Source organism: Rattus norvegicus, chromosome 18 (assembly GCF_036323735.1).
Source record: "Rattus norvegicus strain BN/NHsdMcwi chromosome 18, GRCr8, whole genome shotgun sequence".
Classification (NCBI taxonomy): Eukaryota; Metazoa; Chordata; class Mammalia; order Rodentia; family Muridae; genus Rattus; species Rattus norvegicus.
This window is the reverse complement of record NC_086036.1, coordinates 36,507,772-36,651,950: the sequence shown is the minus strand read 5'-3', so window position 1 is coordinate 36,651,950 and position 144,179 is coordinate 36,507,772. Positions and strand designations below refer to the sequence as shown.

The 144,179-nt window shown below is 38.1% G+C and overlaps 2 protein-coding genes and 1 non-coding gene across 6 annotated transcripts in view; all 3 read right to left on the bottom strand.

Moving 5' to 3' along the window:
• Positions 1–3,226, bottom strand: part of Spink6 (serine peptidase inhibitor, Kazal type 6) — a 12,178-nt gene extending 8,952 nt beyond the window's left edge. For 2 of the 3 annotated variants that reach the window (NM_001395746.1, NM_001395747.1), the window contains exons 1-2: positions 3,092–3,226; positions 437–459 (exon numbers count right to left, since the gene is read on the bottom strand). In NM_001395746.1, the coding sequence (NP_001382675.1) occupies positions 437–459; positions 3,092–3,149 (81 nt within the window). In that variant the 5' untranslated portion in view covers positions 3,150–3,226. Of the gene's footprint in view, positions 1–436; positions 460–3,083 lie in introns of all 3 variants that reach the window. The other variant, XM_063277500.1, reaches the window with a different exon arrangement.
• Positions 3,227–58,641: 55,415 nt separating this feature from the next.
• Positions 58,642–62,793, bottom strand: Spink14 (serine peptidase inhibitor, Kazal type 14). Of its 2 annotated transcripts, XR_010059592.1 has the most exons (5): positions 62,677–62,793; positions 61,765–61,876; positions 61,074–61,117; positions 59,800–59,936; positions 58,642–58,811 (listed from the first exon to the last, which is right to left on the bottom strand). It is a non-coding gene; the product is annotated as a serine peptidase inhibitor, Kazal type 14 (transcript). The 2 variants fall into 2 exon arrangements; NR_172952.1 differs by lacking the exons at positions 58,642–58,811; positions 62,677–62,793 and having other exon boundaries at positions 59,796–59,936; positions 61,765–61,834.
• Positions 62,794–67,912: 5,119 nt separating this feature from the next.
• On the bottom strand, positions 67,913–136,604 carry Spink5 (serine peptidase inhibitor, Kazal type 5). The gene is made up of 32 exons (NM_001170606.1): positions 136,485–136,604; positions 135,440–135,465; positions 131,239–131,366; positions 129,506–129,584; positions 122,163–122,290; positions 119,221–119,284; positions 118,073–118,200; positions 116,751–116,817; positions 113,904–114,031; positions 112,461–112,548; positions 110,892–111,019; positions 109,809–109,887; positions 108,218–108,345; positions 107,590–107,638; positions 95,094–95,221; positions 91,522–91,609; positions 90,450–90,577; positions 89,785–89,845; positions 86,870–86,997; positions 84,650–84,743; positions 83,361–83,488; positions 81,934–82,000; positions 81,135–81,262; positions 80,895–80,973; positions 77,777–77,904; positions 76,405–76,477; positions 75,575–75,664; positions 75,348–75,475; positions 74,684–74,780; positions 73,249–73,379; positions 70,883–70,973; positions 67,913–69,170 (listed from the first exon to the last, which is right to left on the bottom strand). The coding sequence occupies exons 1-32, from the start codon at positions 136,537–136,539 to the stop codon at positions 69,153–69,155; spliced, it is 3,060 nt and encodes a 1,019-aa protein (NP_001164077.1). The 5' UTR covers positions 136,540–136,604; the 3' UTR covers positions 67,913–69,152.
• Positions 136,605–144,179: the final 7,575 nt, after the last annotated feature.

Sequence of the window (144,179 nt, the reverse complement as noted above, 5' to 3'; positions counted from 1 at the left end):
ATATAGTGTTTATAGTTTTCCAAATGATTTTGCCATGTTGTGAAGCTTTATAATAACTGTAATTCTGCAGAGTGATTATTAGTGTCTAGTTTAATAGCTGTGGCATTTCCAGCTTGGAGAACTGAGAACTTTTTAGCTCAATAGCCTGATTAAGTTAGGGCTTGGACATGAACTTTATTTCATGCCCATCCTGTTTGTGCAATAATACAGCACCTTGTCAATGTATAAAAATGTACATTTGAGCTTCTTTAAACTTAAAATTGTGTAAGATGAGAAACTGTCGTTTAAAAGCTCACTGTTACATGTGATTTCTAAATTAGGCATTTCTCTCCACCCTCCCTAACTTCTTTCACAGCATAGATATATCTCGCTTTAGCCAGAGAAAAGCAGCCATACATTACCTAGGTTAGAAAAATAGAGACAAATAGGTACTAACCTGTCCTCCTTGACTGAAGGCACCTGGGAAAAAAGCACAATTCCAAACACTGTAATTTCTGAATGTGCAAAAGTGAGGTCTGCAAATTTGGCAGTAATATGCATTCATTTTGGCAGCTTTTGGCCATTTCCTAAATACCCGTAGGTCTTATTTTCAAGTCTGCTCACTTATTTTGTTGTGGGTTAGGGTTAAGTGAAAGATAGATGTTTAAGATCTGGAGATTCATGACCCAGACTTGGCGTCTTACTTTTCATCCATGATGGGAAAGACTTTATCATCCTTGACCTCACTTCACAGAAGTGGTCTTGGAAAGAATGCTCTGGCCAGCATCCCAAAGAGCAGCGCCCTTTTCTTCTATCAAAACGTGTGCCATGGGGAGTAGAAAAGTTTGCTATTTGCTGCACTCAGGACTACTCCTCTGTGCTTTCTACTGAAACTCAATTTTAAAATTATGACCCATCTATACATTCTTAAAGACTGACCCCACCTTTTTCTGATCTCACATTTTCTGTGCCTTCTTTATTTCTCTGAATTCCTGAAGATGGGTTATTATGTAGTCTTCTTCTCATCCTCTTTTTCCCTCTTAATATTAATATTTGTGGTTTTAGATGTGTGGTGCTTTCTTAGCAGGTATGAATACATCAAAAGTGTTCATGCATGTAAAACCAAGAAGTACAGATTAATGCTGCCTCCAACATGGGGCAACACTCACGATTGGTTGAGCAGACATATGTTCAAGTGCAATGTATTAATAGATGTAGAAAAATCCACAGCTCTTAAATTTTATGGGGCCTCATCATCTCTTCCTGAGGCTTTCCCAACAGTCATGAGTCATAACTGGGAGAATGGGTGATTGTTAGGGACACAGAGTTTTCCACCACCTTCCTTGGAAGTCATGCATTATGCAACTAGATAGTGCTGGGGAGTCTGAAGTTTTGTAAATTCTGTTAGTGATTTTTATGTTCAGAAATTTAATTATTATAATTTCCAATCAATGTTTCACTTTGAAAAAACCTATACTTCTAAAAGGATTTGCCCATGTTTCATATTTAGGAAACAGCAAGGCAGAAACTAAATTCATACATATTGCATCTTAGTTATAGCATTAACATAATATATACATTGGATATTTCTTTGCCCCTTCTACTATATCAAGCTCTTTATGTGCATTTTCTGATGTAACTCCCCATATAGGAGTGCTTATTATATATTTTCAAATTACACAAAAACAAAACTCAGAAAGGTTTTGAAGCTGAATGACTGAAAAACTAGGACTTAAATTCATTTCACAATTTCAACATTTAGCTTCCTTGAGCATGCTACCACCATGAAAGATGTTTGGTATATTTGTGAAGTATTCATGCTCTGAAGAATTCAGACAATTAGATCTTGTTAGAGTAAATTCATCTTTATAAAGGTAAGCCTACCAAGGATGACAACTGGTTTAAGGGACTAAATTTTAACATAGGTCTAACTTTCTGCTACCTCAGGAAAACATTTTTGGAATAGTTTGATTATAACAGACAAAAATTTCAGTAGACTTTCATCTAATTTTAATATATATTGTACAAGTATTTGGTTCACAAATATGTATCGACTTTATCTACTTAAATTTTTTTCAAATTCTTCAGTAACTTCAAACCTTGAAGCCATGATGTTTATTATCTCCTGTCCCAGAAAATGATACATCCCCCATGGAAGCACCCCCTCCTCCAAGTTTAGTCTCATCTCTCAGCATGGACACAGGGAAAAGTATTTAAGAAGACTGAGAAATTTCTTTAGTTGACACAGGATTTTAGTGGGAAAGATGGTCTATTTACCTCAATGGACACTCTGACCACTAGCCAACAGACTAAAAGAAGAGGCAGTAAATAGAAAAGACTGTGTTTATCAAGGGTTTCCTTTGACCTACATATGCAGCTCTTTCTGTCTTTTCAAGATGAATATCTTTATACTGTGTTTCTGAGCCATGTCAGTTGACAAAATGCATGCCTATTGGTCATTTAAGTTCTCTAAGATATTGCTCTTTTGAAGAATAATTTACTCGTCTTGCTATATATACTTCTTCATTCTAAGGCTCAATAATTTCTTTTCAAAGCTTCATATTGAGTTTCTGTCTCCCTTCCTGTTTTATTGTCAATTACTTGAGTCTCTCTGATAATAATAATAATAATAATAATAATAATAATAACAAACGGCAAAGTTTTTTTCTGAAAAGCCAAGATTAGTTTTAATGCCAATTATCTGTCTTCTAGACTTGTTCTTACAAATAAATATCATCTGTGATGTCTTTAAAACCTCAATACAAATAATAAATTCCACATTGTTATAAGTAGGTTAGCAACTTCCTTCTCTGTGTCTCAGTTTCCTACATAAAGAACAGGGATACAAACTTCTTACAAAATAATCAGAGATGATCTACAGCAGCCTTTAGTACAAGCTTACAACACCTACGCTTGGTGAATGACACTTCTTATCATCCTTACCAGTGTCCCTGTCATCACTATTGTTACTGTCTTCATCATTATATTATTTCTTAACTGCTCTTTCACATAAAAATCATTAGGATTTTGAAATGTGAGGAAGAACTCCTCTTCTCCTTTTTGCTTTGATGAAACTATGTGATGTTAATTGTAAAAAAAAAAAAAAACTCACCTGAGAAAAAGCAGAGAAGAGCCAGAGAGAGGAGCAGAAAGACACCTGCTACTTTCATGGTGCCAGTTAGCTCACTCAGATCAAGGCTGCTTTGCTCAGCTTAGGTTCTCTGTCAAGATACTTCCCAGAAACCCTAGATTACAAACTCAGACATATATATAGAGAAAGAGTGAGAGTAGCATGAAGGGAGTTGGGATCTCCACCTTCTTTATAAAAGTCTCCCTCTAAAACCATGTGCAGTCCTATACACTTTAGGCATTTATGAGGATCTGTCACCAGCTTAAAGAAATGCCTCATGAGCCTCATCAGCCTTAAGAAGGAAAACAATTATGTGAGTCGCACCTTAGATCTTATTAATGGAGGATGTTATTTTCTTCTAGTAACCTACATTTTCCTAGCAACCAACACATCCCCCTGCCTTTTCTCTCTAACGCTCCACTAAATTAAAGGGATGAGTCACAGGCTGAGTTCCACTTCTTCAAATGTCTCTAATTGGCTGTGGTCCAGATGAGTAAGCACAGGTGAAGGGAATTCCTGGGTGTAACTTGAATTTTCCAAGTTGTCAAGATGTACCTAAAGGACAGAGGTATTCGTTGTCACCAGAGCTTCATCGGAATGAATATTTCAGAACAGGGATAAGCTTATTAGTTTAAGAATCACCACCACAGCCAAATGACAATGATTTCTAATTTTTACATAAAAACTAGGTTAATGTGTTATTGTTATTTTGTTAAAAAGTGAAAAGTTACTGAATTGAGAATTTGAACTATGACATATTGAATATTTCCTTATGCTACAAGCTAAAAATGGAAGCTATAGTAGATAGCCTAAGTTCTAAACATTTGGGAATATATAAATGAAGCTAGTAAGTATCACAAGCAGTTTAAATGTAAGGCACACCATAAGATAAGACACAATATCACTTTACAGAGAAGAGAAATTAGGAAAATGAGAAAGTCATACTAGGAAATTGTGCCTCAAAACATAATATGTTATTTAAAATACACCAAAGTAAATATAGCTAGTTAAAGCGTAGAAAAATTGTGGAAAATGTGCCTGATTGAAATACAAGGGATTAGTGCAAACTCTTCATAAGTAAACTATATGTTATTTGCCAAATAATTTTTTCCTCATCATTTAATAATGCATATGCCACATGTTTCATTTATCTCAAGACACTTGAATTCCTTTTGGAAATTACGTGAAACTTTTATTTAATTTACTTCAGGAGTTAGGATGGATTAATGACTTTCAAAATAGTCGATAGACTATATCAAATTTGATAATCAAATGTCATCATTTTAATTAAAATGAATCATAAATATGGCAAGGGTATATATTTTCATACCTTTTCTGTCAATTAGAAGAGAAGAAAATCGGAATGGAAAAATTAATTTTGTCACATAAATGTCAACTTATATAAAATTTGATTTAAGTTAATGTATTTATATTTCATAAAATGAAATAAAGCTGCTTGAATTATTTCTATAATAATTCTATCTAGTGTTGTCTGGCCTGGAACTCACTTTGTAGCACAGGATCACCTTGAACTCACAGAAATTCAGCTGCCTCTGCTTTATTAGTAGTAAGACTAAAGACATCTACTCCTGTGTCTGGCAAGATTATCAGACACTTTATTTTCTCAGTTTCCCACTCAACACAACTACACAGTGTTTTTATGCTTAATGACTTTTTGGTATAGAGAGGAGGCAAAAGCTTTGGTTCTAGATTAACCTGTGACATGCATTGCTTTTTTAGCACCTACTATACATCTTGAGGAAAATTCATTAAATAGTCTTCATCTTTCTTTGAAGAAAAATCTTGGTGTATAGCACAGATAGGGCTCAAATTCATGATCTACTTGCCTCATTCTCCTGAGTTCTAAGCCCCCAGTGTACATTATAACACCTAGTCATAGTATTAATCAGTGAATTTCTGAGTCACATTCAGGTATCTTATGCTGCCTTTTGACATACATCATAAGTGCCTGTAGGTGTTTTGTTCTCTACTTTTCACTTTGTCTCTCAGTTTGTTTAGACTTGATCACATGAAATGATCTTTCCTGCCTATGTATGAATTATCTATAAACACAACATCTTGATTATCATAAATGTCACTTAAAAATGGGATACAGAAGACCCGGTGAGAGAGAGACCCAACCGCCTGGTCAGGTGGGCACTCCTGAGGCTGCAGAGCGGAAGAGACCACCAACACTGCTCACCCCTGCCCACATCCCTAGCCCAAGAGGAAACTGTATAAGGCCTCTGGGCTCCCGTGGGGGAGGGCCCAGGAGCGGCAGGACCCCTGCCACAGACACCGCCGGACCCTGAAGGAAACAGACCGGATAAACAGTTCTCTGCACCCAAATCCCGTGGGAGGGAGAGCTAAACCTTCAGAGAGGCAGACAGGCCTGGGAAACCAGAAGAGACTGCTCCCTGCACACACATCTCGGACGCCAGAGGAAAAAGCCAAAGACCATCTGGAACCCTGGTGCACTGAAGCTCCCGGAAGGGGCGGCACAGGTCTTCCTGGTTGCTGCCGCTGCAGAGAGCCCCTGGACAGCACCCCAGAGCAAACCTGAGCCTCGGGACCACAGGTAAGACCAAATTTTCTGCTGCAAGAAAGCTGCCTGGTGAACTCAAGACACAGGCCCACAGGAACAGCTGAAGACCTGTAGAGAGGAAAAACTACACGCCCGAAAGCAGAACACTCTGTCCCCATAACTGACTGAAAGAGAGGAAAACAGGTATACAGCACTCCTGACACAGGCTTATAGGACAGTCTAGCCACTGTCAGAAATAGCAGAACAAAGTAACACTAGAGATAATCTGATGGCGAGAGGCAAGCGCAGGAACCCAAGCAACAGAAACCAAGACTACATGCCATCATCGGAGCCCAAATCTCCCACCAAAACAAACATGGAATATCCAAACACACCAGAAAAGCAAGATCTAGTTTCAAAATCATATTTGATCATGATGCTGGAGGACTTCAGGAAAGACCTGAACACACTTAGGGAAGCACAGGAAAACATTAATAAACAAGTAAAAGCCTACAGAGAGGAATCGCAAAAATCCCTGAAAGAATTCCAGGAAAACACAATCAAACAGTTGAAGGAATTAAAAATGGAAATAGAAGCAATCAAGAAAGAACACATGGAAACAACCCTGGATATAGAAAACCAAAAGAAGAGACAAGGAGCTGTAGATACAAGCTTCACCAACAGAATACAAGAGATGGAAGAGAGAATCTCAGGAGCAGAAGATTCCATAGAAATCATTGACTCAACTGTCAAAGATAATGTAAAGCGGAAAAAGCTACTGGTCCAAAACATACAGGAAATCCAGGACTCAATGAGAAGATCAAACCTAAGGATAATAGGTATAGAAGAGAGTGAAGACTCCCAGCTCAAAGGACCAGTAAATATCTTCAACAAAATCATAGAAGAAAACTTCCCTAACCTAAAAAAAGAGATACCCATAGACATACAGGAAGCCTACAGAACTCCAAATAGATTGGACCAGAAAAGAAACACCTACCGTCACATAATTGTCAAAACACCAAACGCACAAAATAAAGAAAGAATATTAAAAGCAGTAAGGGAAAAAGGTCAAGTAACATATAAAGGGAGACCTATCAGAATCACACCAGACTTCTCGCCAGAAACTATGAAGGCCAGAAGATCCTGGACTGATGTTATACAGACCCTAAGAGAACACAAATGCCAGCCCAGATTACTGTATCCAGCAAAACTCTCAATTAACATTGATGGAGAAACCAAGATATTCCATGACAAAACCAAATTTACACAATATCTTTCTACAAATCCAGCACTACAAAGGATAATAAATGGTAAAGCCCAACATAAGGAGGCAAGCTATACCCTAGAAGAAGCAAGAAACTAATCGTCTTGGCAACAAAACAAAGAGAATGAAAGCACACAAACATAACCTCACATCAAATATGAATATAACGGGAAGCAATAATCACTATTCCTTAATATCTCTCAATATCAATGGCCTCAACTCCCCAATAAAAAGACATAGATTAACAAACTGGATACGCAACGAGGACCCTGCATTCTGCTGCCTACAGGAAACACACCTCAGAGACAAAGACAGACACTACCTCAGAGTGAAAGGCTGGAAAACAACTTTCCAAGCAAATGGTCAGAAGAAGCAAGCTGGAGTAGCCATTCTAATATCAAATAAAATCAATTTCCAACTAAAAGTCATCAAAAAAGATAAGGAAGGACACTTCATATTCATCAAAGGAAAAATCAACCAAGATGAACTCTCAATCCTAAATATCTATGCCCCAAATACAAGGGCACCTACATATGTAAAAGAAACCTTACTAAAGCTCAAAACACACATTGCACCTCACACAATAATAGTGGGAGATTTCAACACCCCACTCTCATCAATGGACAGATCATGGAAACAGAAATTAAACAGTGATGTAGACAGACTAAGAGAAGTCATGAGCCAAATGGACTTAACGGATATTTATAGAACATTCTATCCTAAAGCAAAAGGATATACCTTCTTCTCAGCTCCTCATGGTACTTTCTCCAAAATTGACCATATAGTTGGTCAAAAAACGGGCCTCAACAGGTACAGAAAGATAGAAATAATCCCATGTGTGCTATCGGACCACCACGGCCTAAAACTGGTCTTCAATAACAATAAGGGAAGAATGCCCACATATACGTGGAAATTGAACAATGCTCTACTCAATGATAACCTGGTCAAGGAAGAAATAAAGAAAGAAATTAAAAACTTTTTAGAATTTAATGAAAATGAAGATACAACATACTCAAACTTATGGGACACAATGAAAGCTGTGCTAAGAGGAAAACTCATAGCGCTGAGTGCCTGCAGAAAGAAACAGGAAAGAGCATATGTCAGCAGCTTGACAGCACACCTAAAAGCTCTAGAACAAAAAGAAGCAAATACACCCAGGAGGAGTAGAAGGCAGGAAATAATCAAACTCAGAGCTGAAATCAACCAAGTAGAAACAAAAAGGACCATAGAAAGAATCAACAGAACCAAAAGTTGGTTCTTTGAGAAAATCAACAAGATAGATAAACCCTTAGCCAGACTAACGAGAGGACACAGAGAGTGTGTCCAAATTAACAAAATCAGAAATGAAAAGGGAGACATAACTACAGATTCGGAGGAAATTCAAAAAATCATCAGATCTTACTATAAAAACCTATATTCAACAAAATTTGAAAATCTTCAGGAAATGGACAATTTCCTAGACAGATACCAGGTATCGAAGTTAAATCAGGAACAGATAAACCAGTTAAACAACCCCATAACTCCTAAGGAAATAGAAGCAGTCATTAAAGGTCTCCCAACCAAAAAGAGCCCAGGTCCAGACGGGTTTAGTGCAGAATTCTATCAAACCTTCATAGAAGACCTCATACCAATATTATCCAAACTATTCCACAAAATTGAAACAGATGGAGCCCTACCGAATTCCTTCTACGAAGCCACAATTACTCTTATACCTAAACCACACAAAGACACAACAAAGAAAGAGAACTTCAGACCAATTTCCCTTATGAATATCGACGCAAAAATACTCAATAAAATTCTGGCAAACCGAATTCAAGAGCACATCAAAACAATCATCCACCATGATCAAGTAGGCTTCATCCCAGGCATGCAGGGATGGTTTAATATACGGAAAACCATCAACGTGATCCATTATATAAACGAACTGAAAGAACAGAACCACATGATCATTTCATTAGATGCTGAGAAAGCATTTGACAAAATTCAACACCCCTTCATGATAAAAGTCCTGGAAAGAATAGGAATTCAAGGCCCATACCTAAACATAGTAAAAGCCATATACAGCAAACCAGTTGCTAACATTAAACTAAATGGAGAGAAACTTGAAGCAATCCCACTAAAATCAGGGACTAGACAAGGCTGCCCACTCTCTCCCTACTTATTCAATATAGTTCTTGAAGTTCTAGCCAGAGCAATCAGACAACAAAAGGAGATCAAAGGGATACAGATCGGAAAAGAAGAGGTCAAAATATCACTATTTGCAGATGACATGATAGTATATTTAAGTGATCCCAAAAGTTCCACCAGAGAACTACTAAAGCTGATAAACAACTTCAGCAAAGTGGCTGGGTATAAAATTAACTCAAATAAATCAGTTGCCTTCCTCTATACAAAAGAGAAACAAGCCGAGAAAGAAATTAGGGAAACGACACCCTTCATAATAGACCCAAATAATATAAAGTACCTCGGTGTGACTTTAACCAAGCAAGTAAAAGATCTGTACAATAAGAACTTCAAGACACTGAGGAAAGAAATTGAAGAAGACCTCAGAAGATGGAAAGATCTCCCATGCTCATGGATTGGCAGGATTAATATGGTAAAAATGGCCATTTTACCAAAAGCAATCTACAGATTCAATGCAATCCCCATCAAAATACCAACCCAATTCTTCAAAGAGTTAGACAGAACAATTTGCAAATTCATCTGGAATAACAAAAAACCCAGGATAGCTAAAGCTATCCTCAACAATAAAAGGACTTCAGGGGGAATCACTATCCCTGAACTCAAGCAGTATTACAGAGCAATAGTGATAAAAACTGCATGGTATTGGTACAGAGACAGACAGATAGACCAATGGAATAGAATTGAAGACCCAGAAATGAACCCACACACCTATGGTCACTTGATTTTTGACAAAGGAGCCAAAACCATCCAATGGAAAAAAGATAGTATTTTCAGCAAATGGTGCTGGTTCAACTGGAGGGCAACATGTAGAAGAATGCAGATCGATCCATCCTTATCACCCTGTACAAAGCTTAAGTCCAAGTGGATCAAGGACCTCCACATCAAACCAGACACACTCAAACTAATAGAAGCAAAACTAGGGAAGCATCTGGAACACATGGGCACTGGAAAAAATTTCCTGAACAAAACACCAATGGCTTATGCTCTAAGATCAAGAATCGACAAATGGGATCTCATAAAACTGCAAAGCTTCTGTAAGGCAAAGGACACTGTGGTTAGGACAAAACGGCAACCAACAGATTGGGAAAAGATCTTTACCAATCCTACAACAGATAGAGGCCTTATTTCCAAAATATACAAAGAACTCAAGAAGTTAGACCGCAGGGAAACAAATAACCCTATTAAAAAATGGGGTTCAGAGCTAAACAAAGAATTCACAGCTGAGGAATGCCGAATGGCTGAGAAACACCTAAAGAAATGTTCAACATCTTTAGTCATAAGGGAAATGCAAATCAAAACAACCCTGAGATTTCACCTCACACCAGTGCGATTGGCTAAGATCAAAAACTCAGATGACAGCAGATGCTGGCGAGGATGTGGAGAAAGAGGAACACTCCTCCATTGTTGGTGGGATTGCAGACTGGTAAAACCATTCTGGAAATCAGTCTGGAGGTTCCTCAGAAAATTGGACATTGAACTGCCTGATGATCCAGCTATACCTCTCTTGGGCATATACCCAAAAGATGCCTTAACATATAAAAGAGACACGTGCTCCACTATGTTCATCGCAGCCTTATTTATAATAGCCAGAAGCTGGAAAGAACCCAGATGCCCTTCAACAGAGGAATGGATACAGAAAATGTGGTACATCTACACAATGGAATATTACTCAGCTATCAAAAACAACGAGTTTATGAAATTCGTAGGCAAATGGTTGGAACTGGAAAATATCATCCTGAGTGAGCTAACCCAATCACAGAAAGACATACATGGTATGCACTCATTGATAAGTGGCTATTAGCCCAAATGCTTGAATTACCCTAGATCCCTAGAACAAACGAAACTCAAGACGGATGATCAAAATGTGAATGCTTCACTCCTTCTTTAAATGAGGAAAAAGAATACCCTTGGCAGGGAAGGGAGAGGCAAAGATTAAAACAGAGACTGAAGGAACACCCATTCAGAGCCTGCCCCACATGTGGCCCATACATATACAGCCACCCAATTAGACAAGATGGATGAAGCAAAGAAGTGCAGACCGACAGGAGCCGGATGTAGATCGCTCCTGAGAGACACAGCCAGAATACAGCAAATATAGAGGCGAATGCCAGCAGCAAACCACTGAACTGAGAATAGGTCCCCTATTGAAGGAATCAGAGAAAGAACTGGAAGAGCTTGAAGGGGCTCGAGACCCCAAAAGTACAACAATGCCAAGCAACCAGAGCTTCCAGGGACTAAGCCACTACCTAAAGACTATACATGGACTGACCCTGGACTCTGACCCCATAGGTAGCAATGAATATCCTAGTAAGAGCACCAGTGGAAGGGGAAGCCCTGGGTCCTGCTAAGACTGAACCCACAGTGAACTAGTCTATGGGGGGAGGGCGGCAATGGGGGGAGGGTTGGGAGGGGAACACCCATAAGGAAGGGGAGGGGGAGGGGGATGTTTGCCCGGAAACCGGGAAAGGGAATAACACTCGAAATGTATATAAGAAATACTCAAGTTAATAAAAAAAAAAAAAAAAGAAAAAAAATGGGATACAGAGCTAAACAATAAATTCTCAACTGAGGAACATTGAATGGCCAAGAAGCACCTGAAGAAATATTCAACATCTTTAGTCATCAGGGAAATGCAAATCAAAACAATCCTGAGATTCCACCTTATGTCAGTCAGAATGGCTAAGATCAAACACTCAGGTGACAACCGATGCTGGTGAAAATGTGGAGAAAGAAATTGTGGTATATTAATACAATGGAATACTACTCAGCTTAAAAAATATGACTTCATGAAATTTTTAGAGAAATTGATGGAACTACAAAATATCACTCTGAGTGAGGTAACCCAATCACAAAAGAACACACATAGTATGCACTCCCTGATAAATTGATATTAGCCCAAAATTTTGGAATACCTAAGATTTAATTCACAGACCATCTGAAGCTCAAGAAGAAGGAAGTCCAAAATGTGGATGCTTCAGTCCTTCTTAGAAAGGGGAGCAAAATATTCATAGGAGATAGAGAATGGGAGGGACTTGTGGGGAGAAAAGAGCAGACAGGATCAGGTATGGGAAGAGACAGAAATAATATACGCAGGGTCAGGAACTTGAAAAGAGATGTGTAGCAATCAGGAATGGGGAACTGGGAGTAGCCATCAGCAAGTCCCAGATGCCAGGAAATCAAGAGGCTCCCAGGACCGAAGAGGGATGAGATTAGGTGAAATGCGCAATAAAGGGGAGAACCTGTAGAGATCATATCCAGAGGTTAGGCAAGCCCACGCCCCCCAGGTTTGGGGATGGGCCCTCCACTCATCTCCAAATTTTTAACCCAGAATTGCTCCTGTCTAAAGGAAATACAGAAACAAATTGTGGAGCAGAGAGTGAAGGAAAGGCCATCCAGAGACTGCCCTACCTGGGGATCCATCTCATATATAGACACCAAACCCAGACACTATTGCAGATGCCTAGAAGTTGTTGCAGACAGGAGCCTGATATATCTGTCTCCTGAGAGGCTCTACCAGAGCCTGACAAATAAGATGTGGATGCTCGTAGCTTACCATTGGATTGAGAATGGGGTCCCTAATGGAGGAGTTAGAGAAAGGACTGAAGGAGCTGAAGAGGTTTGCAACCCCATAGGAAGAACAATAATATCAAACAACCAGACCCTGCCCACCAGGGATCCCAGGGACTAAATCAAGAACCAAAGAGTACACCTGGAGGGATCCATGGCTCCAGCTGCATATGTAGCTGAGAATGGTCCTGTCTGGCATCAATTGGAGGAGAGGCCCTTGGTTCTGGGAATGCTCAATGCCCCAACATAGGGAAAAGGCAGGGCAGGAAGGCAGCAATGGGTGGGTCGGTGGTGGGAGCACCCAAATAGAAGCAAGGGGAGGGGTTTCCTGAGGGGAAACCTGGAAAGAGTATAACATTTGAAATGTAAAATACACAATAAAAAATTGAAAAATGAATGTTACATTCTTATTATTAATATTAATTTTTCTGAAATATCAATAAAATCCTCACCTTTGATTAGTAGAATGAAGCACGTTTGGCATGAATATGTTTTACTGAATAGTACGTGGATTACATAAGTCACCGTGATCATCTTTCCCCAGTACATTTTGTATGACTTGCTCCTAGTAGACTACAGTTCTCTCCCAAGATAACTGGCTTATAGCTTCCCTTTTATTTATGCTACATTTCTATTCAACCTTAACTTTTAGTGCTCTCTCTTCTGAGATTCTTCTTCTTATTGGTTCAAGACAGTTTAAGTGATTTTATTAAAATATTTGAGGAGTAAAATGACTTGTCACTGCCTAAGTGGTCAGATACTATTGTTTTCACGTCAGATCAGATCAGAGAGTTTATATCATTCTTTGAGAATTGTCTGGTCTTCCACAGGCGGAGCTTGACTTGTGACTATACCTTATAAAAAACTCTCTTCTCCTAGCAGTTATCAATTACCAATACCTCCTTGCCAACTTTGCCCTCATGTTAAAATTATGTCTAATTTGAACTTACACAAGTGTTGTGTGTGTTGCTAAAAACTGTGTGCATCCATATGTGTAATTTCCTGGTTGTGGCCAGAAATTATTGTTTGGTTGTGGTAATCCAGTGCCTCTGGCTCTCATTGTCTTTATGCCAGTTCCTTGACTATATTTCTGAAGGCTTTAGAGAAGTATTGTGAAGCAAATGTCCCATGCAGGAATAAAGGTTCCATGGTCCACCTTGAGCAGTTGTGGAAATCTGTGTTAATCTATATTTACTGTAAAAAGAAGCTTCTGTAATGAGTTTTGAGAGATGCCCTAATTTAGAAGTATAGTGATGAGCTAAGATAAAAAGTGACACAAATGCTGATGTGGATTTGGTAAAAAAAGAGAACACTTATTCATAACAAGTAGGATTATAAACTCATGCAGCAACTGGAGAAATTGGTTTGATGATTTCTTAAAAAGTAGAAATGGATCTCTCACAGGATGCAGCTACATCACTAGTCAGCATATACCTGAAAGGCTCTGCGTCCTGCTGCAGATGTGCTTGCTCATCAGTATTCAAGTTTACTCTATTTCAAACAACTTAGACGCCCATGAATAAATGAGTAGATAATAAAAAATTTGGTGCATTTACAAAACAGAATATTATTCAGTCATTAAACAAAACAAAATCATTAATTTTACAGCTAAATACATGGAGCTAGACTCATTATGAGTTAGGTAACTTCAATTCAGAAGTACAGATATATGTTTTCTCTCATATATGGATGTTAGATTTGAATATGTAGACATATGTGTTTCATCTGGAAAATCCCCAGAGGTTAGGAAATTAGTAAAAAGCCATAATGGAAAGATTCAAGGGAAGAAAGATAGAACACTTTATAGTGATATAAAGTGGTAATGGTGGATAATGGAACAGGAAATGGAATTGGAGATGGGAGGGCAGAGTGCAGGAGAGAAAATGGAGAGGAATAAATATCACTGAGAGCTTTCTGAAATGGTCATATAAAAAACTTCCATGCAGAAATGTCCTAAACTATAAACCCTATACATAGACAAAATGAGTCAATCTGGAATTACTCCAAAATAGGGCCACAATGTTACAACTAGACACCACAAGCTCACTGAAAGTAAGCCCAATGCTAGCAATTGGTAACCTCTCCTGGAGTTGTTGGCCAGTGAGGTCCTATAGATCCCCAAATACTGTTGGCTATTGCAATTGCTCATGATGACTGTCCAGAACTGATTGTAAGATCCTATTGTTGAAAATATCACAAACCTGCGTCATAGATAATGCTTTCATTGCTGCTGGCTAGTTTTCACAGTGCGGGATTGTGCCATTCACACTTTCAGAGGAGAAAAGGAATCATCATTCAGATTCATCTGTAAATACTGTGAGCATCAATAGTGACTGCCCTGGCAAGATACATCTACTGGTGCAATTGTGATATGGATGTTAAGAGAATTGAACATCTTTTGACTGGATGTGAGACCCTCTCCTCAAGATGAAATCCATATCTTGCACAGAGGCCAAGATCCTGTTGTTAGATTGGTTATGTGCCTAGGATTAAATCAACTGCCTATGACATTTTTTGCTTTAATCAGAATGTGCCTAAATTCTGCACACTAAACAAACTGATGTTCATATTACAAAACTTTCCTTAAAACATTTATTTTCAAAGATGAATATTCTAAGAGGGTATCATGAAACATTGGCTTAATAAAGTGGTTTTAAATGTTTCAAAATGGCCAATGCCTTGGGCCTGATATAGTACATGCTTGTAATCCCAGCATTGGGAGGGAGAAGCAGGAAGATCTTTGGGAGCCTGATCCAGATTGGTTTACATAGCCTGTTCCATAACAGCCAAAGCTAGAGTAAGACTTTGTTTAACACTTTAGGCCATGACTTAAAAATACATAAAAATACCCAAACAAATTAGAAACAAAACAAGCATTCCTAAAGGTAATGGAGTCTTTAACTGCTACAGCAAAACTCAGCTGGTTGTCAGGGGGAATCTAGTGTGTCTAAATCTACTTATGTTCTTCTTTCTTGCCTTATTTGTTACAAGTTGCAAAATGAGGTTAAATTTGACATTTTCTGCCTAACTTTCACTGATTCACATACATGGATATGTAGGCAACCAAAGTCAAAGTTCAGCTTTTGGCAATTTCCATTCTGTCCTATCACAATTCTCTCTGAGCCTAACTCATGTAATTTGGCAGCATTCACTCCGAGCCTAACTCATGTAACTTGCAGCATTCATTTCTATTCCTCTCACTCATCTGCCATTCTGTCCTATTTCATAGGATCAAGGTGGTATATGTTTCATTATGTTACTTTAGCCTCAGTAGAAATCATATTACATCATTTAGTTTTCTTTGTTGAACTGCTAAAAAATCCCTAATGCCTTGAATCTCAGTATACCACAAGAAAAAATTCTATTGCATTTTTGTCTCAATCTGTTTCATGTTTTAATTTTGTTTTCGTGTTTATTCTTGAATTTTTGTGTTTACATAATTGATAGAGTTTTATTTTAGACTCATACCACCTAACTAAACTTTGTTTTATTTTATCTGTTATTTTTCTGTTTGTGGTGTTAGGAATAAAACCTAGTATCTTGTGTACATCAGCTAAGCACTCTCAACACTAAAATACATTTTCTGCCTATTTAGAGTTTATGATTTGTTTCATTGATATTATTATCATTTTGGTGAACTGTGGGTTGAATCTAAGGCTTGACTAGGTTAAACATAGATTTTATCACCATGCCAAATCTCACAAGACTTATTTATTTACCTACTTACTTACTTCTTTTCTTTCTTTCTTTCTTTCTTTCTTTCTTTCTTTCTTTCTTTCTTTCTTTCTTTCTTTCGACCTGTTAGCTATTAAAGCCAGGACTTTTACATACTATGCAGACACCCTACCTCTGAATTGCTAATTTACGTTTTGAACTTTTATAATTTTACATATGTTGTTTTAGAGCAAATATTTCTTATATTTCTCATTTCAAAATTCAAGTATTTCAGTTTGGCATTAATTCAGAATATATTTGAAAATATTTTGTAAGTATAGGCTTAGGAACATAATAAAGGAATTCTGCAGTTTTTAGATATATTAAAAAAAAACAGTAATCCTGAGAAGCTCTGCCAGTACCTGACTAATACAGATGCACCCAACCATCAGATTGAGCCTGGGGACCCCAATGGGAGAGTTAGAGGAAGGAATGAAGGGGAGTGCAACCTGGTGGGAAGAAAACAATATCAATTTACTGGACCCTCTGGAACTCCCAGGGATTAAACTACTAAGCAACGAATATGCACTGGAGAGATCCATGGCTCCAACTATATTTGCAGCAGAGGATTGCCTTATCTGGAATCAATGGAAGGGTTGGCCCTTGGTCCTATGGAGCCATAATACTCCAGAGTAGGAGGATGTTAAAGGGGTGAGGCTGGAGTGGGTGTGTGGGTAGAGGATCACCAGCACAGAGGCAAAAGGAAGGGGATATGGGATGGAGGGTTTGAGAAGGGGAAATCAGGAAGGGGACAACATTGGAAATGTAAATAAAATAAAATAAACAGTAATCCAAAGTAAAACTTTCTTTTTTTTAACGAGGTAACTAGACTGGTAGACTTGTATAATAGTAATAGTTACAGAAGGGGCTTGACCATCTGCAAAGAATTGGAAAATGATTCCCATAATATAATTATCAATGAATGAAGATGGATGAGGTGATTACAGTAACTGAAAGGAACATTGGGTGAATTATTCTATTCATTTCTGTAGTAATGAGTGAAACCTGGAGGGACAAACTTCTGAGGCAAACAAATCTTTCATAACGGAACTTAGGAACTTAGTGAAGACAGACAGGCTTTAAAATTTGAGGACATCTCTCTATTCTCATTTTATGGCTTATTTTCTTGACTTACCTGAGTAAACTTACTAAGGTTTTGTTGTTGTTGCTGTTATTGTTGTTGTTGTTTTCATTTTGCACAGACTCAGTACACTCAAGCCTTTTGGACTTGACACAGTTTTAATGGTTGCATAAAATTTATCACTGGATTTATTCTTGAGAGTGAATGCTGTGGCAACCACAAAGCTACAAAAAGAGTCTAGATGAACTTCTGGGAACACACACAAATGACTTGAACATAGGATCTCACATAGATATTTACACAACCATGCTCATGGCAGATTTAGTCATGATAGCTAAAACATAGAAGGAATCCACATATCCTCCAATGGATGGGTGGGTAATGATGTATTGTATGTATGACCCCCTTCACACACACACATAAGCGTAAGACACAGAACAACATGATATGATTCCACTTTTAAGATGTATTTATAATGTTCAAAAAGTCCTTTTGCAGAAAGTATAAGAATAACTGGCTGGCCTTGAGGAAAGAAAGACATGTCTTACTGTTTGATGGGTATAAATTTCAACTGTGGAAGTAGAATTTTTCCAGAGACAGGTTGAAGCAATGACTACCCACACCAAAACTATCTGCAATAACAATGAAATATTAAATTATACACTTAAAATTGTTAAGATGGGGTATTACGTGCATCAAATGTTTTTGTACACATTTTTATATGTCCATATTGGGAGGTAGAGGTAATGTTCAAGAGGATGTCTCACTGTCATGACCATTCACCTGTCAGACTCTAGAACTTTCATCACTGGGATTTATAGAGGCTAGCTATGAATTATTCTGGCACTATTTATTGACTACATCATGTTTGTTAGCTTCATTTAGAAAATAAGGTTATGATGATCTTGACAGTAAATTGTGAATTTATATTATTTTCTTTTTACATTCTACTAATTCACCAAGGTAAGTTCAGTATCATCAATGTTGCTGAAGTGGACATGTAGTCTTCTTATATGTGTTCTTTTGTTAATCTTTTGATTAATGTATCTAAAGCACTGCTTAATTTTATATGCTTTTCTTTGAAGGCTATGTGGCTTTATACATTGGTCTGGAGTCTGTTCTTTAGTGTCCTCAAACAAATTTGCACATATTTTGGATTTTCTACTAATAATATTGAGTTATCCTATACTGAAGAATCTCATAGTAGCAAATCAGGTATGGCAATATACAGGTATATAAAGTGATATATTTCAGCAAATGTATTTTTAAAGATATGATGTAAACATAAAGAACTGTTTTTTTGTCTCTGAAAGCTATGTGAAGAGAGGAGTTACCATCAACAAATCAGTAAAAGACACAGTTGCAGAATTGTAGTATTTGAAAGATATCAGGGTTGTGTGGAAAATGAGACCAAGATAAGTGGCGGCAATGAGTGACACCAAGGAGGAGGGCAAGCATGTAGGAGTAGGACTAAGCTAGAACCATGAGGAGGCATGCAGATGTGTGAAGACTTGTGGTTACAAGGATACCATGTAGTTCAGTTGACTGAATCACAAAATTTGGCAGCAAAGACTGAAAATTAAGTTGAAACCAGCCAAGACTAAATAGATTCAGCATGCCATGTCATTCCTAGAGTGGATACTGGCCTTTTGATAGATACCTTGCTCTCTTACTGCACTGGGAACTCTTGTTGGCTTTTGGACCTACCATTCTGAGTTATAAAACTGAGTCAGCCTTTGGAAAGTGTGATGAGAATAAATGAGTAAATTGTACATAGGTAACAATGGGGAAAAAGGCAACAGCAAATTTAAGTGGCTGGCTTTGCCCAGTTTCTTTGAAGCTTAATTATAACCGTCAGAGGAAGCCTCTTAAATGCTTGGTAAGACACAGCAATGTGAGGAGACTTTTGCCAAAAGTTTTAATAGTCTATGGGAAGCAGTACTTCCCATGTCAGGTGATTTAGTTCAAACAACTCATTGTGAGGTTTGCCTTTTTCTCAGAAATAATAATAATACTGTAGAACTTTTATATGCAAGATTTTTAAAATCCCATTATATTTTCACACAAATATTGTCTGAAGCCTATCAACATTGGTCCAGCCCAGCTACCCCAGGGGACAGTTGATGGGATGCCTCTTTACAGCTTAGCAGAGCACAGTGAAGCTAATGAATTTCAGCTTGAGAAGTTCAGAAGGCTTCTCTGACCCTGCACACTTTGGGCCCAGCCTCAACCGTTGTTTGCCTCCAAACACAGTGACTCAAATAAGGATTTTTCTTATTATCAATTCTTGCCCATTTATATTTTTGTTCATGTGAAGTACATTCTACAATCTTAGTGAGATTCTGACTCAGTTTCCTGAGTATTCTAAAGCAATGAGTATTCCAAAAGGAGCCCTACAATTAAACACTGGGAAGGAAAGGGAATCAACAACCTTTTTTGACTTAAACCAAGTTACATGTCAGAGAGTGGAAGTTCTTAGATGAAGAGCTTCAGGCAATCCATGGCCCTAGAAGAGCGAGAATCAGGTCCCCCACCACCAGGAATGAGCTCCCTAATAGGTTATTCAGCTCCAAGTAGTCAGTCCTAAACACGTGTACGTATGAGCAACATTAAATGGACTCAGTAGATTTTACATATATGAATGGATGTTCAAGGGTGAACTCAGTAGGTTTTAATGTATATCCAAATAATAAATAAAATATAATATAAGTATATGAAAATTATAATTAAAGACAAGACCATGAATCTGTGAGGGAGCAGAAGACATGTGAGGAATTTGAACAGGAAGGAGATGGATTTGAAATGGTGTAATTTCCTACAATATTCCTGTGGGAAATTCTCAGGAAACAAAAATATTAAATAACAATATAATAAAGTAATTTAGAGTTTTTGGCATGTAAGTCAGTATTAGCAAGTAGAACTAAACTGTGGGCAGAGTTAAGAAGATTTTGAGAAAACCTTTAGTAGAATACCTAGCAATTTCAATATGATTATTTGTGAGAAATTAAATAAAAAGGGTGACAATAGCTCAGGAATCTAGGGGGGAAAGCTGCTCTTTTCAAATTAATAGGTGAAACATTTGACAGCACTGATATTCTTCCATAATTTGGAAAATAAGGACATTATATACACTGGAATGGCAGATCTTGGTTATGACATGTCTTTGTAAAATGTTGAAAGTATCACCTGATTGTCTCATAATCAGACTCTAGAGCAGTGATTCTCAACCTTCCTAATGCTGTGATCCTTTACTACAGTTCCTTATGTTGTAATGACCCCCAGCCACACAATTATTTCATTGCTGCTTTATAACTGTAATTTTGTAACTTTGTATTCTGAATCGTAATATAAATGTATGATATGTAGTGTATCTGGTATCTCCCAAAGGGAGTCTTGACCCACAGGTTGAAAATTCCCCATGCTCTAAGGGAAATATGGTGGACCTGTATTTCTGGGATCGAAAGCATAGTCATTTCACAACTTTGGTTTGACCCATACCAATTAGATTGCTTCCAAGAAAGTAAGGAAAATTTCATGTATAGACCTAAAATCTTCATTTAAACTTTAGACAGGTTTAATATGCTCCCTCAAAGACCTGTAGGACTAGACAGAAAATCATCTAAGCATTCTGAAGGAAAGTACCCTGTATACACTTTCTATCTTCAGTACTGGACATTCTATACCATGGTACCTATTGTGTTTTATTTTTTAAAATGATAAAAATATTCATGTAAGCTACTCAAAGCCCAGAAGAAAGAGTGGAATGGAGTCTGTATAAAAGTATAATTCCAGTAACATTACTGTGATAAAATTGATCTGTGACAACATATCTATAATTCAAATATACAATTTGAAAATTCAAAACTTTGTATACCTTTTAAAACAACAGCAACCAATTAATATATCCATTTTCTTAAAAGTTTCTTTTTTAGCTCTGTAAGCTTCACACAACCATTATTTATTTTACATGACTATAAGTTTGAGTTTTTAAGAATATATGTAAGTAGAATTACAAGAATGTAATCTTGTCCAACTTCTTTCACAGAGGAAAATAATTTTGAGAGTCAGTCATGTAAATTTCAGGAACCTGCCATGCATATATAATATCTAGGTGAAACATCTATTCAAAACTGTTGTACATTTATAGTCAGTTAACAGTGTTTTCTTCTTAGCCTTTGAGAGACTATGTATAAGCCAAATCAAAGTTCTGTTTTATATTTGTACTAAAATGTTACAGTTTTAAAATTTAGTTGTTCATTTAAATTAACAACTCATTGTTTAAGTCTCTATGAATATAATTTTTCCAACATTTATAGAAGATTCACTTTACTTCACTGAATTAAAGAGATGTGCATAGGTCTGTTATTAGACTGTCTCTTTGATCCACTTATTTATCTTGATTCTAGATCCACATCCTCTCAATTACCATGAATTTGTAGTTATTAAAATTGACAAATAACTAAAAACTTTCCTCTTTTCTCAGTGTTTAGACTACTGTAGAACCTTTATATGCCCATATGAGTATTTCAACAGATTGTTAACTTCTAAAAACAATAGTCCTGAGGTATCACTTCAGAGAACACTAAATGCATACAGTAAATTGGAGAATTGATATATTAGTACACAAATAAAAAATTCTCATTTAGTGATATTACTAACCTCACCAAAACTTTTCAATTGTCAGACATGTGCAGTGTTTAACAGATATGTCCCCGACAGTTTATATTTTTAATGTTTTTAAGAAATGTAAATGCTTTACATAAACTGTTGATCATTTGCTATTACTGAATAGAAATTTAACTTTGAGAAGACAATAAATGGTATATCCAATAGTCTGGGAAAGGAGGGGATATGTAATTAAAAAAAAAGCTAAACTGCGCCAACCTGAATAGGTGTAGTTAAAATGGAGATATAGTATTCAGTGACAAATCTCAGCATGGTAAACATAATACATAATCAGATAATTTATATTTCAAATTTCCTGGAAAATTAGCTTACAAGTATTTCTCATTTCTTATAAATGAGAAAATACAACATCTATTCCTCAGGCTCAGGAAACATTGCAAAAGAGGGTTGGAAAGATGGTAAGAGCCAAGGAACCAAAGAGTCTGCCAAAAGATATTGTCTTTTATATACGATAGAGAGCTGTGCCTGAACAACATGGCTGCCTAGCTAAGACATGAACAATGACAACAGCAGCTGACAAACCAACCTGTATGATGAAACTCTCATGAGACCTCATGTGTCAACAAAGAGTTGTAGGTTCCATAATGATGCAGAATCAGAATTCTCCAGGGATAAGGCCTTGACTGATAGTCTATGTCAGGTGGTCAAACTTAAACACATAATACCCACACTTAGTAGATTCAGTAGGTTTTATTAGTACATACTTGTGTGTGTGCGTGTGCATGTATGTGTGTATGTGTATGTGTATGTGTATGTGTGTGTGTGCATGTGTGTGTGCATGTGTGTGTGGTATATATGTGTGTATGTGTGTATATGCATGTGTGTTGTGGGTGTCTGTGTGTGTTTCTGTGGGTCTGTGTGTGTATGTGTGTGTCTGTGTGTGTGTGGGGTGTGTGTGTGTGTGTGTGTGTGTGTGTATTAGAAGAGGATGTAAATAATTTTGGAAGTAGAGTGTCATTGGATGTGTTAAAGAGGGAGAAACTGGGATGAGAATGATGTAAACACAGTACTCATGCACAGAATTCTCAAAAATAAAACAACCATTCAAAGCAAACAAATCAACTAAGGAGCAAAACCTTGTCATCGAAAAGGAAAAGAAACTTCACATTTTAAAAATAGCATCAATCTAGTATCTTGGTCACTTCTCCTACTAAATTTCTTTGTCTTCAGTGTAAGCATGTTTTAGGTAAGATTAGTTATGATTTTAAATAGGTGCCTTTTTAGTCCTCATATTGAACACAAAGCTCCTAATGACATAAAAGCTATCAACTGGTTTTTTATTGAATATTTGATTTATTTATATTTCATATGCTATCCCATTTCCCGATTTCCCCTCCACAAACCCTATCCCCTTCCCCTGCTCTATGAGGTGATCCTCCACCCACAAACCCACTCACATCTCACAGCCCTGGCATTGTCAACTGATTTTTTTAAAAAGAAAATACACAACGGAATACTACTTAGCTATTAAGAATGAGAACATCATCAGTTTTGCAGGCAAATGGAAGGAGCTAGAAAATATCATCTTGAGTGAGGTAAAAACTCAGACCCAAATGGATATGCATGGTATGTATTCACTAATAAGTGGATATTAGCCAAGAAGATACAAAATACCCAGGATACAATCCACAGAACTAGAAAAGTTTATCAAACAGAAGGGCCCAAATGAGGATGCATCAATTGCACTGAGGAGGGAGACAAAATCAAAGGAAGCAGAAGGTGAGAGGGACCTGGATGGGAGAGGACACAGTGAGGGAAAAGGAACATGATCAGGTACTGGGGGAGGAAAAAGGACTGAAGCCCTGAGAGCCAGCAGAAAGAATGGTAACAGGCAACCTCAGGAGGTAGGAGGAAGGGAGATCCTCTAGAATGTACCAGAGACCTGGGAGGTGAGAGACTCTCAGGACTCAAAGGGAAGAACCTTAGATGAAATGCCTAACAGTGGGGAGAGGGAACTTGCAGTTTCCACTTTCAGTAGAAAGACAGAGCATCAAGTGGAGGCATGGGGTTGCCATCCCACAGTCAAAAAGTCTGAGCCAGAATTGTTCCTGTCTCAAAGAACTGCAGGGACAAAAATGGAGAAGGGACTGAGGGAAAGGAGGTTTAGCAACCAGCCTAAATTGGGACCCAGATCAAAAGGAGACCCCAAGGCCTGACACTATTACAGATGCTATGGTGTGCTTACAGATAGGAGCTAAAAAGCAGCTCACAGAGATAGAAGCCTGATCATTGGACTGAAGTCAGGAACCCCTGTGGTTGAATTAGAGAAAAGATGGAAGAAGCTGAGAGGAGGGACACCCTATAGAAAGACCAATAGTATCAAGTAACATGGCTCCTGAGATCTCTCAGACAATGAGCCACCAACCAGGCAACATACAAAAGCTTGTCCAAGGCCCTCAACACATATATAGCAGAGGATTACCTACCTGGTTTACCCTCAGTAGATTCTGGAGAGACTTGAGGTCCCAGGGAAGGTTTGGTGGGATGGGGGTTGGGTTGATACATCCTCTTGGAGATGGGGAGGAGGAATGAGATGAGGAACAGTTGGAGGGTGAACTGGCAGGGAGATAACAACTGGATTGTAAAAACATATTTAATGATGGTGATGATGATGATGATAACAGACTATACAAACATATTAAATAATAATAATTAATAATAATGGAAAGTAAATATGTGAGGATACAGATCAACTCATTAATGTAACAATTCTATATCTCTATAAGTAAATATGTATTGCTTTTCAAAAATCCATATCCATTATCTGGTAGCTAAAATTAAAAGTTTAATACAAATATACTTAAGTTGCATTTGTCATTGTATCTCTGAGCTGGCTAACTTCACTTGCCAACTTCTCCTATAAAAATAGATTTCATCATGTTCCAAAGTACTGTCTTCAGACACAATTCTTTATATCCTTTTTCTTATAAGACAATTTTTCTATTCTTTTCTCTTTTTTCTTATCATTACAGACAATGTTTAGCCTGGTAATGATTGAAAAGATGTACAAAATGCTTGATTTACTGCTTAGTCATTCCTATTAGTATTTTACATCTTTGTCTTATTTCTGATTCTTTTCTTAATTTTATTAATACTAAGTAACTTGCTTTTACTTAATTTTGGACCACTTTTTCTACAGATTTATTGGGTTTTATTTTATTGTTTTTTCTTTGATATTTATTTTTTCCTTGTGCTTATTTTAACTCCATTTCCTCTTTCTTTTCCAGTTTCTTAAAATTGAATTTATGGTCAGTGGCTTGAGATTTTTCGTTCTTTACTCTTTACTGTATAGTTTAGGTAGAATTTTTCAGGAAGAGTATTGTGTATTACAGGATGACCTCTAACTTTCTGAGGCTGGCCCTCAACTCCAGATTCTCCTGTCTCTGTCTTTAAGTGCTGAGACAGTTGTGTTCCATAATGCCTAGTTGCACTTTATCTTATTGTTTTCTAGAGTCTCTTGCCTCTATGTAGTTTCAAGTTGGCCTGGGACCATGGAATTATGTAGCCTAGGCTAGGCTGATCTTAAATGTAAGACTGTTATCCCACCTTTGAATCCCAAATGCTTGGGTTGTAGGTTTAAATCTAACAAGCCCAGCAAAGGCATCTTCTTCCAATTAACAGAAAGAAAAAAAAAACGTCTTAGAGAGAAAGAAAGAGGGATTTTTCTCTTAGTAATAGTATATAAGTAGATGTGGTGGAGGGATATACTACTGAACTTTTATGATTTATTCTCATTTCTCATTTAAATAAAAATAATAAATGTGTTTGGAAATAAGGGCTGTAAATTTTCTCTGACTCGAATCCAGAACAGTAAGTAATGCTGAAGCTCTCCTCCTTAGCTCCCTTGTCCATTGGTGTGTATTGTTTTACATTCTGTTTGTCTTTTTATTTAATATTTTTAAAAATTTACAATAAAACTTTTAATTTACCTTTAGTAGTTCTCATTTTCTTGTACCAAGTGAGATTACATCATTGTTTTTTGTAATGATTATTTTTGAAGTAATAGTCCATTTCCTTGGGGATTTTTTTTTTTTGAATAGGAAATTTATTCCTCAGTTTCACAGAATAAATCTTTGGATTTAATATGTCAAAAAGGAGTTTTATCTAAGTTTTTTTGAAGTATTAATTTGTTTAATTAAAAAAGTCTTTCATCAGAATTGAATTTAGATGAAACCATAGTCCTTGGACTCAAGACATTTAAAGTATGCATACATAAATAAGAACACAAAATTCCTTCATATATGCCAAGTTTTCAGTCAGGAGGACATTTCTATATTATAAATCTTGGCATATTGGATTTTACTGCCTTTTTGACAACAGCTCAATGCTTTTTTTTTAATTTTTTTTTTAACTTGAGTATTTATTTACATTTCGAGAGTTATTCCCTTTCCCGGTCTCCGCGCAAACATCCCCCTAATCCCTCCCCCTCCCCTTCGTTATGGGTGTTCCCCTCCCCATCCTCCCCCCATTGCCGCCCTCCCCCCAACAATCTAGTTCACTGGGGGTTCAGTCTTAGCAGGACCAAGGGCTTCCCCTTCCACTGGTGCTCTTACTAGGATATTCATTGCTATCCATGAGGTCAGAGTCCAGGATCAGTCCATGTATAGTCTTTAGGTAGTGGCTTAGTCCCTGGAAGCTCTGGTTGCTTGGCATTGTTGTACATATGGGGTCTCGAGCCCCTTCAAGCTCTTCCAGTTCTTTCTCTGATTCCTTCAACAGGGGTCCTACTCTTAGTTCAATGGTTTGCTGCTGGCATTCTCCTCTGTATTTGCTGTATTCTGGCTGTGTCTCTCAGGAGAGATCTACATCCGGCTCCTGTCTGCCTGCACTTCTTTGCTTCATCCATCTTATCCAAGTTTGGAGGCTGTATATGTATGGGCCACATGTGGGGCAGGCTCTGAATGGGTGTTCCTTCAGTCTCTGTTTTAATCTTTGCCTCTCTATTCCCTGCTAAGGGTATTCTTGTTCCCCTTTTAATGAAGGAGTGAAACATTCACATTTTGATCATCCGTCTTGAGTTTCATTTGTTCTAGGCATCTAGGGTAATTCAAGCATTTGGGCTAATAGCCACTTATCAAAGAGTGCATACCATGTGTGTTTCTCTGTGATTCGGTTAGCTCACTCAGGATGATATTTTCCAGTTCCAACCATTTGCCTACGAATTTCATAAAGTCATTGTTTTTGATAGCTGAGTAGTATTCCATTGTGTAGATGTACCACATTTTCTGTATCCATTCCTCTGTTGAAGGGCATCTGGGTTCTTTCCAGCTTCTGGCTATTATAAATAAGGCTGCGATGAACAGAGTGGAACACGTGTCTTTTTTATCTGTTGGGGCATCTTTTGGGTATATGCCCAAGAGAGGTATAGCTGGATCCTCAGGCAGTTCAATGTCCAATTTTCTGAGGAACCTCCAGACTGATTTCCAGAATGGTTGTACTAGATTTCGATCCCACCAACGATGGAGGAGTCTTCCTCTTTCTCCACATCCTCCCCAGCATCTGCTGTCACCTGAGTTTTTGATCTTAGCCATTCTCACTGGTGTGAGGTGAAATCTCAGGCTTGTTTTGATTTGCATTTCCCTTATGACTAAAGATGTTGAACATTACTTTAGGTGTTTCTCAGTCATTCGGCATTCCTCAGCTGTGAATTCTTTGTTTAGCTCTGAACCCCATTTTTAATAGGGTTATTTGTCTCCCTGCGGTCTAACTTCTTGAGTTCTTTGTATATTTTGGATATAAGGCCTCTATCTCTTGTAAGATTGGTAAAGATCTTTTCCCAATTTGTTGGTTGCCGTTTTGTCCAAACAACAGTGTCCTTTGCCTTACAGAAGCTTTGCAGTTTTATGAGATCCCATTTGTTGATTCTTGATCTTAGAGCATAAGCCATTGGTGTTTTGTTCAGGAAAATTTTTCCAGTGCCCATGTGTTCAAGATGCTGCCCTAGTTTTTCTTCTATTAGTTTGAGTGTATCTGGTTTGATGTGGAGGTCCTTGATCCACTTGGACTCAAGCTTTCTACAGGGTGATGAGCATGGATCAATCTGCATTCTTCTACATGTTGACCTCCAGTTGAACCAGGACCATTTGCTGAAAATGCTATCTTTTTTTCCATTGGATGGTTTTGGCTCCTTTGTCAAAAATCACGTGACCATAGGTGTGTGGGTTCATTTCTGGGTCTTCAATTCTGTTCCATTGGTCTATCTGTCTGTCTCTGTACCAATACCATGCAGTTTTTATCACTATTGCTCTGTAATACTGATTGAGTTCAGGTATAGTGATTCCCACTGAAGTCCTTTTACTGTTGAGGATAGTTTTAGCTATCCTGGGTTTTTGTTATTCCAGATGAATTTGGAAATTGTTCTTTCTAACTCTTTGAAGAAATGGATTGGTATTTGATGGGGATTGCATTGAATCTGTAGATCGCTTTTGGTAAAATGGCCATTTTTACTATATTAATCCTGCCAATCCATGAGCATGGGAGATCTTTCCATCTTCTGAGGTCTTCTTCAATTCCTTTCTTCAGAGTCTTGAAGTACTTATTGTACAGATCGTTTACTTGCTTGGTTAAAGTCAAACCGAGGTACTTTATATTATTTGGGTCTATTATGAAGGGTGTAGTTTCCCTAATTTCTTTCTCGGCTTGTTTCTCTTTTGTGTAGAAGAAGGCTACTGATTCATTTGAGTTAATTTTATACCCAGCCACTTTGCTGAAGTTGTTTATCAGCTTTAGTAGTTCTCTGGTGGAACTTTTGGGATCACTTAAAAATACTATCATATCATCTGCAAATAGTGATATTTTGACTTCTTTTCTGATCTGTATCCCCTTGACCTCCTTTTGTTGTCTGATTGCTCTGGCTAGAAATTCAAGAACTATATTGAATAAATAGGGAGAGAGTGGGCAACCTTGTCTAGTCCCTGGTTTTAGTGGGATTGCTTCAAGTTTCTCTCCATTTAGTTTAATGTTAGCGACTGGTTTGCTCTATATGGCTTTTACTGTGTTTAGGTATGGGCCTTGAATTCCTATTCTTTCCAGGACTTTTATCATGAAGGGGTGTTGAATTTTGTCAAATGCTTTCTCAGCATCTAATGAAATGATCATGTGGTTCTGTTCTTTCAGTTTGTTTATATAATGGATCACGTTGATGGTTTTCCGTATATTAAACCATCCCTGCATGCCTGGGATGAAGCCTACTTGATCATGGTGGATGATTGTTTTGATGTGCTCTTGGATTCGGTTTGCCAGAATTTTATTGAGTATTTTTGCATTGATATTCATAAGGGAAATTGGTCTGAAGTTCTCTTTCTTTGTTGGGTCTTTGTGTGGTTTAGGTATAAGAGTAATTGTGGCTTCATAGAAGGAATTCGGTAGTGCTCCATCTGTTTCAATTTTGTGGAATAGTTTGGATAATATTGTTATGAGGTTTTCTATGAAGGTCTGATAGAATTCTGCACTAAACCCGTCTGGACCTGGGCTCTTTTTGGTTGGGAGACCTTTAATGACTGCTTCTATTTCCTTAGGAGTTATGGGGTTGTTTAAATGGTTTATCTGTTCCTGATTTAACTTCGGTACCTGGTATCTGTCTAGGAAATTGTCCATTTCCTGCAGATTTTCAATTTTGTTGAATATAGGCTTTTATAGTAAGATCTGATGATTTTTTGAATTTCTTCTGAATCTGTAGTTATGTCTCCCTTTTCATTTCTGATTTTGTTAATTTGGACACACTCTCTGTGTACTCTCGTTAGTCTGGCTAAGGGTTTATCTATCTTGTTGATTTTCTCAAAGAACCAACTTTTGGTTCTGTTGATTCTTTCTATGGTCCTTTTTGTTTCTACTTGGTTGATTTCAGCACTGAGTTTGATTATTTCCTGCCTTCTACTCCTCCTGGGTGTATTTGCTTCTTTTTGTTCTAGAGCTTTTAGGTGTGCTGTCAAGCTGGTGACATATGCTCTTTCCTGTTTCTTTCTGCAGGCACTCAGAGCTATGAGTTTTCCTCTTAGCACAGCTTTCATTGTGTCCCATAAGTTTGGGTATGTTGTACCTTCATTTTCATTAAATTCTAAAAAGTCTTTAATTTCTTTCTTTATTTCTTCCTTGACCAGGTTATTGTTGAGTAGAGCATTGTTCAACTTCCACGTATATGTGGGCGTTCTTCCCTTATTGTTATTGAAGACCAGCTTTAGGCCGTGGTGGTCTGATAGCATGCATGGGATTATTTCTATCTTTCTGTACCTGTTGAGGCCCATTTTTTGACCAATTATATGGTCAATTTTGGAGAAAGTACCATGAGGACCTGAGAAGAAGGTATATCCTTTTGCTTTAGGATAGAATGTTCTATAAATATCTGTTAAGTCCATTTGGCTCATGACTTCTCTTAGTCTGTTTACGTCTCTGTTTCCATAATCTGTCCATTGATGAAAGTGGGGTGTTGAAATCTCCTACTATTATTGTGTGAGGTGCAATGTGTGTTTTGAGCTTTAGTAAGGTTTCTTTTATGTATGTAGGTGCCCTTGTATTTGGGGCATGATATTTAGGATTGAGATTTCACCTTGGTGGATTTTTCCTTTGATGAATATGAAGTGTCCTTCCTTATCTTTTTTGATGACTTTTAGTTGAAAATTGACTTTATTTGATATTAAAATGGCTACTCCAGCTTGTTTCTTCTGACCATTTGCTTGGAAAGTTTTTTTCCAGCCTTTCACCCTGCGGTAGTGTCTGTCTTTGTCTCTGAGGTGTGTTTCCTGTAGGCAGCAGAATGCAGGGTCCTCGTTGCGTATCCAGTTTGTTAATCTATGTCTTTTTATTGGGGAGTTGAGTCCATTGATGTTGAGAGATATTAAGGAATAGTGATTATTGCTTCCTGTTATATTCATATTTGGATATGAGGTTATGTTTGTGTGCTTTTCTTCTCTTTGTTTTGTTGCCAAGACAATTAGTTTCTTGCTTCTTCTAGGGTGTAGCTTGCCTCCTTATGTTGGGCTTTACCATTTATTATACTTTTTAGTGCTGGATTTGTAGAAAGATATTGTGTAAATTTGGTTTTGTCATGGAATATCTTGGTTTCTCCATCTATGTTAATTGAGAGTTTTGCAGGCTACAGTAACCTGGGCTGGCAGTTGTGTTCTCTTAGGGTCTGTATGACATCTGTCCAGGATCTTCTGGCTTTCATAGTCTCTGGCGAAAAGTCTGTGTGATTCTGATAGGTCTGCCTTTATATGTTACTTGACCTTTTTCCCTTACTGCTTTTAATATTCTTTCTTTATTTTGTGCATTTGCTGTTTTGACGATTATATGACGGGAGGAGTTTCTTTTCTGGTCCAATCTATTTGGAGTTCTGTAGGCTTCTTGTATGCTTATGGGTATCTCTTTCTTTAGGTTAGGGAAGTTTTCTTCTATGATTTTGTTGAAGATATTTATTGGTCCTTTGAGCTGGGAGTCTTCACTCCCTTCTATACCTATTATCCTTATGTTTGATCTTCTCCTTGAGTCCTGGATTTCCTGTATGTTTTGGACCAGTGGCTTTTTCCGCTTTACATTATCTTTGACAGTTGAGTCGATGATTTCTATGGAATATTCTGCTCCAGCGATTCTCTCTTTTATCTCTTGTATTCTGTTGATGAAGCTTGTATCTACGGCTCCTTGTCTCTTCTCTTGGTTTTCTATATCCAGGGTTGTTTCCATGTGTTCTTTCTTGATTGCTTCTATTTCCATTTTTAATTCCTTCAACTGTTTGATTGTGTTTTCCTGGAATTCTTTCAGGGATTTCTGCGATTCTTTCAGGGATTTTTGTGATTCCTCTCTGTAGGCTTCTATTTGTTTATTTATGTTTTCCTGTGTTTCTCTAAGGGAGTTCTTCACGTCTTTCTTGAAGTCCTCCAGCATCATGATCAAATATGATTTTGAAACTAGATCTTGCTTTTCTGGTGTGTTTGGATATTCAGTGTTTGCTTTGGCGGGAGAACTGGGTCCGATGATGCCATGTAGTCTTGGTTTCTGTTGCTTGGATTCCTGCGTTTGCCTCTCGCCATCAGATTATCTCTAGTGTTACTTTGTTCTTCTATTTCTAACAGTGGCTGGACTGTCCTATAAACCTGTGTGTCAGGGGTGCTGTAGACCTGTTTTCCTGTTTTCTTTCAGCCAGCTATGGGAACAGAGTGTTTTGCTTTCGGGCGTGTAGTTTTTCCTATCTACAGGTCTTCAGCTGTTCCTGTGGGCCTGCCCTGAGTTCACTAGGCAGGTCACTTGGAGTAGCAAGGTTTGTCTTACCTGTGGTCCCGAGGCTCAAGTTTGCTGGTGGGGTGTTGCTTACGAGCTCTCCATGGGGGCAGCAACCAAGAAGATCTGCGCCGCCCTTTCAGGGAGCTTCCGTGCACCAGGGTTCCAGATGGCGTTTGGTGTTTTCCTCTGGAATCAGTAATGTGTGCAGAGTGCAATTTCTTCTGGTTTCCCAGGTGTGTCTGCCTCTCTGAAGGTTTAGCTCTCCCTCCCACGGGATTTGGGTGCAGAGAACTGTTTATCTGGTCGGTCCCTTCAGGTTCTGGCGGTGTCTCAGATGCAGCAGACCTGCTACTCCTGGGCCCTCCTCTAGGGGAACCTCTCCAGTCCATCTTCTTTCACCATTTTGTGGAATATCAGAACTTTCCTGCATATGTGAACATAATATTTTCAAGTATAGATAATTTTACTTCTTCCTCCATGATTCTTTTTTTTTTTCTTCTTTGAAGGATTTATTGCCCATTTTGTAGACTGGGTTTTTGTACATATTAAATAAAATATTGGCTTAGTGATTCTTATATTGATATAGCAGAACAGTAGCAAGAAGGAACATTCCCACCTGTACTCACAGGTAACCTAATCAATATCATATTTTATGTGAGGGCAGAGTCTGGATGTAGCATAAATAATTACACTTGCTAACTTACCCAGTGCTATGTTTCTCTACAACAACAGGTCAAACATTCAATCCTTTTGAAACAGCATACTAGTGATATATAAATAGTCCAAGGAATGAAGCAGAGACAAGAAACTATAAAGTCTCACAGGTTTGAATAAGCCAGGGTTTTCTTTTGGCTTAGCTACCTGTCTATTTGGTGTCAGATTCACTCATGCCATGTTACTTTAGTATACAGAGTGGTAGGGTGGGTTCGGTCTGTCACACTGCCCATCTTATTTTTTTTTAATTAACTTGAGTATTTCTTATATACATTTCGAGTGTTATTCCCTTTCCCGGTTTCCGGGCAAACATCCCCCTCCCCCCTCCCCTTCCTTATGGGTGTTCCCCTCCCAACCCTCCCCCCATTGCCGCCCTCCCCCCATAGACTAGTTCACTGGGGGTTCAGTCTTAGCAGGACCCAGGGCTTCCCCTTCCACTGGTGCTCTTACTAGGATATTCATTGCTACCTATGGGGTCAGAGTCCAGGGTCAGTCCATGTATAGTCTTTAGGTAGTGGCTTAGTCCCTGGAAGCTCTGGTTGCTTGGCATTGCTGTACTTTTGGGGTCTCGAGCCCCTTCAAGCTCTTCCAGTTCTTTCTCTGATTCCTTCAATAGGGGACCTATTCTCAGTTCCGTGGTTTGCTGCTGGCATTCGCCTCTATATTTGCTGTATTCTGGCTGTGTCTCTCAGGAGCGATCTACATCCGGCTCCTGTCGGTCTGCACTTCTTTGCTTCATCCATCTTGTCTAATTGGGTGGCTGTATATGTATGGGCCACATGTGGGGCAGGCTCTGAATGGGTGTTCCTTCAGTCTCTGTTTTAATCTTTGCCTCTCCCTTCCCTGCCAAGGGTATTCTTTTTCCTCATTTAAAGAAGGAGTGAAGCATTCACATTTTGATCATCCGTCTTGAGTTTCGTTTGTTCTAGGGATCTAGGGTAATTCAAGCATTTGGGCTAATATCCACTTATCAATGAGTGCATACCATGTATGTCTTTCTGTGATTGGGTTAGCTCACTCAGGATGATATTTTTCAGTTCCAACCATTTGCCTACGAATTTCATAAACTCGTTGTTTTTGATAGCAGAGTAATATTCCATTGTGTAGATGTACCACAATTTCTGTATCCATTCCTCTGTTGAAGGGCATCTGGGTTCTTTCCATTTTCTGGCTATTATAAATAAGGCTGCGATGAACATAGTGGAGCACGTGTCTCTTTTATATGTTGAGGCATCTTTTGGGTATATGCCCAAGAGAGGTATAGCTGGATCCTCAGGCAGTTCAATGTCCAATTTTCTGAGGAACCTCCAGACTGATTTCCAGAATGGTTTTACCAGTCTGCAATCCCACCAACAATGGAGGAGTGTTCCTCTTTCTCCACATCCTCGCCAGCATCTGCTGTCACCTGAGTTTTTGATCTTAGCCAATCGCACTGGTGTGAGGTGAAATCTCAGGGTTGTTTTGATTTGCATTTCCCTTATGACTAAAGATGTTGAACATTTCTTTAGGTGTTTCTCAGCCATTCGGCATTCCTCAGCTGTGAATTCTTTGTTTAGTTCTGAACCCCATTTTTTAATAGGGTTATTTGTCTCCCTGCGGTCTAACTTCTTGAGTTCTTTGTATATTTTGGATATAAGGCCTCTATCTGTTGTAGGATTGGTAAAGATCTTTTCCCAATCTGTTGGTTGCCGTTTTGTCCTAACCACAGTGTCCTTTGCCTTACAGAAGCTTTGCAGTTTTATGAGATCCCATTTGTCGATTCTTGATCTTAGAGCATAAGCCATTGGTGTTTTGTTCAGGAAATTTTTTCCAGTGCCCATGTGTTCCAGATGCTTCCCTAGTTTTTCTTCTATTAGTTTGAGTGTGTCTGGTTTGATGTGGAGGTCCTTGATCCACTTGGACTTAAGCTTTGTACAGGGTGATAAGCATGGATCGATCTGCATTCTTCTACATGTTGCCCTCCAGTTGAACCAGCACCATTTGCTGAAAATGCTATCTTTTTTCCATTGGATGGTTTTGGCTCCTTTGTCAAAAATCAAGTGATCATAGGTGTGTGGGTTCATTTCTGGGTCTTCAATTCTATTCCATTGGTCTATCTGTCTGTCTCTGTACCAATACCATGCAGTTTTTATCACTATTGCTCTGTAATACTGCTTAAGTTCAGGGATAGTGATTCCCCCTGAAGTCCTTTTATTGTTGAGGATAGCTTTAGCTATCCTGGGTTTTTTTGTTATTCCAGATGAATTTGCAAATTGTTCTGTCTAACTCTTTGAAGAATTGGATTGGTATTTTGATGGGGATTGCATTGAATCTGTAGATTGCTTTTGGTAAAATGGCCATTTTTACTATATTAATCCTGCCAATCCATGAGCATGGGAGATCTTTCCATCTTCTGAGGTCTTCTTCAATTTCTTTCCTCAGTGTCTTGAAGTTCTTATTGTACAGATATTTTACTTACTTGGTTAAAGTCACACCGAGGTACTTTATATTATTTGGGTCTATTATGAAGGGTGTCGTTTCCCTAATTTCTTTCTCGGCTTGTTTCTCTTTTGTATAGAGGAAGGCAACTGATTTATTTGAGTTAATTTTGTACCCAGCCACTTTGCTGAAGTTGTTTATCAGCTTTAGTAGTTCTCTGGTGGAACTTTTGGCATCACTTAAATATACTATCATGTCATCTGCAAATAGTGATATTTTGACATCTTCTTTTCCGATCTGTATCCCTTTGATCTCCTTTTGTTGTCTGATTGCTCTGGCTAGAACTTCAAGAACTATATTGAATAAGTAGGGAGAGAGTGGGCAGCCTTGTCTAGTCCCTGATTTTAGTGGGATTGCTTCAAGTTTCTCTCCATTTAGTTTAATGTTAGCAACTGGTTTGCTGTATATGGCTTTTACTATGTTTATGTATGGGCCTTGAATTCCTATTCTTTCCAGGACTTTTGTCATGAAGGGGTGTTGAATTTTGTCAAATGCTTTCTCAGCATCTAATGAAATTTCATGTGGTTCTGTTCTTTCAGTTTGTTTATATAATGGATCACGTTGATGGTTTTCCGTATATTAAACCATCCCTGCATGCCTGGGATGAAGCCTACTTGATCATGGTGGATGATTGTTTTGATGTGCTCTTGAATTCGGTTTGCCAGAATTTTATTGAGTATTTTTGCGTCGATATTCATAAGGGAAATTGGTCTGAAGTTCTCTTTCTTTGTTGTGTCTTTGTGTGGTTTAGGTATAAGAGTAATTGTGGCTTCGTAGAAGGAATTCGGTAGTGCTCCATCTGTTTCAATTTTGTGGAATAGTTTGGATAATATTGTTATGAGGTTTTCTATGAAGGTCTGATAGAATTCTGCACTAAACCCGTCTGGACCTGGGCTCTTTTTGGTTGGGAGACCTTTAATGACTGCTTCTATTTTCTTAGGAGTTATGGGGTTGTTTAAATGGTTTATCTGTTCCTGATTTAACTTCGGTACCTGGTATCTGTCTAGGAAATTGTCCATTTCCTGCAGATTTTCAATTTTGTTGAATATAGGCTTTTATAGTAAGATCTGATGATTTTTTGAATTTCTTCTGAATCTGTAGTTATGTCTCCCTTTTCATTTCTGATTTTGTTAATTTGGACACACTCTCTGTGTACTCTCGTTAGTCTGGCTAAGGGTTTATCTATCTTGTTGATTTTCTCAAAGAACCAACTTTTGGTTCTGTTGATTCTTTCTATGGTCCTTTTTGTTTCTACTTGGTTGATTTCAGCACTGAGTTTGATTATTTCCTGCCTTCTACTCCTCCTGGGTGTATTTGCTTCTTTTTGTTCTAGAGCTTTTAGGTGTGCTGTCAAGCTGGTGACATATGCTCTTTCCTGTTTCTTTCTGCAGGCACTCAGAGCTATGAGTTTTCCTCTTAGCACAGCTTTCATTGTGTCCCATAAGTTTGGGTATGTTGTACCTTCATTTTCATTAAATTCTAAAAAGTCTTTAATTTCTTTCTTTATTTCTTCCTTGACCAGGTTATTGTTGAGTAGAGCATTGTTCAACTTCCACGTATATGTGGGCGTTCTTCCCTTATTGTTATTGAAGACCAGCTTTAGGCCGTGGTGGTCTGATAGCATGCATGGGATTATTTCTATCTTTCTGTACCTGTTGAGGCCCATTTTTTGACCAATTATATGGTCAATTTTGGAGAAAGTACCATGAGGACCTGAGAAGAAGGTATATCCTTTTGCTTTAGGATAGAATGTTCTATAAATATCTGTTAAGTCCATTTGGCTCATGACTTCTCTTAGTCTGTTTACGTCTCTGTTTCCATAATCTGTCCATTGATGAAAGTGGGGTGTTGAAATCTCCTACTATTATTGTGTGAGGTGCAATGTGTGTTTTGAGCTTTAGTAAGGTTTCTTTTATGTATGTAGGTGCCCTTGTATTTGGGGCATGATATTTAGGATTGAGATTTCACCTTGGTGGATTTTTCCTTTGATGAATATGAAGTGTCCTTCCTTATCTTTTTTGATGACTTTTAGTTGAAAATTGACTTTATTTGATATTAAAATGGCTACTCCAGCTTGTTTCTTCTGACCATTTGCTTGGAAAGTTTTTTTCCAGCCTTTCACCCTGCGGTAGTGTCTGTCTTTGTCTCTGAGGTTTGTTTCCTGTAGGCAGCAGAATGCAGGGTCCTCGTTGCGTATCCAGTTTGTTAATCTATGTCTTTTTATTGGGGAGTTGAGTCCATTGATGTTGAGAGATATTAAGGAATAGTGATTATTGCTTCCTGTTATATTCATATTTGGATATGAGGTTATGTTTGTGTGCTTTTCTTCTCTTTGTTTTGTTGCCAAGACAATTAGTTTCTTGCTTCTTCTAGGGTGTAGCTTGCCTCCTTATGTTGGGCTTTACCATTTATTATACTTTTTAGTGCTGGATTTGTAGAAAGATATTGTGTAAATTTGGTTTTGTCATGGAATATCTTGGTTTCTCCATCTATGTTAATTGAGAGTTTTGCAGGCTACAGTAACCTGGGCTGGCAGTTGTGTTCTCTTAGGGTCTGTATGACATCTGTCCAGGATCTTCTGGCTTTCATAGTCTCTGGCGAAAAGTCTGTGTGATTCTGATAGGTCTGCCTTTATATGTTACTTGACCTTTTTCCCTTACTGCTTTTAATATTCTTTCTTTATTTTGTGCATTTGCTGTTTTGACGATTATATGACGGGAGGAGTTTCTTTTCTGGTCCAATCTATTTGGAGTTCTGTAGGCTTCTTGTATGCTTATGGGTATCTCTTTCTTTAGGTTAGGGAAGTTTTCTTCTATGATTTTGTTGAAGATATTTATTGGTCCTTTGAGCTGGGAGTCTTCACTCCCTTCTATACCTATTATCCTTATGTTTGATCTTCTCCTTGAGTCCTGGATTTCCTGTATGTTTTGGACCAGTGGCTTTTTCCGCTTTACATTATCTTTGACAGTTGAGTCGATGATTTCTATGGAATATTCTGCTCCAGCGATTCTCTCTTTTATCTCTTGTATTCTGTTGATGAAGCTTGTATCTACGGCTCCTTGTCTCTTCTCTTGGTTTTCTATATCCAGGGTTGTTTCCATGTGTTCTTTCTTGATTGCTTCTATTTCCATTTTTAATTCCTTCAACTGTTTGATTGTGTTTTCCTGGAATTCTTTCAGGGATTTCTGCGATTCTTTCAGGGATTTTTGTGATTCCTCTCTGTAGGCTTCTATTTGTTTATTTATGTTTTCCTGTGTTTCTCTAAGGGAGTTCTTCACGTCTTTCTTGAAGTCCTCCAGCATCATGATCAAATATGATTTTGAAACTAGATCTTGCTTTTCTGGTGTGTTTGGATATTCAGTGTTTGCTTTGGCGGGAGAACTGGGTCCGATGATGCCATGTAGTCTTGGTTTCTGTTGCTTGGATTCCTGCGTTTGCCTCTCGCCATCAGATTATCTCTAGTGTTACTTTGTTCTTCTATTTCTAACAGTGGCTGGACTGTCCTATAAACCTGTGTGTCAGGGGTGCTGTAGACCTGTTTTCCTGTTTTCTTTCAGCCAGCTATGGGAACAGAGTGTTTTGCTTTCGGGCGTGTAGTTTTTCCTATCTACAGGTCTTCAGCTGTTCCTGTGGGCCTGCCCTGAGTTCACTAGGCAGGTCACTTGGAGTAGCAAGGTTTGTCTTACCTGTGGTCCCGAGGCTCAAGTTTGCTGGTGGGGTGTTGCTTACGAGCTCTCCATGGGGGCAGCAACCAAGAAGATCTGCGCCGCCCTTTCAGGGAGCTTCCGTGCACCAGGGTTCCAGATGGCGTTTGGTGTTTTCCTCTGGAATCAGTAATGTGTGCAGAGTGCAATTTCTTCTGGTTTCCCAGGTGTGTCTGCCTCTCTGAAGGTTTAGCTCTCCCTCCCACGGGATTTGGGTGCAGAGAACTGTTTATCTGGTCGGTCCCTTCAGGTTCTGGCGGTGTCTCAGATGCAGCAGACCTGCTACTCCTGGGCCCTCCTCTAGGGGAACCTCTCCAGTCCATCTTCTTTCACCATTTTGTGGAATATCAGAACTTTCCTGCATATGTGAACATAATATTTTCAAGTATAGATAATTTTACTTCTTCCTCCATGATTCTTTTTTTTTTTCTTCTTTGAAGGATTTATTGCCCATTTTGTAGACTGGGTTTTTGTACATATTAAATAAAATATTGGCTTAGTGATTCTTATATTGATATAGCAGAACAGTAGCAAGAAGGAACATTCCCACCTGTACTCACAGGTAACCTAATCAATATCATATTTTATGTGAGGGCAGAGTCTGGATGTAGCATAAATAATTACACTTGCTAACTTACCCAGTGCTATGTTTCTCTACAACAACAGGTCAAACATTCAATCCTTTTGAAACAGCATACTAGTGATATATAAATAGTCCAAGGAATGAAGCAGAGACAAGAAACTATAAAGTCTCACAGGTTTGAATAAGCCAGGGTTTTCTTTTGGCTTAGCTACCTGTCTATTTGGTGTCAGATTCACTCATGCCATGTTACTTTAGTATACAGAGTGGTAGGGTGGGTTCGGTCTGTCACACTGCCCATCTTATTTTTTTTTTTAATTAACTTGAGTATTTCTTATATACATTTCGAGTGTTATTCCCTTTCCCGGTTTCCGGGCAAACATCCCCCTCCCCCCTCCCATTCCTTATGGGTGTTCCCCTCCCAACCCTCCCCCCATTGCCGCCCTCCCCCCATAGACTAGTTCACTGGGGGTTCAGTCTTAGCAGGACCCAGGGCTTCCCCTTCCACTGGTGCTCTTACTAGGGTATTCATTGCTACCTATGGGGTCAGAGTCCAGGGTCAGTCCATGTATAGTCTTTAGGTAGTGGCTTAGTCCCTGGAAGCTCTGGTTGCTTGGCATTGTTGTACTTTTGGGGTCTCGAGCCCCTTCAAGCTCTTCCAGTTCTTTCTCTGATTCCTTAAATAGGGGACCTATTCTCAGTTCCGTGGTTTGCTGCTGGCATTCGCCTCTATATTTGCTGTATTCTGGCTGTGTCTCTCAGGAGAGATCTACATCCGGCTCCTGTCGGTCTGCACTTCTTTGCTTCATCCATCTTGTCTAATTGGGTGGCTGTATATGTGTGGGCCACATGTGGGGCAGGCTCTGAATGGGTGTTCCTTCAGTCTCTGTTTTAATCTTTGCCTCTCCCTTCCCTGCCAAGGGTATTCTTTTTCCTCATTTAAAGAAGGAGTGAAGCATTCACATTTTGATCATCCGTCTTGAGTTTCGTTTGTTCTAGGGATCTAGGGTAATTCAAGCATTTGGGCTAATAGCCACTTATCAATGAGTGCATACCATGTATGTCTTTCTGCGATTGGGTTAGCTCACTCAGGATGATATTCTCCAGTTCCAACCATTTGCCTACGAATTTCATAAACTCGTTGTTTTTGATAGCTGAGTAATATTCCATTGTGTAGATGTACCACAATTTCTGTATCCATTCCTCTGTTGAAGGGCATCTGGGTTCTTTCCATTTTCTGGCTATTATAAATAAGGCTGCGATGAACATAGTGGAGCACGTGTCTCTTTTATATGTTGAGGCATCTTTTGGGTATATGCCCAAGAGAGGTATAGCTGGATCCTCAGGCAGTTCAATGTCCAATTTTCTGAGGAACCTCCAGACTGATTTCCAGAATGGTTTTACCAGTCTGCAATCCCACCAACAATGGAGGAGTGTTCCTCTTTCTCCACATCCTCGCCAGCATCTGCTGTCACCTGAGTTTTTGATCTTAGCCAATCGCACTTGTGTGAGGTGAAATCTCAGGGTTGTTTTGATTTGCATTTCCCTTATGACTAAAGATGTTGAACATTTCTTTATGTGTTTCTCAGCCATTCGGCATTCCTCAGCTGTGAATTCTTTTGTTTAGCTCTGAACCCCATTTTTTAATAGGGTTATTTGTCTCCCTGCGGTCTAACTTCTTGAGTTCTTTGTATATTTTGGATATAAGGCCTCTATCTGTTGTAGGATTGGTAAAGATCTTTTCCCAATCTGTTGGTTGCCGTTTTGTCCTAACCACAGTGTCCTTTGCCTTACAGAAGCTTTGCAGTTTTATGAGATCCCATTTGTCGATTCTTGATCTTAGAGCATAAGCCATTGGTGTTTTGTTCAGGAAATTTTTTCCAGTGCCCATGTGTTCCAGATGCTTCCCTAGTTTTTCTTCTATTAGTTTGAGTGTGTCTGGTTTGATGTGGAGGTCCTTGATCCACTTGGACTTAAGCTTTGTACAGGGTGATAAGCATGGATCGATCTGCATTCTTCTACATGTTGCCCTCCAGTTGAACCAGCACCATTTGCTGAAAATGCTATCTTTTTTCCATTGGATGGTTTTGGCTCCTTTGTCAAAAATCAAGTGACCATAGGTGTGTGGGTTCATTTCTGGGTCTTCAATTTTATTCCATTGGTCTATCTGTCTGTCTCTGTACCAATACCATGCAGTTTTTATCACTATTGCTCTGTAATACTGCTTGAGATCAGGGATAGTGATTCCCCCTGAAGTCCTTTTATTGTTGAGGATAGTTTTAGCTATCCTGGGTTTTTTGTTATTCCAGATGAATTTGCAAATTGTTCTGTCTAACTCTTTGAAGAATTGGATTGGTATTTTGATGGGGATTGCATTGAATCTGTAGATTGCTTTTGGTAAAATGGCCATTTTTACTATATTAATCCTGCCAATCCATGAGCATGGGAGATCTTTCCATCTTCTGAGGTCTTCTTCAATTTCTTTCCTCAGTGTCTTGAAGTTCTTATTGTACAGATCTTTTACTTGCTTGGTTAAAGTCACACCGAGGTACTTTATATTATTTGGGTCTATTATGAAGGGTGTCGTTTCCCTAATTTCTTTCTCGGCTTGTTTCTCTTTTGTATAGAGGAAGGCAACTGATTTATTTGAGTTAATTTTATACCCAGCCACGTTGCTGAAGTTGTTTATCAGCTTTAGTAGTTCTCTGGTGGAACTTTTGGGATCACTTAAATATACTATCATGTCATCTGCAAATAGTGATATTTTGACCTCTTCTTTTCCGATCTGTATCCCTTTGATCTCCTTTTGTTGTCTGATTGCTCTGGCTAGAACTTCAAGAACTATATTGAATAAGTAGGGAGAGAGTGGGCAGCCTTGTCTAGTCCCTGATTTTAGTGGGATTGCTTCAAGTTTCTCTCCATTTAGTTTAATGTTAGCAACTGGTTTGCTGTATATGGCTTTTACTATGTTTAGGTATGGGCCTTGAATTCCTATTCTTTCCAGGACTTTTATCATGAAGGGGTGTTGAATTCTGTCAAATGCTTTCTCAGCATCTAATGAAATGATCATGTGGTTCTGTTCTTTCAGTTTGTTTATATAATGGATCACGTTGATGGTTTTCCGTATATTAAACCATCCCTGCATGCCTGGGATGAAGCCTACTTGATCATGGTGGATGATTGTTTTGATGTGCTCTTGGATTCGGTTTGCCAGAATTTTATTGAGTATTTTTGCGTCGATATTCATAAGGGAAATTGGTCTGAAGTTCTCTTTCTTTGTTGTGTCTTTGTGTGGTTTAGGTATAAGAGTAATTGTGGCTTCGTAGAAGGAATTCGGTAGTGCTCCATCTGTTTCAATTTTGTGGAATAGTTTGGATAATATTGGTATGAGGTCTTCTATGAAGGTTTGATAGAATTCTGCACTAAACCCGTCTGGACCTGGGCTCTTTTTGGTTGGGAGACCTTTAATGACTGCTTCTATTTCCTTAGGAGTTATGGGGTTGTTTAACTGGTTTATCTGTTCCTGATTTAACTTCGATACCTGGTATCTGTCTAGAAAATTGTCCATTTCCTGAAGATTTTCAAATTTTGTTGAATATAGGTTTTTATAGTAAGATCTGATGATTTTTTGAATTTCCTCCGAATCTGTAGTTATGTCTCCCTTTTCATTTCTGATTTTGTTAATTTGGACACACTCTTTGTGTCCTCTCGTTAGTCTGGCTAAGGGTTTATCTATCTTGTTGATTTTCTCAAAGAACCAACTTTTGGTTCTGTTGATTCTTTCTATGGTCCTTTTTGTTTCTACTTGGTTGATTTCAGCTCTGAGTTTGATTATTTCCTGCCTTCTACTCCTCCTGGGTGTATTTGCTTCTTTTTGTTCTAGAGCTTTTAGGTGTGCTGTCAAGCTGCTGACATATGCTCTTTCCTGTTTCTTTCTGCAGGCACTCAGCGCTATGAGTTTTCCTCTTAGCACAGCTTTCATTTTGTCCCATAAGTTTGAGTATGTTGTATCTTCATTTTCATTAAATTCTAAAAAGTTTTTAATTTCTTTCTTTATTTCTTCCTTGACCAGGTTATCATTGAGTAGAGCATTGTTCAATTTCCACGTATATGTGGGCATTCTTCCCATATTGTTATTGAAGACCAGTTTTAGGCCGTGGTGGTCCGATAGCACGCATGGGATTATTTCTATCTTTCTGTACCTGTTGAGGCCCGTTTTTTGACCAATTATATGGTCAATTTTGGAGAAAGTACCATGAGGAGCTGAGAAGAAGGTATATCCTTTTGCTTTAGGATAGAATGTTCTATAAATATCCGTTAAGTCCATTTGGCTCATGACTTCTCTTAGTCTGTCGACATCACTGTTTAATTTCTGTTTCCATGATCTGTCCATTGATGAGAGTGGGGTGTTGAAATCTCCCACTATTATTGTGTGAGGTGCAATGTGTGTTTTGAGCTTTAGTAAGGTTTCTTTTACGTATGTAGGTGCCCTTGTATTTGGGGCATAGATATTTAGGATTGAGAGTTCATCTTGGTTGATTTTTCCTTTGATGAATATGAAGTGTCCTTCCTTATCTTTTTTGATGACTTTTAGTTGGAAATTGATTTTATTTGATATTAGAATGGCTACTCCAGCTTGCTTCTTCTGACCATTTGCTTGGAAAGTTGTTTTCCAGCCTTTCACTCTGAGGTAATGTCTGTCTTTGTCTCTGAGGTGTGTTTCCTGTAGGCAGCAGAATGCAGGGTCCTCGTTGCGTATCCAGTTTGTTAATCTATGTCTTTTTATTGGGGAGTTGAGGCCATTGATATTGAGAGATATTAAGGAATAGTGATTATTGCTTCCCGTTATATTCATATTTGGATGTGAGGTTATGTTTGTGTGCTTTCATTCTCTTTGTTTTGTTGCCAAGACGATTAGTTTCTTGCTTCTTCTAGGGTATAGCTTGCCTCCTTATGTTGGGCTTTACCATTTATTATCCTTTGTAGTGCTGGATTTGTAGAAAGATATTGTGTAAATTTGGTTTTGTCATGGAATATCTTGGTTTCTCCATCAATGTTAATTGAGAGTTTTGCTGGATACAGTAACCTGGGCTGGCATTTGTGTTCTCTTAGGGTCTGTATGACATCAGTCCAGGATCTTCTGGCCTTCATAGTTTCTGGCGAGAAGTCTGGTGTGATTCTGATAGGTCTCCCTTTATATGTTACTTGACCTTTTTCCCTTACTGCTTTTAATATTCTTTCTTTATTTTGTGCGTTTGGTGTTTTGACAATTATGTGACGGTAGGTGTTTCTTTTCTGGTCCAATCTATTTGGAGTTCTGTAGGCTTCTTGTATGTCTATGGGTATCTCTTTTTTTAGGTTAGGGAAGTTTTCTTCTATGATTTTGTTGAAGATATTTACTGGTCCTTTGAGCTGGGAGTCTTCACTCTCTTCTATACCTATTATCCTTAGGTTTGATCTTCTCATTGAGTCCTGGATTTCCTGTATGTTTTGGACCAGTAGCTTTTTCCGCTTTACATTATCTTTGATAGTTGAGTCAATGATTTCTATGGAATCTTCTGCTCCTGAGATTCTCTCTTCCATCTCTTGTATTCTGTTGGTGAAGCTTGTATCTACAGCTCCTTGTCTCTTCTTTTGGTTTTCTATATCCAGGGTTGTTTCCATGTGTTCTTTCTTGATTGCTTCTATTTCCATTTTTAATTCCTTCAACTGTTTGATTGTGTTTTCCTGGAATTCTTTCAGGGATTTTTGCGATTCCTCTCTGTAGGCTTTTACTTGTTTATTAATGTTTTCCTGTGCTTCCCTAAGTGTGTTCATGTCTTTCTTGAAGTCCTCCAGCATCATGATCAAATATGATTTTGAAACTAGATCTTGCTTTTCTGGTGTGTTTGGATATTCCATGTTTGTTTTGGTGGGAGAATTGGGCTCCGATGATGGCATGTAGTCTTGGTTTCTGTTGCTTGTGTTCCTGCGCTTGCCTCTCGCCATCAGATTATCTCTAGTGTTACTTTGTTCTGCTATTTCTGACAGTGGCTAGACTGTCCTATAAGCCTGTGTGTCAGGAGTGCTGTAGACCTGTTTTCCTCTCTTTCAGTCAGTTATGGGGACAGAGTGTTCTGCTTTCGGGCGTGTAGTTTTTCCTCTCTACAGGTCTTCAGCTGTTCCTGTGGGCCTGTGTCTTGAGTTCACCAGGCAGCTTTCTTGCAGCAGAAAATTTGGTCTTACCTGTGGTCCCAAGGCTCAGGTTTGCTCGTGGGGTGCTGCCCAGGGGCTCTCTGCAGCGGCAGCAACCAGGAAGACCTGTGCCGCCCCTTCCGGGAGCTTCAGTGCACCAGGGTTCCAGATGGTCTTTGGCTTTTTCCTCTGGCGTCCGAGATGTGTGTGCAGGGAGCAGTCTCTTCTGGTTTCCCAGGCTTGTCTGCCTCTCTGAAGGTTTAGCTCTCCCTCCCATGGGATTTGGGTGCAGAGAACTGTTTATCCGGTCTGTTTCTTTCAGGTTCTGGCGGTGTCTCAGGCAGGTGTCCTGCCGCTCCTGGGCCCTCCCCCACGGGAGCCCAGAGGCCTTATACAGTTTCCTCTTGGGCCAGGGATGTGGGCAGGGGTGAGCAGTGTTGGTGGTCTCTTCCGCTCTGCAGCCTCAGGAGTGCCCACCTGACCAGGCGGTTGGGTCTCTCTCTCACCGGGTCTGGGAGCAGAGACTTCCTCCATGATTCTTAATCCTGTTTTGTTTCTTTTGTCAGATTGCTATTGCTAGTGCTTCTGTGCTATGATACTATGAAAATAAGAGTTTGCATCTTTGCCTTGTTTTGGAGTAAGACTTTTCGTATTTCTTTCTTGATTTAAATGTCAAGTTTCCATTGATGGTCGTTTTGTGATAAAATGTTTTTCTACTAATATTTAACTCTTCTGACATTCTGTCCAGAAAGAAAATTTTTATTTAAAAGTTTTTTTTATTGCACCAATGGACACAGCCATTTTATTTTCAGTTTTAAATTTTTAATATATAAAGTATATTGACATAATGTTAAAGGCTTACATGCTATAGGAAAAGAAACAACAATTTAGTCACAATGTATAATTTGTGATGTTTTGTTGAATTCCCTTATAGTATTTTATTCAATATTTTTACAACAACGTCTCTCAGACTTATTAACCTGCAATTTCTGGATCTTATATTATGTCTCTGCCTGACCTTTTTGTTACTTTACTGTACTAGTCTAGTACAATGTGTTTAGAAATAACTCCTCTGGTTCTATTTGGGGAGCAGAATTTAAGTTGTATTGATATTAACTCTTGTTTGGATATTTTGTAGACTTCAGTTTTAAAACAAACCCCTCTTGAGATTTTCTTTTTGGGTAATCCTAATTCAACTCTTTTTCTGATTGGCTGGATTTTTCTAGTTCTTCATAGGTCAATACTGACAGGTTGTAGTTTTCTATGAGTGTCATTGTATTTTAATTTTTTTGTCAACTGGATAGAGTTTAGGTATTCTTGCCACAGTTTTAACAAATAATTCTGAGTTTGCTCCACCAGGTTTTTATTTGAATTGTGCTTTTTGACTTATGGACTGCTTCAAAGTATATGAAACCACTCACTGTTGAAGATACACACTCATATATTTATTGTAAATTTAAAAAAGTAATCCAAGTTATGGGAACAATCTAAGAGTCTAACAGATAACAATTGGGTAAATAAACTAAGTTAAAAATAAAATGACACTCACCATAACATGGATGAGCTTGGAAGACATGTATCTCAATTGATATAAGCTAGAAATAGAAGGATAATATTGCACAGTCTGACATACAAGTGATCAAAAGAAAAAATACAAAAGGAAGAACTTTCAAACACTAAAGCTAGAAAAACAATATACAAGGTACTATGGGCAGGAGTGAGTGAAGGAAGTAAGGAGATGTAGGTCAGAACAGCAGATATGGTAAGGACTGTTGTTGAACACAGCACACACTAGGGTTAGAGGAGATAGAGAAATCAAGCTGACATTTACCTCCACGTGTCATTTTATCTGGTTAGCATTCATACTATCAGAAGTTATATCCTTTGCTACTGATGGCCAAAAAATCATCGAACATCTTACCCAGCTAAGAACACTACGATTCACAAGAACAAGCATTCTGGCAAGGTATGCCCATGGGTGCAATAGTGGCAAAGTCTTGGATGTGTTTGAAGGGGAAGGATTATAACCGTGATGTACTGTGGACACATATGGAAATCTCAAAAAATGAACTAAAGAAGACAACATGTGGTACACATACACAATATCTTACTCAGATATAAAGGGAAAATATGATCACTTAATATATCAATTGACCTCAAACTCATTACAATAACTGAAATAATTCAGAAATAGAATGAGATACTGCATGATATCATGCATATGTAGAAATGTCACACAAAAAACGTTGATTTCATGGAAGTTCAGAATAGAATAGTGGTTTATCAGAAAGCAGAGAGGCAGATACAGTGTTAGATAAGAAGAAAACATTTTCTGGCCTTATGTAAAAATAACTTAAAGGGTTGCCCATGAGACCTGATCATGGAAGCAGAGAAGAGACAAAGGAGAAAAGCTCTGTGCTATTGACCTGGGCCAAAGTAGTTTTGAATGGGAGCAAAAATCACAGGTAACAAAGCCAAAGGAGAAGAGGAGACCCCAGGCTCCAGAGAGACTGGGATGATAGGGAAATAGAAACATGCTTACTCTGAATGGAGTAGGGCATATGTGCATGTGTGTGAAATATGTATTTTCTATGAATGAATAAGAGTGCTAAATGTTTAAGGAGATAGCAACAGTCTTGTTCCTGTAACATTACTTACAAGGGATGAAGAGGAAATCAACATTAGAGATTGTTCACAGATAGATACAAAAGCCCTAAGCAATGATTTATTTGCTTGTCCTAAAAAGGAAATTCTGTCATTGGCAGTGGTGTGAATAAAGCTCTAAGAGTGAGTGAGATTGACTAGATAAAGACAAACTAAAGCTGTCAGTTCTTACTTCCATGTGGTACAAGCAGGTGAAACATGTAGAAGATAGGAATCCACAGGCTGGATTTTAGAGCGAGCATGAGATAGTCAGGAGACAATAATTTTTAGTTCCATAAGAAAATAAGAAGTTTATGGGAGCAATACAGGGGCAGAATTCCATTTACTGTTCTTTGAAACATATGAGATCAAATTCTAAATATCTTACCACAAAATGCTCAGAACATCATATTGTACCCTATAAGTGTATATGTTTATAAGTTATCGAACACTATAGAAAGAAATGTCAAATTAAAGAAAATTAACCGTTTTGTATGTTTTTCTTGTTGCTTGGATGTTATATTTGCAACAGTGGATGGTTTTATCTCTCTAAAAAAAGCCACATCTTAGTTATTCCTCGATTGCCTTTGGGAAATGCATGAGAAATGCTTGGAATTGACTTTCTAAACTTGTTGCCAACAGAGACTCATGACCAAACATTACATAAAGTTTTGAGAGTCTTAGGGGAGAGTTGGGACCCAAAGAGGACAGGGACTCCACAGGAAGACCAACAGAGTCAACTAACATGGACCCTTTGAAACATCCCGAGACTGAATCACCAACCCAAGAGCTGTCATGGGCTGGACCTAGGCGTCTCCACACATATGTAGCAGATGAGCAGCTTGGTCTTCAGGCTGGTCCCACTTCAACTGGAGCAGGGGCTGTCCCTGAGCCTGCTGCCTGCTTGTGGATCCTGTGCCCCCAAGTAAACCACCTTGTCTGACCTCAGTGGGAGAGGATACACCTAGTTCTACAGCAACTTCATGTGCTTGGAGGGGAGGGGCATGTGAGTGTGTGTGTCTGTGGGTGACACAGATTTGGCTTTCCTTTCTCAAAAGAGAAGGGGCAGGTGAATAGGGGGATATTTGGAGGAGAGGAACTGCTGATATTAGGTTGTAAAGTGAAAAAATAAATTAATTTAAAAGAACATAAACTAAAAGGAACCTCACAGATCCAGAGGAGGAACAATTTTAGAATTACATGCCTGCTATAGACCTTTCCCCATTATCCCATCCTTACTGTTAAATCTTAATGAAACCTAGGCCTGATGTATAAAAGATGTTTTCATCTTCCTGTAAAGAACTGCCCTGTGAAATTATGAGAAGTGTGTGGCTTACAGAGTGTGTACAACCAGACCTGCTCCAAGCCACTTTTATTGCACCAAGTCAAAGCAAATTTCCTCCAAGGTATTGGTCTAAACTACAGTACTTTACTGCCCCCTGATGGCAAGATGAAGGGTGGCCAGGTGAAGGTTGTTAAAAGTCTTTCAAGGGCTCATAACAGTTGATTATGCTTTTGTTGTTGTTATTACTGCATTTATGACTTTTAATTAATTAATTAATCTATTTATTTACTTTACATCCAAATATCAGCTTCCCATCTCCTCCACTCACTTCTCCCATTTCTCCCTCTCCTCCTCTTCTTTTAATTAATTAATTTATTTTCACACTCCAGATTTTATTTTCCTCCTGAGCCATCCCCCCAACAGTTTCACATCACATACCTCCTCCCAGGCCACCTATGACTCCAAAAGGATGTCCCTACCTAACACATCCCACCATACCTCTAAACTTCCTGGGGCCTCCAGTCTCTTGAGACTTAGGTGTATCTCCTCTGACTGAACCCAGACCCGGGAATCCTCTACTATATATATATATATATATATATATATATATATATATATATATATATATATATGTATGTATGTTGGAGGCCTCATCTCATCTGGTGTATGCTGCCTGGTTGGTGATCCAGGGACTGAGAGATCTCAGGGGTCCAGGTTAATTGAGACTGCTGGTCCTCCTACAGGGTTGCCCTCCTCCTCCTCACCTTCCTCCAGCTTTTCCCTAATTCAACCACAGGGGCCATCAGCTTCTGTTCATTAGTTGGGTGCAAATATCTGCATCTGACTCTTTAAGCTTCTTGTTCGGTCTTTTGGAGGGCAGTCATGATAGGTTCCTTTTTGTGAATGCTCCATAACCTCAGTAATGGTGTCAGGTCTTGGGGCCTTTCCTTGAGCTGGATCCCACTTTGGGCCTGTTGCTGGACTTTTTTTCCTCAGGCTCATCTCCATTTCTATCCCTGCATTTTTTTCAGACAGGAACAATTATGGGTCAGAGTTTTACTGTGGGATAGCAACCCCATCCCTCACTTGATGCCCGGTCTTTCTGCTGGAGGTGGATTCAATAAATTCCCTCTCCCCACTGTAGGGAATTTCATCTAGGGTCCCCCCTTTGAGTCCTGTGAGTCTTTCACTTCCTATGTCTCTAGTACATTCTAGAGGGTCCTCACAACCTCCTAGCCCCAAGGTCACCACGTGTTTCCATTCTTTCTGCTGGCCCTCAGGGCTTCAGTACTTTTCCCCCACCCAATACCAGATCATGCTCCCATCTTCCTCCACCCCCATCCCTTTTCCATCCTTTTTCTCTCCCTCCCCACTTATGTTTGCTTTCTTCTCCCTCCCAAGTATGATGGAGGCATCCTCACTGAGGCCATTCAGCTTGTTGGCAAAGAAGAAATAAAGCTATCACTACTTATCACTACAGTACTTATCACTACAGTACTGTATACTGACATAGTATACATCAATGACCCCAAAAATTCTACCAGAGAACTTCTTCAGCTGATCAACAACTTCAGCAAAGTGGCCAGATATAAAATTAACTCAAATAAATCAGTAGCCTTCCTTTATACAAATGATAAACAGGCTGAGAAAGAAATTAAGGAAACAACTTCATCACAATAGCCACAGATAATATAAAATATCTTGGGGTAACTCTAAACAAACAAGCAAAAGATCTTTATGATAAGAACCTCAAGTCTCTCAAGAAAGAAATTGAAGAAGATCTCATAAAATGGAGAGATCTCCTATGCTCATGAATTGGCTGAATTAACATATTAAAAATGGCCATCCTATCAAAGGCAATCTACAGATTCAATGTAATCCCCATCAAAATCCCAATACAATTCTTCAAAGACATGAAAAGAGCAATTATCAAATTATCTGGAATGGCAAAAAAAACCAACCAGAATAGCAGAAACAATTTTTTTTTCAGAAACAATTCTTAACAAGAAAAGAACGACCTGGGGAAATCACCATCCCTGACCTCAAGCTCTACTACAGAACAATAGTGATAAAAACTACATGATATTGGTGCAGAGACAGACAGGTTGATCAATGAAATAGAATTGAAGATCCATAAATAAAACCACACACTTATGCACAATTGACGTTTGACAAAGAAGCTAAAAATATACAATGGAAAAAAAGAAAGCATCTTCAATAAATGGTGCTGGTCTAAGTGGCTCTCTGTATGTAGAAAAATGAAAATAGACTCATATTTGTTACCATGCACAAAGCTCAAGTCCAAGTGGATCAAAGATCTCAACATAAACCCAGACACACTAAATCTAATAGAAGGGAAAGTGGTAAAGAGCCTTGAACTCCTTGGCACAGGGGGAAATTTCCTTAAACAGAACTCCAATGGCTCACAAGAATTGATAAATGGGACTTTATGAAACTGGAAAACTTCTATAAGGCAAAGGACATAGTCAAGACAAATCAGCATCTACAGATTGGGGAAAAAATCCTCATTAATCACACATCTGATAGAGGGCTAATACCCAAAATATATAAAGAGCTCAAGAAACTAGTCACCAAAATACTAAACAATCCAATCAAAAAATGGGGTATAGAACTAAACTGAAAATTCACAACAGAGGAATCTCGAATGGCTGAGAAAAGCCTAAAGAAATGTTCAAAGTCCTTAGTGGTCAGAGAAATGCAAATCAAAATGACCCTGAGATTCCACTTATATCAGTCAGAATGTCTAAGATCAAAACCTTAGGCATCAACACATGTTGGTGAGAATGTAGAGAAAAACGAACACTCCTCCACTGCTGGTGGGATTGCAAACTGGTACCACCACTCTAAAAATCAGTTTGGAGGTTCCTCAGAAAATTGGAAATAGACCTACCTAAAGGCCCAGAAATATCACTCTTGGGAATATACCCAAAAGATGCCCCACCATGCCACAGGAACACATGTTCCACTATCTATGTTCATAGCCTTATTTGTGATAGCTAGAAGCTGCAAACAACCCAGATATTCCATGACAGAAGAATGGATACAGAAAATCTGGTTCATTTACACAATGTAATACTACTCAGCTATTAAGAATGAGGACATCTTGAGTTTTGCAAGCAAATGGGTAGAACAAGAAAAATGTCATCTGGAGTGAGGTAATTCAGACCCAAAAAGACATGCATGGTATATTCTTACTAATAAGTGGATATTAGTCAAAAATGTACAGAATACCCAAGACACAGTTCACAGAACTCCAAAAGTTTAAGAACCTCCCCTCCTTCCTTAAGAAGACAGAGCCCCCCTCTAGGTATTACCCTCTGGCATTACCCCTCTAGGTATTACCCCCCCCCCCCAACTCCAGGACATCAGGTTGCTGCACTATTCACTTTTAGTGAGGCCAGTCAAAGTCTATTTAGGGAAACAGGATCCACGGACAAGCAGGCATCAGATTCAGGGAGAGCACTTGCTCCCATTCTTGGAGCCAAGCTGTTCATCTGCTACATATGAGCAGAGGGCTTAGGTCCAACCTGCGCTTGCTCTTTGGTTGGTGATTCAGTCTTCAGCAGCCCCCAAGAGTCCAGGTTAGTTGATTCTGTTAGTCTTCATGTGGAATCCTTGTTCTCTTCCAGTCTCTCAAACCTCCCAACGATTCTGTAAGACTCCCTGAGTTTAGCTGTGGTTCTCTGCATCTCTTTCCATTGGCTACTTGGTGGAGCATCTCAGAGGACAGTTATGCTAGGTTCCTGTCTGCAAACATAGCAGTGTATCATTAATAGTGTCAGGGATTGGTTCTTGCCCATGGGATAGATCTCAATTTTGAGAGGTCAATCGTTGGCTACTCCCTCCATCTCTGTTCTTTTTCCTTGCACATTTCTAGACAGGGCACATTTTGGACCGAAGGCTTTGTGGATGGGTTGCTATCCTTTATGCCTTCACTGGGAGTACTGCCTGGTTACAGAGAGTGGGAACATCAGGCACCATAACTCCCATTGCTAAGAGTCTCAGCTAGAGTCACTCCACAGATTTCATGGGGCTTCCACCACCACCACCCCCTGCCAAACTCCAGGTCTCTAGCAAGTGAAGAGATGCCCCACCCACCTCTGATCCTCTCTCCTCTTCTATCCCTACACCTGATCCCCCATTCCCTTCTCCATTATCCTCTCTTCCTCCCTGTTTCTTCCACCCATCCAACTCTGAAATCTATAAGCATCTTCCCTTGAATCCTCCTTGTTAATTGGTTTCTTTGTGTTTGTGGATTATAGGGTGATTATCCTATGCTTTATGGCTAACATCAACTTAGAGGTGATTACGTACCATGTGTGTGCTTTTGGGTCTGGGTTTCCTCACTCAGAATGATATTGTATAGTTCCATCTACTTGTCTGCATACTTCAGGATGTCATTGTTTGTAATAACTGAGTAGTATTACATTGAGAAAACAAACCACATTTTGTCTATCCATTCTTCAGTTGACAGACATCTGGGTTATTTCTAATCTCTGGCTATTAAGAATATAGCTTCTATTAATATTGTTGAGCTAGTATTATTTTAGGATGGTGGAGTATATTTTGGGCATATGCCCAGGAATGGTATAGTTGAGGTAGAACTCTTACCAATTTTCTGAGAAACTGTCAAATTGATTTCCAGAGTGATTGTACAAGTTTGCACTCCCATCAGCAATGAAGGAGTGTTCCCCCTTGCTCCAGAGCCTTGCCAGCATGTGCTGTTACTTGAGTTTTTGACCTTAGCCATCCTGACAGGTATAAGGTGGAGGCACATTTCTCTAATGACTAAGGACTTTAAACATTTCTTTAAGTGTGTCATGGCCGTCAGGGATTCCTGTGCTGAGAATTCTGTTTAGTTCTGTACCTCATTTTTAATTAGGTTCTTTTTCTGTTGGTGTCTAACTTCTTGAGTTCTTCATAAGTTTTGCATATGAGCCCCATTTGATTCACAATCTCTATTAGTTTCATCATGTCTCTGTTTAGTTTCTGTCCATTGGTGAGATGATGCTTTTGACAATTGCTATAGCGGAGCAAGCAATGTGTCTTATAGATTAGATTGAATGTTATAATTCACAGTGGGCAGGAATTTTAACAGGTTGTGTTCAACTGCTTAAGTAATGTTAAAAGAATGATAGCTTGAAGAAGAAGATTTAGAAAAGTTGTCATCTTAGCATCAGATGAGAGACAGGAGGGAACATAGAATATGAAGGAGCACAAAGAGGAGGGAAGGAAGGAGAAGAAGAGGAGGACGGGTGGAGAAATAGAAGGAAGGAGTCACTGTGGGAAGGGGAAGAAGGCAGAAGTAGATACTAGAGTTAATTCTGAAGGCAGACATCACATTCTGTGTTGCAGAGTTGAGAGATGAAGAGACATTTACTCTATGAGTTCCAGTAGGAGACAATATTGCATTTAGATGCATGCTGATCCCTCTTCAGAAATACATACACTCAAGTTACAGGAAAAAATATCATCAAAGTCATTACCAGTTATGTGTAGCATATTTTACATAAGTGTAATGTTCACTAGAATTATCTCTATTCTTTTTTTATCTTTATTAACTTGAGTATTTCTTATTTACATTTTGATAGTTATTCCCCTTCCCAGTTTCCGGGCCAACATCCCCCTAACTATCCCCTTCTATATGGGTGTTCCCCTTCCCATCCTCCCCTCATTACCGCCCTCCCCCCAACAATCATGTTCACTGGGGGTTCAGTCTTGTCAATACCAAGGGCTTCCCCTTCCACTGGTGCTCTTACTAGGCTATTCCTTGCTACCTATGAGGTTGGAGCCCAGGGTAGGTCCATGTATAGTCTTTGGGTAGTGGCTTAGTCCCTGGAAGCTCTGGTTGCTTGGCATTGTTGTACATATGGGGTCTCGAGCCCCTTCAAGCTCTTCCAGTCCTTTCTCTGATTCCTTCAACAGGGTCCCATTCTCAATTCAGTGGTTTGCTGCTGGCATTCGCCTATGTATTTGCTGTATTCTGGCTTTGTCTCTCAGGAGAGATCTACATCCGGTTCCTGTTGGCCTGCACTTCTTTGATTCATCCATCTTATCTAATTGGGTGGCTGTATATGTATGGGCCACATGTGGGGCAGGCTCTGAATGGGTGTTCCTTCTGCCTCTGTTCTAAACTTTGCCTCCCTATTCCCTGTCAAGGGTATTCTTGTTCCCCTTTTAAAGAAGGAGTGAAGCTAACCCAATCACAGAAAGACACACATGGTACGCACTCATTGATAAGTGGATATTAGCCCAAATGCTCAAATTACCCAAGATGCACAGAACACATGAAACTCAAGACGGATGATCAAAATGTGAATGCTTCACTCCTTCTTTAAAAGGGGAACAAGAATAACCTTGGCGGGGAATAGAGAGGCAAAGATTAAAACAGAGACTGAAGGAACACCCATTCAGAGCCTGCCCCACATGTGGCCCATACATATACAGCCACCCAATTAGACAAGATGGATGAAGCAAAGAAGTGCAGGCCGACAGGAGCCGGATGTAGATCTCTCCTGAGAGACACAGCCAGACTACAGCAAATACAGAGGCGAATGCCAGCAGCAAACCACTGAACTGAGAATAGGACCCCCGTTGAAGGAATCAGAGAAAGGACTGGAAGAGCTTGAAGGGGCTCGAGACCCCATATGTACAACAATACCAAGCAACCAGAGCTTCCAGGGACTAAGCCACTACCTAAAGACTATACATGGACTGACCCTGGACTCTGACCTCATAGGTAGCAATGAATATCCTAGTAAAAGCACCAGTGGAAGGGGAAGCCCTGGGTCCTGCTAAGACTGAACCCCCAGTGAACTAGACTGTTGGGGGGAGGGCGGCAATGGGGGGAGGGGAACACCCATAAGGAAGGGGAAGGGGGGAATGTTTGCCCGGAAACCGGGAAAGGGAATAACACTCGAAATGTATATAAGAAATACTCACGTTAATAAAAAAAAAAAAAGGAGTGAAGCATTTGCATTTTCGTCATCCCTCTTGAGTTTCATGTGGTGTGTGCATGTAGGGTAATTCAAGCATTTGGACTAATTGCCACTTATCAATGAGTGCATACCATGTGTGTTTTTCTGTGATTGGGTTACCTCACTCAGGATGATATTTTCCAGTTCCATCCATTTGCCTATGAATATCATAAAGTCATTGTTTTTGATAGCTGTATCTCTATTCTTAAAAACAGTTTTGTCATCTGGGATTCTCAAGAAAAAGTGTAACATTGTATTCTAATACAAACTGTATAAGATTCTAGAGGAAAAACAAATACAGTGGCATAATCAAGACAATTTCTCTTCCTTTCTGAGGACGTGTTCCCAGAGAACCTATGATATAGAACCTAAAAATTTACAAAACATTACACTAAATAACACAAGACATTGAAGGATATTGTTTTTCAGTTTCAAGTTATCTGCCTTAGCGTTCACATTATAGGCGATCATAGAAATAGGAAAGACACGGAAAAAAATTCTGAGCTAAGGACACAGAGCTGGAAGTAAGGAGAGATGAAATGTCTGCTTAGTACAACCATGCTATGGGAAAGGTTCAAGAGACTGCAGATTACTGCCCATAGAGGAACACAAATAAAAAAGATAACAGAGTCCAGATCTTACAAGGCTTCCAATAGTGCCTTATTAAGATAAAAAAGAAATTCACCGCGTGACATTAATGTGGGTTTAATAATCTTACAAAAACAGATCAATGAGTGTGATAATAAATCAGTAGCATTTGGAAACAACCCCTTCCCCAGAGTTCTTGATGTTCCTGTACCAAGTACGTGGAGTAATAAGAGTTGGCATGCTATGAAGGCCAAATACCTCCTTTCCCCCAAGGCTCTTTGCTTTTAAATTCTAAAGATGAGAGATCTAAGATGATTTCCTTTTCACTGTAGCTCTTTCTTTACACACTCTATAGTCATCAACCTGACCCAAGCTTACAGTGCACTGATAAGTAATAAAGTCATTTTTCTCCAAGGCCAGATGTAACCAAGTTACTGAAAGAAGACAGCAAACGAATGTGTATCAGTATTCTGAGTATTAGAAAACATGTGAGTGAATATGTGGCATGCACACAAATGAGGTATTATAACTGGGAGAAACATATATTCCTATATGTACCAGAGAATAAAAATGTATCTTTAGAATTTAAGAGAAATGACCCCTGAGACATTCATAGGTACAAATAATTTAATCTTTTTTTATTGAACAAAATTGGGGCCAGTGAAGACACAGAGCTATTTTAGACTCATATAAATGCCTCTGTATCGAGGCTTAGATAAAGATTGAAGATGGACACAGTGGAACACTAGTTATTGCTATTGCTTGGGAGGCTAAGGTAGGAGGATTTCAAGTTTGAGACCAATCTGTACAAAAGCCAAAAGGGGTAATAGTATAAGACTACATATGACAAAGACATAAATAGTAAAAGTGCAAATATTTAAGGAGAAATTTACAGAAACTATACAACAGGGCTTGACAGGAAGACAGCAATGCTCTCTAATTGGATTAATTTTTTAATGACAAAAAACATAGAAGAAATTGTTCTGAGAGGAGCCCTAGATGTTTTACCTAAAGAAGGTCACTGTTGATAATATTGGCTAGCTGACAAAACCTGCTTGGCTTTGGCCTATGATTTAAATGTTCCAATCTGTTCTACTACTAAGATATTAGACAGAGACCCAAGACACAAGATATTCAGGAAAGTTTGGTTTATTTGTACAGATTGGGATTGATCCCAGCATTCTTCAACCTGTGAGATGGTACTTTAAAAATGAGCTATGTCTCCAGGTCAGAATAGTTATTAATGAAAACACAGAACGACCATCCAGCCATCAGTTTCCAACAGGTCTTTGTCACCAGAAATCTGAGAATAAAAAAGGCAAAAGGAGAAATAAGGTATAATATGGAAGTGTCTATGCTGGAGACAAATGGGAAACACCCTCTTACCCATCCAAGTTCACTCGCCTAGCACCTTCCAGTGTGGTAATATCTAATCTGTCCCCCAGACTTCCGAAACAAAGGCATAATAAGCATTTCATTAAAACATCTTCCTTGGGGCAGTTAAGAAACAGACTATAAAGGTATCTAGTTAGGACAAGGGCCACACCTTTGCAACAGAACCTACAACCTCTTTAAAATAATCTCTCTGGGCCTGAGTTTGTGATGTGTGAGGTGGAGGAGCCATCAGTGATTCAGCCAACACTCTCAGCCTTTGGCTAAAACAGAAACTACTGTGAGGGACCAGGGTATATGCTGGTTTTTCTTTGCTCCTTGCACAAAATTACAAAGGATTATAGAGTAAGGGTTCCAATCTGACAGCACAAGGAACGATTTGCTTCTTGTGAAACATACTGCCTAACATAAACAAAAGCTAAAATCATGGTGGTATTGCAATCTGGGTTTTTAATGACTAATTTCCTGTCAGGTAAATCCAGAGATCTGAGTCACAGGCAGTGGACCAGTTGTGCTAGTGTGCTGTTGTACTAGTATAGTTCAAGGGTTTAGACATTGAGGCAACAGAAAATATCTAACAGAAGATAATGGTAAATTTTATTTTAAAATCAAAGTGGTGGGGATTGAAGAAGTTTTAGAATTTCTGTAGGTAATCCATTAATTATGGGAATATTGGGACTATGAGGAAGCACATAAGGGTCCCCATTCAGCCTAATGTGTCTACCTTATATGCCAGTAGAACCTTCTGTTATGATGACTCAACTAAGTACAGATTTCTGTTTCCCCAAATAGAAAAGACTTGCCTCATGGTTGTTGAACTTGGTTGGGGAAACATGGACAGAAATAGTCAATGAGCCTCTTCTCCTTTTTTTTTTCATTTCCCTCCAAAGAATACTCACAAGCTCTCAACACACAAGATGCAGGGATTATCATAGGTTACAAAATTGGTGCCACAGATGGGTTGTTTTAGGCCAGGGCAGGGATCCACTGTTTTATTGAACCAACTCAATTTTACTTTCTTATAAGGACATTTTATCTGAAATTGTGTGGGAACAAACAAGCAAAACAGGAGATAATTAGAACTGTGCTCAAATAACAGGAATCATGGATTGTATTAGGGGAATCCAGTCAAGTCAGAATCACATTCCATTATCACAGAATCTCACAGTATATCTATGTATAAAGCGAAGACACTAGATTCAATCTACACTCTGTCTGTTAAGCATCATTTCCTATGGCCAGGAACTCTTAGAGGCCTGGTAAGCTATAATGAGAGAAAAGAAAACATTTACATTCATGAAGCAAAGATAAAGTCACAAACACTGCAACGTTTTTTTGCTGCAAACATAATTTGAGCTTCTTCTCAGAGATTCCTCATTCCTTTACAGTTTCCTGCTTTCAGAATCCAAGAGATTGCTGCTTTCCATATTTTCAACCCAGAAGAATGTGATATGGTCAACTTGCTTTACAAAAGAAGAACTCCCTGACACTTTGTGAATGCTCAAGTTCATGGCCCTCTAAGAACCAAAAATTCCTCACACCTGGCAAGTGGAAATTGTCATTATGCAGAAAGTTTCCAAACACCATTGGGTACTCTTTTGTGTGTGTGTGTGTGTGTGTGTGTGTGTGTGTGTGTGTGTGTGTTAGTTCCCAGCTTAGATCACTTTATTTTAGATTCTAAACAACAGTAGGCCTGTAATTCTCATGTGTCAATGTACATATTGTCAGCTGCAGATTGAGTTAGTGAGTTCTGACAAGAAAACTGAAAGAAGACAGGAAATTGTTGGGGGAGCACGGGGAGTCTAAGAAGTTAGAGAGTGGAGTAGGCAAAATGAAGACACATTTTTGGCCTGTATGAAATTCTCAAAGAATAGGTAAATAAAACTTTTAAAATTAAAATATTATGTTCAGAGCCTGGAGAGATAAGTCAGTGGTTGAGAGCACTCCTTGCTCTTGCAGAGGCCCAGGATTTCATTCCTAGCAACTTCATGAAAGCTTATAACATTTGGGGACTCTAGTTCCAGAAGGTTCAGTGCCCTTTTCTGTCCCCTGTGATCACCAGACACATATGTAGTACACTTACACAGAAGCAGGCAAAACACTTGTACGATTAAAAATAATCTTTAAAAAATTGGATTCAAATTGAGTCATAGAAAATCTAGTAGGCGATTACCTTAATCAGTCCATGTGTAGGCCACCAAACTCTAGCACCTGGAGCTGTAGAATGCATAAATATATTGCAATAAATATATTTTAATCCCTGAGAAACCATAATCTAACCTGAGAGAACAAAAAAGCTCAAATTCCTTACAAAGTGACCTTGAAGTAATTGAAAGCATTGTTCCATTTATATATTGATTCATCCCTGTGTAAAATTCAGACTGTCATTCCTGCTTCTGTAAGCAATCAGCAGAGGGAATCATCATGGGGGGGAAGGGGGGGGACACTATGACAACATGACAACTGTGAGCCCAGAGTAACAAAGGGAGGCAAACAACACCTTGTTAAGGTGACATTCAGGAGTTCTCAGAAGATGTGTGAAAAACTGAGAACTCTGCTCTGTTTGGGATTCCCAGCATGATCTCTTCCCTAGGGGTCACAGAGATACCTTGGCACCAGGGAGATTACTGCAGGATATTTTCAAATATTTTTGAGAGACTATATAGGAAAATCAAAACTATGTCTCTGGATCTGACTTCACTGTCTCTCTAAGCATGTATATGGGAAAGCATGAAGGTAATTGTCTGTACCTACACTCATAGACTTTTTCACTAAAATCATTTTTAATTCAAACTATTTTCTTTACAGTACAGTGTAAACATCCACGAAGCATTATATTTTTAAAAGAAAAGCAAATTACTCACCAGCCAGGAGCATCGAATGAAGCATGATGGAGAACAAAAGTGACCACAGTACCTGGAAATATTTGACCATTTTTTCCTTCTGGTATAACTGTGGAGTGATGTCCTTGAGATGCTGTCTCAAGATATCACCCAGGGGAACATAATCAGAATGTTAAAACAACTTGTGAAAGTATAGCCCAGTGCAAACTCCACTTTAAAACTTATTCCATCCTGCTTCAAGAATAAATAGCTATGAAAAGTTAGACCTTTACTAATCACCTAAAAGATTAAAATTAATGAACTCAGTGACAAACTGAATGTGAATACTCAGAAGATAGATAGGGATCAGACATTTCTATTCTGTGTGCATCATTATACCATTTTAGTATGGAGGTGTTTTACATCCCCTGAAAAGGATACTTCATACCCTAAATTCCATTCACATTTATGTTTTGAAAAAGTTCAAAACCAAAATGGGTTACCTAGAGGTTTCTAGAAATTACTGGATCAATAGGGAGAAGGAAATCTATATTTTCTTATGACATAGAGATGGAATCTTTAAATCAAGAAAAAGGCAGTGACACTACAGGCAAACTTGGCTGTGCTAAGAATCTTCTGACTGAATATGAAAACTCTTTAGGGTATTCTGCGATCCTGGATAACCAAAGAAACCACCATATCACTGTCTCAGGGAAACTGTCTCTGGAGAATAACACTTTCCATGAAAATTGGATATTTTTGGCAGAATATCCAGGGCTCCTGTCTTTCCTCCTTCTGAGACAACCTTGTGCATCATGGTCTTGCTAAGAATATCACTATCTCATCTTGCCATCTTCCTCTAGATTCTTCAGGGATAGAGAAGCAGCAATAAAAGCCTTAAGTCTGCCCACATCAAATGAACTTTTTTTATCTTCTACGACAGAGTTGACCCACCTTAGAAGAAGGAGATGACGTTAATGGGCTCCTTTTGAGCTGCTCCTTCTTTTTAAAGCACACGTGTTGACTTCCTGAGAGGACAGTAGCTGTGTAGGAGAAGGCATTGGGACAGTGTGTGCCGGGCTGAGCAGGCCCTGGTAGGTCCATCATGATTCTAGTTAGGCCAAGGTCAGAACTCACTCGGCAGGGGATATTGAAAAGGACTTGTGGAGGGCAAGAACTATTCACTGGAAAGCGAAGCCAGGGCAGCATGTGAGCATATGTGCTGCAGTTGGAACACAGTAAGTGTCCCCTAGAATGAAGACTTCTCAGGCAAAATGAAAAAAAAAAACACAAAGAAACACCTAAGTTACTGGAGGCTGGAGCAGTGATTTGCAGTGGTACATGAGATCCACAGATATCATCTGTAGTGGTTATACCTTTGTCCCTTAGGCAACCTGAGCTTTTGCATTGTTAATGGAGGCAGTCTTAGCACGGTGGAGCTCTCTCTGTTGCAAGTTTTCTTTCTTTCTTCCTCTCTCTCTTCCTCTCTCTCCCTCTTTCTTTCTTTCTTTCTTTCTTTCTTTCTTTCTTTCTTTCTTTCCTTTTTTTGTGGTTTTGTATAAAAATTCTTTTATTTACATCTATGAAGAAAATACATAAGATAGACTTAAAAAAACCAAAATGACATGGAGGTAGGTGAGTGAGAAAGAAGTGTTAAAAATGTTTACCTTTTATTTTTTTATTGGATATTTTGTTTATTTGCATTTCGAATATTATCCCCTTTCCTGGTTTCCCCTCCAGAAACCCTCTATTCTATCTCCCATCCCCCTGCTTCTATGACGGTGTTCCCCCACCCAAATAATGACACATAATACACAGATTTTTTCAATATTCAATCATGTTTTGAGGTATACATTGTTTTTCCTTTGTTTTCAAATGAAACTGCCACATTTTCTTAGTTTCAAGTTGTCATTTAAAGCTTATATTTATGTTCTTTAAACCACAGCCCATCATATATGTGAATGGTAATTTATTAGTACTTTTAATTGTTATGGTGATTCTGATTTTAATTGTTACTAAAATTCTCTAATAACAAGTTTGTATCTGCATCTAATGATTTATCCCTTACTCCATTTTAATATTTTAATATGCTTACCTATAAGTGTACTGCAGAGTCTGTTAAGACTCTGGGCAATCTAAAATATGAAAGAGAATTCCATATGCAGAAGCTAGGTTAAAGAAATAAACATAGGAAAGTAGAGGAGAGACTATTGGTGAGAAGGGGGCTAGCAGGAAGACAACATGGGATGGCAATGGAGGGGATGTAAGTGCTCCAAACATACTATATGCCTAAGTGAAACTGTTGTAATGAAACCCATGGTTCTGTATAACCAGTGCATGCCAATGATCTTTTCCTCTTACTTGCATGTCATAGCAACAGTGCAGGCTATTTCGACAATAATATAATAATCTTAGATGAACAATGTATTTCTCAGTTCAGAAAGAAGAGGCATTCTACTGTTTAAGAAGGTTAACAGATATGGAAACAGATCTGGCAACAGTATTTTGTGAACATGAAAAATCATTAATTCCCCCGGCATTAGGGAAATTTCCCAGTGCTTTTATTTTGATGGCTTTTAACTATGGCTATTGATGTCGGTGTTATAGGGTCACAGTTACAAAATAACTCATTGTTGAAAAATAACAGTGAATGTGAAATTACTTTCCACTTGAAAGTAAACAACTCACATTTTCTGCTTTGATTTGCTGCAAAATTCATTAACAGATCATCATTGCTCTGGTGAGTTACAGAGGTCTTATGGAGTCAAGGATTCCGATTAGTCAAAATCAGTAAGGAAGACTGGCAACACAAGATGAAAGGAAATGGCCAACATCTTTCTCTAATATCATCAAAGCCACAGTCAGGCAAAGTCACTGAGAAATACTTATATAAGCTAAAGAATGTAACTGCTAGTACTCAAGTTTCCTGAATCTTGTGGTATTAGAGTATTAATAATGAGTACTTTATTTTCCACGTAAGCACTGGGAAATGAAAAATAAAACCCACAGATATGATGTGTCAATGGTGTAAAATTAAGTATCAACATTTTAAGATAAAGATGGTTTCATATTGCAACCTCACAATGTTAGTAAACAGTAGTCTGTAAACATTATTTAATCCTAAAGATCTTAGTAAAAAAAATAAATCCTATATAGAAAAAATCAAAATAATTTTAGCATTTTTAGACCCTTCCAAATCCCAGGAGAACTAATATTGAGATAAGAGACTAGATACTAATTAATAATCAGACCTTTCTCAGAGCACCCAAATCTTTGGTTCTTGTCACATTGCGTTAATGGACTACCTTTAAAGTAACAATATAAAAATGTCTGGAGGTATCACCATCCTTGATTTCAAGCTGTAGTATAGAGTGATAGTAATAAAAACTGCACAATACTGGCAAAAAAATAGGAAGGTTGATCAATGGACTCTAACTGAAGACCCAAAAGTAAATCCACAGGCCTATGGACCCTTCTTGATTTTTGACAAAGAAGCCAAAACTATAAAATGGAAAAAAGAAAGCATCAACAAATGATGCTGGTCTAACTAGATATCTGCATGCAGAAGAATGCAAATTAATCAATATCTACCATCATGCACAAAACTTAAGTTTAAGTGAATTGAAGACCTCAACATAAAACTGGATACTCAAAGTGATGGAAGAGAAAGTGAGGAATAGCCTTGAATGCATTTAGCACAGGAGACAGTTTCCTCAACAGAACACTAACAGCTCAGGAACTAAGATCAACAATTAATAAATGGGACCTCATGAAACTGAAAATATTCAGTAAGGTAAAAAACCATCAAAAGGACAAAATGGCAGCCTACAGAATGGAAAAATACCTTCATCAGGTCCACATTTGACAGAGGACTGTTGTACAAAATATGTAAAGAACACATGAAACCAAATGATTAAAATATAAGATAATCAACAAACTAAATAACCCAATTAAAAGTGGGTACAGATCTCAACAGAGGAATCTCTCATGACAATGAAGCGCTTCAATGTTCCATATCCTTAGTCATCAGGGAAATGCAAATCTTAAACTTTTCAGAATAGCTAAGATCAAGGACTCAAGTGTCAGCTTCTGCTGGTAAGGATGTAGAACAAGGGGAACATTCCTACATTGATGGCAGGAGTGCAAATTAGTGCAACCATTTTGGAAATAAATATGATGGTTTCTTAGAATATTGGGAATAGATCTACCACCTGGGCATAGACCAAACAGATGCTTTACCACAATGACACTTGCTCAACTATGTTTATAGGGGTTTTATTTGTAATGATCAGAAACTGGAAACAACCTATATGTCCCTCAACTGAAGAATGGATAAAGAATATGTTGTATATTTATACAATGAATTATTACTCAAGCATTAAAAACAGTGCCACCGGGGTTGGGGATTTAGCTCAGTGGTAGAGCGCTTGCCTAGTGAGCGCAAGGCCCTGGGTTCGGTCCCCAGCTCCGAAAAAAAAAAAAAAAAAAAACAAAACAGTGCCACCATAAAATTTGCAGGTAGATGGCTAGAACTAGAACAGATCATCCTGAGTGAAGCAACCCAGACACAGAAAAAAATTGTATGCATTCATTTATAAGTGGTTATTACTCATAAAGTACAAGATAGCTATGCTAGATCCCAAAGACCAAAAGAAGCTAAGCAGCAAAGATGGCCTAGGAGGAGATGTGTAAATATGCTAAGAAGCTGAAATATAGTAAACATTGATGGCCCAGGGGAGATGTGTAAATATGCTAAGAAGCTGAAATACAGTAAACACTGGAGAGGGTACATGGATGGAGGGAACTGGGTGGGGAAGGGGATAGGGTTGGAAAAGGGTAGGTGTATCTCTGGGGCATCTAGAAATGTAGTGTAGTGGAATCTCCAGGGAATCTATGAGGGTGACACTAGCTAAGACTTCTACCAATGGGGAATAGGCAGTCTGAACCAGCCATCTCTTGTTACCAGGCAAGACTTCCAATGGAGGGATGGTGACACTAATCCAAGCAGAAAACATTAGGTTCATGATTTGTCCTGCCTACAAAATGTGCAAGGGTAAGAGATGGAGCAGAATTTGAGAGATGGACCAACCAGTGATTGGCCCAGCTGGAGACACATGCAATGGGAAGGAGTCGAGCCCTGAAACTATATTATTCTATTGTACTTGCAGACAGGAGCCTAGTTTACGTGTCATCAAAAAGGTTTTACCCAGGAACTGATAGAAACAGATGCATAGCCAAACATTAAGCAGAGGTTGGGAAATCTTGTGAAAGATAGGGAGAAAGGATTGAAGGATCCACCTCTGGGTTTTAGTGTGCCTTCCATTCCAAATTCAGCTCACTTTCTAGGGCTGTAAATATAGGTCCTCTTTGTTTCTTTTCTTTTGTTATTGTGTATCATTTTCTTATAAAAGGAGACATCTTGGTAGTAAAGATTTAAATTTAAAAGTTGTTGGTGTGACTACAAGCTTGTGATACTGCTCTGGAAGTCAATCTGGTGTTTTATCAGAAAATTAGAAATAGTGCTACCTGAAGACCCAGTTTTATCTCTCCTGGGCATATATATACCCAAAAGGTGCTCCATCGTATCTCAAGGATATGTGTTTCTCTATGTTCATTTCAGCTTTATTTGTAATAATTAGAAACGTGAACCAACTTAAATGTCAGTCAACTGATGAGTGGATATGGAAAACATGGCTCATTTACACAATGGAATACCATTAAACTATTGAAAACAAAAAACAAAACAAAACAAAAAAAGTTAAACTCATCTGTGCCATCTGTGCCTCATATATTGCTTATAGGCCAATATTCTTAATACATTTGAATATGAGACAAAGCTTCATGATGAATATAATGGGTCAGCTAAATCAAGGAATTTTATGCATATTGTATTTAATATGAAATATTAAATTCCTGATTAGACATCAATAAAATATTCAAAATGACATGACATACAGTTCCCAAAAGCTCACAAAAGAGAGATATCCTACATATGAGCAAGAAAGAGATACATCAGATAATCCCTGTATCCATCCTGTTCATAGCAGAATTACCAGGAAAATACCCCACCATGCTTGACAAATGGATATAGTTCATCCATTCTTCGTTCTTGATGACAGGGAAAAATAGAGCATAAAGAATGACCAATTTTCATTCAGTTACAAAAGACAACAATCATAAAAATCCTATATTTAGTTTAGTGGAGATTTATTTATAAAAACAAAAGAGCAGAGAAAAAATACAAAAATAACTTCCTAGATCCAGATAGGTCAGTCTCACTCTGAACATGTTTTTTCTGTAGCTGAGAGTGGCTGGAGGTATGTAAGATTCTCTGAACTTTCTGGTGTGCATCTGGTACCTAAACCGCCACAGAAAACCAGCAACTAAACTCTGAGAGTAGCAGAGTTTCATCAGAGATCCTGAAGCCACAAGTTTGGTTTAATGTCATCCCTATCCAATACATGTATTCCTTCTCAGATTTCCCATCTCTGTTATTCCATGGTATCATGGTATAGCTACATTATCCACTATAGCCACCTCCATCTCCATGTGGCCAGTGAACACTTGAAATATGACTGGTCCACACTAGAGGTACTAATAGTGGAAAATACACATCAGTATCAAAGGTTTATTAAATAAAATAGTTGTATTAGTTGACTTAGTGAGTGATATATAGGGCTAGATAATATAATTATAATTATTTTTATCTAGTTGTTTTGTTAACAACTAAAAATTTAAATTATATATATATCATACAACATTTATGTTAGAGATTGACAATCTAGAGATTTACATATATTTGTAGATTCATTTCCTTTGTTTTTCCCACATTGTATGTAGAAAGCAATGGGATAATCTCAAAAATTAAAAAAAACAATTATGAATAGGTAAATAATTAGATATGAGATTATGTCAATTATATAATTGAGGTATGATGTTTATGGAAATACAGACACTAGTTAAGGGATATGCTAACAGGTAGCTTCACACATATATTGGCTGCCTGAGAGCCCATATTGCCCCACCTCTTCAATGATGGCAACAACTTGCCTACTACTGTGTTTCGTAAGACAAAGGGCACCATATATTCAGCTACTATTAAAAAATATTCCCATTTTCTAGCAGTGATAAACAAATCCCCAGAAGGATGTTCTGCTGAGTGTCTACTTTTATTAAACAGGCAGCTGGATAGACAATATTGTGATCAGATTTCCAGAGCATAGACTGAGTGGAGATTTCTGCACATCCTCAGATCACTGAGTCTAGAAGGAAAGAGATGGAAAGACTGAAAACCAGTTGAGTCCAGTACCAACAGCTCTGTATTATTGTCTATAGTAAAAAGATGAGTTTGAAGAATTCTTTATATACACAGTTGGTAAAGACAGGCAGTTCAGAATCGAAGCTTAGCTTTTTCTCTGTGATTTCACCAATCATTGCATCATTTTTTCCTAAAAGAGAAGATGGATAGGTTAGGTACTAGAACTCATTGAAACTGTAAGGATATGGTCAAACCATAAAACAGTGCATTAATTTGTGCCATGACCTAACGATATCAAATTCTGCTCACATTCCATGTGCTGTGATTGCTATTACCTGAGCATCTACTATACACCAAATATTGAGGTGAACACAAAACAAACATGGCTTAACTCTGCTGTTGATGTTCCCTCATGATAATAAACACTGTCATTACCAGTGTCCCACAGATAAGGATATGTGCGTCACAATTTAGTGACTTTCTAAATTGTCAAGTTAGATCATGCCTCTGGTGCAATCCTTCATTTAAAGAAATTTAGTTTTGTATAACCTGCAGATAAGTTTCACGTAAAGTAGTTTTTGTCAAGTGATCCACGCAGGATGAGAATTACAGAGAAGCATAGTCCAAGGCTATTCTATTAAATTGAACTTTCAGAAAATTACTGGAATCTCACTGTTCTCAGAAATGTATTTAAGTGGGATTACGAGGAGGAAGAAGAGTATTATTCTTTGGATACAATAGGAATCAAGCCACTAAGAATTAATATGCAATAAAATGCCAAACAATCAAAGATTAAAATTGGTTTAATTACTTTTATTTATGGGTATGTAAAGACTTACCATAGCTAAGTTAGATGCAAGTTCACGTGGAAAGGAGATAGAAGGTCCCAGTTCTCAGCCAATTACATTGTGTCTTCCCACTGTTGAACTGAGACCAGAAATCTCCCCACCTGTACTTTCCCACCTCAGGGAGCTGGCTTGGTTAAGGTTTGCAGATCAAGTGGATATTTACCGATTTTGTTATTTCTCAAGTTTTATGTGAAAGTATGACGGATTATAATAACTAATATTTCTGGTAAATATCAATATTAAATAGTATTTATTATATGTAAATAAATAATTTTCTTGAAATACAATTGGTTAAGCTAATTTATTTATTCATATTAAATAATATCTGTCCACTTTGTTTTTCTTCTAAGTTCATAGTTAAGACTTTTTCTTAAATTCCTTCTTCTTTGGGTTATTTATTCAGATAACAACAAAAACAACAACAACAATAATAATAAATGATAAATTACATTAATTTTAGGCACTGTGACAAATATTTTTAAGTCAATATATATTGAGTATTTTCAATACTTCATTGAGATATTAAGAGTTAAATGTGATTCACTAAAACTATCCTATATGAAAAACATCAAAAATGCAAAATCAAACTCATGTTTATCTAATTATAACACATTATTTTTGTTTAGCTGTTTCTACCTTATCAAGTTTTATGTCATCTGGCTTGGGAAAAGGAGACTTTAGATAGAGTAATCAGAGATAATTCCAAAGTAAATAATGTATTTTCAAATATACTGTTAGGTATTGAAATAAGAGGACATCTTCTAGCACCGAGGAAAATTAAATTCTTTGCAATATGGAGATTTGAGAATTGCAAAGAAAAAGTTTTGATCCAGCTGTTAATATCTGCCTCCCTTTGTCTCTGTCTCATTTTATGTTTATTACCACATGCCCCAATTAATATTTAATCATTCTGTAATAATGTGGCCAATTCTGGAGTCATATAACCTACTAGTGTGACTCCTCTAGTCAGACCAATTCTCATTTCCCAGTAAAATGGAACCAAAAGAGGACGCACAGCAACTACCACCTTAACCCTAAATGCCAGTGAACTCACAGAGGCAAGTGTGCCAGCAGACACTGCTTCCAGGTTACTGTTCTCCTCACATGTTCCTTGTTTATGTATGTGTGTATTAGTCTGACGCATCCTAAAAAAAGAAGAGATGTTTCAATGATAGGAAAATACACAGATATAATAAGAGACAAATGTAGGTAATATGGTAGGTAGTACCCTGCAAACTGAAATTAGGATAAAACCATTTCCCTGTTAGTACATCTACGTGTACTCTCTCTCTTTTCTGTTCCTAACATACCCTTGTACCTCAAAGCTTATTTCATCACATTTCAACCATGATAGAATCAATAGGTTCTTAATAAAAGATCTTTCATAAATGTTAATATCTTTAGACTTTGTGTGTGTCCCTGTGTATATGTGAATGTGTGTGTGTGTGTGTGTGTGTGTGTGTGTGTGTGTGTGTGTGTGTGTGTGTGTTTTGAGCACTGGCATTCATGTAGCCTGGCATAGATGTAAATATTAGAGGACAACTTTGGGGAACCAATTTGCGACTTTCACTGTAGGTTTTGGTGATTGAATTCAGGTAGGCAGGTGGAAACGACCAGCTGAACCATCTCACTTAGTCCATGTGACTGTATTCTTAGAAGAGAAGATTAGATCCTAGAGAGAAATTTGATTATATCATGTATTTATAATATCATTTTAGGGATAGACAATAGAACAAAATGATTATACAAGGTTATTTTTAGAACCTGGAATAATATTTGAGAGAATTTTACGATCCTTCAAAAGCCCTCACTTAAGAAATATTGTAAAGGAAGATTCCACATCTCATCTGTGACAATGGGGGCAGATCCATTGTCTATCGCAGAAGCAGAATTTGGTTTTGGACATTGCCTAATGTGAAGTTGCTCCACTATAGTTTCATCTAAACCCTTAGAAAAAAATTGGTCTCTCTTCTATGAGAAACATGTCTTCAAAACAAGCATCTCTTAGGTTCCTTAGCCACAGCATACACCTGAGGTGCACTAATTAACCTTATATTACATAAGTTTCTGTCCATGAAGCTTTCTTGATTAGAAGGTCACCCTGGGTTGGCATAGTTAATAAAAAGTTTGACTAAATAATATCAATGATAAAGGTCCTTAGGCTCATAATAAAAAGTCAATCAAGGATTTAGGGGTAGAATTCAGTATATATACTGAATTTCTGGAAAGGTCAATTCATTCCTTAAACAAATATTTAATTTCTATTGATGTATTCAGGAAACCCATGAACTGATAGATGTTGAATCCATACATTATGTCCCATTTTGATATTATCAAAGGAGGTTCCAGTCTCACAAATGGGAGTGGAATTACTACATTTGAGATGCCAATAATACACTAGGAAAATCACAATTATTTAGACTCAGAAAAGCAAGGGTATAATGAGTTTTGTGACATTTGATAAATCAGTTGAGCTCTCTATATCAGGCTCACCCATGTGCTAAGACAAACATGAATCCACATCAGGTTATAAAAACTTGATACAAGACATATCCCCATGGTGTATGTACAGGTACAATGGCATGTAAGCATAGAGTTCATATTCACACTTGATTATGAAGCATTGCCACCATACTTCCAAGGAAGACTGGTCACAGGAAAGCTGAGAGAATGTGAGTGATGTGTATAGGGACAATGAGAAGTTAATGTGTAGTCAGCATTTGAGAATAAAATTGACAAAGCTACAACAATTGGTGAAAGAATGAAACACTTTTTGGACTTAAACTATGCTTTCATATGCAAGTTCTGCTCAGTAGCCAGTGAACTAAGCAGCTTAAGGAATTGATCAAATTTCTTCAACAAATAAATTGATTCTCCAAGGGATGGGATAATCACCCAAGATCTACAGACAGTAATAAAGTTTAGAACAGACATGCTTTCTATTTCATGGTACTAGGTCCATTATGAGAAAGGTTTAGAGGCAATGGGAAAGCAATGACTGTCTTACAGTCATTGGTTTGTACAGTCATTGGTTTGCACAGTTATTGTAGATGCTGTAGGTGGTACAGAAACCATATGTGTGATGGCTCCCAAATGCTTTCTTCTTCACTGTGTTACACTCTCATGAATCTGCCTGAGTTTGAATGGGCTTATAGAGATGCTCTCCAACCATTATGATCTCATCACCATTCTGATCTCCTACTTTATAAAGGAATATATATAAAACAATAGTTCTAAAAGAAATACTATTATATACTTTGTTTTAAACATGAGAAGGATAAGTCACAAATTTTGAAATCTGGGCTGGTGGTTAATAGATACCTTTAAATAGATGTAGTTAATATCAGTGCATTATGTTGGCAGCATTATAGATAGAAATCCCTACTCAGGAAGTAGAGATAGTGCAATATGGGTACTTACAAGTTTTCATGACAGAGCATACAAGGGTTGGCATATGTTTGGCCATCATCACCACAGACAGGGTTTAGATTCTTTGGGCAAAGATATCCCACCCTGGGTAATATTCGGTAGTTTTTGCACATGTGAGAGTCCTGCACAGGTAAAACAGAGTATCTTTTTTATTGAATATTTTTTATTTACATTTCAAATGTCATCCCCTTTCCCAGTTTTCCATCCATAAACTCCCTATTCCATCCCTCTCCCCCTGCTTCTATGAGGGTGTTCCCCCTCCTCCCACCTCCACCCACTCCTTCACACCACCCTTCCCTGACATTCCCCTACACTGGGACATTGAGCCTTGGCAGGACCAAGGGCTTCTCTTCCCCGTGATACCCAACAAGGTCATCCTCTGCTACATAGGCAGCTGGAGCTATGCGTCTGTCGATGTGTACTCTTTGGATGGTGGTTTAGTCCCTGGGAGCTCTGGTTGGTTGGTATTGCTCTTATGGGGTTGCAAACCCCTTCAGCTCCTTCAATCCTTTCTCTAAATCCTCCACTGGGGACCCCATTCAAAGTACAATGATTGTCTGAAAGCATCTGCCTCTGTATTTGTCAGGCTCTGGCAGAGCCCCTCAAGAAGACAGCTATATCAGGCTCCTGTCAGCATGCACTTCTTGGCACCAGCAATATTGTCTGGGTTTGGTGGGTGTATGTGTAGGGGCTGGATCCCCAGATGGGGCAGTCTCTGGATGGCCTTTCCTTCAGTCTCTGAGAGCAGTTTCTTAAGAACTTTCAAGGGGTTGTTGGGATTAGAGAAGATTTGGTTTTCCTAATTGCCTCTGAGTCAATGATTAAGAAGACAGCTGTGATATATATTATTCGAATGCACATATTATTTGACATAATATTGGATGGACATAACTTACAAGCTTTGGTTTCTTTTAGCAAGAGAATATTAGAAGAATGCAAGAAGAAACCAAGAATGAATCAGTAAAAAGGACACTTTAACAATATGAGCTGGGGTATGGTTCTGGGAAGGATTCTAGAACATTAATCATGCTAGAATAATATTCACGTTTAAAAAATTAGTTACCTTCACAATGAACGTTTGTATTCTGTCTGCCACTTCAAGATACTGATTTCTCTAAGGGATCAGATTCAATACTCAAGGAATTAGGCCCTACTAACTCTGGCCTCTCTACCTCCCCAGGATCTACTCTGGTCTTTATCTTCTGTGATGACAAAAGAGATGTTTTTTTTTTTTAAGTGCTTCTTTCTCTCAGCCACACTACCTTCTATGCATATGGCAAAGACTTGTAAACAAAGGCTCTTTTTATGCTGCTCCAGTCAAATAACTATAATGCTTTCCCTCCAGCTGCTGTTGAGATACTGCCAGGCTTAAGGACCCCAGAGACAAAGGCAGCTGATGTGAGAAATCTAGGGAGAAGCTTCTTACCAGAGAGGAGCTGGAAAATTCTGGACCATCTTCTTTAGTAGATCTAATTTGTGATGACTTTTCTTGAAATCCTGACCTTTCTAAAGCTTTTTTTTCACTGGAGGAAGAAAGAAAAATATATTTAAAAAGAACATACAACTATTAGCTCTATATTCTCATGGAAAGATAGACAGTCTTGAGAAAAGATGAGGGAACATTCCTTCAGGATTTAACCAGAAATAGGTATTTTTAAAAAAAATGAAGGTGACTAATACTGAGCAACATTGATAATCCATCCTTACCTCCAAAGCCATTCTCTGTTGAATCCTAAGGAGTATTGATATTGTTCTCACAAGTGCTTCTAACCACCACAGTATCCACTTATCTTGAAATGTGTTTGTCCATCAATCAAATAATGTATCCCATGAGATCCTTATTATTAATATATTCTAAGGTATACAATTTAGTATTTTTAAATGGGTTTTCTTTTGGATCAAGGATTTGGAATGAGTGCCCTGGCAAGTACACACAACTTCATTTCCCATCTCCAGACTCTTTCTGCTGCATCAAGTATTCTCAACTTGTGGCTTTTGGTCCTGTTTTTGATTTCCTTGGACTCATGAATACACACAGTAAAAGTGTGTGTTCCCTGCTGTCTGGTTCAGAGGATAATGATACTACTTACAGGACATCTCTGCACATGTTGCACTTGTTCTGATAAAAGCTTCCATCAGCACCATGCAATGGATCATCCATTTCTGGACAGATAAGCTTTCCATTACTTATGAGATTTTGAAAATTGCTGCACTCATCCTAGTAAATGAGAAAGGGAATGGTGAGTATGAACTTTTCATTTGTTAATGGTGGTTTTCTCACTTTGGGAAATATCTGTGGGTCTGGGTTGCTACTCACTTCACTGATCCCACGTATGGAGGGCAAAGAACTCCTGGCCTGCCTGGGTTTGACATCCTGTGCTGTGTTATGAACTTCTCCACAGTTGTCCTGAAAGTCAAGGAAATATAAGACAAGACTTGATAGACACCCCTCATCTCTGACTGATTTTGCCCACCCATCATCCCTCCTCTGATAGTTCCACACTATTAAGCCAAAGAAACTCTCACAGCAGTTTATATTAAAAATGTGATGGTCACTGTGAATGATTGAACAAAGATGTCTATCTTCTTTTGAATATTGAGATGCAAAGAGAGAAAGCATTATAATACACATATACTGTTGATTCATAGATGCCTGGAAAGTCTTCTGGAGAAAACAGAGGAAGACATAAAAGAGAAGATGAACAGCAGGCTTAAGATGTCTGCTTGTTACATGAGTCATTAGAGTCAATATCAACAAGCTGTCTAGAGCCTCCTTACACATTTAAAGTGTCAAAGACAAGCATGCAGTTGTTGTGAAATAAATCTGGGTCCTTTGGTTTTCCAATCCACAATTCTGCTAAAACAGGAAGAAAATAATTCACATACACTATAGGAGAATTCTGTAAGAATTTTTACAAGGATAATTCATATGTATATGTACATACATATATATGCATGTATATATGTATACATACGTATATGTGTGTGTATGATCTTATATTAAGACAGAAAGTAAGAAATTCAAAACAAAAGTTTCAAGTAAAAAGTTAATATCTTTATTATTTAAAGACTATATGGAAAGGTAAAATTCTGAGGGTGAGTGATAAGGCCAACATTTTAGTATTGAAGGTTTAGTTAAAATACAACCTCTGCCTCATTTGTGGACTGGGAGCGTGAGTTTTCTTCATGTCTCATTTTTCTTTCACTGGCTTCATGCTCACTGCAGAATTAAAAAAGAAAACGAAGTAGTATTTCCAGGATTATATTGAATTATCTTTAAGCAAACATTTTTCTAATACTAAACATTAACCACTCTGTTATTGTCTCAGCCTTCAGAACATCTAGACATACATTATATATGTTGTTTCTTTTTTTTTATTAACTTGAGTATTTCTTATATACATTTCGAGTGTTATTCCCTTTCCCGGTATCCGGGCAAACATCCCCCTCCCCCCTCCCCTTCCTTATGGGTGTTCCCCTCCCGACCCTCCCCCCATTGCCGCCCTCCCCCCACCAGTCTAGTTCACTGGGGGTTCAGTCTTAGCAGGACCCAGGGCTTCTCCTTCCACTGGTGCTCTTACTAGGATATTCATTGCTACCTATGAGGTCAGAGTCCAGGGTCAGTCCATGTATAGTCTTTAGGTAGTGGCTTAGTCCCTGGAAGCTCTGGTTGCTTAGCATTGTTGTACATATGGGGTATATATATATATATATATATATATATATATATATATATATATATATATATATGTTGTTTCTGATGGCTGGAACATTCATATTCTTTTGTGGCAACAGGCTCAACATTTACTGATTCCATTGCTTTACTATCGTCCCAAATCAAAGGGTTCTAAAGGACTTTGGCTTATTAAGAGAATATTGTGAGAGATAGAGATGGCTCAGCGGTTAAGACTGACTGCTCTTCCAGAGGTCCTGAGTTCAATTTCCAGTAACCACATGGTGGCCCATAGCCATCTGTAATGGGATCTGATGCCATCTTCTGGTGTGTGTGAAGACACCAACAGCATATTCATATTAAACAAAATAAATAAATCTTTAAAAGAGAATATTGTTTATTTTACCCTTTCATGTAGATACTTTTACAGTTGTATTCCACTCAAACCCCTAGTTTGGTTTGTTCTTCACATAGTTACAATGTTTCAAAATTTAAGAATGTTTTAGAGAATATTGTCTTTTTACATCTTCACCCATTGTAGTTCTTTCAACATTCAAGGTGAACTACAGTTCTATGAAATACATGGCTCTCATCAGTTGCTAAACTTTTTCTTTAAAGATCCTGATTTGGAAATGTATCACCATAGAAGCCTCAGGTATGATTATGTTTCTTGTTTAAAAGAATAGTTTCTCATTGAGTACATTGAAAACCTACTGAACTTTTCCTGAATGAGGATGTATTTATCTGTAATGTATGAAACCAAATGTCACAGGTTTTTAAATGAAACAGGTTGTTTCCTGGAAACAAGCTGTTTTATTAAACTCATTGGTAAGCTTCTCCACTTACAACATCATCTGACACATGGCACACTTGTTTACATGTGTCTTGCCATCTGGACCTCGAATGGGATCATTTTCTCGGGTGCAGATCAGCCTTCCATTTAGCTGCATGCTCCGGAATTCATGACACTGATCCTGACAAGAGGACAGGGAAACATATTACCAGTGTAGCCTAACATTTATCAACCAAAAGCATCAGGATAGTTAGAGAGGAAGAAGCCTATCACTGACTCACTCTAAACATTAACCATCTAAAGAACCATGATGTTGGGGCATGGACTCATAATAACTGGAAGAAAATTCAGAAAATGACATTTCATGGATTGACTTTGATTTACAGGTACTTTGTTCAATTTGTCTACTTCATTGGAATTCCCTTGCTGACTAATACAGCTCACCTCATTTGTACAAATTGTTTGTGAAGCTGTGTCCTGAATCTGCCTGTCTACAATTGTACTCACTGTTCCACATGTATAAAAGTCAAGTTCAAAGTACAGAGTTAAGCCAAGTGGTGGTAGTATATACTTGGAGGCAGCGGCAGGTGGATTGCTGTAACTGCCATGCCAGTCTGCTCTACAGAGCAAGTTCTAAGACATCCAGGGCTACACAGAGAAACACTGTCTCCAAAAACAAGCAAGCAAGCAAGCAAGCAAGCAATCAAGCAAGCAAGCAAGCAAGCAAGCAAGCAAAAATATAGAATAATCTAAAAATATTCACCTGGCTGGTTCTCTCATTTCACTATATGAATTCTGGGGATCCAAATCAGAGTTTCAATCATGGTGGCAAATACCATTACTTTATAATCTAGCTTGCCTACACAATCACATCTTAACATATTTTCTATCATGTGCATTGCATGTTGATTCATGCGATGTGCATCCATTATTCTTGTTTTACATTTTATAAAAGGCCCAAAGATTAAACCACTAGAAAGACATGGACTGACCCAGGGCTCCAACTGCATAGGTAGCAATGAATAAATAGCCTAGTAAGGGCACCAGTGGAAGGGGAAGCCCTTGGTCCTGCCAAGGTTGGACCCCCAGTGCAGGGGAATATGGGGGGCAGTAAGGGGGACAGATAGGGGGAATACCCATATAGGGGAGGGGGAGAGGGAGGGGATAGGGCTTATGGACAGGAAACCAGGAAAGAGATTAACATTTGAAATGTAAGTAAAGAAATATATCTAATAAAAAAGTAAAAGGCCCAGAAATATTAAATAATCAAAATAAATAGTGGATTTGTGACCAGGAGCCCACTGCCAGAGAGTTTCCTAATTTTTACTTCTTTCCTTTTACATGACAGAGAACAAAGTCATTAGTTTATAAGAATATAAAGCTGTTTTCTTCTGTAAATAAAAAATAACCTTAAGACATTGTCAAGGAAACTGATCCCATGAGATTTTACCTTGAACTTCCCTTAACTGCAAAGAGACTTTGGAGACACCATCTTTAAAATACTGACAGTGACTTAGAGTTACTTTTGTCTACCCACAGACAATCACATGCATTTTTAATACACTGAATTTTTAAAATTATCTCTGGAGTTGAACATCTATTCACTGTTTTTCGTGTCTCACAAACATTAGCTAGAATTATTTTCTTTTCTAGATGCTCACAGGACTGCATACATGAATATGAATATTAGCACCCACTTTTATTTTACTGCCAGCTTTCGGGAATTGATCTGATCTTGTTTGTGTCTAGTTTCTGTCTCTTGAGCTTTTCTTAGTTGTAATATTAAACAATGGGCAAGATATGGTTGTGTGTGTGTGTGTGTGTGTGTGTGTGTGTGTGTGTGTGTATCGGTTAGACATAGTCTTATTTTGATTGGCATACATGAAGAAATCCATTATTCTCCTTTAGCAAAATTAAAAGCTATATTTATATTTATGGAGAATTACAATTTCATCTTTCTGATGGGATTTCAGATTGGTGAGATAACGCTGTATAGTAATGAATATTCTGTGCTGTCCGTGTGAACAGGTGAGCACTAGTTACAAAACCCCAAACAGCACTACGTGGCAGTAAAGGGCCATACGGAGATGTTACCATGCACGCTCCAAATTTACTTGTTTTCTTGACTGAAATTTTTGGTGCTTTGTTTTTCCTCCCAGAATCCCAAGCCCAGCTCCTTCCCCTGGCCCAATTGAGTTTTAAAGCTTCAAATGATAGTCACTGTGTGGCTAGTCACAACACTTTGATAACTGTTGCTGGTCCAGTGGATTTAACGCAGTGTTGCTGTGTTAGTGTTGTTTTTAGGACTTCAAGTGACATGCTATATTCTTTTTTTTTTCGGAGCTGGGGGCCGAACCCAGGCCCTTACGCTTGTTAGGCAAGCACTCTGCCACTGAGCTAAATCCCCAACCCCGACATGCTATATTCTTGACAGAGCTAGTCATATCTTTTGTTTGTTTGTTTGTTTACTATCTAATACTGAAAAAGAATGGGGATTTCAAATAGCAGTTAAATGAATTCCCTTTACAACAAACCTTTGGGTGGTCCTGTGGTTTAAGATGGTCATTACCCTAAGTCATAGAGTCTAGGAGATCAGAGATTAGGCCATACCTCCCTCACTGGCTCTGGTATTTACCTCACATGAGGTTACTCTGGCCTTTTAACTTTTGTACAGGCAAATTAAATGTGTAAAATATGTGCTTCTTTGTTTCTGCATCTTGTCTCCTATGCATATGGCAAAAACTTTCCCATAAATGTGTGCCATTCCAACCAGACAACTCTGATACCTCTCCTGATATTGGCTTTGATAAGTGGCCAGGATTCCCAAACCTTAGAGCTGTCTCTACCTCTCTGGCTCCTATGGTCTCTTTCAGGTTCCTATCCTTAGTCAGCTAGCTCTCTCACGCTGTCTGATGTAGCAGGCTTCTTTGTAAGCTAATGGGTTGGTTTTAGAATGTCTGTAACTTTTTTCTACTTCACGGTCTGACATGAGGCATCCTCCCTCATAAGATTCACCTAGTTCATTGTGGCCTGACCGTGGCTCCCATAGGTGCATCTCTACTAATACAGATCATTTTCTGACAGATAATATCATGCCAGCTTCAAAGGCATCACCCATCTCTCCAAAGCACGAGCCACCCCAAATTCACATTAATATGTCTGAAATATTACCTTCTTATTGCTCTTGTTTGCTCCTGTGTTTCTCTTGTCTTCATCCTCTTTCTTTTTCTTTTCAGCAGCTTCTCTTTCCCTGAGAGAAAGGATTGGAAGAAACATTTCTACTAAAGTGAATAAATATCTCATTAGTTACAGGACTCACTTCTACAACAGTTGCTATTCTGCTCAACCTGCAGCAATGTGATTATTATTCTATCTGGATGCCCGGCACCCCTCTGTTGTAGAAAAACTTACAATCTCTCCTTGCACATGGCACACTTATTGCCATGGGTCTTGCCATCTGGACCCCGGGTAGGGTCGCTTTCCCGAGTGCACAGGAGTTTCCCATTTTTCATTTGGTTTCTAAACTGGTCGCATACATCCTGAAAATATATAAGGGACGATAATCAGACATACTGTGTTTATATAGTATTTTTACAAAGATTTCCATTCAAAGGTCTCACAGTCACTTAACCTTGCAGAGGTAGCCAGGACTATGTCAGGAGATCATTCATCTCCTGTAAATATGTTTGCTTTATCAGTTTGTAAATAGGTTGCTTTATCAGTTATGACTAACTGCAGAATTAAGAGTAAAAATCAGTAGTATTTGAAGTGGGGACACTTGTTAGGATTAACAGGGAGGACATATTGTAATCACAAAAGTTTGCGTTCAAGCAGAGGGATTGGTATCAGAAGGAAAATCAGATTGAGTAAGGATAGTGGCTGAAAGTCAGCCACAAATCAATGAAGGCAGATAGTTCCTGGAAGTCAGAGAGGGAGAAGAAACATCCTACCTGGGAGCTTCCACAAAGGAGCACCACTTAAACCTTGATTTTAGTGGGGTCATTTTAAACCTCTCATCTCCAGGAAGGAAGAGCAGTAGCTTGCGTTATTGTGAACCGTTATCTGTAGTAACTTTATAGCATCAACATAAAATCCTATGTTAGTCTGATATCCTAAATCGAAGATGTCCACTGACCATGTGGATAACTTCTTCCCATATTTTTGATGGCATAAACCACAAAGTCCCATCCAAACCTCAGCAATGACTGACCTTTCTTGTTTCAGTCCCATTTGACCTTGAGGCAGAATTTTTATTTTTTTCCTCCATTTCTCTCCGCCTATGAGAGAAAGGGTGGATAGTCATCTTGTTGGCACAAATGCAAGGATAAAGGGCCTGGGGCACTTTCTATAGCTATTCTTTGAGAGCTATAGCCTGTCCTATTACTAAGATTCTAGGGTAAGACTCCCTTCAACAAAAATTCAGTATCATATTCGGCTACAGTCTTTACAGTTAGTATCTAAACTCATCTCCAGCCTTAGTTCACATTCTTAGAGCAGTGTTCCATGATTTTGAGATAAAAAAATCATCATGTTATTATTTCTTAGAGCATGGCATCAAATAGATTTTACAAAAAAAAAGAAATCAGAAATTCAAACAAATGTAGGCCATAACTTTTAAACAAAATTAATCATTGAAAATAGAGAATACCTACAATGCCACAGCATGGAGCAATCCTAACTATCATTATACCTCTGGTCTGAAACCTTTAGTAATTCCCTAGAGAGTTGGCAAATTGTTGTATCACAGACACAAGACCAGAGTTCAAATCTCCAGCATTCATATCAAAAGGGAGGTGGCATATGTTTATAATCCCAGCAATGGGAAGACAGAGACAGGAGGATCTATGAAGGCCACTAGCCAGACAGCTCCAGGTCTCCCATCAACAATATATGTCACACATGATAATAACACAGAGTATGCTCTAAGCTGGTATACAGAAAAACTGGATTCTATGTTGAGCCCTCAAGTCCATTCTGCATGAGACTTTTAAGAAGGTAAATTCCACTTTTCTCATTAGAAGCATGTCAGCATTTGGGTAAGACTTCCTCACATAGTCCTGAGGAAAGTGAAGAATGCGTGAGTTATCCCTTGAGGATGGGAGAAACTACTTATTTATTAATCGCGTGTCAACTAAGTGCCACAACTCAAAATGTTCATGGTTACCTAGGATTATTTCAGTTTATACATTGGGCTAACCCTAAGAAGATGAATGAAAGTGGCTGAACTATGTCATAAAATAAAACCATTCACCAAGGGAAAATAGATAGCAGTAACCAACCCCTGTTTCTGTATTTAAGTATGTTTCATACACCTGACAAGAAACCAGCTCTCTTAAACACTGGTCAGCTATTCCAAACGATGATCATTAAATTTAACTAGGTTAAGGAAATAGACAACTTTCTATATTGATGGCATTTAGAGGTCACAGAATTATAATGGCAAACAGAGGACAATCAACAACTTAATTAACTGATCCCCTTAGGCTTATGCTTCTTAGGAAATATAAGAAACAAAAAGACCACCGAGGTTAATGCAAAGAATTTTCCTGTAGGGAACCATGGAAAAGAAGACATGTCTTTAATTCAGAAGAAATGTGTGGCTGTTTTTTAGACACACTTGCTCTGAAAAGCACTTACAGTAGTTCTTTACACATGACACATTTATTGTTGTATGGTTTCCCATCAGCACCACGTACAGGGTCACTCTCCCGAGTACAGCTAAGTTCTCCATTTTTCATGCTTTCCCAATATTGAGCACATTCATCCTGAAAAGGCAGAAGAAAACCGGCCACATAGTTATTCATTCTATTGTATTATTACTGAGTTCATAGAGTGACCAGCATCAGAAACACGCTTTCTCTCACTCTTGTAATTATTTCATCACCTAGTGTTCCTGTCCACAGAGAAAGGGGCAAAGCTGCACTCATTTATATTCTAATTGTAAGGGGCTGGTTTTCCTAGGTTTATTTACACAGGGAAAAGTGCTTAAGGTCTGATAGCACAGATCAAGTTTCAGAAAACTGTATACCAAAGACCAAGTCTGCTTGTTCACATATGTACGTTTCAATGAAACCGTCTTTCCTTTGTTTATTTAGGCATCATTTGTAACTCCTGCCCCAGAATAAGGCAACATGTTCATCAGACACATTCCACTGTCTGGGGAAGATACACAACCAGCCTGGACATGTTTACTTCCTAAGAGTGACAATTCATCGTCCTAAAGCAGAAGAGTTAGAAAGAAACAGAAAGGACAGATTTTATTACAGACAGTATATTTTATTACAGTAGTATACAGAGATGGCCTGGGTTTCTCCAAGGCCATAAAAAAGGCTAAATGGGCAGCAGAAATCTCATGAAATGGTGCTGTACCTCAGACAATTGTGTCATGCTGATGCTGTAAAATATCTCAAATGTGCTCATGGTACCTAAATTATTTTCTTCCATCTCTTTAAAAGAACATTGCGATAAGAGATATGTGGTAACTTCAAGTCTCACAAGTCCATATGGTAAAGGGGCCAATTGTACAAACTCTACAGTCTGCTCTGTTTTATCATACTGTCCTGCCTTGGAGAGTAGAAAAGTTAATTCAAAGACTTAGCTTCATCTACAACAATAAGAAATAGGTGAAAGAAAGTGAAGGTGTTGATGAACATGAATATTGTCACACGGATTAGAGTACTAACACAGGATCAGGAGACTGGGTAGGTTCATTGCCTTTAATTATTTCCAGATCTAAAGAAGCCAAGAGTCACACAGGAGCAGAAAGTGCTAATGTCTTGAGCCGGCAGGCGGAAGTGGAACACTGTTCTTCCAAGGACTTGTTTGGTCTCAGCACACCTGCCTTTCCCTTGACTTTGCGCTCTGGCACAGTCCCACTGTAATGAGTTTAGCCCACTCTGGCAGTGGAAGTCAGGACTAACTCTCACCTTAGCTTTCTGGTTCCCACCACCGGAACTCTGCCCTGCAGCAATTCTCTGGTTTTCCCCTTCTTTCCTCTTCCTTTCTTCATTTTCTTTCTCACTGAAAGTTAAAACGTTGAATGAACGAAAGTTTACTGAAGAAAGAACACATTTCTACCAACCTATCAAACACCTCAGTTGGGTCTAGGTGGGTTATCAGTGTTTATTTAACGTCTGTTAAAGGCTCTCTTCTCTGAAAACACCCCAGATGGATTGTGTGGAGTCCTGTGCTTGGCAGAGTTTTCATTGTACTTAGAAAAACATATTCTCAACTACTAGCTCATTGGTGTTTCCTAAATGTTTGCTCAGAACATTGAGCTTTATTTCTTAAAACCTTTTCTATGTACAAAAGGACTCAAATATAGTCAGGTTTTAGCAAGCAAGATCTTCCTATATTGTTAGCTTTTCAAAAACAAAACACTGAAGTCACCTGCAACTATATTCTTTCTTCCAGCTTGCATCGCTGTTGCCCATTAATATCTCCTTATCATCACCTGCCTTCACCTTGACCACTTGTGCCTTTTAGAAATCACTCTATGAGTTGCTGACTTGTATTTCATAAAATAATATTCAAATAAATTTTATCTTCAGATTAAAATATAATTTCCACCAATTCCAGAAATGACTACAAGTATACTTCTGCAATTTAATATTCAATATGCAAAACTACATTCTCAACATTTATGATTATAAAATCAAAATATTACCAACTTTGAAAGAAGTTTAAAATGTTTTGTGTCCTGCAATATGAACTCCTTATCCAAGATTTAATACTGAATTAACAGTCTAACAATATCGTCCATTTATTTGATTTTCTCTACTAAAAATGGTAACTAATTGTTCTATTTAAAGTTCTTTATGATAATTATAAGTGTTTGATTTACATATTTGTTTTCCATATCCAGAGACAAAATAAAATTTTCTCAGTAAAAAGAGGTTGTGAGTGGCAAAGGTTTAAGAAAACCAATTGTATGATTGCTGAAAAGAATAGATCTCATTCAGTTTTGTTTAATCATATGCACTGATTACTATAGGTGTTCAGTAAATGTCTCAAATGACTTACATATTTTAGATGGACTTCTAAACTTGGAGTGAAGAATCACTTATGTTTTCCTGACATGTGATATTTCTAAGAATATAGAGTGATCAATAAAACCTATGTATGTCTTTCCTCAATGGGATTGTAAGATAAATCATAGAAGAAATCTATTTGACAATAGATAAATGTTTTATCTGTAAAGATTGAATTATCTACTGAGAGAACTAATAAAAATTCAATAATCTAGTAGTATGCTATCTCTTTCTAGAATTATAAATATTGGAGATGAAGAAAAGAGATCCACCTGAATATACTTTATGAAAAGTCATTTCTTTCTCAAGTAATATCATGTACAGTATTACATATGTGTATGTTTACCTCAATTATTCCCTTTCCCACTTTTCTCACTCACAGTAGGAACTGCATTTGTGTGTTTCACATTATTACATATGTGTAAGTCCGAATACTTGTTGCCTTTCCCACTCTCTCAACTCATTGTAAGAACTGAATTAATTACATAACTCACACAATTATGTCTGAATGTTCTTTGTCTCTACTACTCTTCCAGCTCACAGTAGGGGCTGTCTTGTGTGTCTTTTATATACAATATTATAATATTGTATATACATATATACATATATATATGTATATGTAAGTAAGTCTGCAGGCTTGTTGCCTTTCCCACTCTCCTGACTCACAGTAGAAATCGCCTTAAGTATCTCTCATATATAAAATTATATATGTGTATTCTGCATGCCAGTTTCTCTCACTCTCTCAATGCACAATAGAAACAGCATTGTGTGTCTCTCATATACAATATAATATATGTGTAAGTCTGCAGGCATGTTGCCTCTCCCCATCTCTAGACTGCAGGAACTTCAATGTGTGTCTTGTGTGTAGTCTGCATGTTCGTTGCTCTCCCATTCTCCCAGCTCACAGTAGAGCTGCCTTGTGGGCCTATCATATACAATATTCTATGTGTGTAAGTCTATAGGTTTGTTGTCTCTCCCAATCTCCCAAATCACAGTTGGAACTGCACTGTGTATCTCTCACACACAGTATTATATATGCATAAGTCTGCATTTAGGCCAGTTGCCTCTTCGCCTCTCCTAATTCATAGTAGGATCTGCATTGTGTATTGTACTCACAAGACAGCCTTGCACATGGCACACTTGTTGCCATGGGTCTTGCCATCTGGGCCACGCACAGGGTCATTTTCTCGTGTGCAAAAGAGTTCTCCACCTCTTAAAAGAGTCAGAAATTCACTGCAATCAACCTAAAAGTAGACAAGAATTATAAGGGTCTATATATTTTCTTTGATAACATTTTGTTGGTTTCTTATTTGGCACTTCCTGGGAGAGGAAATAAAAATGACCAAAGGATTTTTTCCCTCTGTTGATTTTATTGTTTAATTCCTACCAAGCACACGGAACATATAAAAGGCTTTATTGGTTCATCCACTTTAAAATTGAGCCCTGGATCCACATGCATGTATGATTCTCTTAATAAACTGGATTTTTCTTTATATATTCTTTACATTTACTTCTTTAATGTGTATGCACATGTGTGTACATGGGAGATTTCAGAGGATAACGTAAAGGAGTCAGTTCTCCCCTTCTACCATACAGATTCTGAGAATTGGACTCCTTACAAAGCTAGGTGTCAACCACTTCTATTTGCTGAGTCATCTCATTATCCTTAAGCTACATTTTCTGAGCATTTGGGCATAATCCTTGCTCAGGGATCTATTGGTTATCTATATTCTCTCATAATGCAATTAAAGAGCATACATTATCATAAAGTCAAACACTTCATATTTCTAAAGAAAACCTCAAAGTTCCTCTGTCATTCCTATTTTCATGATTCTTTTGAAATAATATATGATAAAGATATTTTGAGATTTCTAGTATTTTAAGGCCTGCAGCCATTACATTACAATCCAGATGGTTCACCCGCAAAGGACATTTCTACCAGATAGTTGCAACAAGTCAGCTACAGAACTACTTTGAGATGTATTGGAAAAGAACCCTAACAAATCTTATAAGATTCCTATATTTTAGGTTTATTTTCCTAAATTGATAAAATAAGATGAGTAGGTTCCTTGAGACCAGCTTATGAAGATGAAATATTTTATTTCATTCAGAAAAATCAGGAGTATTTTTCTTCTTCCAAATTTGATTTTCTCAATATTTGGGAACAAAAAGCTTTTTCCCATTCAACTGTTTAAGTCCATTTATTAAAATAAATGACTTTGGAAACCTCTATAACTAGCTTAGGACTGAGGATATAATCTGCTTAACCATCTCAGAAGTACTGTGTAAGAGAAAGAGTCGCTCGTAGATTCTCATCTGGAAACAACTCCATATCTTAGACCTTGACACATTCCTAGTGGAGTTGGGGGAGTAGACAGGAATGCAACACCAAAGCATGTGCAACTGTATCTTAGAAAAGCAGGGTCTCCTATGACCCCCAATATTCTTTCTTAAGAGCCATGAATGTTCAGACACTGCAGTTTTTCTGTTTATGGCATGAGTTTGATATGATCTGTGGTGCTGATTGTCTGTCTTTCCTGAGGAGTGTATAAGACTGTCCCAAGTGTATTCTGACAAGTACTACTCTTGGCTACGCCATATTGTTAGAATTCCAGTTTCCAGGCAAGGAAGCTTAAATGATGGTTCTTGCCACAATTTTTTTGGTTGAAATGCCTCATTTATAGAATGGAAATAAGATTACCCTTCATGATTAAAATAATGGTCAGTATGAGGCAATATTTGTTTATAAATGCAGTTATGAGTGACTTTATTTTCCTCCTAAATCCTCATCTCAACTTGAAATGCAACAAGGATAAGAGAATATATTTTCCACCTAGCTTTTTCTTCTTCTGTGTTCACTGAATGTTCATTTAGTTGGTCATAACTAGAAACACAATAAGCAATACATCTTGTCTGCTGAAGTTAATGTGAAGGTGAGACCCACATTATACTGAAGGACTTTCTCTTGAAGACACTAGAAGCTTAAATCACTCACATTTTTTCAGTTTGGATTCACAGTTACTTGCAATTCAACTGTAAGCAAGTAATCCTATAGGTTGAAAGCTCAGTGGCTTTCAAGAGATTTGATTTTAGTTCTCGTGACCTTTGATGTAGGCAGAGAAATTAGCACTGACTGTAGTAAGTTAACTTGAGGTAGACATTCTGAACCAACAAAATATTTCTAAGGGATGCTGCATTTTAACCATTTTTCTACCAATCCTGACAAAAAGGGAAAAAAGTAAAGCAAAACTGTTTTAGGAAGAATGCTAGGTTTAGGATCAGGATCTCTACATTCAAATTCTTTTCCTTCTTTGTAAGAACTTTGAAATACAGGGGCTAATACCAATAAAACACCAATCTTGCAATCAAGATGTTCTTTCTCTCTACACTAAAACTTTTGTTGCAAATCTGAGAATGAAGTAAATATGAGGCTGTGTACTGTGATCAAAGTTTGGCCACCCATCTTCCATGACCCTGATATTTGTGAATAAAGATTCAAGAGAATCTAGACATACTAATGTGTTTGCAAACCTATGACTGTTTTTATAGCTACAACTGAGTAGATGGTAGTAGTGGCAGAGGTTACATGACCATGAAATGAACAGGATTTGGTGGCTAGATAGTTAGATAAAACTAAGGATGCGGGCTGGAGAGATGGCTCAGCGGTTAAGAGCACCCGACTACTCTTCCAGAAGTCCTGAGTTCAATTCCCAGCAACCACATGGTGGCTCACAACCATCTGTAAAGAGATCCGATGCCCTCTTCTTCTGAAGACAGCTACAGTGTACTTATATATAATAAATGAATAAATCTTAAAAAAAACTAAGGATGCATGGCTAACATCTTATGGAAACATACTGCTTCGTAAGCTAGTTTGAATATACAATTAGGTAAAAAGTCTTGTCAAGCTCTGAAATACAGAGCCTACATTTCCTTTAAGCCATAGCCTTCAATAAGTCTGTGTGTGACATTACAGCAAAATGGCAAAACTTGACCTTTCTCATGCATTTTGAGCATCCCAGGATAACTACCTTAACTTCTCTTTTAGCCTTTGCTCCGAAGCCAGCTTCATTTTTCTTCGCTTCTTGGTGGCTACAACAGAAGGGTGAATGAGAATTCATTCTAACATCAATGCATAATATCTTAAACAGAAAAAAATCTCATGTAGAATATCCTATTACTTCTGTGTCTCTACAGGCTTAGTTTGGTAATTGAAAGGTTAGTGAATACTCTATGTTGCTGTTCTTCCTCTTAACATGACTTAAAATTTAAAACATTAATGCCATCACAAATCAGCAAATGCATCTGCCACTATGTTCTGATGAATAAAGATTTATCTTTTTCCCAGAAAGAAATTAGAAAAATGATTAGTATTAACAAATTTCAACTCGTTAACATCTAATGACTCTGCTTTTGTGTTAATCATGGAAGTGACCTATAAACATGATGAAATCAAGACCCAGAAGTTTTCTGTCATAAACTCTAGGGATATCTGGTATTAGCACATGACACAACCATGATGATAATTAAGTATCTTTCAGAATACCGAAGCAGTAGAAGGAAAGTACTGTTAGTGTGTGGCTTCATGATAATATATCCCAAACCCAGCACAAAGAAAAACAGGCTGTGTTTTCAATATCCTGGAGCAAGCCACCTACATTTGACACTGAAGAGTAGTGGCCGCAGTTATACTCACAAGAAGGCCTCACACATGGAGCAGGTACTTGCATAGATCTTCCCATCCAGGCCCTCAATGGGGTCATTCTTTTTGGTGCAGGGGAGCCGCCCATTTTTTAGCAAGGTACGATATTTACTACATAGATTCTGTCAAATGAAGAAGGATTTGAGGAGCAAATCACTAAACACTCCAAAATTTCCCCCACCTCAGTCCTTTTGAAAACTATGATGTGATGCAAGAAAATAGCAAGAAAGTGATGTCAGATATCAGCGTTAGCTGATGTTCTGTGACAGGCTTAAGTACCATGTTATTTGGAACATAAGATTGCTGCTATTACAATGATTCAATTTAAACATGATTTTGACATAGTAACTATAAGAGACAAAGGAATGATAACAGTGTCTTATATGGTATAAGAGCTTGGGGTAGGCAGAATAATAGCACATTTTGACTTCTAGCTCTTGCATATAATGATAAGCATGTCTGTGTGTCTATAACTATAGTATTGGAAGAAGGGGTTAGGCTAATTCCCAGGATTTTCTGCCCAGCAAGCCTCCCTAACTGAAAGGGAAAGCATCAGGACAGCAAAAGGCATTGTCAAAGAGCAATGGGCACAGAGGAAGTGGTAACTGTCCTACTCAGCCTCCACTTCCCTGTACAGGAGATGCACAACCACACATTCATATGAGGGCCAACACACACACACACACACACACACACACACACACACACACACACACACACACACACACATACACAGAGAGAGAGAGAGAGAGAGAGAGCACTATCACCACCACCACCACCACCACCACCACCACCACCACCACCACCACCACAGCTACCACATTCACAAAAGAATGCTTCCAAATAAGGAAATGAGTATAGGAAAACCTGATGTCCAGCTTGCAGAACATCAGAAACTGAAATAAGAACAAATAAGTGCAACAAGAAAGACAGACAATTTGTTAGACCTGAGGATTCAAATATATGTTTTCACTTGGCAAAATCATTAAGGGTGTTGAGACTGGGGATCTAGCCCAGAAGACTGAAGACTGTGCATGTGTGAATCCTGATGACCTGAAGCAGTTACCTGCACTGCTTCTCTCTTCGTCTTTCCAGCCTCAGCCTTCTCCCTTTCCCCTTTGTCATCATTTTTCTTCTCTTCTTCTTCTAGTAGACTGCAATAGAAGACAAACTAAATTCAACTCTCCAATTTCTCTGATATGTATCCAGAAGAAAGAGAATGTCCTGCAAAAAAATTTGAGAAGTCTCCTGGACACTGGATGAGGAAGATGGCTCAGCAGGTAAACTGTTTTTTGTACAATCATGATGGCATGAGTTCAATCCCTAGAACTCATTATGGAAGAAGAGAAATAACTCCTGAATATTGTCCTTTTAGTCTATATGTGCACCATGGCACACATACGCATGCATGCATGCGCGCGCACACACACACACACACACACACACACACATACACGCACACACACAGACTACACACACATGATGATGATGACAATGATTCATGATAAAAATAAATATATAAAAGTTTTCAGAAATTTCCTGAACAAAACACCAATGGCTTATGCTCTAAGATCAAGAATAGGCAAATGGGATCTCATAAAACTGCAAAGCTTCTGTAAGGCAAAGGACAGAATTGCTAGGACAAAACCGCAACCAACAGATTGGGAAAAGATCTTTACCAATCCTACAACTGATAGAGGGCTTATATCCAATATATATATAAAGAACTCAAGAAATTAGACCGCAGGGAGACAAATAACGCTATTAAAACATGGAGTTCAGAGCTAAACAAAGAATTCACAACTGAGGAATGCCGAATGGCTGAGAAACACCTAAAGAAATGTTCAAAATCTTTAGTCATAAGGGAAATGCAAATCAAAACAACCCTGAGATTTCATCTCACACCAGTCAGAATGACTAAGTTAAAAAACTCAGGTGACAGCAAATGCTGGCAAGGATGTGGAGAAAAAGGAACACTCCTCCATTGTTGGTGGGATTGCAGACTGGTACAACCATTCTGGAAATCAGTCTGGAGGTTCCTCAGAAAATTGGACATTAAACTACATGCGGACCCAGCTATACCTCTCTTGGGAATATACCCAAAAGATGCCCCAACATATAACAAAGACACATGCTCCACTATGTTTATAGCAGCCTTATTTATAATAGCCAGAAGCTGGAAAGAACCCAGATGCCTTCAACAGAGGAATGGATAAAGAAAATGTGGTACATCTATACAGTGGAATATTACTCAGCTATCAAAAACAATGACTTTATGAAATTCATAGGCAAAGGGACGGAACTGGAAAATATCATCCTGAGTGAGGTAAACCCAATCACAGAAAAACACACATGGTATGTATTCATTGATACGTGGCTATTAACCCAAATGCTTGAATTACCCTAGATGCACAGAACGCATGAAACTCAAGAAGGATGACCAAAATGCAAATGCTTCACTCCTTCTTTAAAAGGGGAACAAGAATACCCTTGGCAGAGAATAGGGAGGCAAAGTTTATAATAGAGGCAGAAGGAACGCCCATTCAGAGCCTTCTCCACATGTGGCCCATACATCTACAGCCACCCAATTAGATAAGATTGATGAAGGAAAAAAGTGCAGGCTGACAGGAACCAGATGTTTCAGATCTCTCCTGAGAGACACAGTCAGAATACAGCAAATACATAGGCAAATGCCAGCAGCAAATCACTGAACTGAGAATGGGACCCCCATTGAAGGAATCAGACAAAGGAGTGAAAGAGCTTGAAGGGGCTCGAGACCCCATATGAACAACAATGCCAAGCAACCAGAGCTTCCAGGGACTAACCCACTACCCAAAGACTACCCAAAGACTATACATGGACTGACCCTGGGCTCCAACCTCATAGGTAGCAATGAATAGCCTAGTAAGAGCACCAGTGGAAGGGGAAGCCCTTGGTCCTGCCAAGACTGAACCCCCAGTGAATGTGATTGTTGGGGGGAGGGCAGTAATGGGGGGAGGATAGGGAGGGGAACACCCATATAGAAGAGGAAGGGTAGGGGTTAGGGGGATGTTGGCCCGGAAACCGGGAAGGGGAATAACAATCAAAATGTAAATAAGAAATACTCAAGTTAATAAAGATGGAAAAAGAATTTGTCTTAAGAGGTGTGATTATTTTGGACAATATTGCTAAGAAAGCAATCTATATTAAACTTCTCAAAAAGTAAAAATAATGGCAAAAGCACATATTTTCATCACTTTATAACCCTTCTGCTGATGATATTTTTGTAGGTCACTGGCTTCAATCTATAAAAAGCTATGATTATTTCAACACTTTTTCTAAATTATCGGATGTTTGTTTCCCTCCCAGAGAAACTATTATATCATTAATGATAACAAGATGGATATGGAGACATAATAACATAATAAGGCGGATATGGAGACATAATAACAAACAATCCACTATAAAACAATGACTCAAATATTTTAAGAGTTCATTATATTACAATTTAAATTTTAGTTGTAGCCAAGATAGATGCCCAATAAGATTCAACAGTGAACATTATGACATCTGTCACAAGCTGAATATTCTAGGTTTTGCTTTGGTTTGTGTTTGGTTTTGCTGTTGTTTTGAGATAATATTTTGCCATGTAGCCTAGGCTGGCCTCAAACTCATAATTTCCCTTCTATATCTGCCAACATGTTGAGATTCAAAGGAGCACCAGTAATTCCACCCCCTTTCTTGCCCTTTTCTACTGACATATAACATGTCAAAACTCATTGCTAGCCTCTACCATATCTGAGGATCACCAGCAACGAGAACAAATAATACAAAGCTGTTATTTCATGAACCTTAGGCTATTCCTTATTCTATGGATCTAAGTTACTCTTAGTCTCTCTTGTTAAGTAATTATAGGCATATTCTTAAGGACACTCCAATCTGTGAAGACTTAAATAATCAATAACTTTGTGTCTTATATAAATATACTTTGAAGATAAAGGGAGCAGAATGACACAGTGCAAAAATTCTAGGCCCATTACTCAAAGATAATCTTTCACCATTTATTTTGAAGTAATTCATGGGAGGATACTAGTTTTATGATCAATTCAAAAGGTAGCTCCTGAATCTTTGTGGGTTGTAATTATGCCTGTAATATAAAAGTGCAATAGGACACCTTTTATATTATCCCATGTAAGAGAACTCTGACAACAGGCTGATCCACAGCACTCGGCAAAAGAAAGTCCTATAAGGCCTAGAGTAGCTTGACTGACAGAAGTGTTTGTGCATAACTTCAGGAGCTTGTTTGTCTCTTAGGGGCTTTACTCTCCACCAAGTCATTTACCAAAGCATGCCTTTCACTGGTAGAGAGTAAAGATAGTCAAAAAAGGTTATTCAATTTACTGGTCAGGTATTGTAACAATTATGATATGATAGCCTCACAAAGTCTAACCACATGCCATAATTAGAAGGCAGAAGGATAAGTGAATAGAAAATTATGTCATCTTATTATTATTTTATAGCTTAGCATTATGTCCATCTGTTATGTTCATCTGCTTTTAAGATTTTCCTAGCATATAATCCATGGTGTACTTTGGAATCTCAAACCCAGGAAGGAATAATAGTGCATGATTAGGTGGAGATACAAGGGTGTATACTCACAACACACTTGCACACATTGCACACTTGTTTGCATGTGTTTTTCCATCTGGGCCAACAACAGGGTCATTTTCTCTGGTGCAAATGAGCATTCCATTCTTTGCTTGGTCCTGGAACTCACTGCACATTTCCTGGAAGTTAAAGAAAAATTGTAAAGTAGTCAAATGAATAGAACTAAAGAATAGTATCCCAAATAAGGTAACCCTAACCCAAAAGGACATGCATGGTATGTACTCATTGATATGTGGATATTAACCAAAATGTATAGAAAAACCCATGATATAATCCATAGACTGTAAGAAGTTTAAGAAAAAGGAAGGCTCAAGTGATGATGCTTAAATCCCACTTAGAAGGGGGATAAAATAATCACTGGGACACCCGCGGATCCCGGCCCGCAGCAGCTCTCTGCTCCCAGACCCAGTGAGAGAGAGACCCAACCGCCTGGTCAGGTGGGCACTCCTGAGGCTGCAGAGCGGAAGAGACCACTAACACTGCTCACCCCTGCCCACATCCCTGGCCCAAGAGGAAACTGTATAAGGCTTCTGGGCTCCCGTGCGGGAGGGCCCAGGAGCGGCAGGACACCTGCCTGAGACACCTCCGGAACCTGAAAGAAACAGACCGGATAAACAGTTCTCTGCACCCATATCCCGTGGGAGGGAGAGCTAAACCTTCAGAGAGGCAGACAAGCCTGGGAAACCAGAAGAGACTGCTCCCTGCACACACATCTCGGACGCCAGAGGAAAAAGCCAAAGACCATCTGGAACCCTGGTGCACTGAAGCTCCCGGAAGGGGCGGCACAGGTCTTCCTGGTTGCTGCCGCTGCAGAGAGCCCCTGGGCAGCACCCCACGAGCGAACCTGAGCCTCGGGACCACAGGTAAGACCAAATTTTCTGCTGCAAGAAAGCTGCCTGGTGAGCTTGGGACACACGGAGGCAGAATTTCTCTAGGACCGGCACGTTCTGTGTTTACCGGAAGTCCCACACCCGAGGATCCCGGCCCGCAGCAGCTCTCTGCTCCCAGACCCGGTGAGAGAGAGACCCAACCGCCTGGTCAGGTGGGCACTCCTGAGGCTGCAGAGCAGAAGAGACCACCAACACTGCTCACCCCTGCCCACATCCCTGGCCCACGAGGAAACTGTATAAGGCCTCTGGGCTCCCGTGGGGGAGGGCCCAGGAGTGGCAGGACACCTGCCTGAGACACTGCCGGAACCTGAAAGAAACAGACCAGATAAACAGTTCTCTGCACCCAAATCCCATGGGAGGGAGAGCTAAACCTTCAGAGAGGCAGACAAGCCTGGGAAACCAGAAGAGACTGCTCCCTGCACACACATCTCGGACGCCAGAGGAAAAAGCCAAAGACCATCTGGAACCCTGGTGCACTGAAGCTCCCGGAAGGGGCGGCACAGGTCTTCCTGGTTGCTGCCGCTGCAGAGAGCCCCTGGGCAGCACCCCACGAGCGAACCTGAGCCTCGGGACCACAGGTAAGACCAAATTTTCTGCTGCAAGAAAGCTGCCTGGTGAGCTTGGGACACACGGAGGCAGAATTTCTCTAGGACCGGGCACTTTCTGTGTTTACCGGAAGTCCCACACCCGAGGATCCCGGCCCGCAGCAGCTCTCTGCTCCCAGACCCGGTGAGAGAGAGACCCAACCGCCTGGTCAGGTGGGCACTCCTGAGGCTGCAGAGCGGAAGAGACCACTAACACTGCTCACCCCTGCCCACATCCCTGGCCCAAGAGGAAACTGTATAAGGCCTCTGGGCTCCCGTGGGGGAGGGCCCAGGAGTGGCAGGACACCTGCCTGAGACACCGCCGGAACCTGAAAGAAACAGACCTGATAAACAGTTCTCTGCACCCAAATCCCGTGGGAGGGAGAGCTAAACCTTCAGAGAGGCAGACAGGCCTGGGAAACCAGAAGAGACTGCTCCCTGCACACACATCTCGGACGCCAGAGGAAAAAGCCAAAGACCATCTGGAAGCCTGGTGCACTGAAGCTCCCGGAAGGGGCGGCACAGGTCTTCCTGGTTGCTGCCGCTGCAGAGAGCCCCTGGGCAGCACCCCACGAGCGAACTTGAGCCTCAGGACCACAGGTAAGACCAAATTTTCTGCTGCAAGAAAGCTGCCTGGTGAACTCAAGACACAGGCCCACAGGAACAGCTGAAGACCTGTAGAGAGGAAAAACTACACGCCCGAAAGCAGAACACACTGTCCCCATAACTGACTGAAAGAGAGGAAAACAGGTCTACAGCACTCCTGACACACAGGCTTATAGGACAGTCTAGCCACTGTCAGAAATAGCAGAACAAAGTAACACTAGAGATAATCTGATGGCGAGAGGCAAGCACAGGAACCCAAGGAACAGAAACCAAGACTACATGCCATCATCGGAGCCCAATTCTCCCACCAAAACAAACATGGAATATCCAAACACACCAGAAAAGCAAGATCTAGTTTCAAAATCATATTTGATCATGATGCTGGAGGACTTCAAGAAAGACATGAACACACTTAGGGAAACACAGGAAAACATTAATAAAAAAGTAGAAGCCTACAGAGAGGAATCGCAAAAATCCCTGAAAGAATTCCAGGAAAACACAATCAAACAGTTGAAGGAATTAAAAATGGAAATAGAAGCAATCAAGAAAGAACACATGGAAACAACCCTGGATATAGAAAACCAAAAGAAGAACAAGGAGCTGTAGATACAAGCTTCACCAACAGAATACAAGAGATGGAAGAGAGAATCTCAGGAGCAGAAGATTCCATAGAAATCATTGACTCAACTGTCAAAGATAATGTAAAGCGGAAAAAGCTACTGGTCCAAAACATACAGGAAATCCAGGACTCAATGAGAAGATCAAACCTAAGGATAATAGGTATAGAAGAGAGTGAAGACTCCCAGCTCAAAGGACCAGTAAATATCTTCAACAAAATCATAGAAGAAAACTTCCCTAACCTAAAAAAGAGATACCCATAGACATACAAGAAGCCTACAGAACTCCAAATAGATTGGACCAGAAAAGAAACACCTCCCGTCACATAATTGTCAAAACACCAAACGCACAAAATAAAGAAAGAATATTAAAAGCAGTAAGGGAAAAAGGTCAAGTAACATATAAAGGGAGACCTATCAGAATCACACCAGACTTCTCGCCAGAAACTATGAATGCCAGAAGATCCTGGACTGATATCATACAGACCCTAAGAGAACACAAATGCCAGCCCAGGTTACTGTATCCTGCAAAACTCTCAATTAACATTGATGGAGAAACCAAGATATTCCATGACAAAACCAAATTTACACAATATCTTTCTACAAATCCAGCACTACAAAGGATAATAAATTGTAAAGCCCAACATAAGGAGGCAAGCTATACCCTAGAAGAAGGAAGAAACTAATGGTCTTGGCAACAAAACAAAGAGAATGAAAGCACACAAACATAACCTCACATCCAAATATGAATATAAAGGGAAACAATAATCACTATTCCTTAATATCTCTCAATATCAATGGCCTCAACTCCCCAATAAAAAGACATAGATTAACAAACTGGATACGCAACGAGGACCCTGCATTCTGCTGCCTACAGGAAACACACCTCAGAGACAAAGACAGACACTACCTCAGAGTGAAAGGCTGGAAAACAACTTTCCAAGCAAATGGTCAGAAGAAGCAAGCTGGAGTAGCCATTCTAATATCAAATAAAATCAATTTCCAACTAAAAGTCATCAAAAAACATAAGGAAGGACACTTCATATTCATCAAAGGAAAAATCCACCAAGATGAACTCTCAATCCTAAATATCTATGCCTCAAATACAAGGGAACCTACATACGTAAAAGAAACCTTACTAAAGCTCAAAACACACATTGCACCTCACACAATAATAGTGGGAGATTTCAACACCCCACTCTCATCAATGGACAGATCATGGAAACAGAAATTAAACAGTGATGTCGACAGACTAAGAGAAGTCATGAGCCAAATGGACTTAACGGATATTTATAGAACATTCTATCCTAAAGCAAAAGGATATACCTTCTTCTCAGCTCCTCATGGTACTTTCTCCAAAATTGACCATATAATTGGTCAAAAAACGTGCCTCAACAGGTACAGAAAGATAGAAATAATCCCATGCGTGCTATCGGACCACCACGGCCTAAAACTGGTCTTCAATAACAATAAGGGAAGAATGCCCACATATACGTGGAAATTGAACAATGCTCTACTCAATGATAACCTGGTCAAGGAAGAAATAAAGAAAGAAATTAAAAACTTTTTAGAATTTAATGAAAATGAAGATACAACATACTCAAACTTATGGGACACAATGAAAGCTGTGCTAAGAGGAAAACTCATAGCGCTGAGTGCCTGCAGAAAGAAACAGGAAAGAGCATATGTCAGCAGCTTGACAGCACACCTAAAAGCTCTAGAACAAAAAGAAGCAAATACACCCAGGAGGAGTAGAAGGCAGGAAATAATCTAACTCAGAGCTGAAATCAACCAAGTAGAAACAAAAAGGACCATAGAAAGAATCAACAGAACCAAAAGTTGGTTCTTTGAGAAAATCAACAAGATAGATAAACCCTTAGCCAGACTAACGAGAGGACACAGAGAGTGCGTCCAAATTAACAAAATCAGAAATGAAAAGGGAGACATAACTACAGATTTAGAGGAAATTCAAAAAATCATCAGATCTTACTATAAAAATCTATATTCAACAAAATTTGAAAATCTTCAGGAAATGGACAATTTCCTAGACAGATACCAGGTATCGAAGTTAAATCAGGAACAGATAAACCAGTTAAACAACCCCATAACTCCTAAGGAAATAGAAGCAGTCATTAAAGGTCTCCCAACCAAAAAGAGCCCAGGTCCAGACGGGTTTAGTGCAGAATTCTATCAAACCTTCATAGAAGACCTCATACCAATATTATAAACTATTCCACAAAATTGAAACAGATGGAGCCCTACCGAATTCCTTCTACGAAGCCACAATTACGCTTATACCTAAACCACACAAAGACACAACAAAGAAAGAGAACTTCAGACCAATTTCCCTTATGAATATCGACGCAAAAATACTCAATAAAATTCTGGCAAACCGAATTCAAGAGCACATCAAAACAATCATCCACCATGATCAAGTAGGCTTCATCCCAGGCATGCAGGGATGGTTTAATATACAGAAAACCATCAACGTGATCCATTATATAAACAAACTGAAAGAACAGAACCACATGATCATTTCATTAGATGCTGAGAAAGCATTTGACAAAATTCAACACCCCTTCATGATAAAAGTCCTGGAAAGAATAGGAATTCAAGGCCCATACCTAAACATAATAAAAGCCATATACAGCAAACCAGTTGCTAACATTAAACTAAATGGAGAGAAACTTGAAGCAATCCCACTAAAATCCGGGACTAGACAAGGCTGCCCACTCTCTCCCTACTTATTCAATATAGTTCTTGAAGTTCTAGCCAGAGCAATCAGACAACAAAAGGAGATCAAAGGGATACAGATCGGAAAAGAACAGGTCAAAATATCACTATTTGCAGATGACATGATAGTATATTTAAGTGATGCCAAAAGTTCCACCAGAGAACTACTAAAGCTGATAAACAAATTCAGCAAAGTGGCTGGGTATAAAATTAACTCAAATAAATCAGTTGCCTTCCTCTATACAAAAGAGAAACAAGCCAAGAAAGAAATTAGGGAAATGACACCCTTCATAATAGACCCAAATAATATAAAGTACCTCGGTGTGACTTTAACCAAGTAAGTAAAAGATCTGTACAATAAGAACTTCAAGACTCTGAGGAAAGAAATTGAAGAAGACCTCAGAAGATGGAAAGATCTCCCATGCTCATGGATTGGCAGGATTAATATAGTAAAAATGGCCATGTTACCAAAAGCAATCTACAGATTCAATGCAATCCCCATCAAAATACCAATCCAATTCTTCCAAGAGTTAGACAGAACAATTTGCAAATTCATCTGGAATAACAAAAAACCCAGGATAGCTAAAGCTATCCTCAACAATAAAAGGACTTCAGGGGGAATCACTATCCCTGAACTCAAGCAGTATTACAGAGCAATAGTGATAAAAACTGCATGGTATTGGTACAGAGACAGACAGATAGACCAATGGAATAGAATTGAAGACCCAGAAATGAACCCACAGACCTATGGTCACTTGATTTTTTGACAAAGGAGCCAAAACCATCCAATGGAAAAAAGATAGCATTTTCAGCAAATGATGCTGGTTCAACTGGAGGGCAACATGTAGAAGAATGCAGATCGATCCATGCTTATCACCCTGTACAAAGCTTAAGTCCAAGTGGATCAAGGACCTCCACATCAAACCAGACACACTCAAACTAATAGAAGAAAAACTAGGGAAGCATCTGGAACACATGGGCACTGGAAAAAATTTCCTGAACAAAACACCAATGGCTTATGCTCTAAGATCAAGAATCGACAAATGGGATCTCATAAAACTGCAAAGCTTCTGTAAGGCAAAGGACACTGTGGTTAGGACAAAACGGCAACCAACAGATTGGGAAAAGATCTTTACCAATACTACAACAGACAGAGGCCTTATATCCAAAATATACAAAGAACTCAAGAAGTTAGACCGCAGGGAAACAAATAACCCTATTAAAAATGGGGTTCAGAGCTAAACAAAGAATTCACAGCTGAGGAATGCCGAATGGCTGAGAAACACCTAAAGAAATGTTCAACATCTTTAGTCATAAGGGAAATGCAAATCAAAACAACCCTGAGATTTCATCTCACGCCAGTGAGAATAGCTAAGATCAAAAACTCGGGTGACAGCAAATGCTGGCGAGGATGCGGAGAAAGAGGAACACTCCTCCATTGTTGGTGGGGTTGCAGACTGGTACAACCATTCTGGAAATCAGTCTGGAGGTTCCTCAGAAAATTGGACATTGAACTGCCTGAGGATCCAGCTATACCTCTCTTGGGCATATACCCAAAAGATGCCTCAACATATAAAAGAGACACGTGCTCCACCATGTTCATCGCAGCCTTATTTATAATAGCCAGAAAATGGAAAGAACCCAGATGCCCTTCAACAGAGGAATGGATACAGAAAATGTGGTACATCTACACAATGGAATATTACTCAGCTATCAAATACAACGAGTTTATGAAATTCGTAGGCAAATGGTTGGAACTGGAAAATATCATCCTGAGTGAGCTAACCCAATCACAGAAAGACATACATGGTATGCACTCATTGATAAGTGGCTATTAGCCCAAATGCTTGAATTACCCTAGATCCCTAGAAGAAACGAAACTCAAGACAGATGATCAAAATGTGAATGCTTCACTCCTTCTTTAAATGAGGAAAAAGAATACCCTTGGCAGGGAAGGGAGAGGCAAAGATTAAAACAGAGACTGAAGGAATACCCATTCAGAGCCTGCCCCACATTTGTCCCATACATATACAGCCACCCTATTAGACAAGATGGATGAAGCAAAGAAGTGCAGACCGACAGGAGCCGGATGTAGATCGCTCCTGAGAGACACAGCCAGAATACAGCAAATACAGAGGCGAATGCCAGCAGCAAACCACTGAACTGAGAATAGGTCCCCCGTTGAAGGAATCAGAGAAAGAACTGGAAGAGCTTGAAGGGGCTCGAGACCCCAAAAGTCCAACAATGCCAAGCAACCAGAGCTTCCAGGGACTAAGCCACTACCTAAAGACTATACATGGACTGACCCTGGACTCTGACCCCATAGGTAGCAATGAATATCCTAGTAAGAGCACCAGTGGAAGGGGAAGCCCTGGGTCCTGCTAAGACTGAACCCCCAGTGAACTAGTCTATGGGGGGAGGGTGGCAATGGGGGGAGGGTTGGGAGGGGAACACCCATAAGGAAGGGGAGGGGGGAGGGGGATGTTTGCCCGGAAACCGGGAAAGGGAATAACACTCGAAATGTATATAAGAAATACTCAAGTTAATAAAAAAAAAAAAAAAGAAAAAAAAATCACTGGAGGCAGAGTGAGGGAGTGACCTTGGTGGAAGAAAAGAGGGGGAGGGAGGGAACAGGTATAGGGGGCAGGAGAGAAGCCTAGAGGCCCAGGAGAATGAATGGAAATATGCAACTATTGGGGGGGGTATGAGAGACCTTCTAGAAGGTCCCAGAGATCTGAGATGGGAGAGGCTCTCAGGATTCCATGGAGATAACTGTAGCGGAAATGCCCAACAGTGAGGAGATGGAACCTGAAAAGACTATTTTCAGTAGTTAGAGAGGGTCCCCAGTGGAGAGATGGTATCATCAACACACGTTCAAAAATTTTGTCCCAGAATTGTTCCTGTCTATAAGAAATTCAGAGACAACAATGGAGCAGAGAGTGAAGGAAAGGCCATCCATTGACCAACCCAACTTGGTATCTATCTCATGGGCAGTCACCAAACTCTGACACTATTACTGTTGCTATGTTGCAGACAGAAACCTAGCATGGCTGTCCTCTAAGAGGCTATACCAGCAGCTGACTGAGACAGATGCAGATACTTACAGCCAACCATTGGACTGAGGTTGGGGAGCCCTATGGAAGAGTTAGGGGAAGGAATGAAGAAGCTGAAGGGGACTGCAATGCCATAGGATGGTCAACAGTGTCAACTGATTTGGACCCCTGGGACCTCCCAGAGACTGAGCCACAAACCAAAGAGCATACATGGTTTGTGGCCACTATCACCTATGTAGCAGAGGACTGTTTTGTCTGGCCTCAGTGGGAAAGGATGAGCCTAATCTTGCAGAGACTTGATACCCCAGGAAAGGGGGATGCCTGGGGTGGGATGGGATGGTGTAGGTGGATTGTAGAGCACCCTCTCAGAAACAAAAAAGAGGAGAATTGGGTAAAGAATTCTGATAGGGTGGCAACATTTTGAATGTAAATAAATAAAATAATTAATCAAAAAGCAGTTACTTCTTTTCTGGTATCCTTTATTACTATGAGTAATAAATAATGTTCAATGATTCAGAAAATCTTAGAGAGAAATAATATTGCAATAAATCATTAAGAACAAAGTGCTTTCAAGAGCACATACTCATGGTTTACACTACTGTAAAGAAAGCTGAAACCAGCTGGGTAAATGATGGAAGAAGAAAAATTATGTTGAATGAGGTAACTTGGGGCCTGAAAGACAAGTGCTGTATATTCTCTTTCATATGTGGATTATAGCATCAAGTCCATGATTCATACACAGACACAGACACAGACACAGACATAGACACACACACACATATGCACACGCACATGTGCACATGCATGCACACATATATGTTATATATATGTGTTATATATAACTTAATCATGTATCAAAAAAGAAACAAGGTAAACAGAAAGGGGCCTTTGGCAGGATTACACATTCAGGGAGGGAGGCAATATATTGTAGCAAAAGTAGAGTGGGTAAATACTGAGTGTTAAAGTGCTTTACCAGAAGGTCACAGGTGTATATGGGAAACTAGGGAATTGGGGAGTGCTAAATCCAAGGGAAGCTATGTGAAAAGTATATATAAGCCCACTACCTCACAACCCAATTAAACATACAATTTGAGCAATAATAGAATATATACAACAAGACAGAGAGGATGGATTACTTAGTGTTAATTAAGCATGCACAGGGGACTGAGGCTGAAGTTGGTGAGAAGGTGGAGTAGATAGGTTAAGCACAGAAAAATGTAAGACAGCATCACGGAAACCCAATTGTGAGTAAGCTAATTCAAAATACAACATTTTATAAAAGTAACTGGAATAGCATTACCTTGTATAACTAGACAATGTTGTTTCCATTATTATGTAAAAAATTTCAATTCAAAGCATGGGATACCTCTCTTTGAGTTATTGATTGGGGAGGCCTCACCTCAGACATCTCCAAATCAATACAGGCTATTGCCATTGTTCTTAGCTAAGTTTAACAACTTCATGGAAAGACTATTGCTAAAGATACCACTAAAAGAAACAGAAAATTAGTTTCAAGCTGACTTGGAAACTTCCTTCCTGTTGCTTGCTTTCATAGTACCAGAGGATGCTAAATGGTCTTTTGAAGAAAAATTTCAATAGTCTTACCCAGTGTTCAACTCACATGCTAGAATACACACCTGCCAGGCAAAATGGACCCATTGGTGCAAACAACAATGGCAAAACTATTATAGAATAACTAACTCCTTTCTGATTGGATTTGAAGCTTGCTCAACAGGAGGGAACTTTATGTTATTATCCTGGTCAAAAGCCAGTGGCTAAGGAAGTAACAGGATCTAGGTTAGAACTTGATTTGATACTTCATTAAGTGTCCATGCTGTTAAACTGGCCTCTAAACTGTTATGTTTATACTATAGTTCAAGCTAACTTCCATATTGGTAATAGAAGCTTCCTTTTGCAGCACACATACATAAATGTTCGAAGTGCCTACAGTAAAAGACTGAATGTTTGGCCCTAAATGAAACATCATCATTTAACTTCCTCCCTGCCACTGCTTGGGACACTCTACCAAAGAAGAAGTGGAAAAAAGTGTAAGAGCTCTCGAATGGGAAGGTCTACTGTGAAATGCTGTCTGCTGAATATACCAATGGTCCTCACATCCATGAATTCATAGCAGCTGTGGTTGCCTGCACAAGATCCAGTCAGTCAAAATTTCAGTATAGCTGTGCAAGGTTTTCTTTAGGCTCCACACTGAGTAAGGAGCAGTTACTGGCAATGGATAGTTCCTGAGGGAGAGATAATCATTCTTTGATGATCCAGCTACTGGTATATCTGTTCCTATGCACAGTCCCATACTCATGAATATATGGGCAGCCCCAACTGGATTTAGTGGATTATCAGAAAATGGAAAGGCATGAAGTTGCTAGAAGAATGTGCTATACAGCATACAAGGGGTGGTAGAGAGAGGAATAGAGGATGGGCAATATCATATTTCACTTTAAACTATATGAAATTCTCAAGAATAAAGGTAAATTATATTTTTAAAGAAGAAAGAGTTTGGGGTGGTCTTGGCCTTTGTAACAGTGTACCATCAGTGAGGATGCTTATAATTGGGCTTTAGAATAAAGGAGAACATTTAGATAGATACCAATAGCTACTCCTGTACTTTTGTTGTACTGTGTGTTACAACATATTAACCTGTAAGATCACAGGGGAAGAAATTCAGTGAGCTTCAGGATCAAGCTTTCGTACAGGAACTGAGGTCATTTGCTGAGCTAGCTTTTGTGTTCAGAATTATGAGAAAAAAATAACAAGTCTGACAACTGGAGATTCTGACACACCTTCAGGAGGAGCTCTTTATGTGGGCACGGAGCAAGTGGATGTGAACCAGAGCAACACATTCAGAGAAGAGAGGAGTGTATTCAGAGTAACAAGCATTGACCTAATCAAATACAATGTAGAGCCAAATTTTCAGACCTAAATTACTAATAAAATATAGTTTCAACTAGCATAACAGTTATTTTTAAAATGGATTAGTATAAAGGTAAACATTTAAACTATGCAACTTTCCCCAAATAATGATTTAGTTCATACATTCAGAGATGTTAGAAGCATACTAGGTCAATCTTGTAAGTGGCTATAGAAACTAGTCATAGAAAATATTTTCTATTATATATTATGTAATTATAACTATATAATATTGTTTTATATATACATTGATACAATATTAATACATATAAAATAAAATATATTACATTACATATTATGCATATAATTATATGATATTAACAAATACATAATAAAAGATATAATCATAATATAGATTATATATTATACAATATTATATAATTATATAATATCTAAGGAAAGTACTATTTTCTTTTATATTGGAAAATTGGAAAATCAAGGAAGTAGACTAAGAGTGATTATGATGTCAAAATAAACAATAGTGAAAATAGGGGTCAGGATTGCTAGGACTTCTCCATGACAAATATGGTAACACACATATATAATATTGCAAATTGTGATGATTGGAATCTTGTACTATCTATTTGATATGCTCTAAAGGTATAACTGATGTAAATTAATCCTTGTAGACATCACATTCTAAGTATCAACAATCTGTGGCCAACAAACTAAATCTAATAAAATACAAATGCATGAAAAAATCCTTACAGAGGATTTTTCACTCCAATTTTTCACTAAATGACCCTCAAATTTTGAACAGTCATGAAGTAAAATTGATACTTTGGAAGAATTTAATCAGGATCATTTTTGCATTAAGAGCTCTCTCTCATACACCTGCACTCTCTCCCACTTCCATCCACTAGCCACTAGTCTTACTTGTTTCTCAGACTAGTCTTTAACTTCTGTGCTAAAATTAGCCTTCTGAGAAGTGAAGCAAGGATATGTATTAATGTTTACAGCTGTGTTTGTTTCTATCAGGCATGAAAGTTAGAAAACAAACACACATGGTAGTGAGACAACTAGAATGTTATGCCATTTAACAGCCCAAAGATATGTCATGGGAGTGCAGAGAAAATTACCTTTGCAGCTTCTCTTTTAACCTTTGCTCTTGCTTTGTCTTCTTGAATACTATTGGAAAAAGGGGGATAGATGATGAAGAAACAAATATTGTCTTAGCAAAGATCCTTTACAGTTATGGGCTCATTGTTCAAAGCTTTGACTCTTTTCCAGTGACCACAAAGTCCTACAATATCAAACTTGTCATTTGTTTTCTTTTTAGATAATGAATTAGAAAGGCTCCAATCTCTCCAGAACATGTTAGGAAAGAGGAGCTTTTATACCTTTCAATTATACCCTCTACTCAGCATCTTCTCATTCACACTGTACACCTTCTAACACTCCAGGTATGAGCAACCACTTTTCTGTTGTGTACTGTAATTTGGATTATTTTGAAATTCTACATGCAAGTGACCTCACGTATTACTTCTTTCTGTGTTTCCTGATTAGTCCACACTGTTTCTATAATAATAATAACAATCCAAAACTCTCCATTTGTTTTTGTTTGTCTTTAACAAGTTAAATGTGACCTTCAAGGCTGAGAGATTCCTAAAAGAATATACATTGTTATCTTCACTCCCCTTGCATCTTCCAATGGTGATTTCCAAGCCTCATACCCTTCACAAGTCCAAAGGGTCCCACTATACTCACAAGAAAGACTGACACATGGAGCATATGTTCCCATGGATTTTCCCATCAGGACCCCTGACTGGGTCATTCTCTCTGGTGCAATATAGTTGTCCATTCTTTCTGACCTTCCGAAATTCATCACATAGCTTCTGTTTGACCAAAGAGAAAGTTGGAGCCAATGACCACATGATTGGCAAGATCATATAAGTCAAGGAAATACAAATATTTCTTTCTTAATATTCTCTTTAGTTTTAGGATATGTACTGGCTTACCCTAGAGTAATTCTAAACTTTGAAATATGCATAAACATTAAATGATAAAACTGGAAAAACTGGAAGGAAGGTAAGAATATTTAAATAGGGAGGTGAGGATATTTAAATACATCCTATAACCAATGAGGTGGTGTGTGTGTGTGTGACAGTCAAGCCACACATCATAGAAGTTAGAGGAAACTCTCGAGAGTTGATTCTTGCCTTTCTTCCACCTTGTCCAGGCAAGGTCTGTCTTAGATTCTATTGTGGCATCAAGGAGTACTCCAAACCATCTGATCAACAAGCCTCCAGGCATTTCTCCTGTCTCTCCATCCCATCTTGTATAGGAGTGTTGAGATAACGAAGGACCACATCTACCTTTAGATTTTATAAATGTAGTTTCCAGAGACAGAACTCAAGGTGTTAATTTTGACATCCAGTACTTGTTGCTGGGAATTATCTTCTCAGCCCGAAAGTGTGGGCTTTAAGAAAGACAGCTTTACACAGGTAGTTTCTATATTATCCTAATGGCAGTATAAGGGAAAGGACAGTCTAGAGGGAAAAATAGGAGACTTTCATCACCAAAAGAATAATAGGTGATGATAAAACATGTAAGTCTTTGAAAAAACCTTTGCAATATTTTAGACTTAAAAATTATGTTTTCTGACTTGAGAGAGTCTAAGTAGGTAAAAACAGTTGCCATTGAGCCTGGTGACCTGAGTTCAGTCCCCATAACCCACATGATAGAAGGAGAGAGCCAACTCTTCCATATTGTCCCCTTCAGATGTAAGCCTAGATACCTATGCACCTATACATACACAGGCACATGCATGGGTGCACAACACACACACACACACACACACACACACACACACACACACACTCGAGTGCAGCAGAGGGCAAATTCTAAGCTTTCTTTAAAATCGTGCTTTTATACATCTTGTTTTTATATAAATCAACTCAAATACTAAGTTTCAAGAATCCATAACAAACATGGACAGATTCCCCTGGAAAGTGATTTGCAAAGACTAAAATCTTTTTGTTGAAAGTAGTAGTAAAACTCAAATTCTTCCATCCTAGTAATTTTTTCCACTTTCCATTGTTGTCTCTTAAGAAGAATGAATCAGGGGTTGGGGATTTAGCTCAGTGGTAGAGCGCTTGCCTAGGAAGCGCAAGGCCCTGGGTTCGGTCCCCAGCTCCAAAAAAAAAAAAAAAAGAACCAAAAAAAAAAAAGAAGAATGAATCAGTTTCATATAATGTTCATTTCAATGTCATGCCAGACTGAAGGATTATGATTTGTTGCTAGGCTCTTGCAGATGTGTCCAGTTATAGTGACAGAGTTAAGGGTGAATCTCACTCACTGCATATGTTTCTGATTTTTCAGACCCTCTTCTGTTTCTGGTTCCAGCTTCAGCCTTCTTTTCTTCAGCTTCTGTTTTGCTGAAGAAATTAAAATGAAATGAAATTAAAGGAATCCACTGATTTCTACACATTGCTCATTTATGTCTTCTTCATTGTGTAATAACTAAAGGAAACTGCTTCCAATATGCTATCATCCTATACTATCTTCAGACTTTTCACATCAAAAGTTTAGAGTAGGTCTGTGAACTTGCTTGCTATTAATTATCTTTCTGCCCGTGGTGAGAAAATGATGGCCAAAGACCTGTCAAACTGGAATCACAGTGACCTCACACCTAAATAATGATAAAACCTTAAGAAAACACACTGACACATTTTGAGTGTCAGGAAAGATGAGAGGCAGAAGTGCTTCAGCCAAGATCAGAGTTCACCAATGCCTCTGTCCACACTTCTGGTCTATCTCCTACATCATGTACCCCTTGCTTTAATTTACACTTAAACATAGTACTCATACATATCTGTTTTATCTAAATGACAAAAGTGAGTCAGATGGGTAAAACCCAATGATTCCATACACTGATTAAACTAACAGAATCCAAATGTGCTTTGTAAACAAATTATATTGCATCTACAGTTAATTGATGGTATTTCAAACATAAAGGCTGTGAGTGAAAACAAAATGTTAAATATTTTAATATTATAAGCACAGACAAATACTTATTTTGAGTTCAGTAAAAGTAATATTACTCCCATTAGTCTAAATAGTAAAGGAGAAATAGTAATTCTAACTTTCTAAAACAAATTTATGGCATGTAAAGTAACATTTAAGGTAATTCCATAGGTGTTTGTGGTTCTGTATGGTATTTTTGTTTGTGGGCAACTTAACTCAGTTCAAGCCTAGTTACTGGGCCCTAATCATATTAGAGATGCCTATAAGGCATAGCATTTCAAATATTTATACAGGTTCACTTCATAACAAGATTCCAGATTGAAGAAATAGAAACTCATAGAAAATAAGGGATCTTAAAGCAGGTGCCGTGAGGCACCCACCCTAGCTCTGGACTACCTCCAAACTCTGTACTCACAAGAAAGCTTGGCACATGGAACACAAGTTGCCATGTGTTTTTCCATCTAGACCACGAATAGGATCATTTTCTCTGGTACAGAACAGTGTTCCATTCTTTGCACGATCCTGGAATTCACTGCATCGTTTCTGGACGAGGAAAATGAGGTATTTTAAGTTTAAGATTATGTTGTACATTTGTGAGTCTCAGCATTGCATATCCAAAAAGCTGGGCCAGAGGAATCAAAGGTGAAAAGCAATACTTTAAAGATTTTGCACTATTGAAAACATTATAATTCTGTCCTTGCAATGTTCATATGCGATAAGTGTATTCATAGGCATACATATTCAACAAGCATATTCATAGTTATCTAGATGATTACATTTCCTTTGCTAGACAAGGGGGAAGAGTAAGTAACTGCCTTATAAATGTTTAATGGGTGTAGCTAGGTCTGAGTTAAGTACATGCTAATACAAAGAAAAAAGTGATACAGAAAAGTTTCAAGAACTTTTGATTAAGCTCTGCTTTGAGGATATACTCAGGAAAATTGTATTGTTAAAAAAAATCATCCAGAAGACATTAACATCGTCATGGTCATGGAGGCAGTGACTAGCATAAAATCATGAGAAACCTACTATTTCAACGGATATGGCCACGTAAGAATTAGTTGTGTAAAGATAGGAAGGCTCTGAAAGTAGTTAAAAATGAGGTGAACTCTAAAACCACCTACAGTATACAGACACTGAGAGGAATTTAGGCTTTATTCTTAAATAAAACCAGAGCACAACAGATCTTTATAATAATGGATAACAGAATCAAATCTTTGTCATTGACAACCAGGTCTGTGGTGGATTTCAGTGACTAGAGATTAAATTTAAAGAAATTATTAGGTTATTAAAAGGCAATGAAGGGGTAAGGAAAGGAGAAAGGAAGGTAGGGAGAGATCATGAAGAGTTCAAGCATATATGTAAATTAGAATGTTAGAAGAATATGATGATCTAGAATTAAGAGCAAAATAGAAGGTGAAAATTAAGCCAAGCAGATAGTTACACAGAGATGGGAGGCATCTTAATGTAGTGGGTTGCCTCCTAGAACTGTGATCTCTGCAGCATAAAAGATCAAAAATTGCAGGAATCAGATTAAGAGGGATTACCACCAATTAATAATCATTCCTATTGCTGTGATAATACACCATGACCAAAAACATCTTGGGGAACAAAGGATTTATTTCAGCTTGCAACTCTCAGGTCACAAGTCACCACAGAAGGAAGTTAGGGCAGGGATTTGCAGCAGGAACCTGGAGGCAGGCACTGAAACAAAGCCCTGGAGGAGCACTGCTTTCAGGTAATATCTCACAGCTTCTGGAGAATACTTTCTCATGTAATCAGGACCAGGAGCTCAAGGGTAGTACCATCTACAGAGAGCTGGGCCTTTTCACATCAGCTTAGAACAGACCCCATAGACTTGCCCACAGCCAGTTTCATTATTGGGGATAATGTTAACCAGTATTGAAAATGCGTTCAGAAATGCTATGCTTACACACATCTCAGTCCATGAAGGGCACAGCTATATTGATTAGCTAATCCTTACCCTAATTTCCATTTTAGCTTTAGCCCTTTCTTCAGCATCTCTCTGTTTTGTCTCTGCTTTATCTTTTCCTTCTGTAAAACGCTTCATGCTAGAGAAAAAAATAATAAAAAGATTATTTTGAATCTTCATCTTGCACAGTATTAATTAGGCACAGACAGAGAACATGTTTTCCTGGTGCTTTTTAAAGTACCTCATATTTCTAAGAAGGCCCTTTCATTTTGCATGCACATACATGCATATATGCACACAAGTACATGCTTATGTGTATAAATATCTTTCTTTTAAATGTCCTCTTTTTAAACCATTCCTTTAAAAGGAGACTTTCCAGACTCTAAATAGAAATGATGCTTTTTATCAGTCAACTATTTTATTGTTTATTTTTTCTTATTGAACAGTTTTTTTTAGTATGTAAGTAAGTGTACATAGGCCCATGTGTTGCTTCACTGTTAGTTTTAAGCTCAAGAAAAGTAGCAGCATCTTCATCATGTACCCTTCTATGCACTCATTCATCATTCAGTTACTACCTACTTTTTGGGTCAACATTGAACTCAACCTGGAAGTACATTATAAAACAAAACAAGCCTATCCATTATTGTCTTAGTATTTATAGCCTGGGAGCGAACAGAAATATTCAACTGGTGATCATAGAAATAATTATATAATTACCAATTGTGACAATGGTTAATGAAGACCATAACTAAGGATTATGAAGATTGATTTTCAACTAGGAAATAGGAGGATTTTTCCTAAGGAGGGTATTCTTAGTGGGCAATCTACAAGAAGAAGGGATATCATCTATCCAAAATCCAGAAATGCATTTATTAGGACAATGGGTAGTAAAGAGTTTGTGGAGTTCTGGTCAATGGGATTGTTTACACTGGTAAGCTCAGAAGTTTGGAGGATAAGGCTGGAGGTTTGCTACAAGTTTGAAAGCAGTCTGAGCTAGATAATAAGTTCCAGTCTAACCTCATCTCAAAAGAGCAAACAGCAAAACACAAGTTCATAACTCAAAGCATCTGACAATGTAATGAAACCTGTCTGATTTTTGTTGTGGAGTCAGTCTTTTCCTGTGGCTTATTTTGCCAGATGATAACGTAAATGTAGAGAACCTTTGAAAGTGTCCTATCAACACTGCTACAAGAGTTAATTACTGAAAAAGCCATTCCACATATCATTCTGTTCTGTGACTACTTCACTAAAAGGTCACAAAACCATAGGACTCCCAAGTCCTACTGAGGATGTTGTAAGTCTGCCTTCCAACTTGAAAATAAATTTAGTTTATACTCAGACACAGGCACAAAACATTGACTAGGTGGGCTTATGGTTTTAGGAGGACATAAAACTGCTCAAATGCATCATAGTGGCCAAAGCCTCCCTGACTACTCTGTCATTCATCCATCAGTCTGCATCCCTGCCTTCTCAGTGGGCTGAGGGATAGCTCACAATATCTCAGCACAGAGGGCACACTTGTTCCCATGCATCTTGCCATCAGGGCCACGGATTGGGTCACTTTCTCGGGTACAAAAGAGTCTTCCACTCCTCACTTGGTTTTCAAATTCCTTGCAAAGTTCCTTTGGGAAAAGAAAAACAAATACAACCATTTGTCTTTGACATTTTCTGGTCTTTAATTTTGGCACTTTGCATAATAGACTTATAATCACAGAATGACACATCAGGGAATGATGGTAAACATAAATACTATCTAATTGAGAATTATCTAAACACCAATTATTTTACCATGTTCTTTGGCATTCTGAACATCTGTGTACTATAATTGTTGAAGGAAGAGAGCTGAGGAAACAGTAAGGCTTAGCAAGCATTTCCTAAAACTAGAAGTAATTCTTATTTTTCACATACTCAGGGGTGAGAGGAGGTATGTCATGACATCCCCACATAAACCCAACAGAATGAAAATATTGAACTTGCGGAAATAAGTATTTTAATGCTACACAATATGGATCAATTTAATGTCATTTATAAAGAGACAGGAGCAAGATAGTATTCAGCTACCATGTGTACTCTGCTTTTGTTGACTCTGTTCATTTCTGACTCTATAGATGAAAACTTCAGAGTGAAGGTAGCTCCCTTTACCTTGACCTACCTTGTGAACCCTACTTATCTAGAAATTCTAAAAAAAAATGATATACAGAAGTGGAAAGGAGATTTGGTGCCAAGCTTCTTGATAATTTTGTTCTAGTCTTTCAGAATGCTAGTATTTGATATAGAATAAACTTTATATATATATGTATATATATATATATTTGAGGACTTCATATGAACAAACATACAATGTTTTATTGCAGCTTAGTCTATAAAAACAACCACTAACTGTGTGACCTTAATCTTTGCACTTCTGACAAGATGGTGGCAAAGAGCAAGAGTCAGGAGACCTTGGTGACTGCACTGTGGCTCTACTCAGTGGGTGACTCACACAAAGTCACAGGACCTTGATGTTGCCACCTATGCAGTGAGACTTTTCTAGATAAGTGTGTATTGTGATTTGTATTTGAAGTTCAAATTTCATTCCAAGATGCTTTTTAAAAAGAACCATTTCTGCACGGCAATAAAAGATATCAGTTTTGAGAGGGGGAATGGGCATGTTCTACACTTTCTGCGTAACAAATTGGAATAAGATGTAGAAAGCAGACACTTTATAACAACCTGGCCATAAAAAGCAATGCTCCATGATTTCCAGAACACCAACAATGATAATTTCAGTGTATAGCTCATGATTCATCCAAGAAGATTCTGAAGAAGCACTTTTGTGAGCAACCCACTGACAGGTTAATTACAGGGCACACATTGAGCCATCATTGAAAAGTAGTCCTTCTTAGCCCAGTTGTGCCTAATGACCCTGGCCACAAAGAGGAAGAAGTTAGCGTGCTTGACACTTGCTGGAAAACAGCCCTGTTTACGCAAAATATATGAGAAATGTAACAGGCTAGCCCAGAGTGTCAGGCTGAAACATCCAAACTCCACAAAATGTGTTGTTTTCCATCTTTGTTTGGTGTTAAACAGCCCCTGGGTAAACTATGGCTAAACTCAAACTACTCAATTTAGTTTGGGAGTTTTGCTTCATTTTTATAGAATTGTTAAGAGAAAAGTCAACTCTTGATTACCAAAAACTCATCTTTCACTCCTATGGGAAAGCGTCACCAAACAATTCACAAACTGTGTGTCTGTATTATTCAAAAAGAACATTGGAGGTGAAAACACAACACGGAAAGAAGATAAGATTGAGTTCTTGTGTCTAATGTCCTTATGACATGAAAATTGGGGCCCACTCACAATAGCATGACCCGATAAAGACCAAAATCCACGTGTCTTTGCTTCCTCACAAAAGACCAATCATGTCCGCTAAGTCACTGTTATTCTTCTCTGTGTGATAAAGGTTTAATAACCTTAGTGTTTTAATACATCAAGGCTGCATTACTTACTTCAACACAAGAAAGAAATTTTTGTAATAAATTGAAATTTTATAAGATCAACAAGGTATGACAAAACTTAATTTTAGGAGTATTTTTAAAGCTACTACCTCAATATTTGTAATCTTCATTAGGGAGAAGCAAGAATTTTAAAAAGAAGAGTCTTATTAAATGAAATAAACACATAGAAAAGTGAAGCACTCCAATTGTATGAGCAGAATTTTAGAGTAAAGCACCACTAGCTATACCGCTTAAGAGACTAGAGAATTTGGAAATTTTCCTATCTAATTTATACTATGCCAAAATGTTTTTTTAAATGTATTCAAAGCAAACTGATTACACCATGTGAGAAAGAGGGCTAATAGAAATGGGCTGAGTGAACAAAACCAAAACATAATGATATATATATATATATATGTCATCATCATCATCGATCATGCAACCCATTTCTTTGTATGCTAACCTGAAAAATTAATAAAAGGATAAAAGATCAACAGAATTTTGTGTGCATAATTTTTTCTTTCTCTTGTGAGGGAAGAAAATCAAGGGTAGAAATGGTATATTTGAAACCTTGGCTATGAGTGATTGTTTCAAAAGACTGTACTGATAGTTATACTAAGAATAATATATTTCAGGAACTTTAAGCAATATAAAGTAAATATAGTAGTATGGAACAATCACATTGTGTTTCCTCAAAGGTGCAAATATATATTTTTTTTTGGTTCTTTTTTTCGGAGCTGGGGACCGAACCCAGGGCCTTGTGCTTCCTAGGCAAGCGCTCTACCACTGAGCTAAATCCCCAACCCCATAATTTTTATTCATGACTATAGGCCCAACTGCTATACTGTGGCAGTGATCCATTTACCTCCTCGGCATCTCTCCGAATTCTGCTTTCTCTGTCACGTGTGGCATTTACTTGAGCTTCTTTTAAACTGTCAAGGAAACAGAATCCACATGGTCAAGTCATGTTTTCAGTGTCCACCCTGTTCTGAGCACTAAACGCTTTCCTATCCTTTGCAACAACCTGTTGAAACTGATCCACTCACAGGAGACAAGCACTTCCCTGTCTTGAATTCTCAAGACCAAGACATTACCAAAGATAAGGAAGGGTGTGAACCTGACTCAACTGCCACTCAATTAGAAGCTTTGTTCTACAGAGCCAGATGGGTGTGCCACCTAGAGTGACAAACAGAAGATTGTCAGGAAAATTCTCTCTAACAGGCAGAACCAAGAGCCTTGAAACAATGCTATGACAAGGGTGAAACCAAACTGAGCCATTCAGGTATTGCAATACACACCCTTCTATGCAACCTTTTAAACCATGGAAGATATTGGTTTGCCTTCATGTCAAAACAGGGTTATTCCTAAATGATAAATGATTTGCACCTAGGTTCTTAACCCCATCAATGATCAATTATAGCCTTATCCTGGTGTCTCAGGCTCATCCTGCAGGAAATCAATTTGGAAAACTCAGATTCTTTTTTTCTTTCAGGGCATAAAATAATGAGTAAATAAAGCAGAAAAGCTGCAGAAGTTGGGGCAGTTTGAACATTGAAGACTCATGCCTCTTAGATAAGAAAGCTCCTTACCAGGCACTCAGAGAAAAATGAAGCCAATAGTTCATCCTTTAAATGACACACATCTTCCATACTGAATCCAGACATTATATTATCTTTATTAATCTTCATTATTATTGGTATCTCTTTATACCACTATTTAAAATTAGATGACATTACTCAGGGAGGGTCGCTATAAGTCCCCAGAGAAAGCATTGCATGTCAAATGACTAGTTTGGATTATTCAGTGTTTAAGTGTTTTACTAGTTTGTCTTTATTCTTTCAATTAGCATTCAAGTTATTAGATACAATACATTAAACAAAGTTTTAGTCAATTCTTCCTCCCCTTCAGCTGCTCAAACCCATATCCCCAAGTCTTAAACTATTATATAATAAAACATTGAGCAATTTTTGAGGCATTATACATTTTTAAATAAAGTTTCAAATTTTTCTCTTATAAATATTATAGTAAAGTGAAGGAAAAAAAAAAGAAGCCCAGCTTGTAGCTAGATCTGTCTCACATTATAAAGGCAAAAGGTCACATGCATCATAAGGAAGACATTGTAACTCTAGGGCTCTGAGGGCAGGAAATACGGGCCTCCTCATAAATGCATCCAGAGACACTACTTACAAGAGCTCAGCACACATGGCACACCTATTGCCATGTGTCCTCCCATCAGGACCACGGATTGGATCATTTTCCCTTGTACATCCGAGTCTTCCATCTTGCACGTAGGCCCGAAAATCACTGCACATATCCTAAAGAAGAGAGAAACGAATACAGCAAACAGTGGTAGGAATGAATGATTGAACAACACTTTGAGGAAATATTGGTCACAAAGCAGAAACAGCTTTGTGAGTTTGGGTAATTCACCTTTAAGTTCAGAACTGTTTACTTTTTTATGCATGTATTCAAGAAACAGTGACAATTATATTAGTGGATCACTGTCCTCATAGCTCTCAACCTGCTCCCAATGTCATATCTGATGTAAAGAGGTCCTTAAAACACTATGTATGCTAAACCGTGATAGAGGCTAGCAACTTCAGGGATGAAAGTATCAAATCACTGAAATTAGGATCAGTTCTCCACTAGATAATTATGTGTGATATTCATGGTGTTTCTTGTCTTTCCCTAACATCAAAAACTCACAGAATCTTAGGTAGAAAGTAACAGCTTCATCTAAATCTTATTTCCTTAATCTATTGGTTCAGGGTTTCCTAACAGTGAGTGCCCAAGCTGAGGTTTCAACTTTAAGGTAATGGTTGACCTTAGTTCCCATTTACTTCTGAAATGATTGATTTATTTTTCTGTTTCTCTTCTTCATTATTAATTAATTATATTAACTTTATCAATAATGAATATTATTAAGAGAGCCTACTGGTCTTACGACCAAAGTAAACAAATCTGGTTTTAAGATCTTAACTGCTTTTTCCATGTGAACAAAAAGGATGCAGAATTTTAGTCAAGTAAAAATTACTCCTTTAGAGCATCCCAACCTATGGTGGAAAAACATGGCTACTTTTGCCTTTACTCAGTGGTTCTCAACCTATGGGTCGCGACCCCTCCAGGGGCTGACATTTCAGATATCCTACCTATCAGATATTCACAATAGGATTCATAATAGTAGCAAAGTTACAGCTATGAAGTAGCAAGGAAATACTTTTATGGTTCGGTTGCCACAACTTGAGGAACTGTATTAAAGTGTCCCAGCATTAGGAAGGTTGAGAACCACTGCTTTACACTGTTACCAGTGTCCCCACATTGGCATTTGTCCTTACCGTCTCTAGGTGGCTGCTGCCACATTCACCTTCACTTTTTACTTCAACATGGCTCTGGCTTTTCCTGGAATCAAAAAGTTCATTGACACAGAGATTAGCATGGTACAATTGCCAGTATGGCAACCTTCTGCCATTATTCTAACTGCTTATACACCTAAAAACAGTGTTACATTTTAGTCTTTACTTAGCTGGTATAATGAAAGCCCCTGTTTACAACCTTAAAGAATAGCAAAGAAATGTAGTCACATTGGGGGCTAAATTTCGAGTTTACAGTAGATGTTACTGCCTCTCCAAGACCTTAGTTGTTTGTGGTACTATTGTTAGTTTTTATAAAAAATTCATTTTTAATGTCTGTACTTTATATTATGAGATCCTTCTAGACTAGCTTATATTTTATTGTTCATAAAAGTACATAAAGCCTTATTATTAACTTTGTTCAATCTAATAGAACTTTAGAGAATATTTAGAACCATAAATGTAAATAAATGTTATTTACAGAAGCAGCTTATAATTTAGCATGTACATAACAATAGAAACAAATCTAAGAATGGAGGAGTAAGAGGACAAACAGATTTTCAGGATATATAGGCTGACAGAAAGTCATTTGGAATATTGTAATTTTTCTAGAAGTCAGAGCAATGAGTCACAATAGCACGATGAGTCATATGATATTCTGGGAGAAAATATCACATTGATCAGAGACTTAAAATTTAAACTATTAGCCTTCACTTATGATGTAGTACAGTCCAGTATATTTAAAGTAGCTTCGTAAAAATGCATGCCTTAGAGAACAGAATGTTCCTTATTCGTCTATTTAGCTTTTCTATTTAAAATCATATCGCATTATTTTATTTATTATTTATTTATTTAGTGTGAGGGGTAGGAAGGGGGGTTCTTGTCAAAACATGTAACTGGAAGCCAAAGTATAATCTACTAGAGTTAGTTCTCTCTTTCCGTAATGTGGGTCTCAGGAATGGAACTCAGGTTGTCATGCCTCATGGCCACCATACTGTCCCTGGGTTTTCTAGTTTTTAATTCTCACTCTCAGTGGCTGCTCTCTGAAATTACAGTCATGAATAGATCAGAAAGGTGAATTGGAATTCTGTTTATTGAGACCTCTATTATAAGAAAGGACAAAAGAAGGTCCAGTGAAGATCCCTGTACAACCCTGTGTGATACTCTCTGAAAACTGACAGTGAAGCCCCACACATACAATTGGAGAACCAGCAGTCTCAGTTTAAACTGGACCCCTTTTATCTTTCAGACACTGGATCACCAACCAGGTAGCATACCCCAGCTGATTAGAGGCCCCCAAAACATATACAGCAGAGGACTACCTGGTCTGGGTTCAGTCAGAGAAGCTGCACTCAATCCTCAAGAGACTGGAGGCCCCAGGGAGTTTAGAGGTCTGGTGGGGTGAGAGTGTGGAGTGGGGCCATCCTCATAAAGACAGGGATTGGTATGAGATGTGGAACAGTTGGAGGGTAAACCAAGAGGGAGATAAAATTTGGAGAGGTAAAAAAAAAGATTTGCTGGAACTTGTGAGAGTGACCAACCAATGTCTGATTTAACTTGAGGTTCACTCCACAAGAGGAAGTCCATCATGTCCTACACTGCTTGGATGTTCAGGGTAGAACCAAACAAAACTGGTCTAAAAAATTTTTAATGAAATGTTTTCTAGTAATATTCTGCTATACTCAGAGATCAGTGCCAGACATCATCAGGGAGGAGTAGATGAGAGCAGGCACAGAGACCCACAGCCAGAGTTTAAAAAGTCTAAACTCAATGTCTTCATCTGGTCTCACCCCTTGGAGATTGGTGAACCTCACAGATGGAGAGAAAAGACTGAAGGAGTCAGAGGGGATATAGGACACCAGGAGAACAGGCCCCACCAAATCAATTAAGCAGGGTTCACATGGGCTAACAGAGGTAGAAATGGAAAAACACAGAGCAGAGCTGGCATGGATCTGTTGTGGCTGTGAGCTTGAGGTTTTTATGGGACACCTAACAGTGGGAGTGGATAGTCTCTGACTCGTTTGCCTGCTCTTGAGACTGTTTTCCTCCTATTGGGTTGCCTTGTCCAGCCTTGACATGAGGGGTTTTTGCCTTGTCTCACTGTATCTTGTTTTATCCTGCTTGGCTATCATGCTCTTTTCTGAAGAGAAAATGGAGGGGGAGTGGATCTGGGGAAGAGAGGAAGTGGAGAGGGCTCCAAGAAGAGGAGAGAGAGAGTGGAAACTGTGGTTGGGATACATTGTGTGAGAGAAAAATCTCAAAAAGAAAATGTTCAGAATTTCAAACACTAACTATTGCCCTATTACCTTCTCAAACATTGGCTATTGTGTTTCCAGAAACAAAAGACCAGTTCATTCAAGTTTGAGGTCATAAACAGGCTGCAGAGCAGGTGTGCATCTTGTTGGTTAAAGAAAATTAACAACCAGAACAAGCTCTGAGGGTGGAGGAAGAACACAAGGAACAATGTAGGCCAGTGAGATGTGATATCTACTTGGCAAAGAAGTTCAAAATTCATACTTCCATTTACATACTACATAATATTATAATTTCTTGAGCATTTAAATATTATTTGATATGATAACATTCTATGCATGAAAGAATATAATCAGAAACTACATTGATAGATGAGAGAAGATAGTCATCCTTGTGTGTGTCTATGTAGCATCTGTTTATGTGTCTGCATTTGTATCTACATGTCCTGTTTACTTAACAGAGATTGTGATAACAACCCAAAACAATCGCACTCAGTAGAATTTCGTAATATATAAAATGTTTTACTGTGTACATTTTCCCCAAAAAATAGTAAAAGAAACAGTGTATAAAGTTTGTTGGAGATTAGCTGGTAGCAAATGAATTATAAATACTGTGGGGAAGAAAACATATCATTTAGTTGCATAGACACTATGTCTGCTTTATAGAGTACTCACGCATTCTCAGCACACAGGTGACATCTGCTGGGGTACGTTTTCCCATCTGTGCCACAAACTGCAGAAGCATCAGATGGACAGATGAAATCCCCATCTTTTCTTCTTTGCTTGAAGTTCTCACAATTCAACTGCAAGAGATATAATTAAAGAATATCAAAATGTCAAACTCCTTATTAGAAAAATAAGTAGGTTAGTATTTCAAGCACTGAACAGAACACTGCAGGAAAAACGAATGTAGATATGGATGAGCTAACAAAATAACAGACAATGAAATGTGGTCTGGAGGCAGAGACAGGGTTAGAGTTGAAAAAAAAAGATTTTGGTATGGTTTCAGCAACTTTCAGTCTGGGTGAGATAGGCCAAGCCCTCCTCAGTGAAACTGAGCACACTGTATCTCAGCCAAATTCTGCCTGTAATCTCAACAGAATGGTCAATAGCCCTTGCAGATAATAAACATAGAAACCCTTTGTAAACTATGAACCATAAGAAATGTTTCATTATGTCATATTAGGATTAGGACAGATTTCCAGCTTCTTAATTTTACTGTTTTTGACCAGATAATTTAACCTATCTATGCTAAACTGTCCTCATTTGAAAAATGGGTATAATTTTACCGATTACTGATGCCATGGGGATCTTAAGTTTTTAATGTAGGTGCAGTAACTAGAAAAGTCTGATCACAAAATGGTTTGTGACATTGTGGTTACTTAAAATGCTTTCCTGGTCTGAAGAGATGGCTTGGCTGTTAGGAGCACTGGCTATTCTCTCAGGGAACCCAGTTCCTTTCCAGCACACCACTGTTGTTTAAGTCTGTTGGAGCTCTGACACCTTCACACAGATACACAAGTAGGTGAAAAACATCAGGGCACATACAAAAATGCTTTCTCTAATGACAGCCAGGACAAGAAAACTAAATATCTTTCAAAGATGATGGCAGAAATCTCCAGGTCACCGCTGTCATCAAATGACATATGTTTAAGGACAAACCAGAATGTTGACAAAACAAGTCTGTCTGTCAGTAACTGAAGACAAGTGTTCTGACGTTGGATCTGCTATCTACTCACTTTACCTCTTTGAACCCCACTTTTTTCGTGTGAAAAATTGGAAGTCAAAGCCAGCCCACATTCTACATTCATGGTAAGGATCAAAGAAATAATTATGAAACATGATTTGGCAATAACTATTATGGTGTAAGTTAACAAAGAATATGTAGTGTAATTTGAGTTTAATGTCCAACTGAAAGCAAGCACTTCTAACTAGAGTCCCCCACTTTCTATAGCACATGGAAAGTCAAAGTTTGGTGCCTTTTAAATGTTTCAGTAGTGTATATGGAACATATGCTATGTGCCAGTAATGATTAATATGTCACCACAACATAAAAAGCATAACTGTTTATAAGTATACAGTAAATTTATCAAAGAATTACATCAGAGAATTGTCTTAGAGGGAAAAAGATTGAAGTGGTAAGAAAAACTATATCATAGTCCCACGAGCAGAATGAAAATAAATAAAGTAACATCTTACTTCACTCACATTCTCATTTATTACAGAAGATTCATTACTTATTTCAAAGACTTTGAATAGCCTACAGTTTGTGAACTGCATTGTAAACAGAGCTAGAATACTGTATATTCTAACAAGGTCAAACATAAACAACAGTTTTAGATCATGATTCCGCAACAGAAATTAATCAAAGACATCAACACAGCTGTAATGGACTTCAGTGTTTATCAATATGCCAGAAATATCCTTTTGCAAAGAGTATCTTTGTGGGGAGATGTCATTAGTGAGAAGGAGCCAACCCTTCCAGAGCTGACAGAAAAGCTAGAATAGTAAGATTGTGGTTGCTGGACAATGCTTTTCAAAAAGCAGAAGAAAGTGTGCTTGTAGCATAAAGAAACAAGCAGGTGAGTTGCTATTTTTCTTTAAGATGTCATTTATAGAGGGTGTGGAAACATCCATAGGAAATTATGAATCAAAGTGAACAGCCAAGGTCATTGCCCTTCACCTGAAATACCAAGGGCAGCATACTAGGTCACAGGTGTTGGCTGGGTGATGGCAGGGTGAATCAAAAGGCCAGCTGGGAGGTGACAGGACAGGTGCAGGCATTTTCTATCCCACCACCTTGTCCTCCAGACTCCAAGGTTGGTGAATCACATCCTACAGGAAAATACCTCTTCCCAAGGCTGACACCTAAGAGCTCACAGATGGACCATGACCTGGAAGAAAGGCAGCCAACTGGGCTAGGTTCCAGAACTTTCAGCTCTTGCCCTCATTTCTTGTCCTGGCAATCCATTCACCAGAAACTTGATCATGAACATTAGTTCATTAGGAAGAAAATAAGTCAGGGCTGCTATGGAATTTAATGTTTAAAATGTGTACATATCTCAGTACTAAGACAACATTAAAAAATGCTATCTACTGAAAACCATAAATCAAGTTAATTGAAACTGTTTGAAGAGAATTATTTATCAAAAGTGCAATATTCTTCAGAAAAATAAAGATACTTTCAATATGAAACAGGGTAAAATTCATATGGAAACAAACAATAGATAATAGAATGTTCTCACTAAATAGTAACAAAAATATAAAGAATAAAAGTGGGATATGTACAAATAAGGATTTTGAACTGAAGTTCAGGCAAAGGAACCTCCTCAAAGGTAATAGCAATGGAAACTTTTTAAACACAAAAGCGAAAGGAAAACAAAGAAGAAATTTCACAAAATGGGAGGAAGAAGTGGAAGTACAAATGTCTGAATAATAAAGGCAAATTCATAGAGTTTATGAAATAATGGAAGATAGGAACAGCTGTAACAACAGAAATTTGAATCTAGTTAATCTCAAAAGTGTGGGGCATAGCATACTTTCAGAATATAAACAGAAAAAAAGTTTACAATCTGAAGAAAGACAGAGAGATGCAGCTATTATCTATTATTATAAATATTTGAATATACAGATTTTAAGTTCAGGACAATCATGACAACATCAATGGTGAGTATATTACACTTAAATGATCACTATTGGGAAATTAAAAACAATGAACTAATTTGAAAATAATTTTTAAAACTGAAGATAAATGATAAGAAAATGTTAAGAAATGATAAGATAAATGTTAAGAAAAATGGTAAAATCAAGTTGTATTGGGGGAGAAGTACAGAGAGTAGCGAATAAACCCACAAGGGAAGATACAGGGATTGAGTCATTTAAAAATAATACTGAACCACATAATGATCTCAGGGAAAGAGTAAAATTAAAACTTTACTATGGTTAAACTCAGTGGGTCACAAATCAGGAGAAGTATAGGTGTGAGGAGAAATAGAGGTAAACATGGATGAGAGAGATCTGAGTGCATTATATAAACACACAGATTAAGCTCATTTAAAAAATAAAATTATAGGAAGCATTTTGCTAATAGGCTACTTCACTAAAAGATGTAGTATCAATTCAATTACATAAGTCAATTTCATGCTTCTTTTGCAAAATTTGGTAAATAGGAAAGAGATATAAAGATGTAAAAAATGAATAAGGTATACAAATATTTAAAATTAAATAAGAAATCACTCAAGAAAATAGGTATAGGCAGAAAGTAGATGTAATAATATTAATACTTAGAAAGTAGGCTACAGTCTGGACATATTATTAGTGACAAATTAGTTCATTATATAAAGCAGAATTAGGAGGAGAAGAATGTGTGTTCACTCACCTAACATAGGCCCACAGTCTCCCAAATAATTCACAATGTGTAATAACTTTAGATAAACCAACTAGAATGACAGACTTTAGAAAAGACTAAGAGAACTGCTTATTAAGAAAAAATAAAATGATTAGTGTTGTAGATATTTTGAAAAATATCACACAAACAAAATACAAACATTACTATTTTATGTAGCATATGAGACAAGTATCAAGGTAAATTCTACATGAGATTGGAAAAAAGCCAATAATTACTAAATAACTGATATCAGATGTTCTATATTTCTAACAAAATATTATTAAACCTTAAGCCTAATATAACAGCACTCATTCTAGTAGATAAATAATGAAATATGGTATTATGGTGAAGTAGATTGTATAATGGACCATTTAGTTAATAATGGCAAAATAAAATGCCTGAGGTAAGAAGCCTAAGACTGCCCATCACTAATGTTTTATATATACTTGCCTGCCAACAAATGTTAGCACAGTTAGAGGAACATTTTTTACATTCTTAGTAGAATGTAAATTAATACAACTATTATGGAAGTCATGATGTAGGTTTCTCAACAAACTAAAACTAGAGTACCATATAGACCCAGCTGTAATGACTCTGTTCATATACCTGAAGAACTTCAGCTCAATGGACAATGGGAATATTTGTACAGCCATATTTGTTGTTGCACTATTCACAGTGATTAAGAGACAGGATCACCCTAGATGTACATCAACAGATGAACGTGTAAAGAAAATGTATATATGCACAATGATATTTTATTAAGCTATAACAATGAAATTATCACATTTTCCAAAAATAAGAATGCAACTGGGCACCATTATGTTAAATGCTGTATGTATGAGTATATTATGTGTGTGTGTGTGTGTCTGGTGTTTATGTGCATGAGTCTCGTGTGTATATACATGTAGTGTCTGTATGCATGTGTATGTCTATATCTATGCCTGTATATATACATGTGTAAGTGTGTACCTGTGTGTGTTTCTGAGTGTGTATATATGTGTATCTGTGTCTATAGATGTCTGTGTATATCTCTGTGTGTGTCTGTTGGCATGTCTGTGTCTGTTTGTATACGTGTCTCTGTTTATATATTTGTGTCTGTGTGTGTGTGTTGGTGTGTGCCTGTGCATATGTGTGTCTCTGTATGCTGTATCTCTGTGTCTGTACAAAATTAAGGAATAAATATAATCAAGGTATAACAAATCTATATGTTAATATATGCAAAAACTAAAATGGATGTATTAGTAAAAATATCAAATGCTAATAATGATGCAATAAATATATGAGTTGATAAATAAACATAATTCTAATTGATATATTAATCTGTGAGAGAGACAGGCACACAGGTGAAGGTCAGAGCACTTTAACTGCCTTAGATCTATTTTGACTATGTATCTACTCATATATCTATTTCTTTGCTTTTTTTGTATTTTGTTTTGTGTGTGTGTGTGTGTGTGTGTGTATGCAGGTATACATGTGAGGGTCAAATCACATTTCATGAGCTATTTTAGGTCACAGTCCATCCAAGAATATTTCTTTTGTTGTTTTTGTCTGCCATTCCTATTACACATTTCTTGTCCCAGAAAACCTGCAAGTCTCAAAGCAGCTTCTCCCTGTTTCCGTTAATTTTATTTCTTTATAATTCAATAATAAATTTGCTTTTTGTTATATTCTATTTGCATTTTTAGGTGAGTCCTCAAATATCAAGTTTTTTATTTTAAAAATAATTTATTTTTAGTGAAACTGGGCTTGTTTCTTTTTATTCTTTCCTTTAAAGTTTTAACATAGTTATTTCAATATTTTGTGTACATTTTAAAAAACTATTTTAACTACAGTTGCCAAATTGAACAACTGAATACATTCAGAGACATTCTCATTCATGAATTTTTATGTATCTTAAATTCATACTTTGATTTTCCTCATTTAAATTTTAAAACTGTACATAGTATACGATATATTACACAGACAAATGATTGCCATACTCCTTTAAAGTTTATATTTGTTCTACTTTTTCTTACTTTAAATGCACTAAAGTTTTGAGATCTTGATTCATATGATGGGAGGCTGAGACGCCTGTTTTGAAAACACAGGTAGATGTTATTTGCAAGCCTGATGATCAAGCTAAAAGAATTAACATAGCAGGCACAATTACATAATTTTATATCTTAAGATATCTACTTAACATTTAGCAAATTTCACTTTACAGATGTGAACACAAATTCATAAATAAATTTGTGAAGATTGGTGTGTGCGTGTGTGTGTGTGTGTGTGTGTGTGTGTGTGTGTGTGTGAACACACTTTGCTCATTTTTTCTCATTTACTTGAGTCTTATATTTTTGAACACTGTTGATGATGTCAGAGTTTTAGTCAAGGAGACAAAAGGAACAGAAGAAAGGATATTTCAGAGTGGCCCTGTCTCAGAAGAGAAACTTGGATTTCAATGTAATGATCAGACCTTTTCAGTCCTCCTACGTCAAAAAGTAAGTCCTTTAATTATAGACAAAAGATGCACAGGTATTGGCTAGCTGTGTGACTGATCTGGCATTGTTTTAAAAGTGAGACTGACTGAGCCCAGGGAAAGAATTTAGTCAACTATGTTTATGGCGGAGGCTGAGTTTCTCAGACATTCTTGAGTTGCACTGCCAAGAAAGATGGTAGCTGGACTAGACCATGTATGATACAAGTAATTAGGGTGTGCCTACCTTGACTGATCATTTTAATTATATGTCAGGGCCAAAGGAGAAGGAAGAGAAGGAAGAAATTAAAGAAAAAGCAACACAGGAGACTTGGAGGTGATGTGGCTGTCAGCTTAGCTGCTAACAGACCAAGTCTTGCCAACTAAAATTATGTGATTTGGTTAAGACAGACATTTCCATCAATATGGAATGCTTTTATTTCATTTTTATAATATTTTAAATTTTATTTTTGGATATTTTTCTATAATAAAATGCACTGGTCGAGTGAAATAGTTGTGTGATGCTTCTTACCTGTTCAGTCATTTTTTACCACCTTTTATTTTATGATTTGCCTTTCTTTTAACCATTAGATACTTAGCTCATGCAAAATATTAAGTTGAATCTCAACCCACAAAATAGACATAAATGAGCCCAGTTGAATTATGAGAACACTCCAGGTGTCATACAAGAAAAATTGGAAGAAAAAAGAAACCCAGGAAAATAAAAGGTAAAGAGAATAGATTCGAGACCTGTTGACACATGTTAAACAGTGTGGCTAGCTTTTAAAATTTTAGTTGATAAAATAAAGACACCCAGAGACACACAGATTGCCCAGATTACACAGACAATAAGAGTTCTGAAGTGTGTTATTATCTCTATTGTCCAAGAAAGGTTCTTACAGGAACTAGACAGACTGGAGGTAAGAGAAGTAGTCCGGGAAAGCTCACACCACGTGGCTTGCTCCACCTCTCAACACCTCACATGTTTTCAGAGTAGGGTCATGGGCTGGGCCTATGGACAAGCTGTACTCGATACTTAGCCCACCCTTGAACTAAGCCACATTCCCTCCCTTCTAAGTGGTTGGCTTCATAACAGGTAATTAGGAAACAAACAGATAATTTTAGAGTCTAGCGTCATCTTAGCAGCAAACATGATTGGTTAACTCCAGATAGTCTCACCTTTGCTGGGGCAGTGGCCCTGGTGGCTCTTGACAAAAACCTCACCATCACCATGTCCTTGGTATTTGTTTCTTGTTCTCTGAGCAAGAGAAAGGAATAGTATAAATTAAAATTAAAATTGCTTGCCAACCTTTATGAATAAAATCCTCATCTTGAAGGTTTTTTTTTCCTATTCTGACATACCAAAGTGAAAATAGGCCCTTTATTGCATGGGAAATTCTGTAATCTCCACAACACTGGGGAAAAAGTCTCAAATATAGACTAGAAGAGGGAAGACACTTGGTGTTTAGCCACATACCTGACTTTTAATACTTCCTGTAGCAAGATAACTATCTTGCTACTCTAAACACTGTCTGTGTCATTATTTGCAACATTTGAAAGACTACACTGAATTACACAGCCCATTCTCAATGGGAATGTAAGCAGACTATAGACCGTTCTTCCCAGCTAAGCCAATTACTTTATCAATAGGTAAAAAACAAAAATAACAATTTAGCAAGTGGCCCTATTAATAAACTATCTTGTAAGTCTTAGATCATTTCATTCTTGTTTAAAATTATCAGTAATATTATTCTATTCATAGATTTGGCTTCACATATATAAAAAAGGATTAAAATAGTTGATGGTTCTCATGTAGCTTTCAAATGAATGAGAAAATGTAATTGCCCATGTATGTTCTTCCCTCATCCATAGTCCTTTCCTGTCATTTTTCTTTATCCCTCAGTCTCTTCAGTAGAAATAAAACATACTTTCAGTGTTTTTTCTATCAATATTATTGAATATGTCACATTAAAACCTTGACATATACCATCATGACTTTTGAAAAAAGTTATAGGATAATTACCTTAAATGAGTAAGTTTAGCATTGTCTTGGTACCTGTGATAATATTCGGAAATTGAAGATGGGATACCTGTTAAAATCACATGAGAGGCCTGACAATGTATGTCAGTCATGCCTAGCATTCAGGAAGCCCTAGGTTCAATCCCTAATAGCAGGAAAATATCCAAAAAGAAACCCAAAAAGAATTGTAATACGCTGGTTTGCGAATTTAGAATCGACAACTCAAACCTTCTACTGCCTTCTGCTTGCCACTGAAGAGAAAGAAATCAAGTTAGGGAACATTGGGTAAATGCCAAAGCATTGAGTAACATCCTGGTAAATTTCCAGTATACTTACTCTTTCTGAGCATGGCAATGAAAGCTACAGGCAGATCTTTAGTCCACCGCACCCTTGTGTAATCCTAGCGGATTCTCTCCTGGCACCCCAAGTAGTCTAAAAGCACTCTGCATAAATCTCTCTGCTAGCTGGCGACCACCAGGCACGCATGTCAGTTTCTTGGTAGGGAATCTTCTTAGGCTCTCCGAAAGAGCAGAATCAAGTCTTAACAGGCCCAAAGGAATCTGACTTTCTTAAGTTCTTTTTATCTTAGAAGCAGGAAGCTCAAAGTGGAATCACATTCTGAGAAGACTACAGAGAGTGCTGGTTAAGATATTAACAGAGAGCTCCCTGAAAGGCCTTTGAAATCCCATTGAGTGATCGTTTAAATCATTCTATGTGGGCGGCAATTATCAAATTTTATGTTATGGTATGTGGCACAATGGCCTGCTCAACATGTATATTTACTCTTTCAGGTTTGGAAAAATATTGAGTTAAAAGAGAAATTAAAAAACAGGCTCTCAGAGACTAGTTAGCTGGTAATTTGGACATGTGCAAGGAAATGGATTTTACTCACAGTGTTTTTTTGCACAAGATGCATTCACTTTGGAAAATAATGTCATTGAGACTTTGAGAAGAATTGTTGCCTTGTGGACATGACAGTGTCCCATTTTTCATCAGTGCTCGAAATTTCATGCATGGGTCCTGGAAGAAATACAGTTATATCATCGAAGCACTACAAACAACTTTGTTTAATAAAAGAAGAAGGTATACAGCCAGTTCAAACAACACAAAAATAATGACTTTGGCTTGTGTGTTCAAAGCAGGAAACTCACCTAATAAGTGTTTATCTGATACAAAAGGTATGGAAACAAAGGATACTTGATGATTTCCCATGGTGATACCAGTGACCTCAAAGAATCTTTGACATTTCATTTACTACCCTTGTTATGGTGACAGCATTTTTAACACCAACAACAGTAAGCTAAACTGATACATTAAATTGTAGCACATAGTAAAACAATAGTAATAGCTAACTAGACTGGGAGAAGAGAGCTAAAATGTATTAACTCCGGACACTGCCAGGGAGCCGACTATATGTTCTGGAATGTGAGCTCCTTTTCATAGAGCAATATTGACAGTTATTAAATATTTACAAAGAGCTCCTAAATACTAAGAAAACAAGTTTTTTATAATGATTCATTCTCTGGGCAAGTTACAGCTCCTTTGGCACACCATTAGCCTTATATCAGGCACTTCGGATCTAAAAAAGCTGAAGATTCAGGGCTCTTTCCCAAAGGCTTAGAACAGGCCAAGGCATGATGACTTCCAGTTTAACCTTTGGTCTACTACTATAATCTGTGTAACATCCTCAAAGACATATTATGATCCTCGTGATTTGGACTTCTTTTTTAGTAAATGCCAATGGTCGTTCCTTTCTCAAGTTTACAAAGGAGTGCAGAGATCATTTTTAATATTACAATCAACAGGAACAGCGTCTGAAGTGCGAAGAATCTGTGTATTCGTTCCTATGCTGAGCATGACAACCTGTTCTCTCTGTCCCTGTGTGTTTCTGAGGACTGAAGTTCATCTTAAAGTGATGTGCAGTAGAAGCAGGTAGTGATTCAAAATGCTATCTTCACTACCAACCGAGAAAGTTTTCTAGGCCCTAGATCAACCCTGCCAAATTTATGGTTAATACTTTCTTTTGATTTTTCACTAAACAACAACAACACCCTATTTCTTACATGCTTCAACCAGAATATAAGTAATAAAGCATTTGTTCCAGCTATCAAATGCACCTCTTCCAAGGAATTGACCATAGGAATCTACAGACTCTTAAAAAAGCTGTATAATAACTCAGTCTATCAACAATCATTCATTGTGATTCAATACCATAATGAGTTAGTAAAGTAGCAGAAGAAGGACAGCTTGAGTAGCTCCTAGAGACTAATGAGTTTCACTGTGTCTAACCCACCTTCTTAAATGAGTTTGGAAGTTGAAACTACCAACAGAATGACTAGTATCAGGGACCAGACGATCCCTAGGAAATTTTGCTAACATAAATATCTTTGATTGTTATCACTGCTCAGTGATCTTCTCTCAGAGAGAAGTAGCAATTTTACAGATTATCAGCTGGTCTCTAGATCTGGTATCTGGTTCTGTGTTTTCTTTTCTTTTCTTTTCTTTCCTTTTCTTTTCTTTTCTTTTCTTTTCTTTTCTTTATGCCAGTTTAGAAACTTACTTCCTAGGTTGACAAATGTAAATGATTCCTCAGGACTTTCAAAGCCTTCTAAGAGAAAGGCTACATAATCTAGGGTTTTTGCAGTAAAATCATAACGCTTGTGAGGTAGATATTAGACAACATGTTTAGGAAAAAGAATCATGACAATACTAGAATAAACCTAAATACTTCTGATCGTTAAATCATAAAAGAACAACATCAATCCAGAGCAGTTTTGACTAGACTCCATAATGTCACAGTACAACTCCACAATGCCACAATTAGATGTGATTCATTAAAAGATCCAGTCTTTTTTAAAGAAAACACTAGTAGTTTAGAGAGTGAGTTAAGAAACTTGCTCACAGTGCTCAGTATGCTCTAACATGGGTCACTCACTAGTGTTTTTCTGTGGTTTAAATAACAAAGCAAGTTTCCTGAGATGCAGTGAAAAACAATAGAGAGCACTAGATATGTTTCTCTTTGGGGAACACCTAGCACCCCTGATTATTCACCTATAGGAGGCAGACTCAGGGAGCACAGCTAGACTTAGTTGTCATCCATTAGAGACATGGGCGGTTGATTACTCCAAGCCCTCAGCTTGCTTTTGTTTCTCCAAGGTTGCTCTTCTTGCTTTGTGCTCATCTCATCTCAGAGAACACTAGATCCACCTCAGGTCAAGTGTTCCTTAGCCCTCCTCAAGGACGTCCTGTTGTTATCTTTTGTCCATCCACATCACTTGCCATTCAATGCCCTGGGAGATAGCATTGCTCTTTTTTCTTTTCTTTTCTTTCTTTCTCTTTATTTTTTTTGTATTAGAATGCTAACAAATTTGTTTGGGTTTTATAATAACCCTTCTCTAATGACAAATTTCAGCCTGTACAGAAGATCCTTTCTGGTAGCAGCAGTGTCAGTCCATGGTGTTCAGGCTCATGTTTAAAATACTCAGCAAGATTCTATGGTGCTAGGAAGACATGAAGCTTTGTGGGACAATATTCAAAGAGTGTTCTTGGAAACCTTTTCAGAATGATGACTGCTTCCTTGTGGGCCTTTGCCTTTCATGACAATGTAAGAAAGTAGCTAAACCTGTGCTTTTCAAGAAAACTTTCAATGCGATCAAAATTTCTGATATGAAAGAAATTCAGTGCAATGCTCTGAGATTTCAACACGTGTCCAGTGCTCTAAAAGTCAGACTCTACCATATTTTCTTGAATTCTCATTTAGTAGTCAAAATTGGGTGAAATAATAGAGACTATACTTAAATAAGTCCTGTTGACATATTTAAGAATATATATATATATATATATTATATAAGAATATATAACAATGTTTCTTTTAAAGAACTTGTTACACTAAGATACAATAAAATATTTTAATCATTTTAAAAGAAGTTTGGTAGAAAGAAAAAGCTGTTTCATTTCTTTCTTTATTGAATGTTCATGACCTTTGAGAGATAGAGCAAATTTTTCTACACACGCAGTATTGCTTTACATGATAACCAATAATATGCACAGCAGCCTGAGACCAAAAAATAAAATAAGTACTTTACAAAGACACAGCTTTTTAATTATCTTTCAAATGCATATAACATGTATTTCTATACAAAATTGTTCTTTGATTTCTCAGTACCAGGCTTATCAGAAATGGCTGGATACCTTCTGGAATCCAGGGCTCTGCCCTCATAGTTGCTTCTACATGGGCTGCTATAAGATGCAAATATCTCTTTTGGTTTTTTTTTTGTTCATCTTTCCATGTTTTCTCACCATATAAAACTTTGTGTATTTAATTAGTTTAGAAATAAAGACAAACTTTAGTTCCTGGAATATTCTGTATCTTACTCCTTTTCTTCCTAGTACTATTATTTAATGTACCACATATTGATTTCTTTGTTTACTGTTGCAAAAATTAATGTTTCAGAGAGGCATGGGTTTGATGTCTTTTGTTTACTTTAGAATACTCTGGTACTTTAAAATAAAATTAGAGGGGGTTGGGGATTTAGCTCAGCAGTAGAGCGCTTGCCTAGCAAGTGCAAGGCCCTAGGTTTGGTCCCCAGCTCCAGAAAAAAAATTAGAAATATATTAGCAATTAAACATTTATTTAATTTTGTGTATGCATGCACATACATGTGCACATGTGTATGCTATGTGCTGTCTACAGACACATCTTTCTTTGCATAATAATTACCAGAAAATATGTGTTATATCTTTTTTAACTGCTGAAAGGAACAAGAGTAATTATTTTAGTTAATTTTTTTGTGCTTGTCTATGGTGTTTTAAAGCATCATTTTAGCATGATAGATTGCCTCTTGAGAACACCTTATATCAATAATATAGAGAGAGGAAGGGGGGACAGAATTACAGAGAAGGAGACAAAAAGACAGAGAAACATAGAGAGAAATACTCATGCTTGATCCATAAAGACTTGTTTCTTTGTTTTTAACAGAAGCTATTAGTGCCTGTCAGTATGCTGTCTGTGTAATTAATATGAAGGTGTTGGCCACAAATCAGTTTTCTTTAGGAAACTTGGAATGAATTCAATGAGAAGAAGCAGGACTGACCTGATTTCCTTTCCAACTGGAGGCATCTAGAACAAAAATGCAGAAACCAAAGTTAAAAGAGTATAAAATATATAATAAGCTAGACATATGATTCACATAATGGAAGGATCTTATTGCTTTACTGACAGTATACTCTAAAACCACAAATTATCTTGAATTTATTAAGATTCGTGGTGGCCTATCAAATGAATGCAGTGTGCAAGGAGTCATAGAGGCTCAATATCTTAGGAAGGTTCATCTACTTTGGAAAATAATACTATAGTATAATCCCACTCCTACCAGATTATCTACTTCCTCTAAAACCTTATTGTATAATAAAACATGTCATTCTCCTTTGAAAGGTGATTAGCATGAAATACTTTATACTAAATTGAATATAATTTAAAACACTCAGACAATATGAAGGTAAAAATATTTGTGTATAAGTATAGTCTTGTACCAAGGTTCTGTGTTTTAAAATGCACTTGTCAGAGAAAGGTAAATCTGTGTAGCCCATGTCATCCAAACAACCAAAGTTAGAAAACTCATTTTCTAGCTCTCACAAAATTACTTCATCCTCAGCTACAATATTTCTGATTCATTTTTAAGATATTTTAGCAAGCTGCATATTTAAAATTTTTAAGATAAAAATATAAGAAAATATATCTTATAGATCTTAAAAAGGAAGTCAATATAATTTGTTATATTTTATTAATTAATTTTTAATATTCTTTTATACATGTATTATCAAAGTACATGTATTATTTAATACATGTCAGTTTTAAATATCTCATATCTAGAAGTAGTAAAAACTGGATGCTTAGTGAAGGGAAAGTACAAAATAAACTACTGGCTTTTCAGAACTAATGTAAAGTTGTTAGGAGGGACTCTCAGAGAAAAAAGTCCTAACACCTTTCATTTTTTAAAGATGATTTAAGACTTTAAAACACACACACACACACACACACACACACACACATTTTCTAAGTGGAATTGAGGAAGAAAAGTCCCTTTCCCAGGCTCTGAGCTGTGTGATAAGAAACTTCAGTTTATTCAAATTGCTCACCTTGTGTGAGATAAAATGCCAGGGTGAGAAGCATTGGCACCGTGGCTGTCTTCATGCTGAAGATGATGTAAGTTGGTTACAGGACTGCTCTGTGCATTGCTCAGCTGGTGCTCTAAGACTGACCTCATGAGATGCAGCTCACTTTTATACATCTGGTGACACACAGAAGAACCAGTTGTTCAGGATCATGTTAGATAGACTCCTTAGACGACACCAGTTTAGTTTCCATTTTGTGAGATCCTGCCAAGGTATCAGATTTAAGTAGATAATGTCTATTTCTAGAAGAGTAATGAATTTTTATAAAACTCATTCTCAAAAGCCTATAGAAAGAACCCTACCTAAAGTTGATCATTTCTAATTCTATGTGATTAGAAATCCTATGTGATACCAAGTACCTCCTAGTCAAATATGCCTCTCTCTAATTGACCTCCCTTCATAAGTGAGAGGGGGAAGGGGAAGCAGACAGATTGATTGCCCTACACAGCAGGGAAAAAAAGTAAAGATTTCTACATCTGGGAAAAGTTGTGTGTAATGAGAACCTAGGCTTCCCACTGATGTTATCTACAGTACTTCTGAAGTGTGCGGTTTAATTGCGACTACAAAGTTGGCATCCTTTTCGGTGCACACACAGGTAAGGGCAGAAACTTTGTGAAAATATGCCTTGTACATAACTACTTATAAACCTTCTCTTAGGGTTGCTGAAGTCGTCAAGCAATGAAACACTTGCCTAACATGGGAGATACTGATCTTCTTCCCTACCTAGAACTACAGAAATAAATCTCAATCAAAACAATATGCTATCCTAACCAAATACCACACAAGCATTAGAGACTCAAGATTGAACTTTCTATAATCCGTGATATAAAAATCACACTCTATGCCAAATAAATTTATTCTTTTATTACTTGGCCTTCCTTCAATAAAAAATATAATTAAAAGTTACAAATACATGAGTATAACCTTTTTCTAGTATTGTTGTTTCTTTGTTTCATTCTACAAGTAGCACATTATGGATGTCAGCACACCTTCCAGTGTTGGCTTAGGTCTCTCAGCTAAAGGACATTTTAAAAAGTAACTGAAGCCAGAACCAAGTAGTTTGATTTCAGTAATTCTTGGAGTCCCTCCACATACAGAAAAGCAGTCCTGAAACGAAAGGTCTTTTTATAATATCTGCACTATCAAAATCCAAATAATCAGATTTTTCTCCCATTTCTCTCATGAAATAACTTATCAGTTACAAAACAACTGTTGACTACTAATTTTGTAATAGTTTTATTAAAATTCCATTCTTTAGTAAAATAGTGACCTTGGAGAGCAAAGAAAACCAAGGTCTTTCATAACTTAGTTGAAGGAATACGGGCAGGGAGGCTGGCAGTCTGTTTCTATTCCTGTCCATGTGACGACAGCATAATGGAAATGAACCAGCTTTGGAACAAGATCTCACTGGGTCCAACATTTGACTCACCAATTGCTCTGCTGCCTTGGGCAAATCACTTCTTTCCTCTGAGACTGTTTCCTAACATGTAAAGCAGAGTAAATAATGCAATCATTTTACACTTGTTGTAAGGCTCAAATGTTACCTGCATATTGTGATTGTGTGTTTGCATAACTTTACTACTTTTATCAATATCAAGAATAAATGGTGAGTTTTATAGCTAGTGATATCTTGTCTCCCAGTAGGTTCTCAAGAACCTACATTTTAAAGTCAACCTACTTGAACCTGGACCTCGACAACAGTTGCAAGTTTCCTGAGCATCCACATTCCAAAGCTTAATTGAAATCAAAAGTGTCCTTTTCATTTCATGATTGTGTTCATAAGGGTACCCTTGTTTCTGTAAAAGCTTTCTTTAATTGAATTATTTTATTTATTTACATTCCAAATAATGCACCCTCCCAGTTCCCCCCCTCCTTTTACCTCTTCCCCTCTCCTTTGCCTTGAGAGGATGTTTCCCCACACTCCCAAACCCTCATCTCTTCCCCCCCACCAATCTTATCCTTCCCCCAGGATCCTCCTTTTCTGCAACATCAAGTCTTTACAGGATTAGACACACATGCTCTCCACTGAGACCAGGGCTGCCTTGCCTGTAAAGTATTTTAAATATTGGTGTAAAAATATTAATATTTTATTTTGTATATGCCAACTCAGACCACATGAAACCTGTGTGTGTTGGTAAGCAAATTAATCTGCACAATAGAAGCAGTGACTGTGTAAAAGCTCTGATGATCCCAACACTAGATCAGATGAATACTATTCCCAGGGTTGGATTTAGAACCAGGCAGGAAAAAACAAAAGAGCCAACAGGTGAGTCTCTCTTTGAAGAATCTCTGCTATGAGGAAACATGAAGGAGGTGGACTCCTCCCTCCTGGCCACATGCTCATCACTGACAGCCAGAGCCTCCACTCCCAGGAGGAGAACACCCAGTTCCCCAAATACTGAAAGATCCCAATAGCTGCCCCTGCCATCAAGGCTTTCTCTCCAGTTCACTTCAGGAACCTTGCAAATCTGGAGGTGATTAATCCCATGTTCTGTCAATCATTCCTTGTTTCTTTTTTTTCTTCAGGGTTTTTTCTTTCAAGTTTGTGAAATTTAACATTTGTGAGTTACATAGGCACCCTAACCATTTTTTTGAAGGATTCGTAAAGTATTAAGAGGAAGAGAGAAACATACGAAAGTAGTTTTCTGGGGAACAGATGTTTTGGAAATAGACATGCACCTATATGTAAATGCCTACGGGAGAAAGAAGAGGAGCATGAAAGACCCTTCCTGCACAGCACAGCATAGCTCTATTCTGTAGTGCTCACCGAGGCAGAGCACACCTCCTTGTTTCTTAAAACCATAATTATTAAATTAAAATGAATGAGGTTGAAGCCAGGCTCAGATCACTGCTAGGCTTCCAGAGAATATTTCCCAAATTCACAATTCCATCCTTGTCTTCTGAACATTTAGTTTACTCATCACAGACATAGAACTATTTCCTTCCTCTTTCTAGAAAGGAAAAGGATTGGATGAGAAAAGGTGTGAGCTTTCTAATCCTGTTCATTTGTCAGCCAGATTCAAATTTGAACCCACATGATAGGTACTAACAAGGAGAGAAAAAGGGATAGAATATGCAGCATTTTATAGAACAGCAATATCCCCAGAAACAAAAAATATTTCTCAACATCAAAATTAGTTTTCTCTTTTACTATGCATTGAGCTCCTCGATGTTTTTAGTGATTAATTAATAGCTATGATATCTTATAACTCCCCAGCTTTCACCATGATTTTTAATTTAATACTCCATTGGTTTGATTTCTTTGTTGGTTCTCTATGATTTTCTCTCTTCACACACACACGCACACACACACACACACACACACACACACACACAATTATAAGTCTCAATATTCAAATAGACAATGATGAAAATTCTTTTGTTGGTATTGCTTTTGTCACTATGAGAAAACACTAAATCAACTTGGACAGAAACGAGATTATTCAGCTTACATGTTCTATTATGGACCACTGTGAAGGAAAGTGAAAGTTGGAATGCGGAAGGAGGAACTGAAGGAGAGGTCATGCAAGAATGTTGCTTACCGATTTGTTGTCCAAAACCTCCTCGACTTGCTTCCACATACAACCCTCGACACCTGCCTAGCAGTAGTATTATTTCCCATAGTAGATTGCCCTCCCCCTCCCCCATCCATCATTAATCAAGTAAATTCCCAATGGCCTTACTCACAGACAATCTGGTACAGGCAATCCCTAAATTAAGGTTCCTTTTTATTCCACCAGTGAGTGTAGCATATGTCATGTAGGGAAAAAAAACTGAACCAAATTAAAAAGCAGTACAAGTATAAAGGTCTTCCTTCAACTTGAGTGTGCACTTGCAGTCTTCAACTGTAAATCAGACTATAATCCTGTAGCCACTCAGCTTTCACCTTCAGTACATGAATTGCTCAATAGACTCCTGGGAATACTCACTGCTTCATTGCCAAATGGATTGTTGTTAGTTTAGTTTTCCCCTAATACTATAATGGAAGGACTCTGGGCACATTTAAGATAGATTAGACTAATGACGTCCAGTAGGTTAGAAGTATTAAGTGCAATTTTGGTGGTAATGTATGCATAGCAAAATAACTAGTGGAGAGTTAGGTGACATCTGCGTTCTCTTATACAATCTTTACCATTTTCTATCTTCTGTAGTTTCATTAATTCTTTGAGAATTTCATACAATGTAATTTGATCCTATTTATCTCCTCTCCTAAATCATCCTGCATTCTACCCACCTCTTCACTCATCTACCTTCATCCCCACCACCCTATATCCTTTTGAAGCTAATTGAGTCCCATTTCTTCTAGACATACAGCCTTCCCTGGAATGTAGGCCATATACCTGTTGTCTCACCACTAATAAAAACGGACTTTCCTTCTCCTAACAGCTATCAAACATGAACAGTTACTGAGGTATGAATAGGAGTTCTTTCCCTCTCCCTGCCTCCACGCTAGGATTCTGTCTTGCTTGAATTTGTGCAGATGTTGTGCATGCTGTCACAATATCTCAGTGTTCATATGCTCACCCTGTTGTGTCTGGAAATCATTGTTTCCTTGAAGTCATCCAGAACATCTGGATTTTACCATCTTTGTACCACCTCTTTGATATAAATCCCTGAGCATTAAGGGTGTGGTGTTATATTTAGACATCTCATTTATGTTTGAACATTCAAAGTCTCTTATTCTCTGCAGATTGTCCAGTTGTCAGTCTCTTCATTAGTTGTCCACTGTGGGGGGGGTTCTCTGATGAGGGTTGACTAATGCACTAATAGATGGTATAGTGATACATCATCATGAGTTGATTTAATGCTATGTATCAAGGAGGAGGATAGCAGCAGGTTCTTTTCTAGGGTCCATAACCTGTGACCTATCTCGTTAGAGTTTCTTGGCTTTCTTGACAGAATTTGCCTGAGTTCCATTTTTGGAGTACAGTAGTGTCAAATTTTATGGATTTCTTGGGACCCCAAAAATTATTAGTTGAGGAGTATCTACATTTCTTAATAAATCTTTAAAGACATAATAAAGCGGTTATCTTCTTACTTCTTAATTCCTTTATCATATAATTCTATTATTTCCTCTATGTATTTTATTTTTTGATACTTCTTTGGGAAAGATATCAACTCCAAGTGGAAGACAGCCTTTATTTAACTTCTTATCTAGAATGCTTAATTAGCAAACCACCTCACTCCCTGTTTGAGAATTCCTTTCTGTTTACATGGAAAGACTAAGAATGAGAGAGATAAGAATCTATTTGTATCTGAGAATAGAACAAATTGTTTGTTTAGTAAATATATAGACTGCTATTTATAGGTCTGATTATTGCTTCCATTAGATTATGGTTAAGAAAACAGGGAAGACTCATGTCTAATTTGTATGTATTAAATATGTGAGGTTGCAATGCATTGCTCTTAAATACAATATCCATCTTCTCCCTACAGTTACTATTGGTAGAATCCCTTCATTGTCCATCATGTGAAAATTTATAAATTCCAATGAATCTTAGAATTTATTCCTATAATCTAGACACGAAGGTTTGGGGAACTATCTTCCTTAAGACAAACAATTACCACAAAACATAATACATTAACTCAGGAACACTACATAAGTAGTGAGTAGTGGTAAAAGAAATTGAATAGTGTGTGTGTGTGTGTGTGTGTGTGTGTGTGTGTGTGTGTGTGTGTGTGCATGTGGGTGCTGTGAGCAAGAAAAATATTAGGATGCCTGGAGAGCACTAGCTGCTCATACAATTTTGTTCTTTTTTAGTAGAAATTATAGTTTGCTATGGTCCTGTAACTTTCCTGAGATCATTCTTTTTATAAGTAGTTCTCTTTGTACATGGCATCATGCACTCAAGACAAACTCCCAGAATCCATCCTCCTAAGCACTATTGACATCACTATTATCTTTTACAAAACTGAGTATCCACTGTAACTGGTCCTATACAAATAGTTATAAAATGTTTGGAAGTAATATACTATCAGCATCTGAAAATCCATGAATGCTGGGCCCAGCATGGCTTAAAAAGGGGAGTTTCTGCCCCTCAAGTGTTACCAGGTCATTGATTCCAGGCTGTGCCGATGGTTGCTGTTGCCCTGAGGCTGATTTGCTGTCTCTTTTATTCTAGTTTCTTTGGTTCTTTTTTTTTTTCCGGAGCTGGGGACCGAACCCAGGGCCTTGCGCTTCCTAGGTAAGCGCTCTACCACTGAGCTAAATCCCCAGCCCCTTATTCTAGTTTCTATCCCCTTCTGGTGAATATACTTTCCCCCATTACACAGAGCTAATCACTCCATTATAAATGAAACAGATGCAGTTCTTGGGAATGAGAAATATAGGTGGTCATAAGGCTGTGGAGGACAAGTTACAGGCCTCCTCCTTGGTCTTTAGGGGCATAGGAAAGGATCTAGACGCCATAACCACAGAGGCCATAAAAGCCTACACAGTCCTTTGTTGAAATTGTTCATTGTGCTACTTAGCCTTGATCTTGGAATTATTAGGAGATGCATGTACTCTCTGGTTCAGTGACTGCTGCATTAATTAGCCAGGGTGAACTTGAGGACATCAAGGATAGACAGTTAATGTTGTCTCAAGGAAAAGAAGAAATCAATAAAAACCAAGCAAATGATAGATGGGTTTATCTTGTAGGAAGAAGGTTTGTATACAATCAAGAAACAAATAGAATTAGATGTAGAGTACCTGAGGCTATGGAATTGCTAGAGTGTGCAAATAGGCTAGAGAATAAAAAATGGTGTATAAGTGTATAAATGGTTAGTACTTCATTCTGGCTACTTCGGGAATTGGAGATGACAGTGCCTAGAAAGATATTAGAGAGAGCTAGCTGCTTTACTTGCATACATTTTAAAACTTTCTAAGGAAACATTTTAACTTTACTGTTCTTCACCTTTGTATTGTTTAGATAAAGCTACCAATGGTACCCAGCTACCTGTGAAGAACAAGCTGTGTAAAAACTATAAGAAAATGGACTTTTGCTTTGTGTTTAGTTTCTTTTTTTAAGGAAGTAGGGGTTGGAACTAATGATCTGGGGTTCATAAAATTTATATAAATTTAAAAATTTTTTAAAAAATATTAACAATATTCAAAGCCTTGATGGTAAAACTTTAGTAAACTTCAGGCTTTCTAGTCAGAAGAGGGAAAAGAATGGGAAGGAAGAAGGCAAAAGAATGAGAATGAAAGGGAAGAAAGGAGAAGGAAGAGTGATGAGAATTTTTGGACAAAGAGAGAGCCTTGAACTGACAGCTTACATCCACTATGAATATATATATTGAGCATAGTTAAGGTGTTGTTCATTCTCCGTATCCTTTAGTGACAGTGAAACATGCACATGATGTGCTTTGTAAAAATTATGGTCATCTCTCAATTATATTATATTATCTTTCCTCACTTCTTGTAAAAAAAAAAGAATTAATGGGAAAAATACAATTTAATACAATCCTGAAAATTAAATTCTGCTTTATAATAACAAGCTTCTATAAATAATAGTTTATTTAATCTCAGTTGCTTTTAGAAAGAAGATCTCATTTTTTGGTTCATGACTATGATTCAAGACCTCAGAAGACCAGGGAATGAGAGTCATAAGTCTGAGGACAATGTGGGGCTTTGCAGTGTGAGTCAGTGATATGTTACCACAAATTTTAATAAAATAA

What these genes read in the sequence shown, in the direction of transcription:
- Spink5 (NM_001170606.1), bottom strand. Translation starts at nt 136,539, where the DNA reads ATGAAGACAGCCACGGTGCCAATGCTTCTCACCCTGGCATTTTATCTC. An exon ending in CCATACGTGGGATCAGTGAA is followed by an intron (nt 75,476 to 75,574) that starts GTGAGTAGCAAC and finishes CTCATTTACTAG; the next exon opens with GATGAGTGCAGCAATTTTCA. An exon ending in AATTTTCCAGCTCCTCTCTG is followed by an intron (nt 73,380 to 74,683) that starts GTAAGAAGCTTC and finishes TTACCTGTGCAG; the next exon opens with GACTCTCACATGTGCAAAAA.